This window comes from Engystomops pustulosus, chromosome 2, assembly GCF_040894005.1.
Source record: "Engystomops pustulosus chromosome 2, aEngPut4.maternal, whole genome shotgun sequence".
Lineage (NCBI taxonomy): Eukaryota > Metazoa > Chordata > Amphibia > Anura > Leptodactylidae > Engystomops > Engystomops pustulosus.
Genome location: NC_092412.1, coordinates 258,260,774 through 258,404,952, shown reverse-complemented (window position 1 = coordinate 258,404,952; position 144,179 = coordinate 258,260,774). Strand labels below are relative to the sequence as shown.

The following is a 144,179-nucleotide window of genomic DNA, read 5'->3' as shown; positions in this document are numbered from 1 at the left end:
CACACCTCCCTACCACCAGGGAACACAACATAGACACCAGGACACCAGGGAATACACCTACCTAGACACCAGGACAACAGGGAATACACCTACATAGACACCAGGACACCAGGGAATACACCTACATAGACACCAGGACAACAGGGAATATACCTACGTAGATACCGGGTCATCCATTCTCTTTCCTCCCTTCCACCACAGGGACTATAAACTACTACCACACCTACCTATCACCAGGAAACACAACATAGACACTAGGACACCAGGGAATATACCTACATAGACACCAGGTTATCCATTCCCTTTCCTCTCTGCCCCACAGGGACTATAAACTACTACCACACCACTCTACCACCAGGGAACACAACATAGACACCAGGGAATACACCTACATAGACACTAGGACACCAGGGAATACACCTACATAGACACCAGGACACCAGGGAATACACCTACATAGACACCAGGACACCAGGGAATACACCTACATAGACACCAGGACACCAGGGAATACACCTACATAGACACCAGGACAACAGGGAATATACCTACGTAGATACCGGGTCATCCATTCTCTTTCCTCCCTTCCACCACAGGGACTATAAACTACTACCACACCTACCTATCACCAGGAAACACAACATAGACACTAGGACACCAGGGAATATACCTACATAGACACCAGGTTATCCATTCCCTTTCCTCTCTGCCCCACAGGGACTATAAACTACTACCACACCACTCTACCACCAGGGAACACAACATAGACACCAGGGAATACACCTACATAGACACCAGGACACCAGGGAATACACCTACATAGACACCAGGACACCAGGGAATACACCTACATAGACACCAGGACAACAGGGAATATACCTACGTAGATACCGGGTCATCCATTCTCTTTCCTTCCTTCCACCACAGGGACTATAAACTACTACCACACCTACCTATCACCAGGAAACACAACATAGACACTAGGACACCAGGGAATATACCTACATAGACACCAGGTTATCCATTCCCTTTCCTCTCTGCCCCACAGGGACTATAAACTACTACCACACCACTCTACCACCAGGGAACACAACATAGACACCAGGGAATACACCTACATAGACACCAGGACAACAGGGAATACACCTACATAGACACCAGGACACCAGGGAATACACCTACATAGACACTAGGACACCAGGGAATACACCTACATAGACACCAGGACACCAGGGAATACACCTACATAGACACTAGGACACCAGGGAATACACCTACATAGACACCAGGACACCAGGGAATACACCTACATAGACACTAGGACACCAGGGAATACACCTACATAGACACTAGGACACCAGGGAATATACCTACATAGACACCAGGAGACCAGGGAATACACCTACATAGACACCAGGACTGCAGTATATCCCGTTATCTCCCACAGACTAGGGACTAATGAGCGGGACTGAAGAGGCTGCAGATCATCGCAGCTTCCTCAGTATGTGTTTTCGATAGGTGTAGGGTCCCATCCATCACACTTTGTCTTCCCCCATATGTTTTCTGGAAATCCATCAGCAGGTGTGACCATGTGCACTGAGCAGCTTCACTGTCCCAGTTTTCTTCTCTGAGTTACTGCTTTAAAACTTCACCAGGAGCCAACTAGAGCTTTTACTCAGATCAGAGGGGAAGACCTAACAGCAGTGTGAGGTTATGCACCCAGTGCAAATAGAGAAGCAGCAATCCTGGAAAATAAATCCATTTTTCATAGCCCTGCTGCTACTAACAACAAACACAAAGGTCTGATTACACATGTCTCCGGGGACAATACCTGATACTGTCTACTGAGAGCACAGAGCACAGTAGAGTGCTTTTGAAGAAGATACAATCCTAGAGTATAAAACCATATTTCACAGTTCTGCTGCTACTAACAACAAACACAAAGATATGATTACATCTTTCTCCAAGGGAAAATATCTAGTGCTGTCTGCAGAGAGTACAGAGCACAGCAGTGTCCTATTGGAGAAGCTGCAATACTGGAATATAAATCCATATTTCACAGTCCTGCTGCAACTAATAACATAAACAATGATATGACTACATATTTCTCCAGGGGGCAATACCACTCTCTGCAGAGAGCACAGATCACAGCAGTGTCGGGACACTTGTATATTCTACAATCCTGGAATATAAACCCATGTATCACAGTCCTGCTGCTACTACAACATACATAAATATCTGAGTACACATCTCTCCAGGGACAATACATAACACTGTCTACCCCATAACCCTTAGTAATGCTCACCAACAGCTCACATGTGACAACCAATCAACACTTACAATACAGAGTGACTTGTGGATGAGCAGTAATAAGCAGTGATATGTAATAACTTCCTATTATAATCCACTCTGTCCCATCTTCTCAATCCGCTTGTACATCCGATTTACATGAACTGTCCCTTTAAGGCGGCTCCTGCCCTACAGTAAATGATCCGGCATCGGTGAATAAGGCAGAAGAGAGATGAAGCCCAGACCTTATTATTAGCTCTCAGACTCCACTTCTCACATCCCCGGTGACTTCCCGCTGCTCCGTGTGAAAAGCTGGAAGACGACTTTGCACTTTCTTGAGCTTTACCAGGAAATCTCTTACACAGGATTATCAGGGAAAAGGCCGAGCGATTAACCCGAATATCACACTCCTTATAGCGGGTCTGTAACCAGGACTCACCCGGGACACTGCACATATCCATCATCTATACTTCCACTACAATAACAAAAAGATATTATTATTAATGGAACAATAATAGTATAATACTCACCACTGTACTACATACACCACTATAATACTGCCCCCTATGTACAGGAATATAACTACTATAATACTGCCCCCTATGTACAGGAATATAACTACTATAATACTGCCCCCTATGTACAAGAATATAACTACTATAATACTGCCCCCTATGTACAGGAATATAACTACTATAATACTGCCCCCTATGTACAGGAATATAACTACTATAATACTGCCCCCTATGTACAGGAATATAACTACTATAATACTGCCCCCTATGTACAGGAATATAACTACTATAATACTGCCTCCTATGTACAAGAATATAACTACTATAATACTGCCCCTATGTACAGGAATATAACTACTATAATACTGCCCCTATGTACAGGAATATAACTACTATAATACTGCCCCCTATGTACAGGAATATAACTACTATAATACTGCCCCTATGTACAAGAATATAACTACTATAATACTGCCCCCTATGTACAAGAATATAACTACTATAATACTGCCCCCTATGTACAAGAATATAACTACTATAATACTGCCCCCTATGTACAAGAATATAACTACTATAATACTGCCCCCTATGTACAAGAATATAACTACTATAATACTGCCTCCTATGTACAAGAATATAACTACTATAATACTGCCCCCTATGTACAAGAATATAACTACTATAATACTGCTCCCTATGTACAAGAATATAACTACTATAATACTGCCCCCTATGTACAAGAATATAACTACTATAATACTGCCCCTATGTACAAGAATATAACTACTATAATACTGCCCCTATGTACAAGAATATAACTACTATAATACTGCCCCCTATGTACAAGAATATAACTACTATAATACTGCCCCCTATGTACAGGAATATAACTACTATAATACTGCCCCCTATGTACTGGAATATAACTACTATAATACTGCCCCTATGTACAGGAATATAACTACTATAATACTGCCCCCTATGTACAGGAATATAACTGCTATAATACTGCCCCCTATGTACAAGAATATAACTACTATAATACTGCCCCCTATGTACAGGAATATAACTGCTATAATACTGCCCCCTATGTACAAGTATATAACTACTATAATACTGTCCCTATGTACAGGAATATAACTACTATAATACTGCCCCCTATGTACAAGAATATAACTACTATAATACTGCCCCCTATGTACAAGAAAATAACTACTATAATACTGCCCCTATGTACAGGAATATAACTACTATAATACTGCCCCCTATGTACAGGAATATTACTACTATAATACTGCCCCCTATGTACAAGAATATAACTACTATAATACTGCCCCCTATGTACAAGAATATAACTACTATAATACTGTCCCCTATGTACAGGAATATAACTACTATGATACTGCCCCCTATGTACAAGAATATAACTACTATAATACTGCCCCCTATGTACAAGAATATAACTACTATAATACTGCCCCCTATGTACAGGAATATAACTACTATAATAATGCCCCCTATGTACAAGAATATAACTACTATAATACTGCCCCCTATGTACAAGAATATAACTACTATAATACAGCCCCCTATGTACAGGAATATAACTACTATAATACTGCCTCCTACGTACAGGAATATAACTACTATAATACTGCCCCCTATGTACAGGAATATAACTGCTATAATACTGCCCCCTATGTACAAGAATATAACTACTATAATACTGCCCCCTATGTACAGGAATATAACTGCTATAATACTGCCCCCTATGTACAAGTATATAACTACTATAATACTGTCTCTATGTACAGGAATATAACTACTATAATACTGCCCCCTATGTACAAGAATATAACTACTATAATACTGCCCCTATGTACAGGAATATAACTACTATAATACTGCCCCCTATGTACAGGAATATTACTACTATAATACTGCCCCCTATGTACAAGAATATAACTACTATAATACTGCCCCTATGTACAGGAATATAACTACTATAATACTGCCCCCTATGTACAGGAATATTACTACTATAATACTGCCCCCTATGTACAAGAATATAACTACTATAATACTGCCCCCTATGTACAGGGATATAACTACTATAATACTGCCCCTATGTACAAGAATATAACTACTATAATACTGCCCCCTATGTACAGGGATATAACTACTATAATACTGCCCCTATGTACAGGAATATTACTACTATAATACTGCCCCCTATGTACAAGAATATAACTACTATAATACTGCCCCCTATGTACAGGGATATAACTACTATAATATTGCCCCCTATGTACAAGAATATAACTACTATAATACTGCCCCCTATGTACAAGAATATAACTACTATAATACTGTCCCCTATGTACAGGAATATAACTACTATGATACTGCCCCCTATGTACAAGAATATAACTACTATAATACTGCCCCCTATGTACAAGAATATAACTACTATAATACTGCCCCCTATGTACAAGAATATAACTACTATAATACTGCACCCTATGTATAGGAATATAACTGCTACAATACAGCCCCCTATGTACAAGAATATAACTACTATAATACTGCCCCCTATGTACAGGAATATAACTACTATAATACTGCCCCCTATGTACAAGAATATAACTACTATAATACTGCCCTATATGTACAAGAATATAACTACTATAATACTGCACCCTATGTATAGGAATATAACTGCTACAATACAGCCCCCTATGTACAAGAATATAACTACTATAATACTGCCCCCTATGTACAGGAATATAACTACTATAATACTGCCCCCTATGTACAAGAATATAACTACTATAATACTGCCCCCTATGTACAAGAATATAACGACTATATTACTGCCCCCTATGTACAGGAATATAACTACTATAATACTGCCCCCTATGTACAAGAATATAACTACTATAATACTGCCCCCTATGTACAAGAATATAACTACTATAATACTGCCCCCTATGTACAGGAATATAACTACTATAATACTGTCCCCTATGTACAAGAATATAACTACTATAATACTGCCCCCTATGTACAAGAATATAACTACTATAATACTGCCCCCTATGTACAGGAATATAACTACTATAATACTGCCCCCTATGTACAAGAATATAACTACTATAATACTGCCCCCTATGTACAGGAATATAACTACTATAATACTGCCCCCTATGTACAAGAATATAACTACTATAATACTGCCCCCTATGTACAGGAATATAACTACTATAATACTGCCCCCTATGTACAAGAATATAACTACTATAATACTGCCCCCTATGTACAGGAATATAACTACTATAATACTGCCCCCTATGTCCAGGAATATAAATACTATAATACTGCCCCCTATGTACAAGAATATAACTTCTATAATACTGCCCCCTATGTACAGGAATATAACTACTATAATACTGCCCACTATGTACAAGGATATAACTACTATAATACTGCCCCCTATGTACAAGAATATAACTACTATAATACTGTCTCCTATGTACAGGAATATAACTACTATAATACTGCCCCCTATGTACAAGAATATAACTACTATAATACTGCCCCCTATGTACAAGAATATAACTACTATAATACTGCCCCCTATGTACAGGAATATAACTACTATAATACTGCCCACTATGTACAAGGATATAACTACTATAATACTGCCCCCTATGTACAAGAATATAACTACTATAATACTGTCTCCTATGTACAGGAATATAACTACTATAATACTGCTCCCTATGTACAAGAATATAACTACTATAATACTGCCCCCTATGTACAAGAATATAACTACTATAATACTGCCCCCTATGTACAGGAATATAACTACTTTAATACTGCCTCCTATGTACAAGAATATAACTACTATAATACTGCCCTCTATGTACAGGAATATAACTACTATAATACTGCCCCCTATGTACAGGAATATAAATACTATAATCCTGCCCCCTATGTACAAGAATATAACTACTATAATACTGCCCCTATGTACAGGAATATAACTACTATAATACTGCCCCCTATGTACAGGAATATAACTACTATAATACTGCACCTATGTACAAGAATATAACTACTATAATACTGCCCCCTATGTACAGGAATATAACTACTATAATACTGCCCCCTATGTACAAGAATATAACTACTATAATACTGCCCCCTATGTACAAGAATATAACTACTATAATACTGTCCCTATGTACAAGAATATAACTACTATAATACTGCCCCCTATGTACAGGAATATAACTACTATAATACTGCCCCCTATGTACAAGAATATAACTACTATAATACTCCGCTATGTACACGAATATAACTACTATAATACAGCCCCCTATGTACAGGAATATAACTACTATAATACTGCCCCCTATGTACAGGAATATAACTACAATAATACTGCCTCCTATGTACAAGAATATAACTACTATAATACTGCCCCCTATGTACAAGAATATAACTACTATAATACTGCCCCCTATGTACAAGAATATAACTACTATAATACTGCCCCTATGTACAAGAATATAACTACTACAATACTGTCCCCTATGTAGTTATTGGGTTCGGTTCCGCTTCAGATACAAAATAGAGTAACCACAGGAGTAACTTGTCTGAATAGATCTACACTAGAGATGAGCGAACATGCTCGTCCGAGCTTGATGCTCGGTCGAGCATTAGGGTACTCGAAACTGCACGTTACTCGGACGAATACTTCGCCCGCTCGAGAAAATGGCAGCTCCCGCCGTTTTGCTTTTTGGCGGCCAGAAACAGAGCCAATCACAAGCCAGGAGACTCTGCACTCCACCCAGCATGACGTGGTACCCTTACACGTCGATAGCAGTGGTTGGCTGGCCAGATCAGGTGACCCTGGGATAGACTAGCCGCTGGCCGCGCTGCTCGGATCATTCTGTCTCTGGATGCCGCTAGGGAGAGAGCTGCTGCTGCTCAGGGAAAGCGTTAGGGTGTTCTATTAGCTTACTGTTAGGCAGGAGTGATTCTCAAAGAACCCAACAGCCCTTCTTAGGGCTACAATAACGTTCTACTTTTTTTATTTTAATTTGCATCTTTTACCATTTTGTGAGGAATTAGCAGGGGGACTTGCTACCGTTGTGTTTAGCTCTTAGTGGCACACATATCCATAGCAAAGACCGAAGTGGGAAAATTCAGTAGGGGTTGGATTTCTATTAGGCAATAACTCAGTGTCATCTCATCTGGCATAGTAGTGTGCTTCCTTTGATACTTGGCTAGAAAATAGCCATAGGAGAATACAAACAGCTTCTTGAAGCCTACAGTAGCGTTCTATATATTTGATTTCTGGTTGATCTGCTGGTGACTGTAGTTTCTGCAGTGCATGTACTTGCCAATTCTGAGCAATTTGTAGTGGGACTTGCGACCGCTGTGTTCTGCGCTTAGTGGCGCACATATCCATAGCAAAGGCTGAAGTGGGAAAATTCAGTAGGGGTTGGATTTCTATTAGGCAATAACTCAGTGTCATCTCATCTGGCATAGTACTGTGCTTCCTTTGATACTTGGCTAGAAAATAGCCATAGGAGAATACAAACAGCTTCTTGAAGCCTACAGTAGCGTTCTATATATTTGATTTCTGGTTGATCTGCTGGTGACTGTAGTTTCTGCAGTGCATGTACTTGCCAATTCTGAGCAATTTGTAGTGAGACTTGCGACCGCTGTGTTCTGCGCTTAGTGGCGCACATATCCATAGCAAAGGCTGAAGTGGCAAAATTCAGAAGGGGTTGGATTTCTATTAGGCAATAACTCAGTGTCATCTCATCTGGCATAGTACTGTGCTTCCTTTGATACTTGGCTAGAAAATAGCCATAGGAGAATACAAACAGCTTCTTGAAGCCTACAGTAGCGTTCTATATATTTGATTTCTGGTTGATCTGCTGGTGACTGTAGTTTCTGCAGTGCATGTACTTGCCAATTCTGAGCAATTTGTAGTGGGACTTGCGACCGCTGTGTTCTGCGCTTAGTGGCGCACATATCCATAGCAAAGGCTGAAGTGGCAAAATTCAGTAGGGGTTGGATTTCTATTAGGCAATAACTCAGTGTCATCTCATCTGGCATAGTACTGTGCTTCCTTTGATACTTGGCTAGAAAATAGCCATAGGAGAATACAAACAGCTTCTTGAAGCCTACAGTAGCGTTCTATATATTTGATTTCTGGTTGATCTGCTGGTGACTGTAGTTTCTGCAGTGCATGTACTTGCCAATTCTGAGCAATTTGTAGTGAGACTTGCGACCGCTGTGTTCTGCGCTTAGTGGCGCACATATCCATAGCAAAGGCTGAAGTGGCAAAATTCAGTAGGGGTTGGATTTCTATTAGGCAATAACTCAGTGTCATCTCATCTGGCATAGTACTGTGCTTCCTTTGATACTTGGCTAGAAAATAGCCATAGGAGAATACAAACAGCTTCTTGAAGCCTACAGTAGCGTTCTATATATTTGATTTCTGGTTGATCTGCTGGTGACTGTAGTTTCTGCAGTGCATGTACTTGCCAATTCTGAGCAATTTGTAGTGGGACTTGCGACCGCTGTGTTCTGCGCTTAGTGGCGCACATATCCATAGCAAAGGCTGAAGTGGCAAAATTCAGTAGGGGTTGGATTTCTATTAGGCAATAACTCAGTGTCATCTCATCTGGCATAGTACTGTGCTTCCTTTGATACTTGGCTAGAAAATAGCCATAGGAGAATACAAACAGCTTCTTGAAGCCTACAGTAGCGTTCTATATATTTGATTTCTGGTTGATCTGCTGGTGACTGTAGTTTCTGCAGTGCATGTACTTGCCAATTCTGAGCAATTTGTAGTGAGACTTGCGACCGCTGTGTTCTGCGCTTAGTGGCGCACATATCCATAGCAAAGGCTGAAGTGGCAAAATTCAGTAGGGGTTGGATTTCTATTAGGCAATAACTCAGTGTCATCTCATCTGGCATAGTACTGTGCTTCCTTTGATACTTGGCTAGAAAATAGCCATAGGAGAATACAAACAGCTTCTTGAAGCCTACAGTAGCGTTCTATATATTTGATTTCTGGTTGATCTGCTGGTGGCTTTAGTTTCTGCAGTGCATGTACTTGCCAATTCTGAGCAATTTGTAGTGGGACTTGCGACCGCTGTGTTCTGCGCTTAGTGGCGCACATATCCATAGCAAAGGCTGAAGTGGCAAAATTCAGTAGGGGTTGGATTTCTATTAGGCAATAACTCAGTGTCATCTCATCTGGCATAGTACTGTGCTTCCTTTGATACTTGGCTAGAAAATAGCCATAGGAGAATACAAACAGCTTCTTGAAGCCTACAGTAGCGTTCTATATATTTGATTTCTGGTTGATCTGCTGGTGACTGTAGTTTCTGCAGTGCATGTACTTGCCAATTCTGAGCAATTTGTAGTGGGACTTGCGACCGCTGTGTTCTGCGCTTAGTGGCGCACATATCCATAGCAAAGGCTGAAGTGGCAAAATTCAGTAGGGGTTGGATTTCTATTAGGCAAGAACTCAGTGTCATCTCATCTGGCATAGTACTGTGCTTCCTTTGATACTTGGCTAGAAAATAGCCATAGCAATAGGATAGCATTGTTTGGTTTTAAAAACTCAAAAAAAAACAAAAAACACAAAAAAAAAAAAAAAAACACAAAAAAAAACAAAAAAAAGTAAAAAAAAAAATAAAGTTATAACTCTCATTTTAAAAATGTTTAACCCGAGGGCTAGGGGTAGAGGACGAGGGCGGGGACGTGGGCGTCCAACTACTGCAGGGGTCAGAGGCCGTGGTCCTGGGCGGGGTGAGACACCACCTGCTGATGAGGGAGCAGGGGAACGCCGCAGAGCTACACTCCCTAGGTTCATGTCTGAAGTTACTGGGACTCGTGGTAGAGCACTGTTGAGGCCAGAACAGTGCGAACAGGTGATGTCGTGGATTGCTGACAATGCTTCGAGCAATTTGTCCACCACCAGTCAGTCTTCCACGCAGTCCACCCATGTCACCGAAATCGGCACTCCTCCAGCTCCTGCACCTCAGCCTCCTCCCCCCCAGTCTGCCCCCTCCCAGGAAAATTTGGCATTTGAACCGGCATACTCTGAGGAACTGTTTTCTGGACCCTTCCCACAGTCACAAACCACTTGTCCGGTTGCTGCTGAGCAATTTTCCGATGCCCAGGTTTTCCACCAGTCACATTCTGTGGGTGATGATGACCTTCTTGACGTAGTGGAAGTGTGTAAAGAGGTGTCCGACGATGAGGAGACACGGTTGTCAGACAGTGGGGAAGTTGTTGTCAGGGCAGGAAGTCCGAGGGGGGAGCAGACTGAGGGATCGGAGGATGATGAGGTGACAGACCCAAGCTGGGTTGAGAGGCCGGGTGAACACAGTGCTTCTGAGACGGAGGAGAGTCCTCGACCTGAACAGGTTGGAAGAGGCAGTGGTGGGGCCAGACGGAGAGGCAGGGCCAGAGCTGGTGCATCAGCGCCACTGTCAACTAGTGAAGCTCCCGTGGTGAGGGCTCTTGCGGCGAGGGCTAGATCTTCAGAAGTGTGGAGGTTCTTTAAGGAAACACCGGATGACCGACGGACTGTGGTGTGCAACATTTGCCAAACCAGGCTCAGCAGGGGTTCCACCACTACTAGCTTAACTACCACCAGTATGCGCAGGCATATGAATGCTAAGCACCCCACTCAGTGGCAACAAGCCCGTTCACCTCCGGCCGTGCACACCACTGCTCCTTCCCCTGTGTCAGCTGCTAGTCAGCCCCCTGCCCAGGACCCTGCCACAAAAACCCCATCGTCGCCTCCACGATCCTCCACAGCATCCACCAGCGTTCAGCTCTCCATACCCCAGACGCTGGAGCGGAAACGCAAATATAGTGCAACCCACCCGCACGCCCAAGCCCTTAATGTGCACATCTCCAGATTGCTTAGCCTGGAGATGCTGCCCTATAGGCTAGTAGAGACCGAGGCCTTTCGCAACCTCATGGCGGCGGCCGCCCCTCGGTATTCGGTCCCCAGCCGCCACTACTTTTCCCGATGTGCCGTCCCAGCCCTGCACCAGCACGTGTCAGACAACATCATCCGTGCCCTGACCAACGCCGTTTCTGACAAGGTCCACCTGACCACGGACACGTGGACGAGTGCTGCCGGGCAGGGCCACTATATATCGCTGACGGCACATTGGGTTAACTTGGTGGAGGCTGGGACCGAGTCTGACCCTGGGGCTGCTCATATACTGCCGACGCCGAGGATTGCGGGGCCTACCTCGGTCCAGGTGTTTCAGGCCTACTATGCCTCCTCCTCCTCCCACCCCTCCTCCACCTCCTCCTCCGAACTACCATCCGTGGGCACGGCGCCATCAGTCGGTAGCTCTAGGCACAGCAGCAGTGCCGTCGCTAAGCGACAGCAGGCGGTGCTCAAACTGCTGAGCCTAGGCGACAAAAGGCACACCGCCCAAGAGCTATTACAGGGCATCACGGCGCAGACTGATCTGTGGCTGGCACCGCTGAACCTCAAGCCGGGAATGGTTGTGTGTGACAACGGCCGTAACCTGGTGGCGGCTCTGCAACTCGGCAGACTGACACATGTGCCATGCCTGGCCCATGTGTTAAATCTGATAGTGCAGCGTTTCCTCAAGACATACCCCAATCTGTCTGATTTGCTCACGAAGGTGCGCCGCATCTGTGCGCATTTCAGGAAGTCCAGCCCAGATGCTGCCACTCTCAGGGCAGCGCAGCGCCGCCTCCAACTGCCCGCTCACCGACTGTTGTGCGACGTGCCCACGAGGTGGAATTCAACACTGACCATGTTATCCAGAGTTTACCAGCAGCGCAGAGCGATTGTAGACTGCCAGATGTCAACTTCCACCAGAACTGGTAGTCAGGTCAGTCAGCTTCCTCAAGTCTACAATGAGGAGTGGACGTGGATGTCTGATATCTGTCAGGTGCTGAGTAACTTTGAGGAGTCAACACAGATGGTCAGTGGCGATGCCGCCATCATCAGCCTCACCATCCCGCTGCTTGGCCTGTTGAAAAACTCTCTGGTCAGCATGAAGTCGGAAGCTTTGCGCTCGTCACAAGAGACGGGGGAAGAATATTCCCTTGTTGATAGCCAAAGCACCCTGAGGTCTGTTTCTCAGCGCATATCGGAGGAGGTGGAGGTGGAGGAGGATGAGGAGGAAGAGGAGGAGAATGTTGGAGAGACACAAGAGGGGACCATTGTTGAGTCCTTCACTGTTCAGCGTGTATGGGCAGAAGAAGAGGAGTTGGAGGAGTTGGAGGAGGAGGAAATGGACAGTCAGGCCAGTGAGGGGAGTGAATTCTTACGCGTTGGTACTCTGGCGCATATGGCAGATTTCATGCTAGGCTGCCTATCCCGTGACCCTCGCGTTCAAAGAATTTATTCCAGCACCGATTACTGGGTGTTCACTCTCCTGGACCCACGGTACAAGCAAAATCTTCCCACTCTCATCCCTGGAGAGGAAAGGAGTGTGAGAATGCATGAATACCAGCAGGCCCTGGTTCACAAGCTGAAACAGTATTTCCCTTCTGACAGCGCTAGCGGCAGAGTGCGTAGTTCTGCGGGACAAGTAGCGAGGGAGAGTAGGCGAGCAGGCAGCTTGTCCAGCACTGGCAAGGGTACGCTTTACAAGGCTTTTGCCAGCTTTATGTCACCCCAGCAAGACACTGTCACCTGTCCCCAGTCTCGGCAGAGTAGGGCTGATCTTTACAGAAAGATGGTGAGGGAGTACGTAGCTGACCATACCATCGTCCTAAATGATCACACAGCTCCCTACAACTACTGGGTTTCAAAGCTGGACATGTGGCACGAACTGGCGCTGTACGCCTTGGAGGTTCTTGCCTGCCCTGCCGCTAGCGTCTTGTCCGAGCGGGTTTTCAGTGCAGCTGGTGGCATCATCACCGATAAGCGTACACGCCTGTCGACTGACAGCGCTGACAGGCTGACGCTTATTAAAATGAATAAAGGCTGGATTTCTCAGAATTTCCAATCTCCACCAGGTGAAGGAAGCTCAACCTGAATAATTGATCCACTCCTCCTCCTCCTCCTCATTTTCCTCCTTCTCCTCCTCTTTGTACAGTAAAGCAGAGGAAACTGGCTATTTTTTGACAGGGCCCACTGGCTCTTGCTATAGTACTTCATGCATTTAATTTTTCTGGAGGGCCACCTACCCGGTCCTCTGTTTGAAACAATTTTTGTGAGTGCCACATACAGGCACTCAATCTATTCCATTTTACTGCAGGGCCACCTACCTGCTCCTCTGGTTTGAACAATTTTTGGGACTGCCACATACAGGCACTCAATCTATTCCATTTTACTGCAGGGCCACCTACCTGCTCCTCTGGTTTGAAACATTTTTGGGACTGCCACATACAGGCACTCAATCTATTCCATTTTACTGCAGGGCCACCTACCTGCTCCTCTGGTTTGAACAATTTTTGGGACTGCCACATACAGGCACTCAATCTATTCCATTTTACTGGAGGGCCACCTACCTGCTCCTCTGGTTTGAACAATTTTTGGGACTGCCACATACAGGCACTCAATCTATTCCATTTTACTGGAGGGCCACCTACCTGCTCCTCTGGTTTGAAACATTTTTGGGACTGCCACATACAGGCACTCAATCTATTCCATTTTACTGCAGGGCCACCTACCTGCTCCTCTGGTTTGAACAATTTTTGGGACTGCCACATACAGGCACTCAATCTATTCCATTTTACTGCAGGGCCACCTACCTGCTCCTCTGGTTTGAACAATTTTTGGGACTGCCACATACAGGCACTCAATCTATTCCATTTTACTGCAGGGCCACCTACCTGCTCCTCTGGTTTGAAACATTTTTGGGACTGCCACATACAGGCACTCAATCTATTCCATTTTACTGCAGGGCCACCTACCTGCTCCTCTGGTTTGAAACATTTTTGGGACTGCCACATACAGGCACTCAATCTATCCCATTTTACTGGAGGGCCACCTACCTGCTCCTCTGGTTTGAAAAATGTTTGGGACTGCCACATACAGGCACTATCCAAATTAAATTGTCTCCATAGCAGCCTCCACACGTTGTCTCCATTGCTACCTCCAAAAGTCGTCCATATAGCTGCCTCCATACATCGTCCCTTTATCAAACGAGGTGTGTCAGGCAGAAATTTGGGTTGTTTTCATGGATTCCACATCAAAGTTGTTAACTTTGTCGCCACCCTGCTGTGTTATCCACAAAATATACTGGCAAACTTTTACCATTTACGGATATTATTTCAGCGCTTCTTGCGCAGATGTTTACATTCCCCTCACCCGGCATATCCTAAACTTATAAGAACGCTACTACACTTGATCTTATACAAAAGGTTCTTAGAAGTGCTGTTTGGGGAGTAGCCTAGAGACAGGGGCTTGGATTGGCGAAAGCTCGCCTGGCAGCGGAACGCCAGCTCCATGCGCATCATGCGCTTCTTGCGCATCTGTTTACATTCCCCTCACCCGCCATATCCCAAACTTATGAGAACGCTACTACACTTAACTTGGTGCAGGCTGGGACCGAGTCTGACCCTGGGGCTGCTCATATACTGCCGACGCAGAGAATTGCGGGGCCTACCTCGGTCCAGGTCTCAAAGGCCTACTATACCTCCTCCCACCCCTCCTCCACCTCCTCCTCCTCCGAATTACCATCCGTGGGCATGGCGCCATCAGTCGGTAGCTCTAGGCACAGCAGCAGTGCCGTCGCTAAGCGACAGCAGGCGGTGCTGAAACTGCTGAGCCTAGGCGATAAAAGGCACACCGCCCAAGAGCTATTACAGGGCATTCCACATCAAAGTTGTTAACTTTGTCGCCACCCTGCTGTGTAATCCCCAAAATATACTTGCAAACTTTTACCATTTAGGGATATTATTTCAGCGCTTCTTGCGCATCTGTTTACATTCCCCTCACCCGGCATATCCTAAACTTATAAGAACGCTACTACACTTGATCTTATACAAAAGTGCTGTTTGGGGAGTAGCCTAGAGACAGGGGCTTGGATTGGCGAAAGCTCGCCTGGCAGCGGAGCGCCAGCTCCATGCCAAGATCCAACTAACATAGTTTTAACTGCAGCACCTTTAATCTACTACTAGTTCACTGCCTCCATACATGGTCCCCTTATCAAACGAGCTGTGTCAGGCAGAATTTTGGGTTGTTTTCATGGCTTCCATGTTAACTTTGTCGCCACCCTGCTGTGTAATCCACAAAATATACTGGCAAACTTTTATCATGTACCGATATTATTTGAGCGCTTCTTGCTCACCTCCTTTGGTTCCTCTCTGCTACCCATTGGTTTGAAGCCTGAGTCCATTTAGGGTATGTCGCCATGCCACTCTCTAGCCTGCTGCCGCTGCCTCTGCATGCCGTCCCCTATAGTGTCAGGGTCAATTATTGGATGTTTTAGATGCTATCTAGCTTCATTCTGTCACTCTGTCACGGCCATGCTGTTGCCCATAATTTTGGCATAATGGTGCGAGTAAGCAGCCTCAGAGGCATCCATGCATGCTGCCCCTGCTGTTTCCTGTCCATTTCCGTGGTGTTTCCATCCTTTTCTGAGGTTCCCAGGTGTTTGGCCAAGCTTCCCTGTGCAGAGCCTTGGTCCCCTTGAAAAATGCTCGAGTCTCCCATTGACTTCAATGGGGTTCGTTATTCGAGACGAGCACTCGAGCATCGGGAAAAGTTCGTCTCGAATAACGAGTACCCGAGCATTTTAGTGTTCGCTCATCTCTAATCTACACCCCTCAGGATAGAATATAGGGAGGACCAGGGGGGCTTCTCTGGGAGACTGTATAATTGTGTTGGATATTTAGGGAAGCAGTTACGATATAAATGAGGGTCTCGGTGCCGGGAATCCGGGTCATTATTCTGCAGAGTCATTGGGAGAATGTGACATCACAAGAAATCCAGAAATCTATCATTTCCTTTCTCTCTATTGATTTTCCACTGATAAATCACCAATTCCATAGGGAACACCGGGGGAGGAGCCTCCCACATTAACCCTGCAAATCCCAACTGGGTGGAAAACCGAGAGGTGGAGGAGATAAATATGAGATGGATATGAGATGTTCCCCTGGTCCTCCCCATATTCTATCCTCTTACTCCTGACATCCTGCGTGATGATGGGTGGAGTAGTTCATGACTCTATTCTCAGGAATATTGTTTCCATCCCTCTCTAATATAAAATCACGACCCCCCCCCCTGAACGTGACCCGCAGCACAACATCCCTGCACGTCCGGCCCGGAACATTTATCTCCTGCTCTGCCACATTGTAACCAAGGATGATACAATTAAAGGGCCAGCAGCCTGCACCCGCCTGACCTTTACCCTCCATTATGTGCCACCTAATCCGATTCCAGCGCTGTCCCTCCCCGCGTATCTGTGCGCACATCATGGTGGGAGACCAACCTCAGGGCGGATAATTGGAGGAATTCATTTTATTAAACATCCGCACAATGTTGTCTCATTAGCGCTGATCCCAGATATTTCACAATCATTCCATCACCATGTGGGGCCCCTCTGACCCCTGACGCCCATTATAAATCTGATTGTGGGGAGGATGGGAGTTCTCCTCCTAAGGCGCCTACATAGAAAGTTCTAGATAATCCTGAGGGCGTGTTCACGCGTTGCGCTGCAGTCACTGTCGACATGTGATCCCAGGGGAAGCCATTGGATTGCGTCTCAAAACGCAACGTGTGAACCTGGTCTAAATCCTGTGCGATTGGTTGTGTCGATGTCCTCGTGTGAAGGGTGGACGCGTCTGTAGGTCCTTCCATCAGTGGCGTAACTTGGAGAAACAGGGCCCCATAGCAGGCTTCTGCATGGGGCCCCCCTTCTCACTAAAGAAATGTACATATTTGTATACTCACACATGCAAGTTACAATCACACATTTATACACACATATAGAGCATATATACATCACATATATGTTATATACATGTTATGCTGTACAATGTGCAGCATAATATGTATATAATGGTGCACATCCTCCACTCTTTAGTATGTCAGGTAGGATGACGGGACCCCCTGACACTGTGGGCCCCATAGCGGGTGCTATGGCTGCTACCACTGTTGTTACGCCCCTGACTTCCATGGTGGCAGATTCTGTGATATCAGAGGGGACACACATGTAGCAGGATTGTTACCAATCACAAATGTTTCGAATTAGAGGAAATCTCCTGCAGCCCGAGCCCCAGAGCTTTGCTTCTGCTACTTTGTATCCATTAGTATTAGGAAGCAACTGCAAACGTGTGGAAGTTCCTTACAATGTAATTGTCTCCATCTCCACCGCCTGAAACCCAAGCTATACATTAAGTTCTCCCCCGATCCATTAGGTTCTCCGGTGGCTTTTAGCTTTCATTATACAAATGTAAATGGACTAAAAGCCGCAGAATGTAAAGAACCAGCATTATATCCTTCATTTCTTGTGTTTCCGGAAGCTGTGCCAGTAGAGATTCTGGAGATGATGTCCAAGATCAGAGGTTCTGGAGATGATGTCCAAGATCAGAGGCTCTGGAGATGATGTCCAAGATCAGAGGCTCTGGAGATGATGTCCAAGATCAGAGATTCTGGAGATGATGTCCAAGATCAGATATTCTGGAAATGATGTCCAAGATCAGAGGTTCCGGAGATGATGTCCAAGATCAGAGGCTCTGGAGATGATTTCCAAGATCAGAGGTTCTGGAGATGATGTCCAAGTCCAGAGATTCTGGAGATGATGTCCAAGATCGGAGGTTCTGGAGATGATGTCCAAGATCAGAGGTTCTGGAGATGATGTCCAAGTCTAGAGATTCTGGAGATGATGTCCAAGATCAGAGGTTCTGGAGATGATGTCCAAGATCAGAGGTTCTGGAGATGATGTCCAAGTCCAGAGATTCTGGAGCTGATGTCCAAGATCAGAGGTTCTGGAGATGATGTCCAAGATCAGAGGTTCTGGAGATGATGTCCAAGATCAGAGGTTCTGGAGATGATGTCCAAGATCAGAGGTTCTGGAGATGATGTCCAAGTCCAGAGATTCTGGAGCTGATGTCCAAGTCCAGAGATTCTGGAGCTGATGTCCAAGTCCAGAGGTTCTGGAGATGATGTCCAAGATCAGAGATTCTGGAGATGATGTCCAAGATCAGAGGTTCTGGAGATGATGTCCAAGTCCAGAGATTCTGGAGATGATGTCCAAGTCCAGAGGTTCTGGAGATGATGTCCAAGATCAGAAGTTCTGGAGATGATGTCCAAGATCAGAGGTTCTGGAGATGATGTCCAAGATCAGAGATTCTGGAGATGATGTCCAAGTCCAGAGATTCTGGAGCTGATGTCCAAGATCAGAGGTTCTGGAGATGATGTCCAAGATCAGAGGTTCTGGAGATGATGTCCAAGATCAGAGGTTCTGGAGATGATGTCCAAGATCAGAGATTCTGGAGCTGATGTCCAAGATCAGAGGTTCTGGAGATGATGTCCAAGATCAGAGGTTCTGGAGATGATGTCCAAGATCAGAGGTTCTGGAGATGATGTCCAAGATCAGAGATTCTGGAGATGATGTCCAAGATCAGAGGTTCTGGAGATGATGTCCAAGATCAGAGGTTCTGGAGATGATGTCCAAGATCAGAGGTTCTGGAGATGATGTCCAAGATCAGAGGTTCTGGAGATGATGTCCAAGATCAGAGGTTCTGGAGATGATGTCCAAGATCAGAGGTTCTGGAGCTGATGTCCAAGATCAGAGGTTCTGGAGCTGATGTCCAAGTCCAGAGATTCTGGAGCTGATGTCCAAGTCCAGAGGTTCTGGAGATGATGTCCAAGATCAGAAGTTCTGGAGATGATGTTCATCCTCAGGCTGCGTTCACACATGGTTTTTACATTGCATTGCAATTGCATTCCAACAGAGGATAGGAGATATTTTTTTATTACATTGCCGTTAACTTGTGTGTTTAAAAAACTGTGTTAACACAATGTTGACACACACACAAACAAATATATATATTCTTATCTTTAAAAGATTTGCCCATGAGAGACAATTCTCAAATCTCAACCCCCCAGTGATGTTTACACAATAAAGATCATTTTTAACCCTTAACTTCACAACGTTACTCAGTGTTATTACTGTTTTAGCTCCTATCACTCAGTGATGGTCGGTGTAAGATCTCAGAGTGTGAGTGGGGACTCTCTGAGCAGACACTTCATGATCCCTCTGTGCTGTCAGATGATGTGTGCTGACAATGTGCTTAGATTATCAGGGTACAGGTTTATATACACTTTCATTGACCTTCTGAACATCATACTAGTATCTGACACATGAAAGATGAGACAGATCAGAGATGATGAGATCCATGAGATGCATATAACACACAATGACAGAATCAGCCCTGCTACATATCTGCTATTCCACAACACACTAGATCTGCTGTGCCTTCCTGCTGTGCCTCTCCAGATAAAGAACTTATTTGCCTGTAGCTTGCAGCTCTCCTTACACCGCTGCCTCTTCATTAAGGAGTTAACATTGCGTTTTGTAAATGTAAGTGTTAACACAATGTAGTTAGGTAAATTACTTGCCTTCAGCTGTTGTATTGCATTTAACGCATGTTTAACGTTTAAAGCTTGATTCCTTTATTCACATATTTCCAGTGTTAGACGCATGTTCCTTCATTCATGGTCCCTTTGGCATACGCCTGTCAGGCATCCATCAGCGCTCTTAGGCTGCGTTCACACTACAATACAGCAGCTGTGGAGGAGAGTCGCCTAATTACATTGCTCAATACATTTGTGTTTACAAAACTAATGTTCACAACATCTTAACATAATGGTAAAATGTTAACACTATTTAACTAGGCAAAATTCCTCCTGAGCTGTTGTATTGTGTTTCAGAAAGCAGTGTAAATGTCAGGTGTGAACGCAGCCTAAGTCCATGGTCACACTGACAGTAATGGGAGACACAATCCGCACCTCCTCACCGATGACGCAGATGTTACAATGTATCTAACACCTATCTCCTGTATTTCCATCTATCCCATGCCTATATTTCTATAGGTGTCTCTATGAAGCCTCGGCAGATGATGACATTGAGGTTTTCACTTTGCATTAGCGGGGACAGGACTGTGTGACTGCGGGAGATTATCACTAGAACGAGGCGCCAGATTTCTCATCATTTACCTTCTATCAAGTATCAATTTGTCCCAATGTAAATATCTGTTCCTTTATTCCCTGTAAATGAAGACGACGCTGTCAGGCAGTGCGAGGGTGCATGAGATTTCCATATATTAGCGGCTGCATAGTGGCCTCCGCTCTTCTATATCACATGTAAATCGGGGGCCACTTCCCATCTGCAGACAACATTTTTGTCGGGTTTCCTGACGATTTCCGGGTTTTGGCGCACGCGATCGGATTTTTTGCGCATCGGCGGCGGCAGCTTTCATGCGACAAAAAACAGGGGACGGGCCATCGGATGATCCGATGGATTCCGACAACGTGCAGGATTTAACATTGCAAATTGTGGCGCAAGACAGTCCGGATTGGGGATCGCGACAGGACCGGGTAACTAAATGTGCCCCAATGCACTCTCTATAGCGAGCATGTCTAAGGGGGCATCTCAGCTGTACAGGGGGCACGGAGATGCTCAAGACGCCATATCACTGGCACCAAGGGAGCATTTGTATATTAGGCAGTGTGTGGGGGCATCACTGGCTGTCACTTTGAGGGGCGTCTATAGGGTAAACCTCCCAGTCATGTGTTGGGGCATATTTGGTGGCACTGGGCATGCTAAGCTTCCCTGAGGCCCTGTATGGTTGGCATCTGAGGGGTATGAAGTACTGTTGGGGTCTTCTGTGGCTGCCATTCTATGGGTATCGCTGTGGCAAGCTGTGGTGCACCTCCGGTTGGCACTCTGGGGTTATTGCTGTGGCAACTGTGGTGCACCTCCGGTTGGCACTCTGGGGGTATCGCTGTGGCAGGCTGTGGTGCACCTCCGGTTGGCACTCTGGGGGTATCTCTGTGGCAGGCTGTGGTGCACCTCCGGTTGGCACTCTGGGTTTATTGCTGTGGCAGGCTGTGGTACACCTCCGGTTGGCACTCTGGGGGTATTGCTGTGGCAGGCTGTGGTGCACCTCCGGTTGGCACTCTGGGGGTATCGCTGTGGCAAGCTCTGGTGCACCTCCGTTTGGCACTCTGGGGGTATCGTTGTGGTAGACTGTGGTACACCTCCGGTTGGCACTCTGGGGGTATTGCTGTGGCAGGCTGTGATGCACCTCCGGTTTGCACTCTGGGGGTATCGCTGTGGCAGGCTGTGGTGCACCTCCATTTGGCACTCTGGGGGTATCGCTGTGGCAGGCTGTGGCACACCTCCAGTTTGCACTCTGGGGGTATCGCTGTGGCAGGCTGTGATACACCTCCGGTTGGCACTCTGGGGGTATCGCTGTGGCAGGCTGTGGTGCACCTCCGGTTGGCACTCTGGGGGTATCGCTGTGGCAGGCTGTGGTACACCTCTGGTTGGCACTCTGGGGGTATCGCTTTGGCAGGCTGTGGTGCACCTCCGTTTGGCACTCTGGGGGTATCACTGTGGCAGGCTGTGGTGCACCTCCGGTTGGCACTCTGGGGGTATTGCTGTGGCAGGCTGTGATACACCTCCGGTTTGCACTCTGGGGGTATCGCTGTGGCAGGCTGTGGTGCACCTCCGGTTGGCACTCTGGGGGTATTGCTGTGGCAGGCTGTGGTACAACTCCGGTTTGCACTCTGGGGGTATCGCTGTGGCAGGCTGTGATACACCTCCGGTTTGCACTCTGGGGGTATCGCTGTGGCAGGCTGTGATACACCTCCGGTTGGCACTCTGGGGGTATCGCTGTGGCAGGCTGTGGTGCACCTCCGGTTGGCACTCTGGGGGTATTGCTGTGGCAGGCGGCGGTACTCCTCCGGTTTGCACTCTGGGGGTATCGCTGTGGCAGGCTGTGGTACACCTCCGGTTGGCACTTTGGGGGTATCGCTTTGGCAGGCTGTGGTGCACCTCCGTTTGGCACTCTGGGGGTATCACTGTGGCAGGCTGCGGTGCACCTCTGGTTGGCACTCTGGGGGTATCGCTGTGGCAGGCTGTGGTGCACCTCCGGTTGGCACTCTGGGGGTATCGCTGTGGCAGGCTGTGGTACACCTCCGGTTGGCACTCTGGGGGTATCGCTGTGGCAGGCTGTGGTGCACCTCCGGTTGGCACTCTGGGGGTATCACTGTGGCAGGCTGTGGTGCACCTCCGGTTGGCACTCTGGGGGCATCGCTAGGATGGAGGTGATGTAGTGAACCCTGTAGTGTCACGTTGGTAGCCCCCCTCATCCCACAGATCCGCACAGCCAGCGCTGTACACATGAATATGAATGAGGCTTAATCCTCTTCTGCTCCTCGGCGTCTTACGTGGTGCTCGCTGCGACTGATTTATCTCCATCCATTAGGAAAAATGTCAAATCCCTTTTTAAAATATGTCCGGCTGTAGTCAGACTGCGAGGAGTGATGGCCGCTCCCTCCACTCACCTTCACACTCACCTTCTGCTATCCGCAACCACCTTGTCTGTGGTGCTGAGCCCCCGGAGATTAAAGACATGATGTCAGCCCCCGAGACCAGACATCACAGAGGCGGCAGGTCCTGTACTGGGGGCTGTGATCCTATAGACTAATGAGACCCCAATACACAAAACATCACCATGACTTTTCCCACCTGGTGATGAGTACAGTCATGGCCTAAAGTCTTGAGAATGACACAAATCTTCTCTTGTCACATGATGTGTCCCTCTGGTTTGTCAGATGTTTATCACATACAGAGATACAAGTGCAATCATATTATGGGGAGCAGAAGCTTTTATTGTCAGGTAGGAGGAGTTACTGCAGCCAGTAAGTATCTGCAGGACCTCTCCTTCTTCAGGACCTCTGCAATTCTCCCTGGCAGCTCTCACTCACCTCCTGCACCAGATCCTGACTGATCGCCGTCCATTCCTGCACAATCACTGCTGCATTCTGTCACAATGTGTTGGGTTTTGTTTGTCTCTCGTCTCTTGATGATTGACCACAAGTTCTCAATGGGATAAGATCTGGGGAGTCTCCGGGCCATGGACCCAGAATCTCTGTGTTCTGTTCCCGGGCCATGGACCCAGAATCTCTGTGTTCTGTTCCCGGGCCATGGACCCAGAATCTCTGTGTTCTGTTCCCGGGCCATGGACCCAGAATCTCTGTGTTCTGTTTCCGGGCCCTGGACCCAGAATCTCTGTGTTCTGTTCCCGGGCCATGGACCCAGAATCTCTGTGTTCTGTTCCCGGGCCATGGACCCAGAATCTCTGTGTTCTGTTCCCTGCACCATTTAGTTCTCCCCTTTATGGCCGGTGCTCCATCATGCTGGAGGAGGCTCTGCTCATCACCATCTGCTCCTGGAGGGTTGGGAGAAGCGGCTCCTGGAGGACATTCTGCTCCCATTCTTTATTCATGGAGGTGTTTTTAGGCGATTCCCTTGGCTGAGAAGCCGCCCCCCCCCCCCACATGAATGGCTGCAGGAGGCTTTACAGGTGCAGGAGACAGGACTGGGGGCATCGCTCACCTTGTCTTCTCCCAACAATCGGAAAGGGGATTCATCAGAGACAATGACTTTCCCCCAGTCCTCAGCGTCCACTCCCTGCACCTCCTGCAGAATATCCGTCTGTCCCCCAGTCCTCAGCGTCCCCTCCCTGCACCTCCTGCAGAATATCCGTCTGTCCCCCAGTCCTCAGCGTCCACTCCCTGCACCTCCTGCAGAATATCCGTCTGTCCCTGATGGTTCCTGGAGAGAAGCGGCTTCTGTGCTGCCCTCCTGGACACCAGGCCTTGCTCCAGGAGTCTCCGCAGTGTCACAGTGCGTGCAGATGCCTCACACCTGCCGCTGCCATTCCTGAGCTCTGCGATGCTGGGAGCCCCATCCCCAAGCTGAGACACTTGTAAGAGACGCTCCTGGCACTTGCTGCTCCTTCTTTGGCCCCTGGAGCCTTTTTGGTAACAATGGAGCCTCTCTCCTTGGATTCCTTGATGATGCGATAGATTGGTGACTGAGGTGACATCTTTCTCGCTGCGATACTCTTCCCTGTTCGGCCAGTTTTGTGCAGAGCAATGATGACTGCACGTGTTTCTTTAGAGATAACCATGGGTAACAGAAGAGAAACAATGATGCCAAGCACCAGCCTCCTTGTAAAGTGTCCAGGGGTGTGATTGTTACTTAATCCTGACAGATTGTCCCCAGCCCTGTCCCCATCAGCCCCCGCACCTGTGTTACTGGAGACATCACTGACACCATGGCCGCTGCTCCGCCTAAGGCAGCGGCAATGAAGGGGAAATGTGTTTTGGGGGAAAAACTTCATTTTCTAGGCAAATATTGACTTTGCAATTAATTGCTGATAAGCTGATCCCTCTTTATAACATTCTGGAGTTTATGCAAATTGCCATTATACCACCTGATACAGTAGACATTAACATTTGTATCATTCTCAAACCTTTTGGCCATGACTGTATTCAGCCCCTGGTGAGTGCCCATTACTGGGGGGGGCAGAGTGCCCATTACTCGGGGGGGGGGGGGGGGGCAGAGTGCCCATTACTCGGGGGGGGGGGGGGGGGGCAGAGTGCCCATTACTCGGGGGGGGGGGGCAGAGTGCCCATTACTCGGGGGGGGGGGGGGGGGGCAGAGTGCCCATTACTGGGGGGGGGCACATTAATGAGCAAAAAGAGTTTTTTGACCTTAAAAATTGAATGAAACAGAGAGTGAAAATTGGAGAGGGGTTGAATACTTTCCGTACCCGCTGTTCACTATAGCAAACTATCAGGAAAGATTTTTTGCTACAGGAGATGCAGTTGTGATAAACTCTCAGTGTGTAGAAGAAAGTTACTCTTTAGGAATCGGCACATTTTATGTGTTATGTAACTTATTTATGATGTTTCCCGCCATCTCGCTGCTGCGATCAGAGCGGCACATATGGCGCCTCGCGCCTCCACTGAGGTGTCCTGCTTACCGTCTCCTGCCAGGAAGATTTCAGCAGGTGACAAGTTCTGTAAATCTTCAGGAAGCAACGACGGTCTAACTTCATCAGCATCAAGGACTGAGCGAGGAGAACAGATTGTGTATACACAGAGGTTAGATACACCCCCAGACGTATCTAAGTCACAGATGAGGAACTCAGAGATAAGAAATCATGTAATATATCCTGATCTAACTCCTATCTATCTATCTATCTATCTCATATCTATCTATCTATCTATCTCATATCTATCTATCTATCTATCTATCTCCTATCTATCTATCTATCTATCTATCTATCTATCTCCTATCTATCTATCTATCTATCTCCTATCTATCTATCTATCTATCTATCTATCTATCTATCTATCTCCCATCTATCTCCTATCTATCTATCTATCTATCTATCTCCTATCTATCTATCTATCTATCTATCTATCTATCTATCTATCTACCTCCTATCTATCTCCTATCTATCTATCTATCTATCTATCTCCTATCTATCTATCTATCTATCTATCTATCTATCTATCTATCTCCTATCTATCTATCTATCTATCTATCTATCTATCTCCTATCTATCTATCTATCTATCTCCTATCTATCTATCTATCTATCTATCTATCTATCTCCTATCTCCTATCTATCTATCTATCTATCTCCTATCTATCTATCTATCTATCTATCTATCTCCTATCTATCTATCTATCTATCTATCTATCTATCTATCTCCTATCTATCTATCTATCTATCTCCTATCTATCTATCTATCTATCTATCTCCTATCTATCTATCTATCTATCTATCTATCTATCTATCTATCTATCTATCTATCTCCTATCTATCTATCTATCTATCTCCTATCTATCTATCTCCTATCTATCTATCTATCTCCTATCTATCTATCTATCTATCTCCTATCTATCTATCTATCTCCTATCTATCTATCTATCTATCTCCTATCTATCTATCTATCTATCTATCTATCTATCTATCTATCTCCTATCTATCTATCTATCTATCTATCTCCTATCTATCTATCTATCTATCTATCTATCTATCTATCTATCTCCCATCTATCTATCTATCTATCTATCTATCTATCTATCTATCTACCTCCTATCTATCTCCTATCTATCTATCTATCTATCTATCTATCTATCTATCTATCTATCTATCTATCTATCTATCTCCTATCTATCTATCTATCTATCTCCTATCTATCTATCTATCTATCTATCTCCTATCTATCTATCTATCTATCTATCTATCTATCTCCTATCTATCTATCTATCTATCTATCTATCTATCTATCTATCTCCTATCTATCTATCTATCTATCTCCTATCTATCTATCTATCTATCTATCTATCTATCTATCTATCTATCTCCTATCTATCTCCTATCTATCTATCTATCTATCTATCTATCTATCTATCTATCTCCTATCTCCTATCTATCTATCTATCTCCTATCTATCTATCTATCTATCTATCTATCTATCTATCTATCTATCTATCTATCTATCTATCTCCTATCTATCTATCTATCTATCTATCTCCTATCTATCTATCTATCTATCTATCTCCTATCTATCTATCTATCTATCTATCTATCTATCTATCTATCTCCTATCTATCTATCTATCTATCTATCTATCTATCTATCTATCTATCTCCTATCTATCTCCTATCTATCTATCTATCTATCTATCTCCTATCTATCTATCTCCTATCTATCTATCTATCTCCTATCTATCTATCTATCTATCTATCTATCTATCTCCTATCTATCTCCTATCTATCTATCTATCTATCTATCTATCTCTCTCCTATCTATCTCCTATCTATCTATCTATCTCCTATCTATCTATCTATCTATCTATCTATCTATCTATCTATCTATCTATCTATCCCCTATCTATCTCTCTCCTATCTATCTCCTATCTATCTATCTATCTATCTATCTATCTATCTATCTATCTATCTATCTATCTATCTATCTATCTAGTTCCACAGATAGGCAGCACTCCTGTTTAGTGTTCAAAAGCGGTGGGGTATCTTTATTCCATGTGCAACGTTTCAGCTCACACAGAGCCTTTATCAAGCATAGTGTGTATGGCCAGTGGACAAACATATAAGGGCCAACATTACATTTCATTGGTCCACAACCGGACCGTGCCAATTACATTCAATAGGTTACAAAACATGTTAAAGTGCTTAGTACAAGTGCAAGGACAATACATCATAACCAATTAATAGTTGATACTGTGAAAAATATAGCATTAAATCAGTGAACAATGCAAGAGTATGTGCAGTTAAGTAAATAAATACCCTCCCATCTGGGATCGGACCGCCCACAGTCTCGGCTTTCCATTGATAAAATGTGATTTGCAGCTGGATCTGGGCGTCCAAAGTGTCAGCATCCAATGGTGTAAGAGCCGCGTCACCGGAAGTCAATGGGGTCACGTGAGCGGGCGCCCTCAGTATGTTCTTGGCGCATGCGCACTCGCTTTCTGTGTAGCGGTCGCCATATTGTTTAAGGGAAAAGAACCACACAGTCACAGTCAGATCCCGTGTAAGGGTACGAACGATGTTGTGACACTCCAAAACCAGGTGCATGTAAGTGACAACAGGTAGTGGTAACACCACCGTTGTCCTCCTGCTCGGATTATCGGGATTTCATACGGTATCCTATACAAGGACCTCCGTTATTCCATCCCTTTATCCTGCCTGGTATTGCTGGAGTAAAAGTCACGGGCTGAGGTAAAAACCCCTAACGTTCTCCTTTAGGGTCACGACTGGAATTTTTTGTGTGTACAAATAAAATATACATAAACTTTTTTGTGACCAGAGACAACAATCTACTAGTTGTAGTGATGCAGCTTTCAACTGTGTGAGTGGGAGGCACGAGACATTGCGGGGGTTAACGATCCGTCCGATGAGGGTCAAAAATTCCAAATACGTCTGGAAAAAAAACAAATGAATAAATGAAAAAGGTAATAATGTTACATTTGTATGTATATACATAGACCAAGATGACTTGGGACATGAAATTGTTCTGGCAGAGAAATTCTCTCAACACTATACCTAACCCATACAAGAAAAGCCAGAGGGCTATGTCATGAGCTGTTGAGCGGTCACTTCCCCAAATAAACACATTAGCACAGTCAAACTTTACTGAGCATATTGTGGTAATCAAATGAGTCCACTTAAATTGTATTCAACATTTAAACCGTGGGGTTGTAAGGTCCCCAGTCTGTGTATCCACCTTAGTTCACATCTCCTAAGTATGGCTTCCCTGTTACCCCCTCTTCTAAGTATGGGGATGTGGTCTATAATCATGAATTTGAGATCACTCTCTTTGTGTCCTGTCTCGGCAAAATGTCTACTAACAGGTAAGTCTTTTTTCTTCTTGCGGATGGTGTACCTGTGTTGCGTGAATCGCGTCTTGAAATCTAGTGTTGTCTCGCCTACGTACTTTAAGTCGCATGGGCAACTAAGCAGATATATAACGTGATCGCTATTGCAATTCAAATGATGTTGTATTTTGTATTGTGTTCCTTTGTGAGTAAATGTATCACCTTTGATGGCATAGGAACAGTTGATGCAGGACCGGCATGGATAGCATCCCTTGCGAATGGGGCCTGAAATACCCCTTTGTACCAGTGTTTTGGTTGGACCTGTATCAGTTTTTACTACGCGGTCCCTAATGTTCCGAGCTCTTCTGTATGAGAGTATCGGGGGGTTATGTAGTGCTGGTACCCCTGTGGGGTCACTCTGCAAAATTTTCCAATGTTTTTTCACTATGGATGCTATCTTGGTGCTTGTATCACAATAGGTGGAGATAAAGGGGATCCTGTCTTCTTTGTTTTTTGGTTGTGTAGGAGATAATAATTCGTCCCTACACATTCGTCCCGGTCCTGCTATCCATTATTATCTCCTACACAACCAAAAAACAACACTGGCCCAAATTAACGGGTACCAAAGTAGAGGTCCCAGAATTTAAGAATCCACCCCTAATGTCTTATAGGAATGCTCAAAATATCAGAAATCGACTAGTAAGAGCTGACGTTGGACCATTTAGGGTCACTAGACAGACAGGAATCTTGGGGCAATTAAGGAAGGGCTGCTTTCCATGCTGTAAATGCATAAACTGTAAATATATGATCAAATGTTCCAACTTTGTGCACAATGGGAATGAATATAAAATTACGCATTACCTGACGTGTGACAGCTCATTTGTCATCTATGTTTTGAATTGCCCATGTGGTCTATTATATGTTGGTGAGACTACATTGGAGTTTAAGACTCGCTTCAACCAACATAGATACACCATACGGAGTAATCGAAAAGACCTACCGGTTTCTAAACATTTTACAGAAGCCGGACACTTAGAAAAAGATCTCAAATTCCGGATTATAGACCATATACCTCCTTTACGCCGAGGGGGCGACAGAGAAAAAATTCTTAAAAAACGGGAACTCCAATGGATTTATACTTTGAATACCTTGAGACCGAACGGTCTAAATGTAGATTTTAAACTATGGACTTTGTAATTACATGCAGTATATCCATATAGATATTGTCTTTCTTCATACCCTTACTGGTTAAGCTATGAGTAACTTGTTGTGATAATATACAAAAAAGAAACATATCTGATTTCTTTATTATTATTTTACAGAAAGTACAAGCTTACCTCAGATGTCTCCCCGATGAAGCTCCCGATCCTTTTACGCATACATCTAATCACTTCATGGCTTTGGTCGCAGTTTACTTCCTTCAAGTATACAACTATATGTGGCAATTTACATTAGGTGGGTGTTATGTTGGGCACTCTAGCCTGAGGTTTTTACATTTTCATTTTTATGATTATATGGGGCCATCTAGGGTGGACTCCATTGGAAAGGGTTTCCCCGTTTATTCTTAGGGGTATATCCCTCACTGATGCTGTCCTTGAGAAATGGTTTCCCTGGTAGGGGTTAACCACTCCTCATCTATCCCTGGCCACTTTACGCTGTTATCACAGCTATTTATACCTCAATTCTGGCTGAGTACCCGTGGATCCATCACATCCATCTCCCACCCTGCCGGGTGGTATATTCTGCTAAGCGTCCATGAGTGATGCGTCCTGAGAACGAGACCTGTATACAGGTTTCTATGGTTACGAAACCCCGAAGCCACAGCGCATGCGCACGAATCCGGAAGGAGCGTGCGTTCCATCTATGCGGTCCACTGAGACCGCGGCACATATGTTTATGGTGCATGATCCTGCGATTTTACACCGATCGGAAACCATGGCGGAGACGGAGAGGCATCTGAGGATCCCACATAGAGGTTGGGTTTCTGCACAAAAGCACAACAGCACTTTTTACACTGTTTATGTCCCGGAACGGAAGTGTTCCTCTATAAATACGACACTAAATGCACAAAATATTGTTTTTATGTTTATATATTAATATTGAATATTGCTACACATTGTATATATTATGAAATTGTAATTTATATGTATTTTTATACAATTGTTATCACAAGTATGCTAATATGGTGGGCGGTTCACTATGGGTCATGTGACCGGATTTTTGTGTATATATATCCACCATTTGCACTGTTTAGGCAGCTTGAGGAAGGCTCATTTGGGCCGAAACGTCGCTGTATGTTACTCACTATGGAATAAAAGTTTTTTCTACGTTTCACGAAATTGGAGTGCTGCACCTTTTCTTCGAAGTATCTATCTATCTATCTATCTCCTATCTATCTATCTATCTATCTATCTATCTCCTATCTATCTATCTATCTATCTATCTATCTATCTAAGTAAACAAAAAACGGCAGCACTCCCAAGGGATGAAGAAAAAAAGGTGAGGTTTTATTCCATCTCTAGCAACGTTTCAGCTGTAGATCAGCCTTTGTCAAGCAATACAACAAGTGTTCAGTCAGTGTTTAAATAGTGGTTACTCAGTGACGTTTCACATCCATCAATTAAGTGAAAATACAATTTTACAAGTCATCAACTTATCTATATCAGACAGTAATATATGTGTTATCAATATCAGAGTGTTATCAACGTATACATAGTGACATATTACATAAATATAAAACGAGGATATATAAAAAGAGTAATACAGTGTAAATTGATGCCAAAAATCACCTGTGTGATCCTGTGCCCGCGTTGCGCAGGACGCATTCAGCGTCTCCTACCAGCTACTGCGCATAGCCGGAAGGAGGAGAGGAGACAATGCACTGCTACTGCGCATGTCTGCCAAGCGCATAATGATATTACTAATTCTCTGTATCGTGGGGAGTAAGAACGGTGTAATGTGGCGCGTATGCGCCTAGCACCCTATTCTGGCGCACGCTAACACATTAGGACGTTGCTGCGCCCAATATATTGTGTAGCTCAATATCAACATCTGAGGTTTTTTTTTGTTTTTTTGTTTACTTATATTCACACTCTTTGGGTAAGAGTATCTGGATAGCACCCGCATTTCTTTTTCTTTAAGGCTGTGCTGCTCTACTATTTTTTATCTATCTATCTATCTGTCTGTCTATCTATTTATCTATCTCTCTATACTCTATCCATTGATCCATTTGTTCTTTTACGCATCATGTAAAGCCTCTTTTCCCCTTTATGCCGGGTGTGACTTGTGACACATATTTCCAAGGAAATACAGAACACTGCAGAGAGTACAGAGCACAGAGCACAGCAGTGTGAGGAAACATCCCCAGTGCACTTGGAGAAGCTACAATCCTGGAATATAATTTCATGTATCACAGTCCTGCTGCTACTAACATAGGTCTGATTACACATCTCTCCAGGGACATAACACTGGCTGCAGTTTACAGGGTCACTCCTGCTGCTAGGTTTCTTTTAAAGTCCCCACATCCCTTTAAATAGACATAACAGGGCCCCCTACTCTCATGTGCAGCAGTCTGTATATAGTATAAGGCTAGTGTAAAGCTATGCCCCGGGGGTCTCACATGACCATCTCATGGACAGCCCCTTTAAGAGGACTCAGTATCCTGGTAGTTACAATGTATCGCAGGGATTTCCTCTATGATATTTCACTTATTTCTCTTTTCTTTTTACTAATTCTGCATTTTTCTCCCCGATATTTGGCGGCTCTCATCCCGCGCTCTCTATAATGTGTCCGCGCGCTATCGATTGGTCAGATTTACATCCCTTTAATGGTCAGATAAGTCAGGCCGCTCACATCTGATTTATGGATGGAACCAATTACAATAGTCAGCAGCAGAGATCTGCGGAGTCACAGCTGGGGCGGCCATGGTGGTCCCTATGGAGCCCCTCATGTAGCCCCCACCCCAACTATACACCTGTTACCCATAGGATAGTGTAGAGCACTATAGAGAGCCCTCCTCTCCTGAAATACTCTGCGCTGCTGGAGGGACAATGCTCCTTCCCCCATGTAATTCTCTATGTAAGACCCTTCATAAGATCAGCACATTCCACCCCTGAAATCCTCTGTGCTGCTGAAGACGCTGTATATCTCTGAATGTAACTTCCCATCACCTGAAATCATGTGTGCTGCTGGAGGGACAATGTTCCTTCTCCTGTATAGCTTCTTTCTAAACATCAGCACATTCCGATACTGAAATCCTCTGTGCTGCTGTGAGTGCCCTGCCCCCCTCTACACTCACCGGCCACTTTATTAGGTACACCTGTCCAACTGCTCGTTAACACTTAATTTCTAATCAGCCAATCACATGGCGGCAGTGCATTTAGGCATGTAGACATGGTCAAGACAATCTCCTGCAGTTCTCCCGAGCATCAGTATGGGGAAGAAAGGTGATTTGTGGCCTGTGAACGTGGCATGGTTGTTGGTGCCAGAAGGGCTGGTCTGAGTATTTCAGAAACTGCTGATCTACTGGGATTTTCACGCACAACCATCTCTAGGGTTTACAGAGAATGGTCCGAAAAAGAAAAAACATCCAGTGAGCGGCAGTTCTGTGGGCGGAAATGCCTTGTTGATGCCAGAGGTCAGAGGAGAATGGGCAGACTGGTTCCAGCTGATAGAAAGGCAACAGTGACTCAAATCGCCACCCGTTACAACCAAGGTAGGCAGAAGAGCATCTCTGAACGCACAGTACGTCCAACTTTGAGGCAGATGGGCTACAGCAGCAGAAGACCAAACCGGGTGCCACTCCTTTCAGCTAAGAACAGGAAACTGAGGCTACAATTTGCACAAGCTCATCGAAATTGGACAGTAGAAGATTGGAAAAACGTTGCCTGGTCTGATGAGTCTCGATTTCTGCTGCGACATTCGGATGGTAGGGTCAGAATTTGGCGTCAACAACATGAAAGCATGGATCCATCCTGCCTTGTATCAGCGGGTCAGGCTGGTGGTGGTGGTGTCATGGATCCATCCTGCCTTGTATCAGCGGGTCAGGCTGGTGCTGGTGGTGTCATGGATCCATCCTGCCTTGTATCAGCGGGTCAGGCTGGTGGTGGTGGTGTCATGGATCCATCCTGCCTTGTATCAGCGGGTCAGGCTGGTGGTGGTGGTGTCATGGATCCATCCTGCCTTGTATCAGCGGCTCAGGCTGGTGGTGGTGGTGTCATGGATCCATCCTGCCTTGTATCAGCGGGTCAGGCTGGTGGTGCTGGTGTCATGGATCCATCCTGCCTTGTATCAGCGGCTCAGGCTGGTGGTGGTGGTGTCATGGATCCATCCTGCCTTGTATCAGCGGGTCAGGCTGGTGGTGGTGGTGTCATGGATCCATCCTGCCTTGTATCAGCGGCTCAGGCTGGTGGTGGTGGTGTCATGGATCCATCCTGCCTTGTATCAGCGGCTCAGGCTGGTGGTGGTGGTGTCATGGATCCATCCTGCCTTGTATCAGCGGGTCAGGCTGGTGGTGCTGGTGTCATGGATCCATCCTGCCTTGTATCAGCGGCTCAGGCTGGTGGTGGTGGTGTCATGGATCCATCCTGCCTTGTATCAGCGGGTCAGGCTGGTGGTGGTGGTGTCATGGATCCATCCTGCCTTGTATCAGCGGCTCAGGCTGGTGGTGGTGGTGTCATGGATCCATCCTGCCTTGTATCAGCGGGTCAGGCTGGTGGTGGTGGTGTCATGGATCCATCCTGCCTTGTATCAGCGGGTCAGGCTGGTGGTGGTGGTGTCATGGATCCATCCTGCCTTGTATCAGCGGCTCAGGCTGGTGGTGGTGGTGTCATGGATCCATCCTGCCTTGTATCAGCGGGTCAGGCTGGTGGTGGTGGTGTCATGGATCCATCCTGCCTTGTATCAGCGGCTCAGGCTGGTGGTGGTGGCGTCATGGATCCATCCTGCCTTGTATCAGCGGCTCAGGCTGGTGGTGCTAGTGTCATGGATCCATCCTGCCTTGTATCAGCGGCTCAGGCTGGTGGTGCTGGTGTCATGGATCCATCCTGCCTTGTATCACCGGGTCAGGCTGGTGGTGCTGGTGTCATGGATCCATCCTGCCTTGTATCAGCGGGTCAGGCTGGTGGTGGTGGTGTCATGGATCCATCCTGCCTTGTATCAGCGGCTCAGGCTGGTGGTGCTAGTGTCATGGATCCATCCTGCCTTGTATCAGCGGCTCAGGCTGGTGGTGCTAGTGTCATGGATCCATCCTGCCTTGTATCAGCGGCTCAGGCTGGTGGTGCTGGTGTCATGGATCCATCCTGCCTTGTATCACCGGGTCAGGCTGGTGGTGCTGGTGTCATGGATCCATCCTGCCTTGTATCAGCGGGTCAGGCTGGTGGTGGTGGTGTCATGGATCCATCCTGCCTTGTATCAGCGGGTCAGGCTGGTGGTGGTGGTGTCATGGATCCATCCTGCCTTGTATCAGCGGCTCAGGCTGGTGGTGGTGGTGTCATGGATCCATCCTGCCTTGTATCAGCGGCTCAGGCTGGTGGTGCTGGTGTCATGGATCCCTCCTGCCTTGTATCAGCGGCTCAGGCTGGTGGTGGTGGTGTCATGGTGTCTTTGGGCCCCTTGGTACAACGCCACAGCCTACCTGAGTATTGTTGCTGAGCATGTCCATCCCTTTATGAGCACAATGTACCCTGTAACATCTGATGACTACTTTCAGCAGGATAATGCGCCATGTCATAAAGCTGGAATCATCTCAGACTGGTTTCTTGAACATGACAATGAGGTCACTGGACACAAATGGCCTCCACAGTCACCAGATCTCAATCCAATAGAGCATCTTTGGGATGTGGTGGAACGGGAGATTCGCATCATGGATGTGCAGCCGACAAATCTGCGGCAACTGTGTGATGCCATCATGTCAATATGGACCAGAATCTCTGAGGAGCTTCCAGCACCTTGTTGTATCTATGCCACGAAGAATTGAGGCAGTTCTGAAGGCAAAAGGGGGTCCAACCCGTTACTAGCATGGTGCACCTAATAAAGTGGCCGGTGAGTGTATATATCTCTTATGTTGTGATCTCCCATGAGATCCGTACACCATGACCTGAAATCCTCTGTGCTGCTGTGAGGGCCAGGCTTCTTTCACTATATGTATACACATTGTGCTGCTGGAATCCTCTGTGCTGCTGTGAGGGCCCGGCTTCTTTCACTATATGTATACACCTTGTGCTGCTGGAATCCTCTGTGCTGCTGTGGTGCAGGGTGTATAATGCGGGGCTCTCATTAGTACAGGGAGCCATTAATATGATTTATGGGACAGTTTCTGCATAACAAGTGTATATATATATACCATAGTCCTGGCCTGGATACCCCCCCCCCCTCTTTATCTCCCCCTTTAATTACCGCGGTGACGCCCAGGACACAATATACAATATGGAGCGAGGGCCCTGCGGTCGTTAACTATTTCATGTAAAATCCCGTAGCCCGTTACTGCTATCTGGTGGCAACCATTTGTTTCCATGGCAACAGTTCAGCCAAGAGAGCGTCACCGAGGTACCATGCGGGCTGTCTCCGTGGCAACGCTATCGCTGGGGCCTGCTGATATTTCGGATGGAGGGACGCGGCGGCGGCGGCCACATCGCGATGTATATCACATCAGACGCGAGCTGTAGTAATAAAGAGAGGCCTATAGATGGGGGATTAAAGGGATATAAAAGACAAAAGGGGACGATACATGGAATTAAAGGGATGTTACATCTAAGATATTTTAGTTTTGGTCTCATCTGTCATTTCCTTATACTTAAAGGAAAAATCTCCCATCAGAATCCATCCTGATAACCAGGGACATTACTCATAGATCCAGGACCGGGACTGTGGGATCTTCTTATATTTCTTATCCATGGACTCCTTCCTTCTAACATCAACTTTTATAATTATGCTAATGAGCCAGAAGGGCTCTGTGAGGCGCTACTGGAGCCCCTTGATGCTGTAGCTTCACAGGCTGTTACACTGTGCATTAATACTTCCTCCTCCCACTGTGTGAGATTTTTATCAGGCAGAGAGAGCGGGTGAAGTGCTGAGGAAGCAGAGGTGGCAGTGTAACAGGCAGTGAAGACTGAGCACTTATGTATAGGCTTTGATAAATCCCTCTCCTTGTCTGGACCTTTGAGGAACTTGGCTGAATCTTTATAGACTTTTAAGGGACCTTGGATGGACATTTGAATAGACTACGGCTGGACCTTTCAGGGTCTTTGCTAAACCTTTGAGGACCTTAGCTGAGCCTTTACAAACCTTGGCTGAACCTATGAAGAATATGACTGGACCTTTAAAAACTTTGACTTAACCTTTGAGGACGTTGACTGTACCTTCAAGGATTTTTGCTGGACCTTTGATGATGTTGACTGTACCTTCAAGGATTTTTGCTGGACCTTTGATGATGTTGACTGGACCTTCAAGGATTTTTGCTGGACCTTTGAGGATGTTGACTGGACCTTCAAAGTTCTCTTTTGGATCTTTGAGGACCTTGGTTGACCCTTTAAGTACCATGAACCCTTGCAGATGCTTATTGGACCTTCAAGGATCTTGGCTGGACCTTTGGATACTTGGGTTTAAACTTTGAGCATCTTTGCTGGACCTTTGAGAACTTTGTGGGAAGTCATGTAGTTCCATCTTGGATCATGTCTCCAGCAGCTGACGTTCCCGCTAATTGTGATGTGGAAGAGGTTAATTATCTTTCCTGCAGAGTTCTGGCATCTTACCCGCAGCTTCTCCCCTCCTACACCCTGCGTTCTCCCAGATGGTCCAGCACCAGCACCAGCACCTAACATATGTCCCCAGGATCACCCACTGATTACATTTCAGGGAATTATTGGCACTTGGATCAACCAGGAATAAGAGAAGGAGAACTTTTATCTTTGTAACTTCTTTCATAAGTAGAAACAAGTAAATCGGGCAATCACCTTCTGGAGCCCCAATGACCAGACTTGGCCTCCTGAGACTCCAGTGGACAGTAAAGAGGAGACGCTGGTGGTATCAATAGCGTTCAAGTCATATCGCCACAGGGAGCTCAAATAGCGTCATGTAGTACTCTAATGATACCCCCATACAGTGTATGAATAATATAACCATATTGTACTCATCACTATTAAATAATAGCACCACGCAGTGCACAACTAATATCAGCACAGTGCTAAAATAATACCACCATCCAGTACTCATATAATACCACCATACAGTACTCAGATAATACCACCATACAGAGCTCAGATAATACCACCATACAGCGCCCAGATACTACCACCATACAGTGCTCAGATAATACCACCATACAGCGCTCAGATAATACCACCATACAGAGCTCAGATAATACCACCATACAGCGCCCAGATACTACCACCATACAGTGCTCAGATAATACCACCATACAGCGCTCAGATAATACCACCACACAGAGCTCAGATAACACCACCATACAGTGCTCAGATAATACCACCACACAGAGCTCAGATAATACCACCATACAGCGCTCAGATAATACCACCATACAGCGCTCAGATAATACCACCATACAGCGCTCAGATAATACCACCATACAGAGCTCATATAATACCACCATACAGAGCTCAGATAATACCACCATACAGAGCTCAGATAATACCACCATACAGAGCTCAGATAATACCACCATACAGCGCTCAGATAATATCACCATACAGCGCTCAGATAATACCACCATACAGCGTTCAGATAATACCACCATACAGGGCTCAGATAATACCACCATACAGCGCTCAGATAATACCACCATACAGCGCTCAGATAATACCACCATACAGTGCTCAGATAATACCACCATACAGCGCTCAGATAATACCACCGTACAGTGCACAGATAATACCACCATACAGAGCTCAGATAATACCACCATACAGCGCAGATAATACCACCATACAGAGCTCAGATAATACCACCATACAGCGCTCAGATAATACCACCATACAGCGCTCAGATAATGCCACCATACAGAGCTCAGATAATACCACCATACAGGGCTCAGATAATACCACCATACAGCGCTCAGATAATACCACCATACAGCGCTCAGATAATACCACCATACAGCGCTCAGATAATACCACCATACAGCGCTCAGATAATACCACCGTACAGCGCAGATAATACCACCATACAGAGCTCAGATAATACCACCATACAGCGCTCAGATAATACCACCATACAGCGCTCAGATAATGCCACCATACAGAGCTCAGATAATACCACCATACAGGGCTCAGATAATACCACCATACAGAGCTCAGATAATACCACCATACAGCGCTCAGATAATACCACCATACAGCGCTCAGATAATACCACCATACAGCGCTCAGATAATACCACCGTACAGCACTCATATAATACCACCATACAGTGCTCAGATAATACCACTATACAGCGCTCAGATAATACCACCATACAGGGCTCAGATAATACTACTATACAGAGCTCAGATAATACCACCATACAGCGCTCAGATAATACCACCATACAGAGCTCAGATAATACCACCATACAGAGCTCAGATAATACCACCATACAGCGCTCAGATAATACCACCATACAGCGCTCAGATAATACCACCATATAGAGCTCAGATAATACCACCATACAGCACTCAGATAATACCACCATACAGAGCTCAGATAATATCACCATACAGCGCTCAGATAATACCACCATACAGGGCTCAGATAATACCACCATACAGAGCTCAGATAATACCACCATACAGAGCTCAGATAATACCACCATACAGAGCTCAGATAATACCACCATACAGAGCTCAGATAATACCACCATACAGCGCTCAGATAATACCACCATACAGCGCTCAGATAATACCACCATACAGAGCTCAGATAATACCACCATACAGCGCTCAGATAATACCACCATACAGCGCTCAGATAATACCACCATACAGAGCTCAGATAATACCACCATACAGCGCTCAGATAATACCACCATACAGTGCTCAGATAATACCACCATACAGAGCTCAGATAATACCACCATACAGAGCTCAGATATTACCACCATACAGAGCTCAGATAATACCACCATACAGAGCTCAGATACTACCACCATACAGTGCACCTTGGCAATCAGGAATATGCTGCACTCAGCTCAAAGTAAAGATCTTAGTGAATCGCGGCACAGTGCATTGTAGTCAGACAATGCACTTTCGGTGAACTCCTCCGGATGGTTAAGTGAATGTGCCCCAATGATTAGACTCAAATGGGGTCATTTGCATAGATGGTGAGTCAAGTTTACGAATGGGCTGTGGAACCTCACAGGCATGGAGAGGAACAATATAGGGATAGTTGTACTGCAGTAGAATAGAAGTTTTCAAAGATATGTTAAGACAATGTGGGGCAGTTTGACTGACAGGTTCCCTTTTAAGCAGGAGCTGATGGTGTGCCCTATTTACTGAGACACTTCAGCCTGAAGTAGCCTGAGCTCAGAGGTGAAGCTTAAAGGGGTTGTCCAGGAATGAGTTACTGTATAAAGGGACATTACTATGGGGCAGGAAACTTTTCCACGGCATGCTATGTACCCCACGTCTTATGGATGCCTTGGGGGCCCCTCAGTCTTCAGGGCTTGGGGGGCAGCTGCTACTTCTGCCGCTCGGGGGCCACGCTTGAGCCTGGCTGTGATATAACATGGAGATTATAAATGATATGTGGGCTCTGACAAATGAAGATGTGTTATCACTGTCCCCACGTCACATTGCTCCTCATCTCCTGCCGCTGATCTGGGTGGGTTCTCATTTCCAGGATAGCGGTTATCAGATGAGACAGAAGAGCTTACACTCCAGACTTCAGAGACGCGTGAGCCGCAGCTTAGCTGGAAGTTAATTTGATGTCTTTGTGGTGGGGACCTGCTCCATTCACTCCTCGAGACTTCCTGGGATTCCTTGATGCTGCAGATATCAGGGCAGCGATTACAGATGAGACCTCCGCTCTCTTATCACACGTTCCACCGCCTGCGACTAAGGAAGCAATTACAGGATAGAAGAGTCTCCCAGAACTCTCCTCAGCATAGCCCTGACCCTACCCTCCACGCTCTACACAGTCTCATCTCTCCGGCTTCTGTATTACATCTTCTCTCTGCTCCTGACCTCAGACAATGAGATGGAAGGACAACCAGGCCAAAAACATACAAAAATATACAAAAATCTAGAAAGTCACCGCTTCATTGGCTCGAAAACCGCAGTGGAGCCAAGACAAAATGCATTACCCTAGAGGAGACCAGAGGAATTGCAACGTAAGATAAGCTGAGGGGCTCGGGGTACAGAGGGGTCTGGCAATGGTCAATATTTTTGAATTTGGTAAATAATGGCCAATATCTGTGACTTTTCCCAGTCTGTGGGTTCACGCAGGATGAATCATTTTTGGATTCCTTAAAATCTCAAATATTTGGGAAATTTCCCTGGGATTTGCAACAATGTAATCATCTCTTCTTTCTACCTACAAACATATTGGTGCACATTTACTAAGGGTCCGAATCTCACATTTTCGTTGTGTTTCCTGAATTTTTCCGATCTACGCCGAATTGCCCCGGGATTTTGGAGCATGGATTGTGGCGCATCGGCGCCGGCTTTCATGCAACAGAAATGTGGGGGGCGTGGCCGTAGGAAAACCTGACGTACAGAAAAACAGCGGAATTTAAAAAAGAATTTGTGTCGCAAGAATAGCACTCACATACACCGAGACGGAGGAGGTGAACTCCGGCGGACTTCAGCGCAGCAGCGACACCTAGTGGACATCGGGCGCACGACCATAGTGAATCCTGGCAGAACCCAAATCAGCGTCTGAGATTGGGGTGTCAGTAGTTGGATATGGAGATAACGAGGGGTTAGTGACCAGCGCCAATGGGATTGGTAAATTGCTACATTTTATCAGATGTGTCCCCATTCATGGAGCCCCCCCCCCCCTCCCCTCCTATAGCATTGTAGTAGCAGCGGCTTCCCCCCAGATGCCTCCTATGCCCCTTCTATCTGCCCCATGCCCTGTGCTGTACACTTCCTGACGGTTTTGCATTAGTTTTCACGCCCCTTGTCGCTTCCTTCCGCCATTAGTACGGCTTTCCGATGTAGCAGCGCCACATCAGCGTCACACGTGGAGGAGCAGTAATTAACAATTGTTCCAGTAACGCGGCACATGGGTCTGCACAGAACAATCATTATTACCAGACAATAGCTGTACGGCAGCGCAGAGCTGTCACCATGGCAGCGCATTGTGTCTGCGCTCCGTCATCTCATTCATGGGATTGCATTGTACACTGCACATCTATGGATTCATGCAGCCATGGCTGAGCGGACTGGAGACACTTGTACCAGCTTCTCCAAGTGCACTGGGAGGTGTCCTCACACTGCTGTGCTCTGTGCTGTCTATAGCCAATGTTATGCATTGTCCCTGGAGAGATGTGTAATTATAGGATTCTGTATGTTAGTAGCTGCAAGACCATGACATATGGATTTATATTTCAGGATTGTAACTTCTCCATGTGCATTAGGTGTGTGTCCTTACACTGCTGTGCTCTGTGCTCTTAGCAGCCACTGTTAGGTACTTGCAGATGTAAGGGCATTTACATGTAGTACATGCAGGCAGTGTTATGTATTGTCCCTGAAGAGACGTGTAATTATACCTCTGCATCCTCACACTGCTGTGCTCTGTGCTCTCTGCAGCCAGTGTTATGTATTGTCCCTGGAGAGATGTGTAACCAGACCTCACACTGCTGTGCTCTGTGCTCTCTGCAGCCAGTGTTATGTATTGTCCCTGGAGAGATGTGTAATCAGACCTCACACTGCTGTGCTCTGTGCTCTCTGCAGCCAGTGTTATGTATTGTCCCTGGAGAGATGTGTAATCAGACCTCACACTGCTGTGCTCTGTGCTCTCTGCAGCCAGTGTTATGTATTGTCCCTGGAGAGATGTGTAATCAGACCTCACACTGCTGTGCTCTGTTCTCTCTGTAGGCAGTGTTATAAATTGTTCCTGGACAGATGTGCAATCAGACCTTAAACTGCTGTGCTCTGTGCTCTCTGGAGCCAGTGCATTGTCCCTGGAGAGATGTCTAATCATAGCTTTCTGGTTGTTAGCAGAAGCAGGACTGTGATAAATGGATTTGTATTCCAAGATTGTAACTTCTCAAAGTGCACTAGGGGAGAGTCCTCACACTGCTGTGATCTCTCTGTAGCCAGTGCTAGGTATTATCCCTGGAGATCTGTGTAATCAGACCTTTGTCTATGTTATTAGTAGCAGCAGGACTGTGATATATATGGATTTATATTCCAGGATTGTAGCTTTATGCTATTATTCTTACTGAGCTTTGTGCTCTCCACATTGAGCTGCTCCACAGTCCTGTGTACTATAGTATTCAACCTTAGAGGTCCTGCCCTCATATTTGTACTTACTTAAAGGGGATTCTCAGGCGTCTGGTCGCAGCCTCGTGAAATATTCCTGGTGGTGGTTATTACTAAAATAGATGGGTCCAGAAGACAAAAAGAAGAGTAGTCTAGGTACAAGCCGAGGTCAGGGAGATCTTACATCATCATCAGAGATTCAGGCAAAAGGTCAGGACAGGTGTCACAGGGTCAAAGTCAGGAAGTGGCTTAAAGGTCAAACACAGTTGGGGGAATGTAACAATGTGTCTCAGGTTCCGCCAGTCTCTGGCTAGAAAACACTGGTCCATTGCTGCGCCAGATTTATCACTGTGATCATTTCTGATGCAGCGCTAAGACTGTCGGTTCCTACTATAGACATAGTTTTAGTTGGTCTAAACTGCGCGGCAGAATTTTTGGCGCATGGACGATATTCCATTCACCACGCCCTTTCCCCACGAGACCACACCCATTTCCCAGAATGCCACACCTACAAGTCAAGACAAGACAAGTCGGAAAAGTGCCAAAAAGTCTTGATCTAAAAGCCTTGGTAAATGTGGCACAAATTTGGCAGAATTCTAGTGCAACTGCAGACACCTTCCTCTGGAGGCCACACGTCACCGTGAGGCACCAGGAGTTGAAGTATCCGGCAGGGATGAAGCCATCTACTAGTAATGACCTATTCTAAGGATAAATATTAAGGATATCCATTGCTTGGGCCTGAGTGGGTGGAGCTTAATTTAGGGAGGATCCTGTGCCATGCTCTGCCCATGCATTTCCCAGGGTGCTGGACCCTTACCGCACACATGGGTGATCACTGCACGAACAGGACGGTTCATCTCAATATTGTGCAGGATTTAGGATGAGTTCATGAAATCTGGAAGGTGCAGGATGATAAAAGGTTAAACTTCTCCGAGCTTCACTAACCATTAAAAACAGTTTTGCGTCTCTCTCCCCATTGGCAGATCTGTTACCAGCTCCACATTGCACTAAAAAAGCAGCGAAACTCTAATTAAAATCTCTAATTAGAGAAATATAGAGAGAGGGGGAGGGGGTGCAGAGAGTGGAGATATTTGTGTCTTCGGCAGATTGGTCGCCTGCCAGATACCAGGATGTTGGGCTCCGACTCCAGATCTCACATTGCTGGTTGTACAAAGCAGGCGGACGCCTTATTCCAGCACGATCCAGTCCCACGTCAGTGCCGCACTTATATAAAATGATATCTCCAGACATCGGACGGATAATAGAAAGCAGGGGGGTGGGGGGTGAGGGCATTTCTGGGGTTAAAAACCGACAAAATCGAGAAAGTGGAAATTATAAAAATTGTTGCAGATTTCAAAATTTGTCTATAAATGTAAATTCCCGTTGTTGCTGTTTAGGGCCGACACCTGCCCGGGGAGGTATTAGACAATGAAGCCTCCTCTGGTTGTGGTGGGTATATCTGATGCCCCCATCCTCTGGTTGTGGTGGGTATATCTGATGCCCCCATCCTCTGGTTGTGGTGGGTATATCTGATGCCCCCATCCTCTGGTTGTGGTGGGTATATCTGATGCCCCCATCCTCTGGTTGTGGTGGGTATATCTGATGCCCCCATCCTCTGGTTGTGGTGGGTATATCTGATGCCCCCATCCTCTGGTTGTGGTGGGTATATCTGATGCCCCCATCCTCTGGTTGTGGTGGGTATATCTGATGCCCCCATCCTCTGGTTGTGGTGGGTATATCTGATGCCCCCATCCTCTGGTTGTGGTGGGTATATCTGATGCCCCCCTCCTCTGGTTGTGGTGGGTATATCTGATGCCCCCATCCTCTGGTTGTGGTGGGTATATCTGATGCCCCCATCCTCTGGTTGTGGTGGGTATATCTGATGCCCCCATCCTCTGGTTGTGGTGGGTATATCTGATGCCCCCATCCTCTGGTTGTGGTGGGTATATCTGATGCCCCCATCCTCTGGTTGTGGTGGGTATATCTGATGCCCCCATCCTCTGGTTGTGGTGGGTATATCTGATGCCCCCATCCTCTGGTTGTGGTGGGTATATCTGATGCCCCCATCCTCTGGTTGTGGTGGGTATATCTGATGCCCCCATCCTCTGGTTGTGGTGGGTATATCTGATGCCCCCATCCTCTGGTTGTGGTGGGTATATCTGATGCCCCCATCCTCTGGTTGTGGTGGGTATATCTGATGCCCCCATCCTCCTGTGGCTGGTTTTAGTCCTGCTGCCAGTCTTTAGTTGCGGCCTCAATTTATGCCACAATTGATGTTTCCTGTGGATCTTGCCATTTTTGGAGAGCTTTCCAGTGTTACCCCTGATTTAGGCTGCATTCACACACATGTATGGGGGACGTATATACGGCTGATGTATATACGGCCGATATACGTCCCCCATACACTTCTATGGGCTCACAGCGCCCTATGGGAGCGGTACGGTGCAGCACACGTGCGGCACCGTACCGCTCCATACCCGGTAAAAAGATAGGACATGTCCTATCTTTTCCCGTAATACGGCGCCATACGCCATGTATCCCTGTGTAGAGAGGCGGGGGTGAGCAGCGCTCTCCCCCTCCTCCTCTCCCCGCGCTGCCGTGCGCCCGTCGTGCTACGGTGCGGTGGGCAACAGCGGTGTGCATGTAGCCTTAGAGTGTATTTTTGAGCCCCCTCTCCTGGCGTGCCTCGAATTTTTCAGTATTGCCCCCTGTTGTGGCTGATAATTTTTAGCCCTACCCTAGGTAGGAGGGGACTTTTTAATTCTGCGTCTTATCGTGACCAGTATTTTTGAGTCCTGCCCCCTGTTGTGACCAGTATTCTTGAGTTGAGACCCAATGTTTCCATTCAGGTTGGGCCCATGCGACCCGGACATATTGTCAGATTAGTGACCAAACAGACAATCCAACTATATGACATCACTAGCAATGATTGGCCATTGGCCGAAATCTGAACCCGGAATCCAAAAGGAAACATTGGGGCTCATTTACTAAGGGTCCGCGGTCCGGATTACCTGGCGATTTCCGTTGTGCGCCGCATTTAGAGATTTTTTTGGCGCACGCAATCGTTTTTTGGCGCATGGGCGCCGGCTTTCACGTGACACAAATCGGGGGGCGGGTCTTCGGACGATCCGACAGATTCGGACAACGCGCCGGACTTAACGAAGCAATTTGTGTCGCAAGACATGCACTTACAAGCACCGGGAAGAAGAAGGTGAACTCCAGCGGACCTCACCGGGGAAACGACACATGCAAGAAATCGGGCGCATGAGCTACTTGAATCGCGCCGGACTTCATCTTCGTCGGACCGTCGGATCGGGGATCGCGACAGGACCGAGTAAGTAAATGTTCCCCATTGGGTCATCTCCATTTTTGAGCCTGTCCCCTGTTGAGGCCATTATTTTTCAATTGGGCCCCTTGTGGCTTGGGGAAATTTTTGGTCTTGCCTTTATTGTTGAGTCTCACCCTTGATGTGACGGTATTCTTGAGTCCTGCCCCCTATTCAGGACACTATATTGGAACTGGGCTCCTTGTTGTGCCAGGCACAGTAATATTTAGTCCTACCCCTGTCATTACCAGTAGTTTTGAGTCCCTCTCCGTAGAACCTTGGTGTAGTAGAGGTTCCCTGGATTGGGCTGGGGTCCTCCACTGAATGCTTTGCCCTGGGGCTTCTATGTACATAGCACCCATAATAATAAATATTATATATATTTACTAGCTGTAGCTCCTGGCATTGCACCGGGTAGTAAATAACTGAACTGAGATATAACAAAATAGAATGAGTTAACAAAAAATATTTTACATGTATCTCTCTCTCTGATTGTCTCTGCAGATTTCAGCTCAAAACCGAATCTATGACATTCCCTGAGTCACAGAGAGCGGCTGTGCAAAATTTGATGAATGTAAACACGACGGTGCAGACATCAATACATACACACACATACATACTGTTAAGGAGGTCGCACTGGTTTCGGACGCCATCTTGACTACTGTCCGCCATCTTAGATACAGCAGCCACCTTGGGGGGGGGGGGGTATGCTTACCTTTTAGAACCTATAGAGTTAAATGTTTTAATTCAGCTATTTTTCTCATTTAAACTGTTGTTTGCCTTTTCACAATATCCTTGGCATTTCTTAGCGTCCTTCGGGCCTCTGTATTCTTGTTATTTATTTTGGTTATGAAGAAGCTTCTAGGAGCCATTGTGTAGATAAGCATGACTGTAAACAAGGCCTGGTCATTTTTCCCAGAATGTGCTGGTACAAAAACATAATGGCCAATAGAATCTAAGTCCTTATCTCCATTCATACAACACCCCTTTGATGACTCTTCTGTTTGTTATATATTATGCATTTTGATTATTAAAGAGGAGAAGATCTTGACTAAGAGATTGACATGTCTTGGTCTCTATGTTCAATCATGAAAGGGTTAATTAGGACTCACCTTACAAAAGTCAAGAGGGCTGTTGGGGCCCTGCATAAAAATCCCTAACAATATTTGGCGTCCATCTGGGTGGGTTTAGGAGTAAACAACAACAACACCGAGACAGCCTCCGTGAAGGGTCCCCGCCGGCTCGGTGAACAGAACTGACCAGAGCGCTCTCAGGGTAAGATATTAATTTTTCTTGTCTACCTTGATTTGTCACTTCTGGTTCACTGGTTGGACGGACCGGGTAAGACTGTCTCTGTGTTATGTATTTGCCACTGTTGTTCACTGTAACCTAAGCTCAGAGTTTTTGGCAAAGAACCACTTTGTAAGGTGATGGACAGAGACTGAACAGAGACTGGACAGTGACAGATGCTCAGACAGTCTGTGGTGTTAGCTGAAGCTGTGGGACGGGAGGGAGTAACCCTTAGATGTCTGCAATGCTAGAGTGGGAGAGTGGGAGATATTCTGTTGTGATTATCATAGTGTCTAGTACTGTTTGACTGGTGCCAATAGGGTTACCCATAGAGGTATAGAGCTCAATTTGTGCACGTGCAGCGGAGACCCGCTCTGATCAAGTGTGTGTTTAGCTTTCTTTTTTTTTGGGAGTCTGAACAGCCTCGTGGGACTGTAAGAACTAGTAGTGACTTAGTAAAGAGTCGGTAAGAGAGTGGACTTGGTGTAGTCGGTGAAAGAGTAGTGACAGGTCAGAGTTGACTTGGTGTAGAGTCCTCTGTGGATGTCTGGTATCTAGTTTCTTTGGGGTCAGTAAATCGAGGTGTTGGCATTCGCTGTGTCTGTGGGGACAAGTTTGGTTGTGTTGCAGTAGTAGGCATTTATGATGAGTTGTGAATTGGAATTGAGCCAAGTGCATTGCAGACAAAGAGATAGTAGGTAGACAGATGGTTGGCATGATGTAAGTAGACAGAAGGTTGTTGAGTTAAGTAGGACTGATGGAAAAGTGCAAGTTGACATGATCGGACATAAGGCTGGTAGTTTTGTGTTGAAATGAAAAGTAGTATTGAAGGTTTTGGGATGTATCAGATGATCTGATGATTGTACAAGTGAGAAAACTTGATTTGCAAACAGACACTTAGAGACTCTGACTGACGGACGGACCAGGACAGAGTGACTGGGATTCTTCTGCGTGCCCAATGAAGAAAGAGACAGGCGATAAGGGACATTTCAAAGTTTTTGATGTGGAAAGAATTTGAGAAAAAGAGATTTAATTATATTTTCCTTGGAGTGAAAAATGGCCCCTGTAACCCAGACTCCACCCCTGTAGCTGGTGGTTAGAGAAGATGACACGCCCTACCATTCTTCAGTGGCGGCCATCTTATGTCAGTTTATTTTTCAGTGGCGGCAGTTTTAAGTTATATTCCCTTCAAGTCGATGGAAGTTGATTGCTGTTGGCAGCCATAAAAGCTGTTGTGGGGCTTTGTAGGATAGCAGCTGACCATGCTTGGGGCATCTGCTAGGGGTCTTGGAGTGTGGGAGGTTGTTTGAGTATTATTAAAATTTATTGATCCCGACAATTAGAGAAAAATTACTATAAAAAGTGTTACAATGTCTCCGGTACCTGCTTTCTGGCATTTGAGGGGTTAACAAAAGGGTGGGGGCTGTTGGAGCTGCGTTTTGTTTTGTGAAGAACTGACATGTGCTGTGTCTGTCAGTGACCTTGATGCTCACGGAAAACTGAATCTCTCCATATTGAGTTGCTTGGATTCTGTGTTCTGTTATCTCGTGGTTTACAGGCTAGTGAGAACATTTACATTTGGGAGGGGTAGATCGCTGCGTTTAGACTTCTCCCTGACAATCTAAAAACACTTGAAGGAAGTTATTTGGTTGTGGAACAGGGATACAGTATGATGTGATGTCCTCCTGTGTACCCCATGAACAGACTAAGCAAGAATGAGCCCCCCAACTGTATTACAGAGCCTATGACTGACTTTTGTTCCTTTTTGATTAAAAACCATCTTAAGTGTACCTGGATTTTATTGAGACGTTGGAGTCTGGCCAGAACTTTATAGGTAGCACAGAACACTGGGCTGGAGATGTGGTGGAGGACTCTGACACATTGACGTACAGAGGGAATAGAGGATGTTTCACAGACCACGCCAAAGTGAGATTGACAACATCTCCGGAAGTCTCAACCGACCAACCCAAGTGGGCGTTGCGGGGAGGAGACATTACTGTAGTGAGTGGCGGAGACGGCCCCGACAGGGCAAGACAAGGGGGTGGTTACGGACAAGGATGTCAGCGAGAACAGCCCCCCCCAAACAGAGTTATCGCCTTTCATTGTAGAACTCTCCCCTGCTAGTCTGATGATGATTTTAGCCCATTCCCGGTCAAGAAAAGACTCAGAAAGAACAGCCGGATACATGTAGCATGGTCCATGATCTCTAAGCTGCCAATGAGTGTACTGAAGCCCAGTGGTCCCTAGCCCAAACTGGCAGCAGTCCCTGAGAGTGACATATTATTCACTGTTATTGATTTGGCAAATGTTTTCCTCTCTGTGCCCCTACATGAGGATTGCCAGGACCTATTTGCCTTTACCAGTCCAGTATTCCAGTACACCTGATGTAGATTCCCACAAGGGAGGTAAAACTCACCCAGCCAATACCCCACGGCCCTACAGGGAGTAGACTGGCAGACTGCCCCTTACTGGATGTTCTCCTTTTCAGTATGCGGAGGACCTACTGTTGTTTGCCAGGATGCATTTATTGACCTTATGTGTTTTCTGTTCCAGAAGGGTTGCAAAGTTTCCTGAGACAAACTCCGGTACTGCCAGGAGAAGGTGGTCTTCCTAGGCCACTGCTTCTCAGCCACAGGCAGATACCTGACAGAGGGAAGAAAGCTGGCAGTCCAGAATGTGCCCCTGTCCCGAGGCCCTAAGCCTCTTCACATGATTCTAGGACTGGCCAGCTCCTGCAGCCTGGGATAAGGTCTGCTGCCTCAAGCCCAATGCTGCCCCTTTCTGACTGAATTGCCTCTTCCCCATTTGCCCTTAGTCAGGAGGCAATTGATGATCTCCATAGCCTTAAGCTGGCAAATCCTGTCTGCCCCGGCCTTAGGCACATGCCACTGAACCAGACCTTTTATTTTATTTTGCACGGAGTATCTAGGAGACAGGTGTCCTAGCCCAGGAATGTGGTGGCCTCCCCAGTGGCCCACTATTAGGCCCGGTTAGACTCAGACGTGAGGGGAGCCCCGCATGTGTCAGTAGCTGCAGCCAGCAATCTGCTCACCAAGGCCAGTGAGTTGATCCTAGACCCTAGATCACTCAGTTACAGTGCAAACCCCACATACCTTGCACAGTGTCCTCACCCAAGTACAGCCCAAGCATGTGAGCCAAGGCCAGACAGCTCAGACTCCAGTGTGCACTCCTGATGCCCCAGGACACACTGATAAGGTGCACAGCTCTGAATCCTTCATTCTGTCACCAGTCTTCCTGGATTCAGAGAGGGGGGAGAGAAGGGTGAGTAACCCAGATGTTGAGTTTTTTCTCATAGATGGCTCCAGGTCTGCAGGAGAAGACAGATGGTTCTATGCTGGATATGCAGTGGTCAGTGGCGCACATGAGGTAGTACAAGCAGAACCACTCCCTCCACACAGGTCAGCACAGGAGGTGAAGTGATGGCACTCAGGGAAGCGCTACAGCTGGTGGAAGGTAAAAGGACAAACATCTATACTCAAGGTATAGTCCTGGGGTCTAAACACGACTATGAACCCTTATGGAAGGCTAGAGATTTCCTCACCTCTGCAGGGACCCCCTTTAAGCATGGCACGCTGGTTAAAGAGCAAATGGATGCTCTCTTACTTCCACAAGAGGTGAGGATAATAAAAGTTAAACCACACACAATTTGGTAACTCCACAAGCCAAGGGCAAGTATGTGGCTGACGGGATGACGAAGGCAGCTGCACAGATGGAGCCCAGAGACTGTCCTGAAGTCTCAGCGGTGAGTTCTGAGCTAAAAGTTTGATCCACAGGTGTTCCAGTCCCTGGTGGCCCGAGTGTCATCAGAAGTGAAGGAAGAGTGGAGGAAAGCTGGAGCCCAGATGCCGATGGGACCTGGATGCTGGGAGAGAGGGTGTGCCTGGCCGGAGCCCTGCACCCGACAGTAAGTCAAGTAGCCTACAGACACATACACATCCAAAATGGCCATGCTAGTGCTCATAAACCACCAGTGGTTTGCCCCGGCATTACTACCCCTGTCACTAGACTAGTGAAAGCCTGTATAGTCTGTGCCCGCCACAACCCGGGTAAGGTGGTAAAGACCCCACGGAAGGTGACACCTAAGCTGCTGTATCCCTTCCAGAGACTGCAGATGGATTTTATCCAGCTACCAAAAAGTGGTACGTAGGAGTACGTGCTTGTGTGCATTGATCTCTTTCCAGGGTGGCCAGAAGCTTCTCCCATGACCAAGGCTACTGCCAGAGCTGCAGCCAAGAAAGTGGTGAGTGAGATTTTTCTGCAGGTTTGGACTTCCGGAGACCATAGAGTCCGGTCGCAGAACCCACTTCACTGGACAGGTAAAGACCTGAAGCCTTGTCCCTCCTGGGTGTAGAACAGGCCCTAAACACCCCATACCCTTCCCAAGTTGGTGGTGCGTTTGAGATACTTTAAACGGCACTCTTAAGTTAAGAGATCCAGGAGGCCATGGAAGAAACAGGGAAACCATGGCGCGAGTGCTTTCCTGCTGACCATCATTCAGTTAGGACCACACCCCAACAGAAAGATGGGATTGTCCCCCTTTGAAGTACTTTTTGGCTGTGCACCCAGACTAGGCCTCTACTTTCCACAGATCCTATAGCTGACGGCAGGAAACCAAGTGGAATATGCCGCACAGTTGAGCCAGGCCTTGGAAAAGGTCAGCAAAAGTGTTTCTGATTCCTTTTTCAGATTCAGACAGAGACCTCAGGATGCATAACCTGAAGCCTGGAGACTACGTGGTGGTGAAGAGAGACACCAGAGAGAGAGAGAGAGAGTCTGGAGCCTTGCTACGATGGTCCTTTCCAAGTCCTGCTGACCAGTGCCACGTCTGTGAAGCTAGAGGGAAGTCAGCATGCTGCAACGCTTTCTATTGCAAACTTACTTATTCTTCTTGCTAGCTGGTCTCTTCTGACTGACTGTATGCTCAGGGACACCCCAACCATGACTATCACTGTATCTATAGGGGTGACCAGGATGCCCCCAGGGTAGGAGACTTTATCTACGGTTGGTGCAACAAGACAATGACCTTCTTTAACATTGACAGCACAGGTAACCCTGTATTAGCAGTGTCTGATGTGTACAGGATTTGTGGGGATAGGAGAGTCAGGTCAGGCCTAGAGGCTGGGAAGGTGAGTGTACTGTGATAACACTTGTGCATTCCTTCCTCGTGATCCCCAGGGATAAGGTTGATCAGACACATAAGAAAAGGTAGAGAATCCCAAAGGATTCTGGAGGTCTGAGAAAGAAGCACCTAGATGACAACGTTTATATAGATACAGTGGGAGCACCAAGGGGGGTCCCAGATGAGTACAAGGCCCACAATCAGATATGGGCAGGTCTAGAGTCCATTATTCACCAGAGAGCTATGAGCAAAGATGTTGGTTGGGTAACTGGTTTTTATTGTAATCAACAGAGATTTGTGAATTATATCGGAGATGCTTCCCAGAACCGCATGGCTTTGGACATGATCCTTGCTGAGAAGGGAGGAGTCTGTAAGATGGTGGGAGTGGCTTGTCGCATATACATCCCAGATGACATCACCCCCTATGGATCCATTACCCATGCTCGTGAAAAGATTGAAGGACTGCCCAGGGAACTCAAGAGAAACTCTGGGGTGGACACTTTGTCCTTCACTTTGTGGGTGGGGGATTGGAAGGGTTTCCTTTAAGCGGGGGTGATATTGGGGATTGTGATTTTGCTCTTGTCACTTACTGCGTGTTGTGTGGTCCCCCTCATCAAGTCCACCATGTCCCAGATGTCCGTCCAGGCGGTAAGAACCAGGACAGGAGAAGTGCCCGGAGCGGAGGATGATGCTGCCTGTTTACAAACCTGTGAACTATGGGATCTCAGTGATGTGATTTGAGTGTGCGGGCCTGTAACCCCTGAGTGACCAGCCTCCAGGGGATCTGGTGAAGAGGTAACAAGTCCAGCAGGTACGGGCTTAGCCTACCTGTGGGTACCTGGAGCTTGAGGAGGTCGCTCAGGATGGAGTTACAGGCCAGCAAAGCTCAAAAGGGGGGAATTGTTAAGGAGGTCGCACTGGTTTCGGACGCCATCTTGACTACTGTCCGCCATCTTAGATACAGCAGCCACCTTGGGGGGGGGGGGGGTATGCTTACCTTTTAGAACCTATAGAGTTAAATGTTTTAATTCAGCTATTTTTCTCATTTAAACTGTTGTTTGCCTTTTCACAATATCCTTGGCATTTCTTAGCGTCCTTCGGGCCTCTGTATTCTTGTTATTTATTTTGGTTATGAAGAAGCTTCTAGGAGCCATTGTGTAGATAAGCATGACTGTAAACAAGGCCTGGTCATTTTTCCCAGAATGTGCTGGTACAAAAACATAATGGCCAATAGAATCTAAGTCCTTATCTCCATTCATACAACACCCCTTTGATGACTCTTCTGTCTGATATATATTATGCATTTTGATTATTAAAGAGGAGAAGATCTTGACTAAGAGATTGACATGTCTTGGTCTCTATGTTCAATCATGAAAGGGTTAATTAGGACTCACCTTACAAAAGTCAAGAGGGCTGTTGGGGCCCTGCATAAAAATCCCTAACACATACACATACATACACGCACACATACATTCATACACACACATATACATACACACACACATACACACATACATATATGCACGCACACACATACATACACATATATACACAGGTACACACACACATATACATACACACATACATACATATTTGCACACACATACATACACACATATACATACACATACAAAAACGCACACATACATTCACACATACATACACACACACATACATTCACACATACACACACACACATATATACACACATATACATACACATGCAAAAACGCACACATACATTCACACACACATACATATATGCACGCACACACATACATACACATATATACACACAAATTCACACATACATATACATACACACACATACATATATACATACATACACATACATACATACATATACATACACATAGATACATACATACACACACATACATATATACACACACATACATATATACACACATACATACATACACATACATATATGCACACATACACACATATATACACATATGCACACATACATACATACATACACACATACGTACACACATATGTACACACATACATACACATACATACATATATACACATACACTCAACCTTATATATTCGTTATAGTCTTGCCTAGTGTGAAATACTAAATTCAGTGGCTGTACTCTGATATTATGGTAATAACAGACCCCCGTCTCTTATTATTTGGGGACATTTCTCTCTTGTAGTATTGATATATTTCCAGTCCTGGAGCGTCACAATGTCACATCCACATGTATGACATCACTTTCCTGCATGAGTCAGATGTCTCCATGCACATGACATCATCAGGTGGTTATAGATCTGAGCTCAGATCCCTACAACTACAAGGATGAGCGCACAGCGCTGACCCCCAGACATGTCCTGGAGGATAGACCCCTCCCCCGGCTGTCCTCCCGCCATCCTCAGTGCTGATGACATCATGCGCCTTTATATGAAGATCAATACATTTGCTTTCTAAGAAGCCTGGATGATGCACAGTATGGAGATGTGTCATATCCCTAGTGCCGGGATCAGATTATATCACACATACATTGTGCCAAAAATACAGTAAGGTATTAGCACTCCAGCTATTGCAGGACTACAACACCCAGCATAGCTGGACCGTTTAATACTGTTATATCCCAGTAATTGCAGAGTGCAATCTAATGGAGTAGATGGAGTAGATCCAGAGCGCACTCTAATGATCAGACTAAATGGGATATATCCAGTCCAAACTCTAATGATGAGAGTAGATGGGATAAATAATGAGCGCACTCTAATGATGAGAGTAGATGGAATATGTCCAGAGTTCACTCTAATGATGAGAGTAGATGGGATAGATCCAGTGCGCACTCTAATGATGAGAGTAGATGGAATTTTGTATATCCAGTGTGCACTTTAATGATGAGAGTAGATAGAATATATCCAGTGCACAGTCTAATGATGAGAATAGATGGAGTCGATCCGGAGCGCACTCTAATGATCAGACTAAATGGGATATATCCAGTCCAAACTCTAATGATGAGAGTAGATGGGATAAATCCAGAGCGCACTCTAATGATGAGAGTAGATGGAGTAGATCCAGAGCGCACTCTAATGATGAGAGTAGATGAAGTAGATCCAGAGCGCACTCTAATGATGAGAGTAGATGTAGTCGATTCGGAGCGCACTCTAATGATGAGAGTAGATGGAGTAGATCCAGAGTTCACTCTAATGATGAGAGTAGATGGAGTAGATCCAGAGCGCACTCTAATGATGAGCGTAGATGGAGTAGATCCAGAGCGCACTCTAATGATGAGAGTAGATGGAGTAGATCCAGAGTTCACTCTAATGATGAGAGTAGATGGAGTAGATCCAGAGTTCACTCTAATGATGAGAGTAGATGGAGTAGATCCAGAGTGCACTCTAATGATGAGAGTAGATGGAGTAGATCCAGAGTTCACTCTAATGATGAGAGTAGATGGAGTAGATCCAGAGCGCACTCTAATGATGAGAGTAGATGGAGTAGATCCAGAGCGCACTCGAATGATGAGAGTAGATGGAGTAGATCCAGAGCGCACTCTAATGATGAGAGTAGAAGGAGTAGATCCAGAGCGCACTCGAATGATGAGAGTAGATGGAGTAGATCCAGAGCGCACTCTAATGATGAGAGTCGAAGGGATAGATCCAGAGTGCACCTTAATGAGGAAAGTAGACAGAATGGGCACATTTACTTACCCGGTCCAGTCTCAATCCAGCGGCGCGTTCTCTGACAAGGATTCGAGTCTGCTGGGATTCACTAAAGTCCGATATCCACCAGGTGTCGCTGCTGCGCCGAGGTCCGCCGGAGTTCACCTGCTTCTTCCCGGTGCATGTAAGTTGTGGATCTTGCGACACAAATTCTTTTTGTGCGTTTTTCTGAATCCGTCGGGTTGTCCGACGACCACGCCCCCTGATTTCTGTCGCGTGAAAGCCGGCGCCGATGCGGCAAAATCCGATCGCGTGCTCCAAAATCCCGGGGCAATTCGGCGTAAAAACTGACGAAAGTGCGCAATTCGGACCCTTAGTAAATGAGCCCCAATATATCTAGAGTGCTCTCTAATGATGAGAGTAGATGGAGTAGATCCAGAGCGCACTCTAATGATCAGAATACCCCAAGTCTTCTTAGTGATGCGCTTCCTGGAATGCGGATAGCTGATGGGTCCACGTGCATCTTTCTGTCCACTCATAGAGGCCACTGCAGGGGGTGCAATCAGAGAATCCTCATTCTGGAGATACAGGTCCAAGAGGCGAGACCCTCCCAGGAGAAGCCATTATTGTCTGAGATGTCTGCCAGAGATAAAATGATCCGTGTGAGGTGTGACATTGGGTCCGTGGTCCCAGTCTGGGCGGTTACTTAATCCTGACCACCTCCGGATCCCTGAAGACAAATAACCCACCACAATCCGGAGGCGCGGCCATAATCCTGTTACCGTTCACTACATCGGGTTTTTCTGAAAGCAGAAGTCGCCTTACAGATCAGAAATCTGCTTCCATGTAAAGATGAAGAGACAAATCCTTCATCCAGAAGAGAATCTGTTCCTGTGCCACAGAGCGGAACATTATACAACAGCCGAGCGGCTTCAGGCATTGGCCACATTTCTAAAGTGTCTGCGCCAATTTTCTGTCTGACTTTGCACTAGAAGGAACGTGGAAACTGCTTGTACATGTAGTTATAATGTGTTTGCGCCATTCTGTGTCCAACAAGACGGGAAACGTGCACATAAAGCGGCTGTTACTGCTGAGTCCGAGTTGACGCCACATTTATCACAGACATGCGCCACAATTCTGCAACAAGCGCAAAGTGCACCAAAAACTAATGGTGCCCACTCCCCTGGCTGCTAGTCACATGTCAGCCTCCTCCTGTTTGGTTTCCTGTTGCATGATGGGTTGTTACATTGTGTCTGCCGCTCCGCATCTTCCCCCTGTGGACACATTGATGTCTGCACAGCGAGAGGCGGCTCAATATTCAGGGATGTAACAAGCAGCTTCCTACACGAGGTGCCTGGTGTGTCCCGCTGTCTGGCAGGTGGCCAGGGGGGGGGGGGGGGGGCGCAGCTGCTCTCATGTAGGGTAAACCCCGGGAACACCTTCCTGCGGATTCACTTATCTCATGCGAGTTACTGGAGGCCACACAAGTAAAAATCCTGAAATCTTCCACTTTTCACCCTGGTCAGCACAGACTTATATAGCCTTACGTTGCCTGCCCCTCTCTTGTCAGCTTTGCTGTATAGACTGGGACAGAAGAGCGGAGCCATCTCACCATCACTAGAGAGGGGGCAGGATACTTATGTGGTTACAAACCATTCGTTCTCCAACTATCATAGAGCCCAATACAAGAATCCGAGGGCCTCTCCAAAAATGCCACAGCCTTTTCAGCTATCATACAGCCCCCATCTTTAACCCTGTGAATTATAAAACAATTGTTGGCCCCCCTAAATATCTCCCCTTAAAACATTGCAGTTCCCTTCCAGCTATTATGCAGCCAATTTAAAAATCCTGCTATCACAGACCCCTGTAACCAGCATAGGACCACTCCGACTATCACAGGGTCACTATAACCAGCACAGGGCCCCTCCGGCTATCACAGACCCCTGTAACCAGCATAGGACCACTCCGACTATCACAGGGTCACTATAACCAGCACAGGGCCCCTCCGGCTATAACAGAACACCTGTAACCAGCATAGGACCACTCCGACTATCACAGGGTCACTATAACCAGCACAGGGCCCCTCCGGCTATAACAGAACACCTGTAACCAGCATAGGACCACTCCGACTATCACAGGGTCACTATAACCAGCACAGGGCCCCTCCGGCTATAACAGAACACCTGTAACCAGCATAGGACCACTCCGACTATCACAGGGTCACTATAACCAGCACAGGGCCCCTCCGGCTATAACAGAACACCTGTAACCAGCACAGGGCCCCTCCGGCTATAACAGAACACCTGTAACCAGAATAGGGCCCCTACGGCTATAACAGAACACCTGTAACCAGCACAGGGCCCCTCCGGCTATAACAGAACACCTGTAACCAGCATAGGACCACTCCGACTATCACAGGGTCACTATAACCAGCACAGGGCCCCTCCGGCTATAACAGAACACCTGTAACCAGCATAGGACCACTCCGACTATCACAGGGTCACTATAACCAGCACAGGGCCCCTCCGGCTATAACAGAACACCTGTAACCAGCATAGGACCACTCCGACTATCACAGGGTCACTATAACCAGCACAGGGCCCCTCCGGCTATAACAGAACACCTGTAACCAGCACAGGGCCCCTCCGGCTATAACAGAACACCTGTAACCAGAATAGGGCCCCTACGGCTATAACAGAACACCTGTAACCAGCATAGAGCCCCTTCGGCAATCATAGGGCCCCTGTATCCAGCATAGGGTCCCTCCGACTATCACAGGAGCCCTGTAACCAGCATAGGGCCCCCCTGCCTAACACAGGACCATTGTAACCAGAATAGGAACCCTCCGGCTATCACGGGACCTTTGTAACCAACAAAGGGCCTCTCCGGCTACCACAGGGCCCTTTTAAGCTGCATAGGGCCCCTACGGCTATCACAGGGCCCTTGTAAGCAGCAAATGGCCCCTTCAGCTATCACAGGACCCCTGTAACCAGCATAGGGCACCTCTCACTATCACAGGACCCCTGTAACCAGCGTAGGGCACCTTTCACTACCACAGGACCCCTGTAACCAGCATTGAGACCCTCCGACTATCACAAGGTCCCTGTAACCAGCAGAAGGGAACCTTCGGCTATCACAGGACCAATGTTACCAGCATAGGGCCCCTCCAGCTATCACCGGACCCCTGTAACCAGCACAGGGCCCCTCCGGCTATCACAGGACCCCTGTAACCAACATAGGGCCCCTCCAGCTATTACAGCACCCCCATGGTGCAGCCCCCTGCTCTGCACGCTGCTTTCCTCCGCCTGCTTCCCCCTTCTGTACATCAGTCTATGTTCCACTTGCAGGTATACATTGGGGAATTGCAGAGGATGCAGGTCCCTCGCAGCGGGGGAGGGGGTCTCTATAGTTTCGCCCACACGTTAACAAGCGGCGCAGTACCTGGAGTCATGGCGGATGCAGAGACGTGACCATCGTGTGAATAGATCTGTTTTACTTCTGTAATTGAAACAATTGACGGATCAATAAGATTGAACGTTCCGACCCCGGAGCTCCTCATATGTGCAACGTTCTCTCCTACTAACCGCACCGAGAAATTACTGAGAAATCCCGAAACTTTACTGCAGAAAAACAGGGCCGCTTCCTTCCAAAATCAGTGGGGCCCTTGTTCCTGCGCTGTAATATTGCAGCTCATTGAGAAAGAAAGGAATGATCACACATCTCTTCATGGACAATACACAAGAGAGAGCTACACAGAGCACAGCAGTGTGAGGACTTGTTATCCGTACACTTGCAAAAGCTAGAATCCTGGAATATAAATCCATATTTCACAGTCCTGCTGCTACTCACAACATACACAAAGGTCTGATGACACATCTCTCCAGGGACAATACATAACACTGGCTGCAGAGGGCACAGAGCACAGCAGTGTGAGGTCTGATTACACATCTCTCCAGGGACAATACATAACACTGGCTGCAGAGAGCACAGAGCACAGCAGTGTGAGGTCTGATGACACATCTCTCCAGGGACAATACATAACCTTGGCTGCAGAGAGCACAGAGCACAGCAGTGTGAGGTCTGATTACACATCTCTCCAGGGACAATACATAACACTGGCTGCAGAGAGCACAGAGCACAGCAGTGTGAGGTCTGATTACACATCTCTCCAGGGACAATACATAACACTGGCTGCAGAGAGCACAGAGCACAGCAGTGTGAGGTCTGATCACACATCTCTCCAGGGACAATACATAACACTGGCTGCAGAGAGCACAGAGCACAGCAGTGTGAGGTCTGATCACACATCTCTCCAGGGACAATACATAACACTGACTGCAGAGAGCACAGAGCACAGCAGTGTGAGGTCTGATTACACATCTCTCCAGGGACAATACATAACACTGGCTGCAGAGAGCACAGAGCACAGCAGTGTGAGGTCTGATTACACATCTCTCCAGGGACAGTACATAACACTGGCTGCAGAGAGCAGAGAGCACAGCAGTGTGAGGTATGATATCACATCTCTCCAGGGACAATACATAACACTGGCTGCAGAGAACACAGAGCACAGCAGTGTGAGGTCTGGTTACACATCTCTCCAGGGACAGTACATAACACTGGCTGCAGAGAGCACAGAGCACAGCAGTGTGAGGTCTGGTTACTCATCTCTCCAGGGACAGTACATAACACTGGCTGTAGTGAGCACAGAGCACAGCAGTGTGAGGTCTGATTACAAATCTCTCCAGGGACCATACATAACACTGGCTGCAGAGAGCAGAGAGCAGAGAGCACAGCAGTGTGAGGTCTGATTACACATCTCTCCAGGGACAATACATAACACTGGCTGCAGAGAGTACAGAGCACAGCAGTGTGAGGTCTGATTACACATCTCTCCAGGGACAATACATAACACTGGCTGCAGAGAGCAGAGAGCACAGCAGTGTGAGGTCTGATTACACATCTCTCCAGGGACAATACATAACACTGGCTGCAGAGAGCACAGAGCACAGCAGTGTGAGGTCTGATTACACATCTCTTCAGGGACAATACATAACACTGGCCGCAGAGAGCACAGAGCACAGCAGTGTGAGGTCTGATTACACATCTCTCCAGGGACAATACATAACACTGGCTGCAGAGAACACAGAGCACAGCAGTGTGAGGTCTGATTACACAACTCTCCAGGTACAATACATAACACTGACTGCAGAGAGCACAGAGTACAGCAGTGTGAGGTCTGATTACACAACTCTCCAGGTACAATACATAACACTGACTGCAGAGAGCACAGAGTACAGCAGTGTGAGGTCTGATTACACATCTCTCCAGGGACAATACATAACACTGGCTGCAGAGAGCACAGAGAACAGCAGTGTGAGGTCTGATTACACAGATCTCCAGGGACAATACATAACACTGGCTGCAGGGAGCACAGAGCACAGCAGTGTGAGGTCTGATTACACATCTCTCCAGGGACAATACATAACACTGGCTGCAGAGAGCACAGAGCACAGCAGTGTGAGGTCTGATTACACTTCTCTCCAGGGACAATACATAACACTGGCTGCAGAGAGCACAGAGCACAGCAGTGTGAGGTCTGATTACACATCTCTCCAGGGACAATACATAACACTGGCTGCAGAGAGCACAAAGCACAGCAGTGTGAGGTCTGATTACACATCTCTCCAGGGACAATACATAACACTGGCTGCAGAGAGCACAGATCACAGCAGTGTGAGGTCTGATTACACATCTCTCCAGGGACAATACATAACACTGGCTGCAGAGAGCACAGAGCACAGCAGTGTGAGGTCTGATTACACTTCTCTCCAGGGACAATACATAACACTGGCTGCAGTCTACATGATCACACCTGCTGACAGATTCTCTTTAAAAATGAATAATTGATCAACTAACTGACTGTTTCTTGGAAGCAGCTTTGAATATGGAGCCAACGTGACATTTACTTGATGGCATCTGATTAAGCAACAAGTTGTGGTCCGTTACATTGTAAGCTGAATTCTGGTTCATGTAAATTTTTTTTAGAATTATTTGTAGCCCAAAAGTACCTAAAAGGGGTTTCTCCATAAACAAAGTGTGTCACCTTTTCATGAGATTACTGCAGTACCCGACATGACCTGTACACAGAGGTGGCGCTGTTTTCGAGAAGGTTTTTTTAGCACTGCACAGTGTGCCATCCCCTTATAGTTAATTACAACGGATTTTTCTTTACTATTCCTTGTCATTTTCCGTTTTTTGCATTCAGCGGCCTCCTCTGATATCCTCTGGAAAATCCCGATATAACTCTCGTTCCATCACCATCTCTAATCCCGCGAAAAGGCCTGTGCCATAAGATAATTCAGAAATAATATTTATAAGGTGCGCTCCGTATGACGGGTCACGACCAATCAATTACCTTCTCATTAGGCCGAGTCTACAGAGGTTTGGCGCGGCGCTGCATGTGCCGGAACAGTCGCTCCGTCACTCCCAGCCGCAGCTGCTCGTCCCCTGCACAAAGCCCTCGCAGCGAACGGCCTGTAATTCCTCCCCTGATGCTTTATAAACTGATATAATGGCTACACGGGGACACAAGTTCCTCATCTGTACGATCGGCAGTTCAGGATTCCAAGACTTTAAGAGGGACGACCCCTTTAATTGTTTGTTCTTATATGGTTTGATAATAATAATAATAATTCTTTATTTATATAGCGCCTACAGATTACGCAGCGCTGCACAAAACATGGCAAATTGTCCAATGCGGCTCACAATCTAAACAACCTAACAAAATGTTTTGGAGTGTGGGAGGAAACCGGAGGACCCGGAGGAAACCCACGCAAACACAGAGAGAAAATACTAACTCTTTGCAGATGTTGACCTGGGTGGGATTACCACCCAGGACCCCATCGCTGCAAGGTAGAAGTGCTACTCACTCAGCCACCGTGCCGCCCTCAAAGACCCGCAGCAAAATAAAATCTAGTTAAAACAATAGAAAACAAAAATAAAATTTATGAGACCTCCACCCCCAATAACAAAACCCAAACCCCCACATGAGCTCCTTGTGATCCCCTATGCTGAGACCATAATGGGGCAGATTTATATATCCGGTCCATTCGCGATCCAGCGGCGCATTCTCTGCGGTGGATTCGGGTCCGGCCGGGATTCACTAAGGCAGTTCCTCCGACGTCCACCAGGTGGCGCTGCTGCGCTGAAGTTCCCCCCGAGGCCCGCCGGAATGCACTGAAGTTCACCGGCCTATACCTGGTGAAGGTAAGTGCAAGCTCCGCGACCCTTTTTTTTTTTTAAAATGTGGCGGTTTTTCCGAATCCGTTGGGTTTTCGTTCGGCCACGCCCCCGATTTCCGTCGCGTGCATGCCGGCGCCGATGCGCCACAATCCAATCGCGTGCGCCAAAATCCCGGGGCAATACAGGGGAAATCGGAGCAAAACAGAAAAATTCGGGTAACATGTCGGGAAAAACGCGAATCGGGCCCTTAGTAAATGACCCCCACTGTGTCCAAAATTGGGCGTTCCACTTGTTAGTGAGTTATTGTTATGATTATGTAATTAATTATGCAAAAAATGCAATGAATCTGTAATGTGCAGGGATCCCCATGGACCTGCAGGACCTGTAGATGTAGTAGGACCTGCACAATAGGTCACATGGCTGTGCAGGTCCTGAAGCTGGAGAGCTGAGGAGAACAATGTGAGCTGTGTTGTTAGTGTATAAGATTTCGATGTATAGAATAGTTATAGACCTGTAGCTGGAGAAGGACCTGCACAGTTCAGGTCACATGACTATGTCCATGCAGGTCCTGAAGAAGAGAGCAGAGGGGGAAAGTGTGAGCTCTTCTGGTTAGGATTATGATATGTTTGAGGGTTTGTACTTAATAGTCCAGATTTGTTCTGGGTATTTTTCTGGGTCTGGATCCTGTGGCTACAGGCAGTCCCCGGGTTACATACAAGATAGGTTCTGTAGGTTTGTTCTTAAGTTGAGTTTGTATGTAAGTCGGAACTGTATATTTTATCATTGTAATCCCAGCCATAACTTTTTTGGTCTCTGTGACAATTGGATTTTAAAAATGTTGGGTTGTCATAAGAACCAGGAGTAACACTAAAGCTTCATTACAGACGCCTGTGATAACTGTTACAGCTGATCATTGTAGCCTAGGACTAAAGTACAGTAATTACCAACATCCAGAGGTCCGTTTGTAACTATGGGTCGTATGTAAGTTGAGTGTTCTTAAGTAGGGGACCGCCTGTATATGTATGATCCTGTGTTGAGAGTATAAGGGTCCGCACTACTCACTGTCACCCCGTGGATGTTCTCTGCCGTCTCCCCTTTGTATTGCAGGGGCGCAAATCAGTTCTCAGTGTAAATGTCTCAATATGTCAATCAGGACTGACAACAGCGACAGCAGAATCGTGTTCTCCGGGTCCTGACTAATTCATGACATCCAGTAATGAGAGAAAGACTCAGGGACTAAGGGACCATTTCATTTAGGCGCAAAAACGGGCGCAAAAACAATCCAGCCCGAAGGTGGCGTAAACTGAGAAGAAAGCACTGAGCCCCTGTGCAGAAGAGCTCATTTCTAGCAGCAGAGCTCAGCCAGACACTGCAGACACTAGTACAGATAATACAGACATGAGATACTCTATCTATCTATCTATCTATCTATCTATCTATCTATCTATCTATCTATATATCTCCTATCTATCTATCTATCTATCTATCTCCTATCTATCTATCTATCTATCTATCTATCTATCTATCTATCTATCTATCTATCTCCTATCTATCTATCTATCTATCTATCTATCTATCTATCTCCTATCTATCTCCTATCTATCTATCTATCTAACTCCTATCTATCTATCTCCTATCTATCTATCTATCTCCTATCTATCTCCTATCTATCTATCTATCTATCTAACTCCTATCTATCTATCTATCTATCTATCTATCTCCTATCTATCTATCTATCTCCTATCTATCTATCTCCTATCTATCTCCTATCTATCTATCTATCTATCTATCTATCTATCTATCTATCTATCTATCTATATATCCCCTATCTATCTATCTATCTATCTATCTATCTATCTATCTCCTATCTATCTCCTATCTATCTATCTATCTATCTCCTATCTATCTCCTATCTATCTATCTATCTATCTATCTATCTATCTCATATCTATCTATCTATCTATCTATCTATCTATCTATCTATCTATCTATCTATCTCCTATCTATCTATCTATCTCCTATCTATCTGTCTATCTATCATCTATCTATCTATCTATCTATCTATCTCCTATCTATCTATCTATCTATCTATCTATCTATCTATCTATCGATCTATCTCCTATCTATCTATCCATCTATCTATCGATCTATCTCCTATCTATCTATCTATCTATCTCCTATCTATCTGTCTATCTATCTCCTATCCATCTATCTATCTATCTATCTATCTATCTATATATCTCCTATCTATCTATCTATCTATCTATCTCCTATCTATCTATCTATCTATCTATCTATCTATCTCCTATCTATCTATCTATCTATCTATCTATCTATCTATCTCCTATCTATCTCCTATCTATCTATCTATCTATCTATCTATCTATCTAACTCCTATCTATCTATCTCCTATCTATCTATCTATCTATCTATCTATCTATCTCCTATCTATCTCCTATCTATCTATCTATCTAACTCCTATCTATCTATCTATCTATCTATCTCCTATCTATCTATCTATCTATCTATCTATCTCCTATCTATCTATCTCCTATCTATCTCCCATCTATCTATCTATCTATCTATCTATCTATCTATCTATCTATCTATATATCCCCTATCTATCTATCTATCTATCTATCTATCTATCTCCTATCTATCTCCTATCTATCTATCTATCTATCTATCTATCTATCTATCTCCTATCTATCTCCTATCTATCTATCTATCTATCTATCTATCTATCTATCTATCTATCTATCTATCTATCTATCTCATATCTATCTATCTATCTATCTATCTCCTATCTATCTATCTATCTATCTCCTATCTATCTGTCTATCTATCTCCTATCTATCTATCTATCTATCTATCTATCTATCTATCTATCTCCTATCTATCTATCTATCTATCTATCTATCGATCTATCTCCTATCTATCTATCCATCTATCTATCGATCTATCTCCTATCTATCTATCTATCTATCTATCTATCTATCTATCTATCTATCTATCTCCTATCTATCTGTCTATCTATCTATCTATCTATCTCCTATCTATCTCCTATCTATCTATCTATCTATCTATCTATCTATCTATCTATCCCCTATCTATCTATCTATTTATCTATCTATCTCCTATCATCTATCTATCTATCTATCTATCTATCTCCTATCTATCTATCTATCTCCTATCTATCTATCTATCTATCTATCTATCTATCTATCTCCTATCTATCTATCTATCTATCTATCTATCTCCTATCTATCTATCTCCTATCTATCTATCTATCTATCTATCTATCTCCTATCTATCTATCTATCTATCTATCTATCTATCTATCTATCTATCTATCTATCTATCTATCTCCTATCTATCTTTCTTCTTTCTATCTACCTGTCTATCAGCAATCTATGACTCTTTCTATCCCTCTTCCTCCTAGTGATGGGGGTCCGTACATATGACATAGATCCTTTGGGGAGAGGTGCAGACATCTGTGATGTCATAGCAGATGATCTCACCGCTGGTCCTCATCACCTGAACAATGGAAGCGGTGGTCTGGGGTTTGAGAGCAGGACACACCCTGCGCTGCCCCCTCTGTCTGGAGATGGGGGAGTAGTAAATGACATAAGCAGATAAAGAGCTGGAGGCTGGAGGTAGAAGATGCCCCCTCTGCTCCTGTACAGGGAAAGTCGTGGGTAATTGGGTGCAGATTGTAGGTGTTTAAATATTCATGACGGGGATTGGGAGGAGGAGGAGGCTGAGAAGGATGAGGAGGGGTGGGAAAAGGAGAGACGGAGTAGGCGAGCCATCAGTGAGAGCTGAAGATCCAGGGAGCCAGAGAGACTGGGCGTGCATGTGATGAGAGCAAGGGAGCGGACCCTCCAGTCTCTGAGAACCCCCCTACTGCTGCATGTGTGAGAGTGCGTCTATGTGTGTGTGACCCAGGGGGAAGGAAAAGAGAAGACCCAGACCACCAGGAAAGACGAAAGTAGACCAACAAATTCAACCATGCTGTGCTGTATGAGAAGAACAAAACAGGTACATCCCCTCCATCCTCCATACCGGGGCGCGGGATAGTCATGGACCCCCATCTATCAGTATCTTACTGCCCCAGGTGTGGGCGACACCTTGCCGTATCCACACCTGGAATGAGGGGCGTCTTCTGTATTGTGTGATACATTGTAACATCTGTCTGATGGGGGGATCATTGTGTCGGGGGCATGTGCTGGGGGAATAAACCTGTTGTTTTATCACAGAGAACAATGAGGTTGATGCCAGAACAATTGATTTATTGGCAAAGCATCTAGAGGAAAGGGGAATTTAGAAGGTTTTACCCAAAAAATCCCCATCCTCGGCTCGGGAAGAGCTGGAAGATGTGGAGGACCCCGCCCCTGGCACATTCCGGGAGACCTGTTAGCAGTCAGGGTGGGGGACGTGTACAGGTGTCTCCGCATCATAAAACTGCAGAATTTGGCAGGTTACCTTTATTGAATACATGTGTAACAAGTGGGGAGATCTCTGTGAATTGGGCTACACCCGAAAATTGAAACCTTGATTCCAATGTGAGCTGATTTTTTTTATGGATTGAAGATCTTGTAGCCACCATGATGTGACTTTCGTACATAAGGGTCATCATTGCTTATACAATGTATCAATGTCAGATCTATTCTTCTCAATGCTGCTGCTATTGAATGGCAGCTCTGAAGCTCCAGCTACATCGGGCTATGCAATACCACCGGAGATTACATTGTCTCAGCTAATGACATAAGTGTGGGATTTAATTCCCTGATTGCTCCATATGGTTATTTTCATCATTTTCCATGGCTTTCACCCATCCCTGGTGGCTACAGTGGGGTTAAAGGTGTGGCTGACAACGTGTATCACTTGTAGAATAGGGAGTGAAGACCATGGTAGGGTGGGGTTAGAGCGACCAGAGGGGGGGGGGACAGATGGAGAGAATGAAAACCTAAGCCGGCTTTTATGGTGCATGGCATGCTGAGACGTTCCAGTCATGTAACGAGCACAAGACACATCAACGCTCAGGTCTATAATTACCGAGACGGTGGAGATGTGTCTCATTGTGTCTATGGCTTTGGTGATGGGTATCTGAGATAAGACAGACAGGTAAATTACCGGTTGGTGAGGAATAAACACTACGATATACTTCTTTGTGTGCTTATATATGGGACTAGAGGAGTCGTCATCCTGTGATATTCTAATTTTTGAATTAGCTGCTAGAATTGGGTGGCTCGTCATCATTGACAATGTTCAAGGCTCTGGTGATAATTGCTTCTTGTGATCTCTAAAATTAAAATTTCAGCTGCCTCAATATCCCACTGGGAAGGAAGACGGCAGCCACTCGCTCCCATATCTGTCCTATAATAAGCACCTGTAACTACGTCCACCCCTAGGAAGCCCTTATTGACCGTAAAAATTAATTGTCCATTTGTAACATTGTTCAGTATTGGAATGCGGCCAATATATTCTCCGCCCCTGATTGGCCGGTAGAGGGATTTGTGTAAGCGTAAGGTTCCTATAGGATAATGCCACACCTATTTCTGCAGCCACAATGGGGGTTCTCCGTCTTCTTAGCCATGCTGCACTAGGAGGTGCCGGCACGGTGACACATTGTTTCATTCGTGTCGTGTCAATCATCATGTTACAATGTAAAGCTTATTACACGGAGCATCATCCCTTATAAGCTGTAAGCCATTTATAAGTGCAAAGTATTACGGTGACCTGGGCGATTAAGAGAGATTTGCTTTGCAGATGGATGGAGACTGCCTAAGCTCACGTTATTTGGAGGAACCATTGACTGGGTCAAGTATTCAAAGGGTCAATTGGATGTTTTATGCTGGGATAGAGGGAATATCCTAAAATTAACATGGAAATGGATCTTTGAATCGACATAGAGTGTCTTTAAGGAATGACTCCGGGGATGTTTCTAAATCCTTGGGTTAGATGACGGAAGACAGAGCAAGGCAGGAAGGGAGATGATAGATGAACATCATAGAAAGAGCTATGGAAAATTCTTCCCACTCATCTGGGATTCTGGGAGAACTTCATTACTCTCTCCATGCTCAGGCTAAATTCTCCATTACTGGCAAAAGACATGGAGAAGAGATGGATTAAAGGCTTAAAGGGATGATGAGATGTGATGATGATGCTCTACACATTGCAATTTGGTGGTAGAGGTTCTTGGAGGAAGACGTTGATTTCTGTCTCACTCATAACCCCCTGAGGCAACATCAGATGAAATGGGTCACTGTCAACTGCTGGTGGCACGTGATGAACGAAGATGCCTTTTAGCTCTTAATATATTCCTACCTCATGTTCCTGTCTGGGTGAGCTGCCAGGAGACCAGAAGATGCAACGTGACTGGGGGGATTTCTGATTTCTTTCGGATCTCATAGATGTGAAGTCTGCAGTCAGTCATGAAATTCTGATGGAAAGGTCAACGATTAAGAAATCTTTGACAGAGATTCTACTTATCTTTCCAACCTTCCATGCACTTTAGATCATTGGTAGTTGCTGAGCTGCGGTGGCTTGGTACTTTGTATAGTTGCCGCTGCAGGAACCCCATTCCTTTTAAAGACACCAGGGCTGGTGTGATTGTATCTTTGGAGAGCTCTACAGGGTCCCACCACTTAGAGAAGCCTAAGACACAGGAGTAACACAATAAATAGTGAAGACTAAAGATTGATTGATGGACCCAAGCCATGGCTAATAAGATGGAAGATTCAATGGTGGCCAAGAAATCTCTTGGGTCATGTCTTCTCCAGCTTCTAAGTGTTGTCAGGAAACCTCCACCAAACATTGATTCTTTCTCATTAGATACAATCTAGTAAACTATGTGCCAAGAGTCATTAGCTGTTGTTTTTCAGATCTTGGTAGATCTATTGGTCACCAGTCTACTAACCCAACCATCTTTGTTTTCACTTTCTTCTATGGGCTAAGATCCTAGCACTAATATGAGGTTCCTAGGCGATTGCAGGACCTAAGCTGCCACCAGCTCTTCCATTACTATGTGATCAGAGGTACCTGAGAAGCCACCACCTCCTCTGTTCCTATGAAATCAGAGGTACCTGAGATGCCACCAGCAACTACGTTCCTATGTGTTTAGAGGTACCTAAGATGCCACTGGACACTCCATTCCTATGTCATCAGAGGAACCTGAGATGCCACCAGCTCCTCCATTACAATTTGATCAAAGGTACCAGTGGTGCCTACAGTTTCTCCATTACTATGTGATCAGAGGTACCAATGATGCCACCAGCTCCTCCATTAATATGTGATCAGAGGTACCCAAGATGCCAACAGCCCCTCCATTACTATGTGATCGGAGTTACCAGTGATGCCAACAGCTCCTCCATTACTATGTAATTGGAGGTACCAGTGATGCCAGCATATCCTCCATTGCTATGTGATCAAAGGTACCCGAGATGCCACAAGCTCCTCCATTAGTATGTGCTCAGAGGTACAAGTAATGCCACCAGCTACTCCATTACTATGTGATCAGTGGTACCCGAGATGCCACCAGCTCTTCCATTATTATGTGATCGGAGGTACCCGAGATGCCACCAGCTCCTCCATTACTATGTGCTCAGAGGTACCAGTGATGCCACCAGCTCCTCCATTACTATGTGATCAGAGGTACCCGAGATGCCACCAGCTCTTCCATTATTATGTGATCAGAGGTCCCCGAGATGCCACCAGCTCCTCCATTACTATGTGCTCAGAGGTACCAGTGATGCCACCAGCTCCTCCATCATTATGTGATCAGAGGTACCCGAGATGCCACCAGCTCCTCCACTACTTTGTGATCGGAGGTACCCGAGATGCCACCAGCTCCTCCACTACTATGTGATCGGAGGTACCAGTGATGCCTAAAGTTTCTCCATTACTATGTGATCAGAGGTACCCGAGATGCAACCAGCTCCTCCATTACTATGTGATCAGTGGTACCCGAGATGCCACCAGCTCTTCCATTATTATGTGATCTGATGTACCTGAGATGCCACCAGCTCCTCCATTCCTATGTGATTAGAGGTACCTGAGATGCCACCAGCTCTTCCACTACTATGTGATCAGAGGTACCCGAGATGCCACCAGCTTCTCCATTAATATGTGATCAGAGATACCCGAGATGCCACCAGATCCTCCATTACTAATGTGATCAGAGGTACCCGAGATGCCACAAGCTCCGCCATTACTATGTGATCAGAGGTACCAGTGATGCCACCAGATCCTCCATTACTATGTGATCAGATGTACCCGAGATGCCACCAGCTCTTCCATTACTATGCGATCAGAGGTACCAGTGATGCCACCAGCTCTTCCATTACTATGTGATCAGTGGTACCAGTGATGCCACCAGATCCTCCATTACTATGTGATCAGATGTACCCGAGGTGCCACCAGCTCTTCCATTAGTATGTGATCAGAGGTACCCGAGATGCCACCAGCTCTTCCATTACTATGTGATCAGAGGTACCCGAGATGCCACCAGCTCTTCCATTACTATGTGATCAGAGGTACCCGAGATGCCACCAGCTCCTCCATTACTATGTGATCTGATGTACCCGAGATGCCACCAGCTCCTCCATTACTATGTGATCAGAGGTACCTGAGATGCCACCAGCACCTCCATTACTATGTGATCAGAGGTACCCGAGATGCCACCAGCTCCTCCATTACTATGTGATCAGAGGTACCAGTGATGCCACCAGCTCCTCCATTATTATGTGATCAGAGGTACCCGAGATTCCACCAGCTCTTCTATTACTATGTGATCAGAGGTACCCAAGATGCCACCAGCTTCTTCGTTACTATGTAATCAGATGTACCCGAGATGCCACCAGCTCCTCCATTACTAATGTGATCAGATGTACCCGAGATGCCACCAGCTTCTCCATTAATATGTGATCAGAGATACCCGAGATGCCACCAGCTTCTTCGTTACTATGTGATAAGATGTACCCAAGATGCCACCAGCTCCTCCATTATTATGTGATCAGAGGAACCAGTGATGCCACCAGCTCCTCCATTACTATGTGATCATAGGTACCCGAGATGCCACAAGCTCCGCCATTATTATGTGATCGGAGGTACCCGAGATGCCACAAGCTCCGCCATTACTATGTGATCAGAGGTACCAGTGATGCCACCAGATCCTCCATTACTATGTGATCAGATGTACCCGAGATGCCACCAGCTCTTCCATTAGTATGTGATCAGAGGTACCCAAGATGCCACCAGCTCTTCCATTTCTATGCGATCAGAGGTACCAGTGATGCCACCAGATCGTCCATTACTATGTGATCAGATGTACCCAAGATGCCACCAGCTCTTCCATTAGTATGTGATCATAGGTACCCGAGATGCCACCAGCTCTTCCATTACTATGTTATCAGAGGTACCAGTGATGCCACCAGCTACTCCATTATTATGTGATCAGAGGTACCCGAGATGCCACCAGCTCCTCCATTACTATGCGATCAGAGGTACCAGTGATGCCACCAGATCCTCCATTACTATGTGATCAGATGTACCCAAGATGCCACCAGCTCTTCCATTAGTATGTGATCAGAGGTACCCGAGATGCCACCAGCTCTTCCATTACTATGTGATCAGAGGTACCAGTGATGCCACCAGCTACTCCATTATTATGTGATCAGAGGTACCCGAGATGCCACCAGCTCCTCCATTACTATGTGATTAGAGGTACCTGAGATGCCACCAGCTCTTCCATTAGTATGTGATCAGAGGTACCCGAGATGCCACCAGCTCTTCCATTAGTATGTGATCAGAGGTACCCGAGATGCCACCAGCTCTTCCATTAGTATGTGATCAGAGGTACCAGTGATGCCACCAGCTACTCCATTACTATGTGATCAGAGGTACCCGAGATGCCACCAGCTCTTCTATTACTATTTGATCAGAGGTACCTGTGATGCCACCAGCTCCTCCATTACTATGTGATCAGAGGTACCCGAGATGCCACCAGCTCCTCCATTCCTATGTGATCAGAGGTACCCAAGATGCCACCAGCTCCTCCACTACTATGTTATCAGAGGTACCAGTGATGCCACCAGCTCCTCCATTACTATGTTATCAGAGGTATCCGAGATGCCACCAGCTTCTCCATTACTATGTGATCAGAGGTACCTGAGTTGCCACCAGATCCTCCATTACGGTGATCAGAGGTACCCGAGATGCCACCAGATCCTCCATTACTATGTGATCAGAGGTACCCAAGATGCCACCAGCTTCTCCATTACTATGTGATCAGAGGTACCTGAGATGCCTCCAGATCCTCCATTACTATGTGATCAGAGGTACCCGAGATGCCACCAGATCCTCCATTATTATGTGATCAGAGGTACCCAAGATGCCACCAGCTCTTCCATTACTATGTGATCAGAGGTACCCAAGATGCCACCAGCTTCTCCGTTACTATGTAATCAGATGTACCCGAGATGCCACCAGCTCCTCCATTACTAATGTGATCAGATGTACCCAAGATGCCACCAGCTTCTCCATTAATATGTGATCAGAGATACCCGAGATGCAACCAGCTTCTTCGTTACTATGTGATCAGATGTACCCAAGATGCCACCAGCACCTCCATTACTATGTGATCAGAGGTACCTGAGATGCCACCAGATCCTCCATTATTATGTGATCAGAGGAACCAGTGATGCCACCAGCTCCTCCATTACTATGTGATCAGAGGTACCCGAGATGCCACAAGCTCCTCCATTACTATGTGATCAGAGGTACCCGAGATGCCACAAGCTCCGCCATTACTATGTGATCAGAGGTACCAGTGATGCCACCAGATCCTCCATTACTATGTGATCAGATGTACCCGAGATGCCACCAGCTCTTCCATTAGTATGTGATCAGAGGTACCCAAGATGCCACCAGCTCTTCCATTACTATGCGATCAGAGGTACCAGTGATGCCACCAGCTCGTCCATTACTATGTGATCAGATGTACCCAAGATGCCACCAGCTCTTCCATTAGTATGTGATCAGAGGTACCCGAGATGCCACCAGCTCTTCCATTACTATGTGATCAGAGGTACCAGTGATGCCACCAGCTACTCCATTATTATGTGATCAGAGGTACCCGAGATGCCACCATCTCCTCCATTACTATGTGATCAGAGGTACCCGAGATGCCACCAGCTCCTCCATTACTATGTGATCAGAGGTACCAGTGATGCCACCAGCTCTTCCATTACTATGTGATCAGAGGTACCAGTGATGCCACCAGCTTCTCCGTTACTATGTAATCAGATGTACCCAAGATGCCACCAGCTTCTCCGTTACTATGTGATCAGATGTACCCAAGATGCCATCAGCTCCTCCATTACTATGTGATCAGAGGTACCCGAGATGCCACCAGCTCCTCCATTATTATGTGATCAGAGGAACCAGTGATGCCACCAGCTCCTCCATTACTATCTGATTAGAGGTACCTGAGATTCCACCAGCTCCTCCATTACTATGTGTTCAGAGGTACCCGAGATGCCACCAGCTCCTCAACTACTATGGGATCAGAGGTACCCGAGATGCCACCAGCTTTTCCATTAAAATGTGATCAGAGATACCCGAGATGCCACCAGATCCTCCATTACAAATGTGATCAGAGGTACCAGAGATGCCACAAGCTGTTCCATTAGTATGTGATCAGAGGTACCCGAGATGCCACCAGCTCTTCCATTACTATGTGATCAGAGGTACCCCAGATGCCACCAGCTTCTCCATTACTATGTGATCAGAGGTACCTGAGATGCCACCAGATCCTCCATTACGGTGATCAGAGGTACCCGAGATGCCACCAGATCCTCCATTACTATGTGATCAGAGGTACCCAAGATGCCACCAGCTGCTCCATTACTAAGTGATCAGAGGTACCCGAGATGCTACCAGCTCCTCCATTCCTATGTGATCAGAGGTACCCAAAATGCCACCAGCTGCTCCATTACTATGTGATCAGAGGTTCCCAAGATGCCAACAGCTCCTCCATTACTATGTGATCAGAGGTACCAGTGATGCCACCAGATCCTCCATTACTATGTGATCAGATGTACCTGAGATGCCACCAGCTCTTCCATTAGTATGTGATCAGAGGTACCCGAGATGCCACCAGCTCTTCCATTAGTATGTGATCAGAGGTACCCGAGATGCCACCAGCTCTTCTATTACTATGTGATCAGAGGTACCAGTGATGCCACCAGCTACTCCATTACTATGTGATCAGAGGTACCCGAGATGCCACCAGCTCTTCTATTACTATGTGATCAGAGGTACCAGTGATGCCAACAGCTCCTCCATTAATATGTGATCAGAGGTACCCAAGATGCCACCAGCTCCTCCATTCCTATGTGATCAGAGGTACCCAAGATGCCAACAGCCCCTCCATTACTATGTGATCAGAGATACCAGTGATGCCACCAGATCCTCCATTACTATGTGATCAGATGTACCTGAGATGCCACCAGCTCTTCCATTAGTATGTGATCAGAGGTACCCGAGATGCCACCAGCTCTTCCATTAGTATGTGATCAGAGGTACCCGAGATGCCACCAGCTCTTCTATTACTATGTGATCAGAGGTACCAGTGATGCCACCAGCTACTCCATTACTATGTGATCAGAGGTACCCGAGATGCCACCAGCTCTTCTATTACTATGTGATCAGAGGTACCAGTGATGCCAACAGCTCCTCCATTAATATGTGATCAGAGGTACCCGAGATGCCACCAGCTCCTCCATTCCTATGTGATCAGAGGTACCCAAGATGCCACCAGCTCCTCCACTACTATGTTATCAGAGGTACCAGTGATGCCACCAGCTCCTCCATTACTATGTTATCAGAGGTATCCGAGATGCCACCAGCTTCTCCATTACTATGTGATCAGAGGTACCTGAGATGCCACCAGCTCCTCCATTACGGTGATCAGAGGTACCCGAGATGCCACCAGATCCTCCATTACTATGTGATCAGAGGTACCCAAGATGCCACCAGATCCTCCATTACTATGTGATCAGAGGTACCCGAGATGCCACCAGCTTCTCCATTACTATGTGATCAGAGGTACCTGAGATGCCACCAGCTCCTCCATTAGGGTGATCAGAGGTACCCGAGATGCCACCAGATCCTCCATTACTATGTGATCAGAGGTACCCGAGATGCCACCAGATCCTCCATTACTATGTGATCAGAGGTACCCGAGATGCCACCAGCTTCTCCATTACTATGCGATCAGAGGTACCTGAGATGCCACCAGCTCCTCCATTACGGTGATCAGAGGTACCCAAGATGCCACCAGATCCTCCATTACTATGTGATCAGAGGTACCCGAGATGCCACCAGCTTCTCCATTACTATGCGATCAGAGGTACCTGAGATGCCACCAGCTCCTCCATTACTATGTGATCAGAGGTACCCGAGATGCCACCAGATCCTACATTACTATGTGATCAGAGGTACCCAAGATGCCACCAGATCCTCTATTACTATGTGATCAGAGGTACCCGAGATGCCTCCAGATCCTCCATTCCTAGGTGCACTGTTCTCCAGAGAAGGAACATTGCAGCATATAGACGTAGCAGAACCATATGTAGTATCATACTACAGTAGATTATCAATGTTTAATTTACAGCAACTGCATAGACCATAGAAATATATATATATATATCCTATAGGAGAGTGCTGGGGGCATGCTCTATGACCTGTAGTGACGTCATGGTGCCAGGAGGGAAAGATGGGAGCCGTGACACAACCAATTGTGAATGGCAGATCCTGTGTGCATACACATATGATGGATGTCAATGTAATCTCTTCATTAATGATAATGAGATACTACTGATCTCTACAGAACAGGATGCGTTTGCCCATTGTTCGAGGGAAGGGAGGGGGTTCTAACATGTAATGTGCTAGGATCAGACTTATCTAGATCTATCTGTCATTGTGATCCTACTGTAATGATAATGAGCAGACTGCGCAGTGATCTCTAAAGAACAAGGAATATCTGATTATGGTCCTGCATATTGGTCACTGTGCAGAAAATGGAGGAGAAGTCATCACCAAGCTATATCTATTTCCTATTTTATTGCTATCTTACCTGTCATTATAACTGGATGATTGTTGAAGAGGGGATCTCTACAGAACAGGAAGTGTTCAATTTATTATGATGCTCAATGGTCTTCGTGAATGGAGGAGCAGAAGATGACATTATCTATTATAACTGGTTAACTGGTGTTACTTACATGTAGTTGTTACCTGTCATTTTAAATTTACTTGTAATTATAATGTATTGGCTGCTAAGATGTGATCTCTACAGAACAGGAATTGTCACCCTGTCCAGAGAAATGAGAAGCTCGCATCACCTTTTGTAAATGGTGGATCCTGTGTTATCTGCCTATGTAAAGACATTGCATGTCATTGTAAACTTACCTATGCGGATAGCAAGAAGGTGGATGAGACATGATCTCTACAGATCAGGAAGTGTCTGATTATTGTCTGATCCTGTGGGTAACATAACCTTATGATAAAGGTGGATCCTGTGTTATCTGCCTATGTAAAGAGATTGCATGTCATTGTAAACTTACCTATGCGGATAGCAAGAAGGTGGATGAGACATGATCTCTACAGATCAGGAAGTGTCTGATTATTGTCTGATCCTGTGGGTAACATAACCTTATATGATAAAGGGGGGGCCCTTGTGTTATCTATCCATAGGTTCAACCTGTCACTGTAATCATGAATGTGATGAAAATTAGATTACTGATGAGAAGTGATTTCTACAGAGGAGGAAGCATTGACAGATATATTAGTAGTTTAGGTTTTATTAAGTATTTTTGGTGTTGTTGGTTTTCAGCTGAAACATCCTTTCTGCCTCCATGATACAGATGCAGATTTGTTGGTGTGGCTTTCTCATAGACAAGAGTTGATCCCATGAATTGTCTTTACCCCTATGAGATGGTAATGGGTGGGTCAGACTCGTGTGAAGGTGTTCATCAGAGATAAGTCTGTGGAGCAAAATTTAATTTTCTCTGTTCATGCAAAACCTCAAAATCTGAGTAGAAGCTCCAGGATTAGAAAAAAACATGGATGCATTCTTCCACAAACAGCGCCACCTCTGTCCACAGGTAGTCGCTGATACTGCATCTCAATGCAATGCAGACCTCAAAGATTTATTTAGCAAAAGATTTTTTTGCAAAATAATTTTTATTTTTAAACTTTCATGTCACAGATCTGTAATTGAGGCTTCAGTTTATACAACTTTACACCCTCCATACCTGCCGTCTACATGATCAAACCTGCTGACAAGTTCCCTTTAAGAATTTTTGAAGACATTTTTACATATTTAATTTCTTGGAAAGGTCCAGACAGGAGAAGCTGATCACAGGGGCAGCTGCCACCTCTTCTGTCCCCCCTAGCAAGGATCAATTTCCTGCAGTGCCCCCACAGGATAAAAGGAGTATTGCACAGAGTCCATTGAAATGAATGAGCTGCCCACGTGATGTATGGATGTGACAGGTCCTCCAGGGAGACTTCTTTATAGCTGCTCTATAATTTGGCTAATGGATGAGGGTCCTAAATGGAGGAAGCCCCTTCCCCCTCTACAGAACCACAGACCCTTTATGGTTACTGGGGCTGTACTGGGGGGCACTGGGTTAACCCTCGCTGGACACGACTGGTGCCCTACAAATGGACCTGTTACAAGTTCCCCCTTGGGTGTTTCTGTGACATGGACTTGATCTGACACTTGTTCTGTCGATGAAATTTGCTGCCTCCGGGGGTCGGGGGTCATTCATAGAGCCGCTGCTTGAGTAGAGAGGCTTTTAACTCTCCTGCCTTCTAATGACACGGGAGATAATTGCAGTTGTTAATTGCCAGGGTTTGCAGAATATCAATAACCCACAACACGTGCGTCCATCACCCACATCCTGGCGCAGCGGAGCGGACACGGTTATTTCATGTTGCCTTAGCTGTAAGTGGCTGATCCTATAGATACTGTACTGGGAATGTGGGGGTCACATGGGGAAGATACAGCACATGGACCCCAATGCATGATCCGTACCACGTCCACATCTGCCACATCTTATCTATGATACCGATTGCTTCGTGATCTCTCAACGACCCGAGATCTGGGGAGATTGCTAACCCTGCAGCCCCAAAATCTCAAAGGGATTGTCCCAAGTTTAATTGTTACAATCAGAATCTAATAACTGCTGGAAACCACTGGAGTCTAAAAGCAAGAATTGATTTAAGTCTAGGAGAGAGAACAGCCTGCTTATTGGAGGATGTCCAAAAAAATTAAGCAAAATGGTGGAAGTGCTCTCTATAATAGCACTTACACTGCAGTCACTCCCTTTAAGATGATAACGGGCGGCACGGTGGCTGAGTGAGTAGAACTTCTGCCTTGCAGCGCTGGGGTCCTGGGTTCAAATCCAACCCCAGTCAACATTTGCAAAGAGTTTGTATGTTCTCTCTGTGTTTGGGTGGGTTTCCTCTGGGTCCTCCAGTTTCCTCCCACACTCCAAAACATACTGTTAGGTTGTTTAGAAACAAGAATTCAGTGGAAAACCCAACCTGTTCAAGGAGTGATCTACTGTAGGCTTCGTTGTTTATCAGGGACAATCAACATCTGGCCAGTAGGGTTGTGCACCCAATTTTGTAAAATTGACCCCTTATCTCATCTGATTTGATCAAGTTCACAATGGCGGGTATCTTTTACCCAGAATTCCCACAACTTGAGATTGCAATATATGTTCAAGTGCTGTAGCTCGAATGTATGGTGCCATACATTGCATTGTGGCTGTCCGTGGTACTGCAGCCAAGCTCCGATCATTTGAGTGAGATTAAACCACAAGCAGACCATGTGACCGATGGATGTGACATCCCTGCTCTGGGAAGAGGAACCACCACTCGGTGCTGTGACTGTTTCTAACTTCTGATAAGTAGGGGGTCCGGATGTCAGCACCCAACCATTTCAATATTACTTATCCTAACGAAGCCAAACATTGTCATATCTCTTATGTTTATGTGGCTCAGATGCAATACCAAACACAACCTACAGGAAAGAGTGGCGCTATTCTTCCCGATCCCCTCCTCTGCAGCGTTCATCTGGCCGGACCCTTCTCTGTTACTTCATATTTAGGATTCTGGTGCGCCAGGGGACAGTCAGTGACAGCTGGGTTTTTTTGGAAGTATCACCTCTTCTCCGTGGAGGCTTTCAGAACGTTCCTCTAGAGGCTTCTAGTGCTGGAGATTAAAGAACATTAGAAGGGAGGACGAGAGGCTCCTCTTTTTGCGTACGATGAATAAATATGAGCGGGGGACAGCGGCGTTTGATGCTTTTCTTCCGCTCCTGGCATTAACATTTCAGTAGAAGTCAGCAGAAAATCTGGAACAAGTTTGCATATAACACATGATAATTCCCCCAACAGCTGACGTGGGCTGCACGATCCGCGGAGTTCCTGTGAAGAGTCCAGGATGAGATCTGGGTCACTCTACACAACGTATCTTGTATGCTCCAAATAAGATCAAAATATAGAACCATATCAGCAGTCTAAATGTTCAGTCATGAATGTTCCCTATATGTGTAGTCGGTTTATGTTGTCTGGACCGCCCCTTTAACCATAGTCTGGCAGTGTAGTCTGGCCCTCCCCTCATAACTGAAGTCTGTCTGTGTAGTCTGGACCGCCCCTATAATCTCAGTCTGGCAGTGTAGTCTGGACCTCCCCTTATAACTGAAGTCTGTCTGTGTAGTCTGGACCTCCCCTTATAACTGAAGTCTGTCTGTGTAGTCTGGACCTCCTTTTATAACTGAAGTCTGTCTGTGTAGTCTGGACCGCCCCCTATAACTGAAGTCTGTCTGTGTAGTCTGGACCTCCCCCTATAACTGAAGTCTGTCTGTGTAGTCTGGCCCTCCCCTTATAACTGAAGTCTGTCTGTGTAGTCTGGACCTCCCCTTATAACTGAAGTCTGACTGCGTAGTCTGGACCTCCCCTTATAACTGAAGTCTGTCTGTTTAGTCTGGTCCTCCCCTTATAACTGAAGTCTGTCTGTGTAGTCTGGACTTCCCCTTATAACTGAAGTCTGTCTGTTTAGTCTGGTCCTCCCCTTATAACTGAAGTCTGTCTGTGTAGTCTGGCCCTCCCCTTATAACTGAAGTCTGTCTGTGTAGTCTGGACCTCCCCTTATAACTGAAGTCTGTCTGTGTAGTCTGGCCCTCCCCTTATAACTGAAGTCTGTCTGTGTAGTCTGGACTTCCCCTTATAACTGAAGTCTGTCTGTGTAGTCTGGACCTCCTCTTATAACTGAAGTATGTCTGTGTAGTCTGGACCTCCCCCTATAACTGAAGTCTGTCTGTGTAGTCTGGACCTCCCCTTATAACTGAAGTCTGTCTGTGTAGTCTGGACCTCCCCCTATAACTGAAGTCTGTCTATGTAGTCTGGACCGCCCCTATAATCACAGTCTGGCAGTGTAGTCTGGCCCGCCCCTTATAACTGAAGTCTGTCTGTGTAGTCTGGACCTCCCCCTATAACTGAAGTCTGTCTATGTAGTCTGGACCGCCCCTATAATCACAGTCTGGCAGTGTAGTCTGGACCTCCCCCTATAACTGAAGTCTGTCTGTGTAGTCTGGACCTCCCCTTATAACTGAAGTCTGTCTGTGCAGTCTGGACCTCCCCTTGTAATTGAAGTCTGTCTGTGTAGTGTGGACCTCCCCTTATAACTGAAGTCTGTCTCTGCAATCTGGACCTCCCCCTATAACTGAAGTCTGTCTGTGTAGTCTGGACCTCCCCCTATAACTGAAGTCTGTCTGTGTAGTCTGGACCTCCCCTTATAACTGAAGTCTGCCTGTGTAGTCTGGACCTCCCCTTGTAATTGAAGTCTGTCTGTGTAGTCTGGACCGCCCCTATAACCACAGTCTGGCAGTGTAGTCTGGACCTCGCCTTATAACTGAAGTCTGTCTGTGTAGTCTGGAACTCCCCTTATAACTGAAGTCTGTCTGTGTAGTCTGGACCTCCTTTTATAACTGAAGTCTGTCTGTGTAGTCTGGACCGCCCCTATAACCACAGTCTGGCAGTGTAGTCTGGACCTCCCCTTATAACTGAAGTCTGTCTGTGTAGTCTGGACCGCCCCTATAACCACAGTCTGGCAGTGTAGTCTGGACCTCCCCTTATAACTGAAGTCTGTCTGTGTAGTCTGGACCTCCCCTTATAACTGAAGTCTGTCTGTGTAGTCTGGACCTCCCCTTGTAATTGAAGTCTGTCTGTGTAGTCTGGACCGCCCCTATAACCACAGTCTGGCAGTGTAGTCTGGACCTCCCCTTATAACTGAAGTCTGTCTGTGTAGTCTGGACCTCCCCTTATAACTGAAGTCTGTCTGTGTAGTCTGGACCTCCCCTTGTAATTGAAGTCTGTCTGTGTAGTCTGGACCGCCCCTATAACCACAGTCTGGCAGTGTAGTCTGGACCTCCCCTTATAACTGAAGTCTGTCTGTGTAGTCTGGACCTCCCCTTATAACTGAAGTCTGTCTGTGTAGTCTGGACCTCCCCTTATAACTGAAGTCTGTCTGTGTAGTCTGGACCTCCCCTTATAACTGAAGTCTGACGGTGTAGTCTGGACCTCCCTCTATTATAGTTTGACTGTGTAATCTGGAGCTACCACTATTAAAGTTATATAATAAAATAATTAATGTTATTAATCAAATAGACTTCAAAACTAGGTCAATGAATGCAATAGAAGCAGCAGTGGTAAAGTATACACCCCTCTTAAAGGCAATGATCTCCTGCAATCTCCAGTGATCCAGCTCTCAGATTTACTGTCCTCTTGTCTTATTTAGTAGAAATTTACTGTATTTAAACAAGTCGCCACCTGCTGCCGCCATTGTCCAGACGCTGAATCCAAGCCCAGGAGAGCGTCCAGCAAATGACCTCCTGCGGTAATAGTGGCCCCGCCCCCAGCGCTCCCAGGTGACCGTCGACAATGGAGCCATTGATTTCTCCGCTTTATCTGCTGATGGCAGCTGCTGAAGACGTGGAGCTGGATGTATATAATGCGGTCCAGGGCTACAGAATCCTTAAAAGTAACGCACAGAATCCTGAGAATAAAGAAGCTTCCAGTAGGAAAACAGGAAACAAAGGAGAGGAAAAGATAAAACAAAAATAAACGGGATAAATGTCGACTTTGTGCAGAGTCTCTCTGTGGTGACAAAGAGGTTTTACGAATATAGAACAAATCTTCCAGGTTCATGAATTCCCCAATGATCTATGAGCTAAATAGTTTGTCACAATGGGGGTCATCTACTAAGGGCTTGAATCGCTTTTTTTCGTCGGGTTTCCCGAATTTTTCCGATTTGCGCCGAATTGCCCCGGGTTTTTGGCGCACGCGATCGGATTGTGGCGCTTCGGCGCCGACATGCATGCGACGGAAATCGTGGGGCGTGGCTGTCGGAAAACCAGACGGATTCATAAAAATTGCAGTATTTAAAAAAAGAAAAAAGTCGCTTGACATGCGCTTACCTGCACCAAGAAATAGAAGGTGAACTCCGACGGACCTCGGCGCACGGACCTTAGTGAATCCCGGCAGAACCCGAATCGGCGTCGGAGAACCCACCGCTGGATCGCGACAGGACCGGGTAAGTAAATGAGCCCCAATGTATCAGTCTAGAGTCCAGGCTGTTTAGCACACAGAGCATTGTCTACATAGAGAGGATATTGGGGATCATTTACTAAGGGCCGAATTGCCCCGGGTTTTTGGCGCACGCGATCGGATTGTGGCGCATCAGCGCCGGCATACACGCGACGGAAATCGGGGGGTGTGGCCGTCGGAATACCCGATGGATTCGGAAAACCGACGTATTTTTTAAACAAAAATGTGTCGCTCGACACGCGCATACTTTCACCCAGCAACGGATGGTGAACTCCAGCGAACTCTGTCGGACTTCAGTGCAGCAGCGACACCTGGCGGACATCAGGCGCACTACCAATCGCCGGAAGACCCGAATCCTCGACGGAGAACGCGCCGCTGGATCGCGACAGAACCGGGTAAGTAAATCTGCCCCATTGTGTCCACTACTTATCAGAATAGACTAAGGGAAGCTCTATGCATACACTTCAATGTTGTATGCAGTAAGCTCAAGAGCTCCCCCTAGTGGTGTTTTATGTATGTTTCTACAAATATTAGGATTCTATCACTGACAATGCTCTGTGAGCTATACAGCATAGGCTCCAGACTGTAACATTGTAAAAAACCTAGACGACAGGTGTGCAGCTGCTGCTCATATGTTTAGCTCTTAGAGCATTGTCTAGACTGTATACAACTGTTTCCAGAAAATGTTATAGAAAATATTCACCCCAGTCCCCAAAAGCCACTGCTTCAGCAATTCCCCTTCCAATAAAGTTAAAAATTTCACCATTAAAGGGGTTGTTCAAAATGAAAAATTAAGTGTCAGAATCTTCAAAACTCTGCGCCACCCCTGTCCTCAGGTGATGTATGGTATTGCAGCTTACTTCCATATAGCTTTGTTGCACTTCCACACACATGACATGGCCAGAGGTGGCGCTGTTTCCGCAGCCATGTCTTTCCTCCTCCTTCCTGGCTGCTCATCTGATCTGGAAGCGCTCATCCACCTACAGATTTTTGTGCTGCCAAATTCTCTCACTGGTTGCTGTTAGAAGGCAACAGATGTGAGGAGCAGACAGGGGGAAGGTGATTTATGGCCCGGACCCCGGTGGGACAACCGCTAATTCATCCCACAATGAGCACAAACAGAGGAACATCTCTCACCACGAGCGGAAACTTGTGTTTAATATCCTACGTAAAATATCACATAAAGATTCCCGGGCAACGGCGTCCCGGATCGAATCCAGCGCGGATATATCCGGAACCAGAAGGAGATGGCGTCTCCAGACGTCTCTGTGATACATGAAACCTACAAAAAGTGCAAAACAAAATCGGTGGTTAAAGGGGCGGTTTAGATTTATGGCTTCCTTATATACATTATTTACTATTATCCGGATTCCTGCTTGCTGTCAGTGAATATTTACCCAGCTGCCTGGTTTGTTACACTGTATCACTGTGCTTAGATTGCAGAGGAGTGTCAGTGATCTACAACTTAAGGTGGTTAGAGTTTACTGGGACTTGTAGTTTTCCGACTCCTAGAAAGTCGTAGATTGATGATACTGGGATTCCTGGGATAATGGGGGTCCAGGAAACCATCAGCAAGGAAACAGGCAGAGAATGTAAGATTGGAAATAAGTTATCCACTTCTACACCGATGGAATCAGGAGGACATTCTACAGCTCCACACCTGCCCTCTTAAAGGCGGTTTCTACTTTTATACTAGATTGCCAGTATAAGGTCATCAGTGTGTGGTCAGTGGGGGGTGAACCTACCTACACAACCTACCTACACAGCAGATGGAAATGGAGTCTGTTACCTCCACTGTAGGGGGCACTCCGGCTCTGATTTTTCAGAATTTGTGCCGAGCTGTAGTTCCCCAACATGGCCACTATACAGCGGAGGGAGTCTTCTGCTTCTAGATTTTTCCACTGTGTAGTGCACGGTTGAACCCCCAATGATCACATATAAATGACTTATTTCTAAGAACAGGTCAGTAGAAAAATTTAGTGTTGGGGCAGAAATCCCCTTTAATTACACAGAAGTGAGCGGCTGCCATGTTTTTCTCATTCTGTATTTGTTTTGGGGGCTTCTATTGTCCTAAACTTGTTCTGCGTGTGTTTTAGTGGGTGTGATCTGGGGTCTGTAATAATGTAGAGGGTCTGTAATGATGTAGAGGGTCTGGAGTCTGTAATAATGTAGGGGGTCTGGGGTCTGTAATGGTGTAGAGGATCTGGGGTCTGTATTATTGTAAAAGGTCTGGGGTCTGTAATAATGAAGAGGGTCTGTAATGATGTAGAGGGTCTGGGGTCTGTATTAATGTAAAGGGTCTGGGGTCTTTTTTTCTGGTTTGTAATACTACAATATTTATTTAGACATTGTGGTCTGGGGTCTTTATAGGGTCTGTATGTGTTAAGGGGTCTGTTTAGGGGCTTTGGTTTAATATCTGCAGTCTACAGGGCTGGGGTCTAAAACCATATATAGACAGTGACGCCTGAGGTTTGTAATATAATGTGTGGTCTGGGGTCTGTAGTATAATGTGTGGTCTGGGGTCTGTAGTATAATGTGTGGTCTGGGGTCTGTAGTATAATGTGTGGTCTGGGGTCTGTAGTATAATGTGTGGTCTGGGGTCTGTAGTATAATCTGGGGTCTGTAATATAATGTGTGGTCTGGGGTCTGTAGTATAATGTGTAGTATGGGGTCTCTGGTATAATGTGTAGTATGGGGTCTGTAATATAATGTGTGGTCTGGGGTCTGTAGTATAATCTGGGGTCTGTAGTATAATGTGTGGTCTGGGGTCTGTAGTATAATCTGGGGTCTGTAGTATAATGTGTGGTCTGGGGTCTGTAGTATAATGTGTGGTCTGGGGTCTGTAATATAATGTGTGGTCTTGGGTCTGTAGTATAATGTGTGGTCTGGTTTCCGTAGTATAATCTGGGGTCTGTAATATAATGTGTGGTCTGGGGTCTGTAGTATAATCTGGGGTCTGTAGTATAATGTGTGGTCTGGGGTCTGTAGTATAATCTGGGGTCTGTAATATAATGTGTGGTCTGGGGTCTGTAGTATAATCTGGGGTCTGTAGTATAAAGTGTGGTCTGGGGTCTGTAGTATAATCTGGGGTCTGTAATATAATGTGTGGTCTGGGGTCTGTAGTATAATCTGGGGTCTGTAGTATAAAGTGTGGTCTGGGGTCTGGTGTTAGAGATGTATGTGTATTTGTCTAGGGGGTCAGGTCTGGGGTCTGTAGTATAATGTGTGGTCTGGGGTCTGGTGTTAGAGATGTATGTGTATTTGTCTAGGGGGTCAGGTCTGGGGTCTGTAGTATAATGTGTGGTCTGGGGTCCGTAGTATAATGTGTGGTCTGGGGTCTGTAGTATAATCTGGGGTCTGTAGTATAATGTGTGGTCTGGGGTCTGTAGTATAATCTGGGGTCTGTAGTATAATGTGTGGTCTGGGGTCTGTAGTATAATGTGTGGTCTGGGGTCTGTAGTATAACGTGTGTCTGGGGTCTGGTGTTAGAGATGTACATGTCAGGTCTGGGGTCTGTATTTCTCAGGAAGCCTGGCGTGTGTCTGATAAGGGTCATGAAGTTATCATAGGCTCGGGCTGCATCAAATAGCGATTTTTCTCCTTGATCCTGGTTGTGAGTCCACAATCCTCCGTGTAGTTTATTATCCACTTCTTGCCTATTATTAGCCGCCGGCACTTACTGCTCTTGATTGCAATTAACACAATTTTCTCGTCACTGTGAATCACCGGCCGCGGTCTGGATTATTATTCGCCTTCATCCTGACTCATTTCCACAATGATGTGAGTAGTAGTACTGACTATACATTATATCGAAATTACAGTTTTCTCCCGTTGCACTGGACCAGTTGCAACTCCTCTGCAGCTCACATTGTCAGCTTTACTGTATAGACACCAACGCTATGAGCAGAGTCGTCTCCAATCAGACACAACAGGAGAAATATAGACCATACACACTCATGGAGCCCTGTATATAGTGTGTATCTATGTCACACCCTCTAATCTGCAGCTCACATTGTCAGCTTTACTGTATAGACACCAACACTATGAGCAGAGTCGTCTCCAATCAGACACAACAGGAGAAATATAGACCACACACACTTATAGAGCCCTGTATATATTGTGTATATATGTCACACCCTCTAATCTGCAGCTCACATTGTCAGCTTTACTGTATAGACACCAACACTATGAGCAGAGTCATCTCCAATCAGACACAACAGGAGAAATATAGACCACACACACTTATAGAGCCCTGTATATATTGTGTATATATGTCACACCCTCTAATCTGCAGCTCACATTGTCAGCTTTACTGTATAGACACCAACACTATGAGCAGAGTCATCTCCAATCAGACACAACAGGAGAAATATAGACCATACACACTCATGGAGCCCTGTATATAGTGTGTATATATGTCACACGCTCTAATCTGCAGCTCACATTGTCAGCTTTACTGTATAGACACCAACACTATGAGCAGAGTCATCTCCAATCCGACACAACAGGAGAAATATAGACCATACACACTCATGGAGCCCTGTATATAGTGTGTATATATGTCACACCCTCTAATCTGAAGCTCACATTGTCAGCTTTACTGTATGGACACCAACACTTTGAGCAGAGTTGTCTCCTTATAAGATGGATGTTAATAACAGCTCTGTTATTCCGCGGGTGATCTAAATCAGACACAACAGGAGAAATATAGACCATACACACTTATAGAGCCCTGTATATAGTGTGTATATATGTCACATGCTCTAATCTGCAGCTCACATTGTCAGCTTTACTGTAAAGACTGCAACACTGTCAGCAGAGTCATCTCCTTATCATTAGAGGATAGATATAAATAACTCTGTTGTGTCACTGGAGACTTAATTCAGACACAACAGTAGCAATGTACACTATACACACATATAGAGCCCTGTATATCGCTACTATGTCACACTGTGGCATTTACAGATCACTTATTCAGCCTTGCTGTAGAGACTTGGGCAATATGAGCAGAGTCATCTCCATTTAATTAGAGGATGGATGTTAATAACTCTGTTGTATCCCTGGAGACTTAATTCAGACACAACAGTAGCAATATACACATATACACACATATAGAGCCCTGTATATAGCTATAGGGAAGCTTGGGGGCTCAGTGGCTAGCATTAAAGCCTTTCAGTGCTGAGGACCTGGGTTCAAGTCCCAGGGTCAACATCTGCAAGGAGTTTGTAGGTTATCCCCGTGTTTGCGTGGGTTTCCTCCAGGTCCTCCAGTTTCCTCCCACATTCCAGAACATACTGGTAGGTTGATTAGATTGTGAGCCCCATGGGGACAGGGACTGATCTGACAAGCTCTGTGCAGCGCTGTGGTATCTGTGTGAGCTATATACATAAAGAAATTCTTATTATTAATTATTACTACTATGTCACACTGTGGCATTTACAGATCACTTATTCAACTTTGCTGTATAGAATGGGACAACAGGAGCAGAGTCATCTCCATTTAATTAGGGGATTAATGTTAATAACTGTGTTTCATTACTGGAGACCTAATTCAGACACAAATGTAGCAGTATACACTATACACACATATAGAGTCCTGTATATAGCTACTCTCTATTTGCAGCTCACATTGTCAGCTTTGCCATATAGACTGGGATAATATCAGCAGAGTCATCTCCTTATCATTAGAGGATGGATGTTAATATTAGCTCTGTTACACCACAGGTGATCTAAATCCGACACAACAGGAGAAATATACACCATACACACATATAGAGCCCTGTATATTGTTTTACAGATCACTTATTCAGCCTTGCTGTACAGACTGGGACAGTGTGAGCAGGGTCATCTCTATTTAATGTAAAGAATTAAATAAATAAAACTCTGTGATTACACGCTGATTTAGTCTCTCATTAGATGGAGCTGTAGTAAGAACATCTTACTGATGGGAGATTCTATAAGAAAGTTGCTGAACTTTTGATGAGAAGACATAAGTGAACATCACCTTAAATTGCATAAAACAGGCGACGTTATAACCAAATGCATCACAATCCTCCATAAAACTGTCTTAACCAGCGCGGCGTCACCATGACAGCGGGTAGAAGCTGTGGAAGCGGCGATGCAGGGTAGTCAGGCCCCTGCGGGGGGCTTTGTGTCGCACTGTGGGGGGGGGCATTGATTATATTGAGCCGTGCTGGTTGCGTTACAATTGCATCAGGAGCCGCTTTTGTTGGGTTTCTCAGCTCCGGCCCAGCAGGTACAATACAATTTCTTCTGTGTCGTTGTTGTGCGGAGACTTAATATTTACCTCGTGAACAGATGCTTTTTGTGTTAAGTCTCTGACACTTTTTTCATTAATTTGCTTTTTATTAGTGGTGAAGTATTTCAGGCGGCACAATGGGGCACATTTACTAAGAACAGTACAATGTGTACTATGTGCAGTGTGTACTATGTGCAGTGTGTACTATGTACAGTGTGTACTATTTGTAGTGTATACTATGTGCAGGGTGTGTACTATGTGCAGTGTGTACTATGTTCAGTATGTATTATGTGCAGGGTGTGTACTATGTGCAGTGTATACTATGTGCAGTGTATACCATGTGCAGTGTGTACTATGTGCAGTGTGTACTATGTACAGTGTGTACTATGTGCAGGGTGTACTATGTGCAGGGTGTGTACTATGTGCAGTGTGTACTATGTTCAGTATGTATTATGTGCAGGGTGTGTACTATGTGCAGTGTATACTATGTGCAGTGTATACCATGTGCAGTGTGTACTATGTGCTGTGTGTACTATGTGCAGTGTGTACTATGTGCAGTGTGTACTATGTGCAGGGTGTGTACTATGTGCAGGGTGTACTATGTGCTGTGTGTACTATGTGCTGTGTGTACTATGTGCAGGGGGTGTGTACTATGTGCAGTGTGTACTATGTGTAATGTGTACTATGTGCTGTGTGTACTATGTGTCGTGTGTACTATATGCAGGGTGTGTACTATGTGCAGGGGGTGTACTATGTGCAGGGGGTGTACTATGTGCAGTGTGTACTATGTGCAGGGTGTGTACTATGTGCAGTGTGTACTATGTGCAGTGTGTACTATGTGCAGGGTGTGTACTATGTGCAGGGTGTGTACTATGTGCAGTGTGTACTATGTGCAGTGTGTACTATGTACAGGGTGTGTACTATGTGCAGGGTGTACTATGTGCAGGGTGTACTATGTACAGTATTTACTATGTTCAGTATGTACTATGTGCAGGGTGTGTACTATGTGCGGTGTCCTGTGTACTATGTGCAGTGTGTACTATGTGCAGGGTGTGTACTATGTGCAGGGTGTGTACTATGTGCAGTGTGTGTACTATGTGCAGTGTGTACTATGTGCAGGGTGTGTACTATGTGCAGGGGGTGTACTATGTGCAGGGGGTGTACTATGTGCAGGGGGTGTGTACTATGTGCAGGGTGTGTACTATGTGCAGGGTGTACTATGTGCTGTGTGTACTATGTGCTGTGTGTACTATGTGCAGGGGGTGTGTACTATGTGCAGTGTGTACTATGTGTAATGTGTACTATGTGCTGTGTGTACTATGTGTCGTGTGTACTATATGCAGGGTGTGTACTATGTGCAGGGGGTGTACTATGTGCAGGGGGTGTACTATGTGCAGTGTGTACTATGTGCAGGGTGTGTACTATGTGCAGTGTGTACTATGTGCAGTGTGTACTATGTGCAGGGTGTGTACTATGTGCAGTGTGTACTATGTGCAGTGTGTACTATGTACAGGGTGTGTACTATGTGCAGGGTGTACTATGTGCAGGGTGTACTATGTACAGTATTTACTATGTTCAGTATGTACTATGTGCAGGGTGTGTACTATGTGCGGTGTCCTGTGTACTATGTGCAGTGTGTACTATGTGCAGGGTGTGTACTATGTGCAGGGTGTGTACTATGTGCAGTGTGTGTACTATGTGCAGTGTGTACTATGTGCAGGGTGTGTACTATGTGCAGGGGGTGTACTATGTGCAGGGGGTGTACTATGTGCAGGGGGTGTACTATGTGCAGTGTGTGCATACCTCCCAACATTTGTGGAAAGGAAAGAGGGACAAAATGGCGGCACGCGGCGATCCCCCTAAGCCACACCCCCAATCACTCCCTGGCCACGCCCCAAATTTTAGCCATATTAAAATAATAAAAATCATCTCAATGAAAAAAAAAAAATTATCCTCATTGGGACTTGAACCCAGAACCTGTAGTGTCCATGTACAATAACAACACAGCACCTCAACCCACTGAGCTATAATCTCAGTGATTAACAAGGTGGAGAATTTTGGTAACTAAGAACTATGACTACTGTTACACTGTGACACAGATTTAATGCCTTGGTATATAGAGAGGGATCCTCTCAGAGATTATTGTAATTATTGAGACAATTATTATTATTATTATTATTATTATTGAGATGATTATTATTATTTTTACCATTATTAATAATCATCTCCATATTAATAAAAATAATAAAATTTATAATAATAATAATAGTCTCAATAATGACAATAATAATCTCTGAGAAGATCCCTCTCTATATATCAGTGCATTAGTCTGTATCACAGTGTAACACTGGCTGATAACATGTCTTAGTTACCAGAAATCCTCAGCTCTGTATCCTTGGGCTTATAGCTCAGTTAGTTAAGCTCCTGTCTATGGTGCAGAGGGTCCCAGGTTTGAATCTCAGCCTGGCCAAAACTTTATGTAATTTAATTAAATAAAGAGCTTGTGTCTGGGGAAGCCCTGGAGACCATATATGGACAGATGCTGATCTGACCTGATGACATGGTCCCTGCTCTCTCCGCTAAGCCGACACTTCTCTGAAAAGGATTCCCTGCCCGATGTCTGCTCTGGGGAACCCTAGGAGATGCAGCGACCATATATGGACAGATCTGAAGCTGATGACGTGGTCCCTGCTCTCCGCTAAGCCCGACACTTCTCTGAAAAGGATTCCCTCCCGATGTCTGTAGAAGCCATTCTGTACTGTGAGTTCAGACTTTCAAAGTATTTACTATGCGGACACAGCTCCGGGACACAGCGGGACCTGGGGGGAGAATCCGTGACAATATCATAGCTGCCCGTGACGCGGGGCAGAGGTACGAAAAACGGGAAAGTCCCGTCAAAATCAGGACGGTTGGGAGCTATGGTGTGTGTACTATATGCAGGGTGTACTATGTGCAGTGTGTACTATGTGCAGGGTGTGTACTGTGTGCAGGATGTGTACTATGTGCAGTGTGTACTATGTGCAGGGGGTGTATACTATGTGCATGGTGTGTACTATGTGCAGGGTGTGTACTATGTGCAGTGTGTACTATGTGCAGGGTGTGTACTATGTGCAGGGTGTGTACTATGTGCAGTGTGTACTATGTGCAGGGTGTGTACTATGTGCAGGGTGTGTACTGTGTGCAGTGTGTGTACTGTGTGCAGTGTGTGTACTGTGTGCAGGGTGTGTACTATGTGCAGGGTGTGTACTATGTGCAGTGTGTGTACTATGTGCAGGGTGTGTACTATGTGCAGGGGTAATTCTATATTTTCTATAGGCAGAGGATGATTTGCCCAAAATGCAACCCATGCCATTGCTTGGTGTCCCAGAAGATTGAGGAGGCCTGGGATGCAGCCATTTCTCCTTGTTAACCACATGTTTTAAATTGTATCAGTTTCTACAGGTTTGCAGCTATAGAAGGACATGAGGCAATAGTCCCTAAATAGAAACTCTTCTCTGTGTATTAGGAGGACCCTTAGACATAACTTTGCATGGGTCCCCCAGATCTTGGGTGTAGTCGCTGCCACCTCCCTTCCAGTGTCTCCTCTCCTGGTGTATATATTCGGCTCTTGTCACCTCCTGAGCTGGCGGGATCCCCTGAGTGCACTTTTTGATATATTTCCGCCTCCTTCCGCCGGCACACGACATGTATACGAATGGTTTGTAATCACTACATTGAAACATCATTACTCTTGTGGCGTTTAGTAAAGCGCTGGAGAGCGCGAGGAAGGGAAGCTCCGGGAGATCATGAATGATTCATCTCACTCAGCACCAAAATGTCATTTATTTTCATTTAATAGCCAAAAACATCCCCCGGGGCTCAAAAATCATCAACTTTTCAATGTTTTTTTTAGGGAAAAAACATTATGACTGTAGCCGGATGTTTTTGTTGTGAGGCGGACCGATGTAACCTTCTTCTGTCTTCTCCCCAAAGGTGGAAAAAACCGAGGAGGGCGACCAAAAAATCGAACAAGATGCAAACAAGCCAGAGGACAAAGCTCATAAAGCAGCCACCAAAATCCAGGCCAGCTTCCGCGGACATATAATCCGGAAAAAACTGAAGGGCGACAAGAAGGATGAGAACAGCGGAGAACCCGTGGAGAACCACAAAGAAGATGCTAAGGAGGACCCTGAAAAGACTGAAAATGAGGCCCCCAAAAAAGAGGAACCCACCAGCGATGGACCTTTGTCTGAAGATGATAAGAAGAAGGTAGAAAGTTCTTCAGTAGATAACAATAAGGAAGCGGGATCAGAGGAAGAGGCCAAAAATACGGGAAAAAATCCATCGGAGGAGAAGCAGACGGAGTCAGAGGCAAAGGGCACAAGCGAAAACTCCTCGGCTCAAGACGCCAACCCAGCGAAGGAAGAGTCCAAACAAGCCGATGTGCCTGCCGCTAGTCCAGAAGCTGCAAAAGAGCCAGAGACGGCGGACAGCGGCCACGATGACGACAAGAAAGGAGGTGAGGTCTGGGGGGAAGGCGTGGCATTGATAGGATATTGGGGGCCTATAGTTTTTTGGTATTGTAACAATTGGGTGAAGGGTGCCCTTTATATAAAGTAAAATGTAAAGTTATGATGCAGCAGAGCCCACTGTGCGTCTCCCCCCCCCCCCCCCCCTGCACATGACATCGGCTCAGCAGGACCGGCGCGGTCCAGACGCTCTCACCTTCTAATTAATAGAGTTTTGGCTCCTCCATCGCTCCTGCCAAATCATAAGGTTTATTGGCCGTGCCCCAGTGTCCTCATTTTTGGCTCTGATGAAGTGAACCGGAACCTGCAGACATTGTACATTATCAGGACATTATTACACATTACTGAGGATTATGGGGATGAGATGGAAGAGAAGTAAAAAAAGATGGTGAAATAAACAACTAATCACCTTCTTATATGGAGGAAAGATCCTGCGCTGTCGATAGATTTGTTGTCTTGTGTTTGTTGTTTTTTGTGACTTTTTTGTCTCTAATTTGTATTTGCACCATATTTACGTCTTGTTTTGAGACTTTCCAAAAGTTAGCAGCGCATTGGATTTTAGCCACTTATTTAACTTAGTAATCCAGATGTTTTTCCCTAATTTATGACATGCAACTTTTTTTAAAATGTTGCAAAAAAGTCGCAAGAAAGCTCCTCACCCGAGCAGACGCAGATGAGCCAAAAAAAACAATCAGACAACATTTGATAAATCAACTTTCTTCTTCTTTTTGGTTTATAGGTATAAAAAAAACTGCCTGTGTGTTTGGCTCTGCACATGTTGTGGATTGTCATGCGCAAAATCTTCATGCAATATGTGCATTTTTTATATGCGATTTTAATGCAGATTTTCCGCATCCGTTTTGACTGAGAATTCTGCATGGAAACTGCACCTGGATGCAGATTTTCACTCTCCCGTAGACTTCAATGGGGAAATTCTTTTGTTTGTAATTTTGTAACTTTAATATATGTTTTTTTCAATTGATTCTTTTAAACAGAAAACAACAATGATGCTTAACAATATAAATCATCATAATACGGGACTGTTCACATTAACCCCTCCCCTGCCTGAACACATCCCGCAGGAGGGAGGTCCCCAGTGACTTCAGTCTCCATATAAGGGCACTAACCTCATTGGGAAATAGCCTAGTACAATGGCAACAGCCAATCACCATCTTCTGCTAAGGTTGACTCCTCCCACTGTATTCAGGGGGAGGTTCAGGTAGCGTATCGCCCTCTATGCTGCTGAGCCCCACAAGTTCTCCTTATAATGTATGTGATAAAGGAGCGGTGACTGCGGCCGCACCAGGTACAGGACACACAGGGACAGGACGCACAGGGACAGGACGCACAGGGACAGGACGTCTCTAGATACAAAGCTGTAACATTATTATTATCATATAAACATAAAATGATATCCATTTTTAGATTTTTACATAAAATCCTCCCAAAAAAGAACTATTAGTCTGAAGAATGTTCCTAAATGGTAAATGATTGTAGGTTTCCAGCAGAATGTCGTCCGCTGGAGCTGATTTATAGAACTTTTTCTCCTTGAGACTTTTTCCAAAAAGTAGCAAACATAAAAAAAACGCAGAGAAGGATCACATCTATCTAAGCAAATTTTGACATTATAAATATGGCGCAAAATAGAAACATTTTAGGCACAAAAAAATGTGCAAAATAGAACAACTTAAGATAAATGTGTCCCTATCTCTCCATGTATCTGTTTGTTGTGCTGCTGCCGGGTTCCTTTGCAGACATTTCTCACGTCTGGTGTAGATGAGACATTTCGCTCTCGCTGATCACATCTGAGTTTGTGGCTGGAGGATTGCTGTGACCTGATTCTCTTAGCACCAGACGAGACGCCAGCGCAACTTACTGTACGTCAGCTCCATTCAGCAGATAAATAGATCATCGCAATATGTGGGGAGGGGGGAAGATCTCCGCGGGAGAAGCATCTGTAGGCGCTCTGAGGGGATGATTATCTCTCCATTATATACACGGCGATATTGACATGCTGGGACATGTAGTGCTACACAAGTATAGGGAGTGTCAGGCGGCCTCTGTATGTAGGGAATGGAGGAAGACAAGACTGCAATGTAAGGCTGGAAAGCGCAGAGAACAGCAGTGTGAGGACACCCCAGGACCACCACTCCCAGTACACTTGGAAAAGACTTCACTGTCCACAGGATTCTACTAACAACTACACAAAGGTCTGATTACACATCTCTCCAGGGACAATACATAGCACTGGCTGCAGAGAGCACAGAGCACAGCAGTGTGAGGTCTGATTACACATCTCTCCAGGGGCAATAGTTAACACTGGCTGCAGAGAGCACAGAGCAAAGCAGTGTGAGGTCTGATTACACATCTCTCCAGGGACAGTATATAACACTGGCTGCAGGGAGCACAGAGCACAGCAGTGTGAGGTCTGATTACACATCTCTCCAGGGACAATACATAACACTGACTTCAGAGAGCACAGAGCACAGCAGTGTGAGGTCTGATTACACATCTCTCCAGGGACAGTATATAACACTGGCTGCAGAGAGCACAGAGCACAGCAGTGTGAGGTCTGATTACACATCTCTCCAGGGACAATACATAACACTGGCTGCAGAGAGCACAGAGCACAGCAGTGTGAGGACTGATTACACATCTCTCCAGGGACAATACATAACACTGGCTGCAGAGAGCACAGAGCAAAGCAGTGTGAGGTCTGATTACACATCTCTCCAGGGACAGTATATAACACTGGCTGCAGGGAGCACAGAGCACAGCAGTGTGAGGTCTGATTACACATCTCTCCAGGGACAATACATAACACTGGCTGCAGAGAGCACAGAGCACAGCAGTGTGAGGTCTGATTACACATCTCTCCAGGGACAATACATAACACTGGCTGCAGAGAGCACAGAGCACAGCAGTGTGAGGTCTGATTAAACATCTCTCCAGGGACAATAGTTAACACTGGCTGCAGAGAGCACAGAGCAAAGCAGTGTGAGGTCTGATTACACATCTCTCCAGGGACAGTATATAACACTGGCTGCAGGGAGCACAGAGCACAGCAGTGTGAGGTCTGATTACACATCTCTCCAGGGACAATACATAACACTGGCTGCAGAGAGCACAGAGCACAGCAGTGTGAGGTCTGATTACACATCTCTCCAGGGACAATAGTTAACACTGGCTGCAGAGAGCACAGAGCTAAACAGTGTGAGGTCTGATTACACATCTCTCCAGGGACAATACATAACACTGGGTGCAGAGAGCACAGAGCACAGCAGTGTGCGGTCTGATTACACATCTCTCCAGGGACAGTATATAACACTGGCTGCAGGGAGCACAGAGCACAGCAGTGTGAGGTCTGATTACACATCTCTCCAGGGACAATACATAACACTGGCTGCAGAGAGCACAGAGCACAGCAGTGTGAGGTCTGATTACACATCTCTCCAGGGACAATACATAACACTGGCAGCAGAGAGCACAGAGCACAGCAGTGTGAGGTCTGATTACACATCTCTCCAGGGACAATACATAGCACTGGCTGCAGAGAGCACAGAGCACAGCAGTGTGAGGTCTGATTACACATCACTCCAGGGACAATACATAACACTGGCAGCAGAGAGCACAGAAGTGTGAGGTCTGATTACACATCTCTCCAGGGACAATACATAACACTGGCTGCAGAGAGCTCAGAGCACAGCAGTGTGAGGATACACCACCAGTGCACTTGAAAACACAACAATCATGGAATATAAATCCATATATCACAGTCCTGCTGCTACAAACAACATACACAAAGGTCTGATTACACATCTCACCAGGGACAATACCTAATACTGACTGCAGAGAGCACAGAGCACAGCAGTGGAGAGATTTTTTTAACACCATAAATATGACATATTATGAGATAACTTTGTTCTGATTCCCTGTATACATTACAGACACAGTCATCAGGTGGAGAGGTACTTAAAGGGGATCTCTTAAGTTATTATGGTTATCCCCTATCCAGAGTAGCTGGACCCCCATAGCGTCGCTTTCCTATTTATGGAGCGTCGGGCGAACCTGTTTAATACATTCAGTTTAATCACAATGTATTGTTCTAGGGGAGGGGGAGGGAGCAGGATTGGGGCTTCTCTTCACGTTTCCTGCTTTATTTAATTATAATCGAGACAAAATTTAGGTCTTAATATTGAAAGAAACTGGAGAATATAAATTATTCTATAGGAGGAGTTCGCTACATTGCATCAGTTTCCCGAACCCCGCTGTTCTGGCGCACACGAGTCTTATGTCATCCGCCAGTGACTGATCCTTCCCCGAAATTTCTTCTCTGGCCTGTATTTATATGGAGGTGTCACAAATCCCCCCCGCCCCCGATATACCCCATGGGGGGCTTTAAATGGAAGTCATTACTCAAGGGAACATGGCGCCGGCGTAGCGGGAAGAGGCGACCCCCGCAGACAATATTGTTTATGATTTCCCGGTTAAACTTAATGAGCAGAAACTGGATTAAAAATTGCACCCTGATAGACGGGATCCGAGAGCCGTGTAGGGATGTTACATTGTATCCGAGAGCCGTGTAGGGATGTTACATTGTATCCGGCAGCCGTGTAGGGATGTTACATTGTATCCGGCAGCCGTGTAGGGATGTTACATTGTATCCGGCAGCCGTGTAGGGATGTTACATTGTATCCGACAGCCGTGTAGGGATGTTACATTGTATCCGGCAGCCGTGTAGGGATGTTACATTGTATCCGGCAGCCGTGTAGGGATGTTACATTGTATCCGGCAGCCGTGTAGGGATGTTACTTTGTAACCGGCAGCCGTGTAGAGATGTTACATTGTATCCGGCAGCCGTGTAGGGATGTTACATTGTATCCGGCAGCCGTGTAGGGATGTTACATTGTATCCGGCAGCCGTGTAGGGATGTTACATTGTATCCGGCAGCCGTGTAGGGATGTTACACTGTATCCGGCAGCCGTGTAGGGATGTAACATTGTATCCGGCAGCAGTGTAGGGATGTTACATTGTATCCGGCAGCCGTGTAGAGATGTTACATTGTATCCGGCAGCCGTGTAGAGATGTTACATTGTATCCGGCAGCCGTGTAGAGATGTTACATTGTATCCGGCAGCAGTGTAGAGACGTTACATTGTATCCGGCAGCCGTGTAGGGATGTTACATTGTATCCGGCAGCCGTGGAGAGATGTTACATTGTATCCGGCAGCCGTGGAGAGATGTTACATTGTATCCGGCAGCCATGTAGGGATGTTACATTGTATCCGGCAGCCGTGTAGGGATGTTACATTGTATCCGGCAGCCGTGTAGTGATGTTACATTGTATCCGGCAGCCGTGTAGGGATGTTACATTGTATCCGGCAGCCGTGTAGGGATGTTACATTGTATCCGGCCGCCGTGTAGGGATGTTACATTGTATCCGACAGCCGTGTAGGGATGTTACATTGTATCCGGCAGCCGTGTAGGGATGTTACATTGTATCCGGCAGCCGTGTAGGGATGTTACATTGTATCCGGCAGCCATGTAGGGATGTTACATTGTATCCGGCAGCCATGTAGGGATGTTACATTGTATCCGGCAGCCGTGTAGGGATGTTACATTGTATCCCCCAGCCGTGTAGGGATGTTACATTGTATCCGGCAGCCGTGTAGGGATGTTACATTGTATCCGGCAGCCGTGTAGGGATGTTACATTGTATCCGAGAGCCGTGTAGGGATGTTACACTGTATCCGGCAGCCGTGTAGGGATGTTACATTGTATCCGGCAGCCGTGTAGGGATGTTACATTGTATCCGGCAGCCGTGTAGTGATGCTACATTGTATCCGGCAGCCGTGTAGGGATGTTACATTGTATCCGGCAGCCGTGTAGGGATGTTACATTGTATCCGGCAGCCGTGTAGGGATGTTACATTGTATCCGGCAGCCGTGTAGGGATGTTACATTGTATCCGGCAGCCGTGTAGGGATGTTACATTGTATCCGGCAGCCGTGTAGGGATGTTACATTGTATCCGGCAGCCGTGTAGGGATGTTACATTGTATCTGGCAGCCTGGTAGGGATGTTACATTGTATCCGGCAGCCGTGTAGGGATGTTACATTGTATCCGGCAGCCGTGTAGTGATGTTACATTGTATCCCCCAGCCGTGTAGAGATGTTACATTGTATCCGGCAGCCGTGTAGGGATGTTACATTGTATCCGGCAGCCGTGTAGAGATGTTACATTGTATCCGGCAGCCGTGTAGGGAAGTTACATTGTATCCGGCAGCCGTGTAGTGATGTTACATTGTATCCGGCAGCCGTGTAGAAATGTTACATTGTATCCGGCAGCCGTGTAGAGATGTTACATTGTATCCGGCAGCCGTGTAGGGATGTTACATTGTATCCCCCAGCCGTGTAGAGATGTTACATTGTATCCGGCAGCCGTGTAGGGATGTTACATTGTATCCCCCAGCCGTGTAGAGATGTTACATTGTATCCGGCAGCCGTGTAGGGATGTTACATTGTATCCGGCAGTCGTGTAGGGATGTTACATTGTATCCGGCAGCCGTGTAGAGATGTTACATTGTATCCGGCAGCCGTGTAGGGATGTTACATTGTATCCGGCAGCAGTGTAGGGATGTTACATTGTATCCGGCAGCCGTGTAGGGATGTTACATTGTATCCGGCAGCCGTGTAGGGATGTTACATTGTATCTGGCAGCCGTGTAGGGATGTTACATTGTATCCGGCAGCCGTGTAGGGATGTTACATTGTATCCGGCAGCCGTGTAGGGATGTTACATTGTATCCGGCAGCCGTGTAGGGATGTTACATTGTATCCGGCAGCCGTGTAGGGATGTTACATTGTATCCGGCAGCCGTGTAGGGATGTTACATTGTATCCGGCAGCCGTGTAGGGATGTTACATTGTATCTGGCAGCCTGGTAGGGATGTTACATTGTATCCGGCAGCCGTGTAGGGATGTTACATTGTATCCGGCAGCCGTGTAGGGATGTTACATTGTATCCGGCAGCCGTGTAGGGATGTTACATTGTATCCGGCAGCCGTGTAGGGATGTTACATTGTATCTGGCAGCCGTGTAGGGATGTTACATTGTATCCGGCAGCCGTGTAGTGATGTTACATTGTATCCGTTAGCCGTGTAGGGATGTTACATTGTATCTGGCAGCCGTGTAGGGATGTTACATTGTATCCGGCAGCCGTGTAGGGATGTTACATTGTATCCGGCAGCCGTGTAGGGATGTTACATTGTATCCGGCAGCCGTGTAGGGATGTTACATTGTATCCGGCAGCCGTGTAGGGATGTTACATTGTATCCGGCAGCCGTGTAGGGATGTTACATTGTATCTGGCAGCCGTGTAGGGATGTTACATTGTATCCGGCAGCCGTGTAGGGATGTTACATTGTATCCGGCAGCCGTGTAGGGATGTTACATTGTATCCGGCAGCCGTGTAGGGATGTTACATTGTATCCGGCAGCCGTGTAGTGATGTTACATTGTATCCGGCAGCCGTGTAGGGATGTCACATTGTATCCGGCAGCCGTGTAGGGATGTTACATTGTATCTGGCAGCCGTGTAGGGATGTTACATTGTATCCGGCAGCCGTGTAGGGATGTTACATTGTATCCGGCAGCCGTGTAGGGATGTTACATTGTATCCGGCAGCCGTGTAGGGATGTTACATTGTATCCGGCAGCCGTGTAGGGATGTTACATTGTATCCGGCAGCCGTGTAGGGATGTTACATTGTATCCGGCAGCCGTGTAGGGATGTTACATTGTATCCGGCAGCCGTGTAGGGATGTTACATTGTATCCGGCAGCAGTGTAGTGATGTTACATTGTATCTGGCAGCCGTGTAGGGATGTTACATTGTATCCGGCAGCCGTGTAGGGATGTTACATTGTATCCGGCAGCCGTGTAGGGATGTTACATTGTATCCGGCAGCCGTGTAGGGATGTTACATTGTATCCGGCAGCCGTGTAGGGATGTTACATTGTATCCGGCAGCCGTGTAGGGATGTTACATTGTATCCGGCAGCCGTGTAGGGATGTTACATTGTATCCGGCAGCCGTGTAGGGATGTTACATTGTATCCGGCAGCCGTGTAGAGATGTTACATTGTATCCGGCAGCCGTGTAGGGATGTTACATTGTATCCGGCAGCCGTGTAGGGATGTTACATTGTATCCGGCAGCCGTGTAGAGATGTTACATTGTATCCGGCACCCGTGTAGGGATGTTACATTGTATCTGGCACCCGTGTAGGGATGTTACATTGTATCTGGCACCCGTGTAGGGATGTTACATTGTATCCGGCAGCAGTGTAGGGATGTTACATTGTATCCGGCAGCCGTGTAGGGATGTTACATTGTATCCGGCAGCCGTGTAGTGATGTTACATTGTATCCGGCAGCCGTGTAGGGATGTTACATTGTATCCGGCAGCCGTGTAGGGATGTTACATTGTATCCGGCAGCCGTGTAGGGATGTTACATTGTATCCGGCAGCAGTGTAGGGATGTTACATTGTATCCGGCAGCCATGTAGGGATGTTACATTGTATCCGGCAGCCGTGTAGGGATGTTACATTGTATCCGGCAGCCGTGTAGGGATGTTACATTGTATCCGGCAGCCGTGTAGTGATGTTACATTGTATCCGGCAGCCGTGTAGGGATGTTACATTGTATCCCCCAGCCGTGTAGGGATGTTACATTGTATCCGGCAGCCGTGTAGTGATGTTACATTGTATCCGGCAGCCGTGTAGGGATGTTACATTGTATCCCCCAGCCGTGTAGGGATGTTACATTGTATCCGGCAGCCGTGTAGTGATGTTACATTGTATCCGGCGGCCGTGTAGGGATGTTACATTGTATCCCCCAGCCGTGTAGTGATGTTACATTGTATCCGGCAGCCGTGTAGGGATGTTACATTGTATCCGGCAGCCGTGTAGTGATGTTACATTGTATCCGGCAGCCGTGTAGGGATGTCACATTGTATCCGGCAGCCGTGTAGGGATGTTACATTGTATCCGGCAGCCGTGTAGAGATGTTACATTGTATCCGGCAGCCGTGTAGAGATGTTACATTGTATCCGGCAGCCGTGTAGGGATGTTACATTGTATCCGGCAGCCGTGTAGGGATGTTACATTGTATCCGGCAGCCGTGTATGGATGTTACATTGTATCCGGCAGCCGTGTAGAGATGTTACATTGTATTCGGCAGCCGTGTAGGGATGTTACATTGTATCCGGCAGCCGTGTAGGGATGTTACATTGTATCCGTTAGCCGTGTAGGGATGTTACATTGTATCTGGCAGCCGTGTAGGGATGTTACATTGTATCCGGCAGCCGTGTAGGGATGTTACATTGTATCCGGCAGCCGTGTAGGGATGTTACATTGTATCCGGCAGCCGTGTAGGGACGTTACATTGTATCCGTTAGCCGTGTAGGGATGTTACATTGTATCCGGCAGCCGTGTAGGGATGTTACATTGTATCCGGCAGTCGTGTGGGGATGTTACATTGTATCCGGCAGCCGTGTAGAGATGTTACATTGTATCCGGCAGCCGTGTAGGGATGTTACATTGTATCCGGCAGCCGTGAAGGGATGTTACATTGTATCCGGCAGCCGTGTAGAGATGTTACATTGTATCCGGCAGCCGTGTAGAGATGTTACATTGTATCCGGCAGCCGTGTAGGGATGTTACATTGTATCCGGCAGCCGTGTAGGGATGTTACATTGTATCCGGCAGCCGTGTAGGGATGTTACATTGTATCCGGCAGCCGTGTAGAGATGTTACATTGTATCCGGCAGCCGTGTAGGGATGTTACATTGTATCCGGCAGCCGTGTAGGGATGTTACATTGTATCCGGCAGCAGTGTAGGGATGTTACATTGTATCCGGCAGCCGTGTATGGATGTTACATTGTATCCGGCAGCCGTGTAGAGATGTTACATTGCATCCGGCAGCCGTGTAGGGATGTTACATTGTATCCGGCAGCCGTGTAGGGATGTTACATTGTATCCGGCAGCCGTGTAGGGATGTTACATTGTATCCGGCAGCCGTGTAGAGATGTTACATTGTATCCGGCAGCCGTGTAGGGATGTTACATTGTATCCGAGAGCCGTGTAGAGATGTTACATTGTATCCAGCAGCCGTGTAGAGATGTTACATTGTATCCGGCAGCCGTGTAGAGATGTTACATTGTATCCGGCAGCCTGGTAGGGATGTTACATTGTATCCGGCAGCCTGGTAGGGATGTTACATTGTATCCGGCAGCCGTGTAGGGATGTTACATTGTATCCGGCAGCCGTGTAGGGATGTTACATTGTATCCGGCAGCCGTGTAGGGATGTTACATTGTATCCGGCAGCCGTGTAGGGATGTTACATTGTATCCGGCAGCCTGGTAGGGATGTTACACTGTATCATTCTGTTACACTCCTTTCTCTCGCTAAGCTCAGATTAATTTTACTATAATTAATAAATATGAATATATTACAGCAGTGCATGGAGGGTAATTTTTACTTAATTAAAAACAGTTAATGAAATCGCCTTATAAATGAATATCCATTACGGTGGATACTATAAAGGGCATGTGCAGCGCTAGGCTCGGCCTTCTGTTTTGCAATGGATGTTACCTCTGGATTTGCACAGTAGATGTAAGTGTAAGTTTTTAAAAGTGAAATTCTAGATATTTAAAATTAAAGTTTCTGTTAAAATTGCCATTTATTGGGTGAAACTGCATGAAATCTGAGAGTCTCTAGTGCACCATCCCCCACCGGAGTCCGGCCTTTTCTTTGGGGCCTGGAGACAGCCGGGGCCTAGAATACCGGAGTGGCTGGCGGTTGCGGCCTAGGGCACGCTGAGGTCACGGTGCTTGGTATGGGGAGCAGAGGGCTGTCCTACAGCCTGGCAGGTCTCCAGCAGGTGGTGTGTGCAAGAAAATGTAGAGGGAGAGACTGATGTACTTGGTCTCCCTGGGGCAACCCCTGAGTATCCGTAGTATATGTCCCTGGGTAGTGGATGGGGAGCCCGTGGTGGTAACAGCCATATCCAGGGACCAGACGGAGGCAACGTTCCAAACGATTTCAGAACAGATGCCGGATTACTGGAGTGGTCATGGAGAGTGATCCTCAGGAGTAGGTGCAGGCTGGGAGGTAGCTGTGCTAGAGGTGTACTGACACTCTGTCTCTGGTCACTCAGTGTGTGTTCTGGAAGATGAGCAGAGGCCTAGGAGTCCTGTGGTCAGAGCATGTGCTCTAAGGTGATGCTCCTCAGTCAGGAGCTGAGCCTAAAGAGACCCTGTCACTTCCTGTCCAGGTGTTTTGTTCCTCCCCGGTCAGGTGGTGCTCACCATCCAATCACACTCCAGCTTACAGGTTGGAACTTCATTGGATAACAAGAATTACATACAGATTTAACCCTTGGCTGTTCAGGCAGAATCTACCGCCGCTGAGTGCCTAAGACCTATGGCATTCTCTTTATGAGCTGACCAGACTCACTTAGAGGGGTTCTATAGGTAGAGGGCCTCATTTGCAAGCACTCCCTTGCCTATGCATCGGCAGGGGTGTTGCACCAGCACAATCCAATTGTAAGACAAGCAGATGCATACCTCCCAACATCTGTGAAAGGGAAAGAGGGACAAAATGGCGGCACGCGTAGCCACACCCTCATTCACTCCCTGGCCATGCCCCAAATTTTAGCCATATTATAATAATAAAAATCATCTCAATTAAAAAAAATTTCCTCATTGGGATTTGAACCTAGAACCTGCAGTATCCATGAACAATAATAACACAGCGTCCCAACCCACTGAGCTATTAGCTCTGTGATTTTCAAGGATTAAAATTTTGGTAACTAACTTCCGGGCTGAGTCCTCTTCATACAAGGGTGGGGGTTGTTGCATATTGCAGCAAACCCCCACCGCTAATAACCGCGGTCGTTGCTTGCACCGATCGCGGCTATTAACCGGTCCGTTGCCGCCGCCATCTTTATTCTGATCGCCGCGCCCCCGAACGTCATCGGGGGCGGCGATCGGTTGCCATGGTAGCCTCGGGTCTTCGTTTGACCCGAAGCTATCTGGCTTCTGCAGATTCGTTACAATGAGCCAGTGGCTCATTGTAATGAATAAGCTGCAAAAATGCCATATATTGCAATACAGAAATATTACACAGAAGTATTATACAGAAGTATTATACAGAAGTATTGCAGTATATAATAGGAACGATCTGACCATCTAGGGTTAATGTACCCTAGATGGTCTAAAAAAATAGTGAAAAAAAAAAGTTTAAAAAAGAAAAAAAATTAATAAAATATTAAAAATTCAAATCACCCCCCTTTCCCTAGAACTGATATAAAACATAATAAACAGTAAAAATCACAGACATATTAGGTATCAAAATATAAAAGCGGTTACGGCCTGCGGTGACCTCCAAGGCAGGAAATGGCGCCCAAATGTCCGAAATGCGACTTTTACACCTTTTTACATCACATAAAAAATGGAATAAAAATGATCAATATGTCGCACAGACCTCAAAATGGTAGCAATGAAAACGTCTCCTCATTTCGCCAAAAATGACACCACCCCCAGCACCGTGCGCTATAGTATGAAAAAGTTATTAGCGTCAGAGGATGGCAAATTTTTTTTTCTTTTTTGTACACATTTGTTAAATTTTTTAAAATGTATTAAAACACAATAAAACCTATAAATCCGGTATCACCGCGATCGCACCGAACCAAAGAATAAAGCTGAGGTGTTATTTTTTGTGCACCGTCAAAGTGGTAAAAACTGAGCCCACAAGAACGTGCACGTGCATTTTTTAAAAAAATTTTTTCTACATTTGGAATTTTTTTTCAGCTTCGCAGTACATGGCATGTTAAAATAAATAACATTACGGGAAAGTAAAATTTGTTACGCACAAAATAAGCCCTCACACAGGTCTGTACACGTAAAAATGAAAAAGTTATGGATTTTTGAAGGTGGAGAGCGAGAAATGAGCGAAAAAACCCTGCGTCCATAAGGGGTTAATGCCTTGGTATATAGGGAGGGATCTTCTCAGAGATTATTGTAATTATTGCGACTATTATTATTATTATGGAGATTATTATTATTATTGAGATGATTATTATTATTTTTTCTATTATTAATAATCATCTCCATAACAATATAAATAATAAAATTTATAATAATAATAATAATAATAATAGTCTGAATAATTACAATAATAATCTCTGAGAAGATCCCTCTCTATATATCAGTGCATTAGTCTGTATCACAGTGTAACAGTGGCAGATAACACTTCTTAGTTACCAGAAATCCCCAGCTCTGTATCACTGGGCTTATAGCTCAGTTAGTTAAGCTCCTGTCTATGGTGCACAGGGTCCCAGGTGCGAATCTCAGCCTGGCCAAAACTTTATGTAATTTAATTATATAAAGAGCTTGTGTCTGGGGAAGCCCTGGAGACCATATATGGACAGATACTGATCTGACCTGATGACGTGGTCCCTGCTCTCCGCTAAGCCCGACACTTCTCTGAAAAGGATTCCCTCCCGATGTCTGCTCTGGGGAAGCCTAGGAGATGCAGTGACCATATATGGACAGATGGTGATCTGACCTGATGACGTGGTCCCTGCTCTCTCTGCCAAACCGACACTTCTCTGAAAAGGATTCCCTCCCGATGTCTGCTCTGGGGAACCCTAGGAGATGCAGTGACCATATATGGACAGATGCTGATCTGACCTGATGACGTGGTCCCTGCTCTCTGCTAAGCCGACACTTCTCTGAAAAGGATTCCCTGCCCGATGTCTGCTCTGGGGAAGCCTAGGAGATGCAGTGACCATATATGGACAGATACTGATCTGACCTGATGACGTGGTCCCTGCTCTCCGCTAACCCGACACTTCTCTGAAAAGGATTCCCTGCCCGATGTCTGCTCTGGGGAACCCTAGGAGATGCAGTGACCATATATGGACAGATGCTGATCTGAAGCTGATGACGTGGTCCCTGCTCTCCGCTAAGCCGACACTTCTCTGAAAAGGATTCCCTCCCGATGTCTGCTCTGGGGAACCCTAGGAGATGCAGTGACCATATATGGACAGATGCTGATCTGACCTGATGACGTGGTCCCTGCTCTCAGCTAAGCCCGACACTTCTCTGAAAAGGATTCCCTCCCGATGTCTGCTCTGGGGAAGCCTAGGAGATGCAGTGACCATATATGGACAGATGCTGATCTGACCTGATGACGTGGTCCCTGCTCTCTGCTAAGCCGACACTTCTCTGAAAAGGATTCCCTGCCCGATGTCTGCTCTGGGGAAGCCTAGGAGATGCAGTGACCATATATGGACAGATACTGATCTGACCTGATGACGTGGTCCCTGCTCTCCGCTAACCCGACACTTCTCTGAAAAGGATTCCCTGCCCGATGTCTGCTCTGGGGAACCCTAGGAGATGCAGTGACCATATATGGACAGATGCTGATCTGAAGCTGATGACGTGGTCCCTGCTCTCCGCTAAGCCGACACTTCTCTGAAAAGGATTCCCTCCCGATGTCTGCTCTGGGGAACCCTAGGAGATGCAGTGACCATATATGGACAGATGCTGATCTGACCTGATGACGTGGTCCCTGCTCTCAGCTAAGCCCGACACTTCTCTGAAAAGGATTCCCTCCCGATGTCTGCTCTGGGGAAGCCTAGGAGATGCAGTGACCATATATGGACAGATACTGATCTGACCTGATGACGTGGTCCCTGCTCTCTGCTAAGCCGACACTTCTCTGAAAAGGATTCCCTCCCGATGTCTGCTCTGGGGAACCCTAGGAGATGCAGTGACCATATATGGACAGATGCTGATCTGACCTGATGACGTGGTCCCTGCTCTCAGCTAAGCCCGACACTTCTCTGAAAAGGATTCCCTCCCGATGTCTGCTCTGGGGAAGCCTAGGAGATGCAGTGACCATATATGGACAGATGCTGATCTGACCTGATGACGTGGTCCCTGCTCTCCGGCTGAGCCGACACTTCTCTGAAAAGGATTCCCTCCGATGTCTGTAGAAGCCATTCTGTACTGTGAGTTCAGACTTTCAAAGTATTTACTATGGGGACACAGCGCCGGGACACAGCGGGACCTGGGGGGAGAATCCGTGACAATCTCATAGCTGCCCGTGACGCGGGGCAGAGGTAAGAAAAACGGGAAAATCCCGTCAAAATCGGGACGGTTGGGAGCTATGGCAGATGTAATTGTGGTATTAGACGAGGACTGTGTTGGACTGGGGGTCCTAGGGCATTGAGTTTTGAAATGCACTGCAAGGGACGTCCTGATACACATCGATATCAATGACAGATGTGTTTGTGACTCCTCCCTGAACGCAGTATATTGTATTTCAAAGCCTCAAAGGCTGTAACAATGAGCAAAGCAGGTCTCTCCTTCCCCTGTACTTCCTGCTGCTGCTAGATTACACGGGCAGAGGGAGGAGGGAGAGAGCAGGGGGCGGGGAGACATGTCCTGCTCAGTGTAACAGCCTGTGAAGCTACAGCACTGAGGGGCTCTGGTAACACTCCCAGAGCCCTTCTGGCTCATTATCATAATTATAAAAGATAATATTAGAAGGAAGGAGGCCAATAATAACAAATATGGGAAGATCCCACAGTCCCGGTGCCTGGATCTATGAGTTATGTCCCCGGGTTATCCGGATGCATTGTAATTGGAGATTTCCTTTAACATATTGAGATGGAATGTTCTTAGCGGCAGAGATTAGACAGAAAGTTAGATCCTTGGGAGCCGTGATGTCCAAAATGTGGTCATTTAGAAGTAACAGGCTCTCCAGCAGCACAGAGTATTTCAGGAGATAAGTATACTGATATTATGGGAGGTGCTGCGACAGTAACAGGATCCACAGCAGCACAGAGTATTTCAGGAGATAAGTATACTGATATTATGGGAGGTGCTGCGGCGGTAACAGGAACCACAGCAGCACAGAGTATTTCAGGAGAATAGTGTGCTTATCTAGTGGTCATCAGCAGCACAGAGTATTTCTACCCCCTGATCCCTCTTGCCCCTATCTTCCTATGACTTCCCTCTTTATGTGGGGGCTCCGGTCACCGTGGACGTTGCGATGCAGACGTCACATGAGGAAGGCTCCGCTCACATCTCTCCTGATTTCCTCATGTAATGTTAATGTCATTTATATTTAATAACTGCGCATATTTTGGGTATTTCGCGGCATTTACAGCATGTCCCCGGCGTCGCTTTGCTATTCTCGTCAGCGGTAAAATATGGAAGCGAACGCCGTCAGGCTGGGCTGATAACAGCGAGGGGAGCCATTAATCAGTGACAGGATGAGTAATTAGAGTTATTTTTACGGGAGGGACGATTATGCGCTCGCGGTGGCGCAGTCAATGGTGACGGTCTATTGTTTCATTATAAAAGATAAGAGAAGAAGCAGAAATGAAATGAATGTAGCACAAAAAATGGGGTAAAAGGGAGAAATTTCACTTCTTCGATCCTGCAGGACACAGACCAGGCAGCAGGTGGCGCTCCAGAGGTAGATCGACCCACTGTTTGGCCTCTGAGCGCTCCTGATTGGATAAAAAGTACCTCGTGACCAGATCAGCCTCTCATCTTGACCAGTCATTATAATTTACATAGAGGGCATGGGTAAAGCAGGCGACCAATCAGTGCTGGGAATTGTAGCTTCCAGTTGCTCTATTATCCCACGATTATAGACCTGAAGTTTTACTATAGAAGTGTAATACAGAAGACTCATTGCTCTGGACTTAACCACAGGATCAGACTACATAGGGACTTTTTGTAGTCTGTTACCATGGAAACCTATTGGCCTGCAGAGGAACTGTTAGACTATTTGCACAATTGCTTAAGGGGGTGAGTTTGTCCAAGGGGTGAACCTAAACTTTTGGCTGTCTTAGGCGACCTATAAAATGGCGCCCCCCCTGTGCCCCATCCAGTAGTTATATATCAGGTAAGTGGGTGCACACCCGTGCTGACAGCAGGTGTGAAGAGACACTAAGCAGGTGGTGCTGCCTGAGGCAAGAGGCTCAACTTTCCTCATGGCTACTATTTATCCTCCATATGCAGTTATAGAGGATGATTGCTCCAAGCAATGGGCTAGAACATGCAGGATGATAGTGGACAGCGCCATAAATATTGGTTCTCCATCGTATTTACGGATTCTGGCACCTCCCTATAAGATCCACTTTTATTGGGGTTTGTCCAACTAAAGACACTTACGGAATAAGTGTCAGATAACTGGTGGTCTAACTTATAGAGGATTGGGAGGACTTGGGGTCCCCATAAAAGTGGTCATGCGTTTCCATTCCGGGGGTCCCTGGTTCTGTCAGTCGCTGGGGTCCACTTAGGGATAGGTGGTGTCACTTTGAGTTCTGCGCGCCTTCCGGTCCGGCACAAGGTGTGATACTCGGTAATAGATCTCCCCCGAGCACTTCTTTAAGAGCCGGTAATTTATTGACCAGCGCCCATTGATATGATGGCGGCGTCCAGTCCATTATCCGCTATCTGTGATTCCCACGTCGCGGCTATTGACAGAATTTCATCAATCCTCAGAAGTGCGCGGTGTCGCCTCGTCTCCCGCTATCTCATTATCTGCTTGTTAATTACCGGATACTGCAGTAAATCAACCCCCCGGTCTGGAGAATATGCGCTGTGTGAGCCGCCACCAAACACGTGGGGCACCCAGGAATGTTACATACGGAGGATACAGCAAGACCGCGCGAGGGATGCAAGGATTCTAGAGATTTATGTAAGAATGATCTCTGCTTGCTGTCAGTAGATGAATACTCTTGGTTACAGCAATAACCCTGTACAAAGCTAATCCCGCTCTCAGCTGAGTGGAGACAATTGTTTCCAGTCTAGACAATGCTCTGTGAGCTCCACAGCCTGGACTGCACACTGATACATACTGAAAACTATCAGAGAGATTGGTACTATAGCATTGCCTAATATGTAATAATCATATCCAGTGTAGACAATGCTCTGTGAGCTCCACAGCCTGGACTACACACTGATACATTGTAGCACAGAGATTAGTACTATAGCATTGCCTAGCATGTAACTATCATATCCAGTGTAGACAATGCTCTGTGACCTCCACAGCCTGGACTACACACTGATACATTGTAGCACAGAGATTAGTACTATAGCATTGCCTAGCATGTAACTATCATATCCAGTGTAGACAATGCTCTGTGACCTCCACAGCCTGGACTACACACTGATACATTGTAGCACAGAGATTAGTACTATAGCATTGCCTAATATGTAACAATCATACCCAGTGTAGACAATGCTCTGTGAGCTCCACAGCCTGGACTACACACTGATACATTGTAGCACAGAGATTAGTACTATAGCATTGCCTAATATGTAACAATCATACCCAGTGTAGACAATGCTCTGTGAGCTCCACAGCCTGGACTGCACACTGATACATTGTAGCACAGAGATTAGTACTATAGCATTGCCTAATATGTAATAATCATATCCAGTGTAGACAATGCTCTGTGAGTTCCACAGCCTGGACTGCACACTGATACATTGTAGCACAGAGATTAGTACTATAGCATTGCCTAATATGTAACAATCATACCCAGTGTAGACAATGCTCTGTGAGCTCCACAGCCTGGACTACACACTGATGATACATTGTAGCACAGAGATTAGTACTATAGCATTGCCTAATATGTAACAATCATATCCAGTGTAGCCAATGCTCTGTGAGCTCCACAGCCTGGACTACACACTGATGATACATTGTAGCACAGAGATTAGTACTATAGCATTGCCTAATATGTAATAATCATATCCAGTGTAGACAATGCTCTGTGAGCTCCACAGCCTGGACTACACACTGATGATACATTGTAGCACAGAGATTAGTACTATAGCATTGCCTAACATGTAACAATCATATCCAGTGTAGACAATGCTCTGTGAGCTCCACAGCCTGGACTACACACTGATACATTGTAGCACAGAGATTGGTACTATAGCATTGTCTAACATGTAACAATTATATCCAGTGTAGACAATGCTCTGTGAGCTCCACAGCCTGGACTACACACTGATACATTGTAGCACAGAGATTAGTACTATAGCATTGCCTAATATGTAACAATCATATCCAGTGTAGACAATGCTCTGTGAGCTCCACAGCCTGGACTACACACTGATACATTGTAGCACAGAGATTGGTACTATAGCATTGCCTAGCATGTAACTATCATATCCAGTGTGGCCAATGCTCTGTGAGATCCACAGCCTTGACTGCACACTGATACATTGTAGCACAGAGATTAGTACTATAGCATTGCCTAATATGTAACAATCATATCCAGTGTAGACAATGCTCTGTGAGCTCCACAGCCTGGACTACACACTGATACATTGTAGCACAGAGATTAGTACTATAGCATTGCCTAATATGTAACAATCATACCCAGTGTAGACAATGCTCTGAGTGAATGGGATGTTACTGTAGTCTGATACAGTGTAGCAAATTATCCAAAACATAGGTGGAACTGTTTTCCCTTAAATGTTACAATTGTATCCCTTCTAGACAATGCTCTGTGAGCTATAGGGCCTGGGCTCCAGACTGATTCATTGTAGTAAAATTGACAGATTTTTCCTCTGCGATTCCTGCAAATAACTTCATATTACTTATACATTTTACAGTATGGACAGAACATTGAGGCTCCCCCTAGTGGAGGCAGCAAGCAGTGACAGTTTTATTATTTAACTTTATGACTATGCAGGGTATTTGGCGCTATGGTGAGAGACTTATACAGGTATTTAAAAGACTTTAAAACCATCTGGTGTAAAATATGGAGATTTGATAAATGTTAATCTATCCATAGGTGACTCCACTGAGCTGAGATATGAGGTATATGTATACATAGTAATCTGACTGAGGTGCTACTAAGACTCTCCGGGGGTGTATCATTGATGTTATTGGCTTTACACCACCTCACAATTATTGTATCTCATGATTTGCTTCTTTACCTTCCCATAAGGCTACATTATGGAATACACCAGGGTATCATATGTGCACATACATGAGGAGTAACACTATATATGTACATGACTATACACTCACCGGCCACGTTATTAGGTCCACCATGCTAGTAACGGGTTGGACCCCCTTTTGCCTTCAGAACTGCCTCAATTCTTCGTGGCACAGATACAACAAGGTGCTGGAAGCTCCTCAGAGATTTTGGTCCATATTGACATGATGACATCACACAGTTGCCGCAGATTTGTCGGCTGCACATCCATGATGCGAATCTCCCGTTCCACCACATCCCAAAGATGCTCTATTGGATTGAGATCTGGTGACTGTGGAGGCCATTTGTGTCCAGTGACCTCATTGTCATGTTCAAGAAACCAGTCTGAGATGCTTCCAGCTTTATGACATGGCGCATTATCCTGCTGAAAGTAGCCATCAGATGTTACAGGGTACATTGTGCTCATAAAGGGATGGACATGGGCAGCAACAATACTCAGGTAGGCTGTGGCGTTGTACCAAGGGGCCCAAAGACACCATGACACCACCACCACCAGCCTGAGCCGCTGATACAAGGCAGGATGGATCCATGACACCACCACCACCAGCCTGACCCGCTGATACAAGGCAGGATGGATCCATGACACCACCACCACCAGCCTGAGCCGCTGATACAAGGCAGGATGGATCCATGACACCACCACCACCAGCCTGACCCGCTGATACAAGGCAGGATGGATCCATGACACCACCACCACCAGCCTGACCCGCTGATACAAGGCAGGATGGATCCATGACACCAGCACCAGCCTGACCCGCTGATACAAGGCAGGATGGATCCATGACACCACCACCACCAGCCTGACCCGCTGATACAAGGCAGGATGGATCCATGACACCACCAGCACCAGCCTGACCCGCTGATACAAGGCAGGATGGATCCATGACACCACCACCACCAGCCTGACCCGCTGATACAAGGCAGGATGGATCCATGACACCACCACCACCAGCCTGAGCCGCTGATACAAGGCAGGATGGATCCATGACACCACCACCACCAGCCTGAGCCGCTGATACAAGGCAGGATGGACCCATGACACCACCACCACCAGCCTGACCCGCTGATACAAGGCAGGATGGACCCATGACACCACCACCAGCCTGAGCCGCTGATACAAGGCAGGATGGATCCATGACACCACCACCACCAGCCTGAGCCGCTGATACAAGGCAGGATGGATCCATGACACCACCACCACCAGCCTGAGCCGCTGATACAAGGCAGGATGGATCCATGACACCACCACCACCAGCCTGAGCCGCTGATACAAGGCAGGATGGACCCATGACACCACCACCACCAGCCTGACCCGCTGATACAAGGCAGGATGGATCCATGACACCACCACCACCAGCCTGAACCGCTGATACAAGGCAGGATGGATCCATGACACCACCACCACCAGCACCAGCCTGACCCGCTGATACAAGGCAGGATGGATCCATGGCACCACCACCACCAGCCTGAGACGCTGATACAAGGCAGGATGGATCCATGACACCACCAGCACCAGCCTGACCCGCTGATACAAGGCAGGATGGATCCATGACACCAGCACCACCAGCCTGAGCCGCTGATACAAGGCAGGATGGATCCATGACACCACCACCACCAGCCTGACCCGCTGATACAAGGCAGGATGGATCCATGACACCACCACCACCAGCCTGACCCGCTGATACAAGGCAGGATGGATCCATGACACCACCACCACCAGCCTGACCCGCTGATACAAGGCAGGATGGATCCATGACACCACCACCACCAGCCTGACCCGCTGATACAAGGCAGGATGGATCCATGACACCACCAGCACCAGCCTGACCCACTGATACAAGGCAGGATGGATCCATGACACCACCACCACCAGCCTGACCCGCTGATACAAGGCAGGAGGGATCCATGACACCACCACCACCAGCCTGACCCGCTGATACAAGGCAGGATGGATCCATGACACCACCACCACCAGCCTGACCCGCTGATACAAGGCAGGATGGATCCATGACACCACCACCAGCCTGAGCCGCTGATACAAGGCAGGATGGATCCATGACACCACCAGCACCAGCCTGACCCGCTGATACAAGGCAGGATGGATCCATGACACCACCACCACCAGCCTGACCCGCTGATACAAGGCAGGATGGATCCATGACACCACCAGCCTGAGCCGCTGATACAAGGCAGGATGGATCCATGACACCACCACCACCAGCCTGAGCCGCTGATACAAGGCAGGATGGATCCATGACACCACCACCAGCAGCCTGACCCGCTGATACAAGGCAGGATGGATCCATGACACCAGCACCACCAGCCTGAGCCGCTGATACAAGGCAGGATGGATCCATGACACCACCAGCACCAGCCTGACCCGCTGATACAAGGCAGGATGGATCCATGACACCACCACCACCAGCCTGAGCCGCTGATACAAGGCAGGATGGATCCATGACACCACCACCACCAGCCTGAGCCGCTGATACAAGGCAGGATGGATCCATGACACCACCACCACCAGCCTGACCCGCTGATACAAGGCAGGATGGATCCATGACACCACCAGCACCAGCCTGAACCGGTGATACAAGGCAGGATGGATCCATGACACCACCACCACCAGCCTGAGCCGCTGATACAAGGCAGGATGGATCCATGACACCACCACCACCAGCCTGACCCGCTGATACAAGGCAGGATGGATCCATGACACCAGCACCACCAGCCTGAGCCGCTGATACAAGGCAGGATGGATCCATGACACCACCACCACCAGCCTGACCCGCTGATACAAGGCAGGATGGATCCATGACACCACCACCACCAGCCTGAGCCGCTGATACAAGGCAGGATGGATCCATGACACCAGCACCACCAGCCTGACCAGCTGATACAAGGCAGGATGGATCCATGACACCACCACCACCAGCCTGAGCCGCTGATACAAGGCAGGATGGATCCATGACACCAGCACCACCAGCCTGTGCCGCTGATACAAGGCAGGATGGATCCATGACACCACCACCACCAGCCTGAGCCGCTGATACAAGGCAGGATGGATCCATGACACCACCAGCACCACCAGCCTGACCCGCTGATACAAGGCAGGATGGATCCATGCTTTCATGTTGTTGTACCAAATTCTGACCCTACCATCCGAATGTCGCAGCAGAAATCGAGACTCCTCAGACCAGGCAACGTTTTTCCAATCTTCTACTGTCCAATTTCGATGAGCTTGTGCAAATTGTAGCCTCAGTTTCCTGTTCTTAGCTGAAAGGAGTGGCACCCGGTGTGGTCTTCTGCTGCTGTAGCCCATCTGCCTCAAAGTTGAACGTACTGTGCGTTCAGAGATGCTCTTCTGCCTACCTTGGTTGTAACGGGTGGCGATTTGAGTCACTGTTGCCTTTCTATCAGCTCAAACCAGTCTGCCCATTCTCCTCTGACCTCTGGCATCAACAAGGTATTTCCGCCCACAGAACTGCCGCTCACTGGATGTTTTTTCTTTTTCGGACCATTCTCTGTAAACCCTAGAGATGGTTGTGCGTGAAAATCCCAGTAGATCAGCAGTTTCTGAAATACTCAGACCAGCCCTTCTGGCACCAACAACCATGCCACGTTCAAAGGCCACAAATCACCTTTCTTCCCCATACTGATGCTCGGGAGAACTGCAGGAGATTGTCCTGACCATGTCTACATGCCTAAATGCACTGCCGCCATGTGATTGGCTGATTAGAAATTAAGTGTTAACGAGCAGTTGGACAGGTGTACCTAATCAAGTGGCCGGTGAGTGTACATCACTATATATGTACATGTCATGACTTGTATTCTGCAGTGTTACGCTCGAAATCTCCTTCTCTCCCAGACAGCAAATGGTGAAATCAGTGAAAAGCAATTTCACGTCCCTGTGTTTTATAGAGAAGCAGAGACCTGATGGGAATAGAGCGCTTGGGGTGAGATAGAAGACTTACCATTAGCTCCAGCAGCCTCTGGCTTTGTCTCATGTGTAACAGAGAAGTATCTGTAGGGTCATACTGGACATACAGGAGACTGTAGAGATTTACTGATGATATAGAAAACTTACTACTAGCTGAGGGCCACTCTTTCTGTGTGTTTTTCTAAACTTGACAGCTCCACCTCAATCACCCAAAATTTGACCCCACTCTTTATGCAAATTACATAAGGGGTTTTGCTTTCAATCAGCAAGCTAATGATAACTTATTGATGACATGTCACAGAATTAACAAATTTTTCGGTTTCATAGTCCTAGATACCAAGTCCAAAGCACCATGCTCCTCCCACTTGTCATATAAAGAACTTTCTCCTTCCACTATTGCCCCGCCCAGACCTTCTTTGTTTTACCTGTAAGATTAGTCTTATACATCTTGCCTGATGATTTGACTATTCTTCACTTGTCAGATCTGTTTCTTCTGTCTCGCTCTGTCGCGCCGTTGAAAAAAAATTGCTTTCATGGATGGGAAATATTTCTAGACAGATTCATCAACTCCTCAAACGCGACTGTCAGCAAAGAAAATACAGGAGGCTGCAACATAGTGTGATACAGACAACACGAAAACATGGGATAGGCTGCGCTTATCAGACCCTCCAAAATACAGGGGGAATGATAAGATTATAGCAGCCTGCAGCCGCCACTAGGGGGAGCTCTAACTAAGGGAGTTCAGATTTATGATTGTGCTAAACACAGGAACTTTCCCATAATGATGAATATAAAGAGAGCAGATAATGAGAGAGGAGAGGCACTTACAGAGGCTGCTGGAGATAATACTAAGTTTCCTATCTTGATCCAAGTGCTTTATTGCCATCAGTGCCGGTCAGTACTTCTCTTAAATGTCCTGTATGAGTGACAGAGGAGATATTAGGGACTTTCTATCACACCCCAAGTGCTGTATTCAGTCAGTGCTTCTCTATAATGTAACATCTGCTCCTGATGAGTGATAGAGGCGAGACACAGACTCAGACAGAGGCCGCTGGAGCTAACAGTAAGTTTTCTTCACACCAATGTAGCCAATGTTTTTTGCCTATTATGTATCTGCATTAGTGATGTATTTGCTTACAGATTCCAGGATGTCTTAGAATTATAACCAGAAGCTTTTTCTTGAAGGGGTCTTAGCAGCTGACCCCCACATGATCACTCTTGTATAAGGACATATACTATGTATACCAGAAAGTATCTCCAGAAACCTAATCAGGCGGAGATCCCCCAGAGAGACCCTGTCTGCAGGCGCATCCATAGGCAGTGACATGACATAACAGGACATGACATAGAGGCAGAAAACCCTCCGCTGACCTCTCTTACCTTTTCTCTTGGCTGCACAGATTGGGATGTGTGACATGAGATAAAAGGATATTTTTTTGGGTGGGTTCATGATTTTTCGGTGCTCTTCGCATGGTTTTTTATCTGGCCACCCAGTGGTTGTCATATGAATTACAGCCTTTGCTAAGTTATATTTAAATGTGTACTGAGGAAATCTATCACCAGGATGAAGGATTGTAAACCCAGCATGTAAGTGTGTGTCCCTTCTGGTAGGATCTGCACTGCTTTTAGCTGCTTTGCCCTTGTTTTTACAAAAAAAGAGATTTAAATTATTATTACACTTATGCAAATGAGCCTCGTGGAGTCTGGAGCCCCACAGGCTCATTTGCATAATTTTTAAAGACTTTTTTTGTAGATAGCAAGGGCATAACAAGCTAAAAGAAGAGTGGATCTGAACAGAGGGGCAACAGTCGCGCATGTAACTGTGCTTGGTTTACAATTCTTCATCCTGGTGGTAGATTGCTTTTAAATGAAAGCTCCCATCAGAATCCATCCTGATATTCCATGGAAATTACTCCTAGATCCGGGCACCGGGACTGTGGGATCTTCTTATATTTGTTATCCATGTCCTCCTTCCTTCTAAAATCAACTTTTATAATTATGCAAATGAGTCTTAGGGGCTACCCTAGCCCCTCTGTGCTTTGGCTGTTTAGACTGTCTCCCCCTCCTCCTGATGCCCAAGAAGTAGCAGATCTTGTCTCTTCCTCCTCCCTGATGCTTCATCGGGTCCACCCGCCATGTTTCCACAGTAACCATGCAGCTGTTGTCTAGACACGGAGCTTTGTGGGTCCCTGCTGGCGTCATGCCCTTTATATTGTCAGCCCTGGGTCCTGCTCACACTCCTCCGCCTTGTCCCAGGGTGATCACCTCTGACGACTGAGGATTTTTAACTCATCAACTGGAAAAACTGAGAACAATTAGATTATGCACCAATGTCCGTCTGATCACATGACTCTATCCTACAGAAGATCCCGCCACCTCGGCTCGCTGGAGGCCGCCTGGCGCTGAGCTGCAGGACACACAGGAAATGTCCCATTTATATCCCCCCACTGGCTGCAGCAGCAGCACCCAAATCAAGGAGGTATTTCCGAGGTTGTGCATGTCCTCTCCTCTTCTGGACATAGTGTGCACCCTTCATCAGCCCTTGTTATATAAGGAACTTACCTCCAGGGGAAGGTGCCTGAGCAATAAGGAACCTATTGTCCTGCAGAGCTGAATGCAATGATTTGATCTCTGTCTTTGTTACCCAACTCAGGACCTGTTCCACCTGCCTTGACCTTAGTCTGGGCCCAGTACTGCCTGCTTTGACCTCTGTCTTGACTCTGCTCTGCCTGCCCTGACTGCAGTCTTTAGTCTTAGCCTTGCTTTGACCTCGGTCTGGACCCTGTGTTACCTGTTTTGACTTTTTGCTGCCTACCTTGACTGCTGAACCTGTGGTCCCCCTCTTACCTCAGTCTTGACCCTGTGCTGTCGGCCATGACCTCGACCTAAGTCTTGACCCTGGGCTGCCTTCCTTGACCTCGGTCTTGACACTTGCTGCCTTCCTTGACTTCTGTCTTGACACTTGCTGCCTTCCTTGACCAATGTCTTGATACTTGCTGCCTTCCTTGACCTCTGTCTTGACACTTGCTGCCTGCCTTGACCTCTGTCTTGATACTTGCTGCCTTGCTTGACCTCTGTCTTGATACTTGCTGCCTTCCTTGACCTCTGTCTTGACACTTGCTGCCTGCCTTGACCTCTGTCTTGATACTTGCTGCCTTCCTTGACCTCTGTCTTGATACTTGCTGCCTTCCTTGACCTCTGTCTTGATACTTGCTGCCTGCTTTGACCTCTGTCTTGATACTTGCTGCCTTCCTTGACCTCTGTCTTGATACTTGCTGCCTTCCTTGACCTCTGTCTTGACACTTGCTGCCTTCCTTGACCTCTGTCTTGATACTTGCTGCCTTCCTTGACCTCTGTCTTGATACTTGCTGCCTTCCTTGACCTCTGTCTTGATACTTGCTGCCTGCTTTGACCTCTGTCTTGACACTTGCTGCCTGCTTTGACCTCTGTCTTGAACCTGTGCAATCTGCCTTGACCTCTGTCTTGATCTGTGCTGCCTTCACCTCAGTCTTGATCACCATTAATCAAGAACTCAGCCCCCACTGTCTGCATCCTGTCCCCGGGCCGCGTCTCATCCGGCTCCTCTAAAGCCGCACATTGGTGTCTCTTTAGCAGCCTGGATAAGCTACGACTCAACTGGGACTTATCCAGGAGGTAGCGACCTGGGGGTTACCAGCAGGGAAATGAAATTTCCTGTATTTGTGTTAAAGAGTGAATACCAGAGGACCATCAGCTGAGGAGCCACACATGCCGCGCTACCATCAGTTTGCTAAACAAAACTGTTTTAGTAGCAGCAGGACTGTGAAATATAGGGCCTGTATGTTCACTCCTGATGACAGTTTATAGATACAGACTTTAGATTTCTGAGTGTCTGTGGTTGTGTCTTAGGTAATTACAAAACTCATTGAGCTCCAGGAGCTCAGAGCAATGACTACGACTACAGTAACTCCTAGTCCTCTGCTGCTGGCGCCACCTGTCTGTCACACTGTGCACTGCGCTTGTCAGAACAGGAGTGTGATGGATGGATTATTGTTGGGAAGTAAATGTTAGTTTTCTCTGGTTGCACACACTGGAGAAGGTCCAGCGCTGAGGTTGTATATCAGGGCTTCGGGGTGACAGGTAGGTGCCTGGCGGATTGTCAGCTCACGTGCTGTGCTCTGTAGTCAGCTATTCTATGGCGGATATTTTTACCTCTAGGTTACAGTATGACATGAATAGCTTTGTCTCACCACTAATTACCCTCCCGGGGATGTAATTTTGCTTTCGAGCTACACATGATGGCGGTATAATAGCCCTGATATATATAATACCGTAATGTCAAGAAGTGCATCGCTCTCACCTACAAATTACAGGGAGAACTAAATACAGGCCAGGTACCGTACCATGGTATCTAAGCCTGTCATGTGTGATACTGTCTGCTGAGCTGTGTATCTAAGCCTGTCATGTGTGATACTGTCTGCTGAACTGTGTATCTAATCCTATCCTGTGTGATACTGTCTGCTGAGCTGTGTATCTAATCCTATCCTGTGTGATATAGTCTGCTGAGCTGTGTATCTAAGCTTGTCATGTGTGATACTGTCTGCTGAGCTGTGTATCTAATCCTCTCCTGCGTGATACTGTCTGCTGATCTGTGTATCTAATCCTATCCTGTGTGATACTGTCTGCTGATCTGTGTATCTAATCCTATCCTGCGTGATACTGTCTGCTGAGCTGTGTATCTAATCCTATCCTGTGTGATACTGTCTGCTGAGCGATGTATCTAATCCTATCCTGTGTGATACTGGTGAGCTGTGTATCTAATCCCATCCTGTGTGATACTGTCTGCTGAGCGATGTATCTAATCCTATCCTGTGTGATACTGACTGCTGAGCTGTGTATCTAAGCCTATCCTGTGTGATACTGTCTGCTGAGCTGTGTATCTAATCCTATCCTGTGTGATACTGCCTGCTGAGCTGTGTATCTAATCCAATGCAAACGCCACGTGTGAACTCGACCTTAATAATTCAGTGTCATTCTTAAGTAAATGCTCCAATCACTGGTGAATCAATATAAGGAACAACAGGACGATTGTACATCCCTCAGACACAATTCACACTCTCCGTTCACAACTTTAGGAACCTCCGGAAAAACAGCATTTCAATTCTATGTTCCTGAAGAAACTTCTATGCTTGTTCTTTGGCCCCATATTTCTTATGTAATAGAATGGCTGGATACTTCTAGAAACACAAAAATATGGAAATGACCCAGAGGGGCTGCAGATATGTAATCGGGGAACCTCTTGGCTCCGCCATATGATATATACACAACCCACAATCTTCGATTTAGCCTGGACCCACCTAATTAAAATAATTAGTATTTGATTGTTTAAGGTGATACTTACATAACATTATAATGCAATATCATATTTCTTATCTTACGATGACACCTATTCAGTTTAACCCTTTGGAAAGGTTTGGCTCATATATCACACGACCGTATACAAAGAATAAACAACATTCCATGCATTTAACCCTTTGATCCCTTGTAATTCTTTTCCTCTCAGTTACTTGTCTGTCTCCCTCCTTACACATGGATGGAACATGATCTATTAAGGCAAAATTCTTAAAGGGGTTGTCCGAGTTTTTGAAAAAAAGATAAAAGTGGCCGGGACAGGGCTGCTTAAAAAAAATAAAGATGTACTTACCTCCCGGTGCCCTCCCGTATCCAGCACTGCTGTCACTCCGGTCCGGGCGCCATGTAAACAAACATGGCCGCCGGAGCAGAGCTGGACTCAGTTCCGGCCGGACCCGACAACCTTCCGGCCCCCATACACAATGCTGTGTATAGGGACGGATAGGCGTACCCGGCCACGGCCGGCCGGAAGCTGAATCCAGCGCTGCTCCGGCGGCCATGTTTGTTTACATGGCGCCCGGACCTGAGTGACAGCAGCGCTGGATACGGGAGGGCCACTTTTATCTTTTTTTCAAAAACTCGGACAACCCCTTTAATGTTTTGTATCAAAGAAGTGTTTAGAAAGGGTAAATCATGTTCCTTCTTTCTGGTTGGTTGTAGTGATTAATTTTTATTTTATATTCACACAAGGACATTGTAATTACATAAGGGAGACATTTATCATACGCCGGCATAGCTAGGGCCATGATGGTGCCCCCGGCATGCGCCAGATGGGCTCTTCTAGAATTGCGCCCTTTGCGGGCACAGGTTATAGGCAGTGCCCAACTTGGGCAGGAACACCCATTGCCAGCCCACTGCACGGCTCGGTACCACCCCTGCCCAGCGGCATAGAGGGGGGAGAAGTCACAATTCCCATTTCTACGGCAGGAATTGCAACTAAATTGCGGCTTGAACAGGTGTTTTCAGGTGCACAATCCGTGATAACCCCACACACAGATTACATACTCTCAGTTACATGTTAATAAGAGACTGATTTCAAAAATGACACCTGTTTTAGGGTGTGTAAAATTGGTATCTTGGCACATGTATGTACAGTTAAAGGAAACCTACCACCACGGATCTACCTATTAAGTAATAATGTATGTAAGGGTAGCCCTCTTTAAGGCTAATCCTAACGTCCCCTGTATCTTTATTGATCTTTAATTGTATTAATATGCTAATTTACCAAAGAGGCTACTGGGGCGTGGCTACACGGCGCAGCTACTCCACGCCCCAGTAGCCTCCATGATCCTCCTACCCAGATATCTACAGCGTGCAGCTTCTCATCCGCGGAGCTCCTCATCCGGCTTCGGACCTGAGACCACGCAGCCAGCGGCCTGCCTTCTCCACATGCGCAGAACGCCGGCTTTGCGTACAAGGGCCTCCTCGTAGCTGCACGCTGAAGATATCTGGTTAGGAGGATCAAGGAGGCTACTGGGGCATGGAGTAGCTGCGCAGTGTAGCCTCAGCTCCGGCTACTCTACGCCCCAGTAGCCTCTTTGGTAAATTAGCATATTACCACAATTAAAGATTAAAAAAGAGATAAAGAAGACTAAAGGATTAGCCCTAAAAAGGGGCTATCCTTACATACATTAGAGGCACCTTCCACTGGACCTACCTTATTATGTAGATCCATGGTGGTAGGTTTCCTTAAATAAAGCCCAAGTGCAGGACACTCCTAAGCCTTACTTTTGGCAAATAGGTTTGTCTAAAAATCTGTCTTTGATGTCTCTGGATCTCTAATTTGAGAACATGGGGGGTTGTCTAAACTCCGGGGCGTCGCTATGATTGCTCCCTCACTATTTTAGCGATAGCCCCTCTAAGTACTAACCAGCGGGTTCTCACATCTGTTACCACTTCTTTCTTTTCTTCAGCAGTTCCGTTCTACAGATCTGTCCAGCCACATCCTATGCATTTCCAATAGTCCCTTCAGATAATTTCTGTCTTTCCATTGATTGCTTATATCCTGTAATGTCTCCTCTATCTTCATCTCACCATCTTTGTTACGTTTCACCAGTGTATCTAAGGATTGTAATTTACTCCTAGAGTGAACTTCACTGTACAGTCCATAGTATTTGACTCTCCAAAGAACTCATCATTTCCTCTCCAGATTACAAACACATCATCGATGTATCTCCACCACCCCAGACATGGATGTAGGGATGGGATATATGGATCCTGTGCTCCTCCGGGTATCTCATGTAAATATTTGCATACACTGGGGTCACATGAGACCCCATTGCGGTGCCTTGTGTTTGCAAAGAGAACTTGTCACAAAGGAGAAGATAAAAACATTCAAGAATTAGTTGCACAAAATTCATCACAAACTGGTTTATATGATCTGCATAAAGTAATCACTTTGTATTTGTAATTGGAGAGTTACATTACTTGAAGGAGCGAGCATCCCTAGCAACACATTTAGTATTCTAATGGTGCTGCCGGAAAATGTGTTATTTACAATGTATCTATTTATTATCTATCTATCTATCTATCTATCTATCTATCTATCTATCTATCTATCTATCTATCTCCTATCTATCTATCTCCTATCTATCTATCTATCTATCTATCTCCTATCTATCTATCTCCTATCTATCTATCTATCTCCTATCTATCTATCTATCTATCTATCTATCTATCTATCTCCTATCTATCTATCTATATCCTATCTATCTATCTATCTATCTATCTCCTATCTATCTATCTATCTATCTATCTATCTATCTATCTCCTATCTATCTATCTATCTATCTATCATCTATCTATCTATCTATCTATCTATCTATCTATCTATCTATCTATCTATCTATCTATCTCCTATCTATCCCCTATCTATCTATCTATCTATCTATCTATCTATCTATCTATCCCCTATCTATCTATCTATCTATCTCCTATCTATCTATTATCTATCATATATCCTCTTCCACCACTATTATGTACAATGTGTGTGATGGTTGGAGAGATGAGACCTAAGAAATAAGTGAGCCTCTGAGTGACGCGGTGACCACCTAGGGAGATCACATGACTAGCGATAGCAGAGGACACCGAACTGCAAAAGTGCAGACAAATCTGTAAACTTTCACCCAAATGTTCTTCAGTGCAGCAGCCGGCGGTGTCCATTTTACCACCAGCGAAATCCTAATCTGTTCTCCTTATTGTGTTCCTTTTCTTCCTGCGTAGTGTTGTTCCTATTAGGGCTGGATTATATGGGATTACTGTAATCCTTCCCTGGAGAAGCTGTAATCTTATTTTCTGGTGGGCAGGACGTTGTGAGTAAAGTGTCAATCATTCCCGACTTAAAAACCTGAAATCGGGTTTATGGCATTACCAGGGTTTATGGAGGTACATGTAATTGGCATTACTGGATATTGTTAGCTTTGGCAGCTTCTTCCCTGCGCTGACACATTGTCACAAATTTACATGTCCTCATTCTATTGGAGAAAGACTGTTTATGCAAATAAAAAGCAATTCACTTAAGTTTTATCCATAATAAGTTGCAATCTCATTGATGGCACCGCTGCTCTCTAGTGATGGATAGGCTGTATTCTCAGTGATGGCACCGCTGCTCTCTAGTGATGGATAGGCTGTATTCTCAGTGATGGCACCGCTGCTCTCTAGTGATGGATAGGCTGTATCCTCAGTGATGACACCGCTGCTCTCTAGTGATGGATAGGCTGTATTCTCAGTGATGGCACCGCTGCTCTCTAGTGATGGATAGGCTGTATTCTCAGTGATGGCACCGCTGCTCTCTAGTGATGGATAGGCTGTATTCTCAGTGATGGCACCGCTGCTCTCTAGTGATGGATAGGCTGTATTCTCAGTGATGGCACTGCTGCTCTCTAGTGATGGATAGGCTGTATTCTCAGTGATGGTATTGCTGCTCTCTAGTGATGGATAGGCTGTATTCTCAGTGATGTCACCCCTGCTCTCTAGTGATGGACAGGCTGTATTCTCAGTGATGGCTCCGCTGCTCTCTAGTGATGGATAGGCTGTATTCTCAGTGATGGCACCGCTGCTCTCTAGTGATGGATAGGCTGTATTCTCAGTGATGGCACCGCTGCTCTCTAGTGATGGATAGGCTGTATTCTCAGTGATGGTACCGCTGCTCTCTAGTGATGGATAGACTGTATTCTCAGTGATGGCACCGCTGCTCTCTAGTGATGGATAGGCTGTATTCTCAGTGATGGTACCGCTGCTCTCTAGTGATGGATAGGCTGTATTCTCAGTGATGGCACCGCTGCTCTCTAGTGATGGATAGGCTGTATTCTCAGTGATGGCACCGCTGCTCTCTACTGATGGATAGGCTGTATTCTCAGTGATGGCACCGCTGCTCTGTAGTGATGGATAGGCTGTATTCTCAGTGATGGATAGGCTGTATTCTCAGTGATGGCACCGCTGCTCTCTAGTGATGGATAGGCTGTATTCTCAGTGATGACACCGCTGCTCTCTAGTGATGGATAGGCTGTATTCTCAGTGATGGCACCGCTGCTCTCTGGTGATGGATAGGCTGTATTCTCAGTGATGGCACCGCTGCTCTCTAGTGATGGATAGGCTGTATTCTCAGTGATGGCACCGCTGCTCTCTAGTGATGGATAGGCTGTATTCTCAGTGATGGTACCGCTGCTCTCTAGTGATGGATAGGCAGTATTCTCAGTGATGGCACCGCTGCTCTCTAGTGAGGGATAGGCTGTATTCTCAGTGATGGCACCGCTGCTCTCTAGTGATGGATAGGCTGTATTCTCAGTGATGGTACCGCTGCTCTCTAGTGATGGATAGGCTGTATTCTCAGTGATGGCACCGCTGATCTCTAGTGATGGATAGGCTGTATTCTCAGTGATATCACTGCTGCTCTCTAGTGATGGATAGGCTGTATTCTCAGTGATGGCACCGCTGCTCTCTAGTGATGGATAGGCTGTATTCTCAGTGATGGCACCGCTGCTCTCTAGTGATGGATAGGCTGTATTCTCAGTGATGGCTTCGCAGCTCTCTAGTGATGGATAGGCTGTATTCTCAGTGATGGCACCACTGCTCTCTAGTGATGGATAGGCTGTATTCTCAGTGATGGCACCGCTGCTCTCTAGTGATGGATAGGCTGTATTCTCAGTGATGGCACCGCTGCTCTCTAGTGATGGATAGGCTGTATTCTCAGTGATGGCGCCGCTGCTCTCTGGTGATGGATAGGCTGTATTCTCAGTGATGGCACCGCTGCTCTCTGGTGATGGATAGGCTGTATTCTCAGTGATGGCACCGCTGCTCTCTAGTGATGGATAGGCTGTATTCTCAGTGATTGCACCGATGCTATCTACTGATGGATAGGCTGTATTCTCAGTGATGGCACCGATGCTATCTACTGATGGATAGGCTGTATTCTCAGTGATGACACCTCTGCTCTCTAGTGATGGATAGGCTGTATTCTCAGTGATGGTACCGCTGCTCTCTAGTGATGGATAGGCTGTATTCTCAGTGATGGCACCGCTGCTCTCTAGTGATGGATAGGCTGTATTCTCAGTGATGACACAGCTGCTCTCTAGTGATGGATAGGCTGTATTCTCAGTGATGACACAGCTGCTCTCTAGTGATGGATAGGCTGTATTCTCCGTGATGGATAGGCTGTATTCTCAGTGATGGCACCGCTACTCTCTAGTGATGGATAGGCTGTATTCTCAGTGATGGCACCGCTACTCTCTAGTGATGGATAGGCTGTATTCTCAGTGATGGTACCGCTGCTCTCTAGTGATGGATAGGCTGTATTCTCAGTGATGGCACCGCTGCTCTCTAGTGATGGATAGGCTGTATTCTCAGTGATGGCACCGCTGCTCTGTAGTGATGGATAGGCTGTATTCTCAGTGATTGTACCTCTGCTCTTTAGTGATGGATAGGCTGTATTCTCAGTGATGGTACCGCTGCTCTCTAGTGATGGATAGGCTGTATTCTCAGTGATGGTACCGCTGCTCTCTAGTGATGGATAGGCTGTATTCTCAGTGATGGCACCGCTGCGCTCTAGTGATGGATAGGCTGTATTCTCACTGATGGTACCGCTGCTCTCTAGTGATGGATAGGCTGTATTCTCAGTGATGGTACCGCTGCTCTCTAGTGATGGACAGGCTGTATTCTCAGTGATGGTACCGCTGCTCTCTAGTGATGGATAGGCTGTATTCTCATTGATGGCACCGCTGCTCTCTACTGATGGATAGGCTGTATTCTCATTGATGGCACCGCTGCTCTCTAGTGATGGATAGGCTGTATTCTCAGTGATGGCACCGCTGCTCTCTACTGATGGATAGGCTGTATTCTCAGTGATGGTACTGCTGCTCTCTAGTGATGGATAGGCTGTATTCTCAGTGATTGTACCTCTGCTCTTTAGTGATGGATAGGCTGTATTCTCAGTGATGGTACCGCTGCTCTCTAGTGATGGATAGGCTGTATTCTCAGTGATGGTACCGCTGCTCTCTAGTGATGGATAGGCTGTATTCTCAGTGATGGCACCGCTGCTCTCTAGTGATGGATAGGCTGTATTCTCAGTGATGGCACCGCTGCTCTCTAGTGATGGATAGGCTGTATTCTCAGTGATGGCACCGCTGCTCTCTACTGATGGATAGGCTGTATTCTCATTGATGGCACCGCTGCTCTCTAGTGATGGATAGGCTGTATTCTCAGTGATGGCACCACTGCTCTCTAGTGATGGATAGGCTGTATTCTCAGTGATTGCACCTCTGCTCTCTAGTGAATGATACGCTGTATTCTCAGTGATGGCACCGCTGCTCTCTAGTGATGGATAGGGTGTATTCTCAGTGATGGCACCGCTGCTCTCTAGTGATGGATAGGCTGTATTCTCAGTGATGGCACCGCTGATCTCTAGTGAGGGATAGGCTGTATTCTCAGTGATGGCACCGCTGATCTCTAGTGATGGATAGGCTGTATTCTCAGTGATGGTACTGCTGCTCTCTAGTGATGGATAGGCTGTATTCTCAGTGATGGCACCGCTGCTCTCTAGTGATGGATAGGCTGTATTCTCAGTGATGGCGCCGCTGCTCTCTAGTGATGGATAGGCTGTATTCTCAGTGATGGCACCGCTGCTCTCTAGTGATGGATAGGCTGTATTCTCAGTGATGGCGCCGCTGCTCTCTAGTGATGGATAGGCTGTATTCTCAGTGATGGCACCGCTGCTCTCTAGTGATGGATAGGCTGTATTCTCAGTGATGGCGCCGCTGCTCTCTAGTGATGGATAGGCTGTATTCTCAGTGATGGCACCGCTTCTCTCTAGTGCTGGATAGGCTGTATTCTCAGTGATGGCACCGCTGATCTCTAGTGATGGATAGGCTGTATTCTCAGTGATGACACCGCTGCACTCTAGTGATGGATAGGCTGTATTCTCAGTGATGGCAGCGCTGCTCTCTAGTGATGGATAGGCGGCATTCTCAGTAATGTCGGTGCTGATCTCTAGTGATGGATAGGCTGTATTCTCAGTGATGGCACCGCTGCTCTCTAGTGATGGATAGGCTGTATTCTCAGTGATGGCACCGCTGATCTCTAGTGAGGGATAGGCTGTATTCTCAGTGATGGCACCGCTGATCTCTAGTGATGGATAGGCTGTATTCTCAGTGATGGCACCGCTGATCTCTAGTGAGGGATAGGCTGTATTCTCAGTGATGGCACCGCTGATCTCTAGTGAGGGATAGGCTGTATTCTCAGTGATGGCACCGCTGATCTCTAGTGAGGGATAGGCTGTAGTCTCAGGGATGGCCCGCTGCTCTCTAGTGATGGATAGGCTGTATTCTCAGTGATGGCACCGCTGATCTCTAGTGAGGGATAGGCTGTATTCTCAGTAATGGCGCCGCTGATCTCTAGTGATGGCTCTCAACATGTAGGTAATCAACATTATATTGATACAACCATCATATACCCTGGGCCTGGACTGTTTTTCTGTTAGGTCATCGGTCTATCTTTTAGTGGTAAGAATCTAAGATATGACATCACTCTCTCGTCACTGGTTGGGAGATGAGGCAGCACTCCTGGAAAAGGCTGGGTGTTCATTCACCCAATGTGGAAGGTGCGACGTTTCAGCCCCTCAGTGGAGCTATGTCCCCTTCTTCACAGTGCTGCTCTACCTTCACAGTTGTATTTTTTACTTCGGATACGAATGAGAAAGAGGGAGCCTGGATACATCCGGCTGATGATCCTTCACCTTAGTGTTGAGGATACTTCTCTTCATACACCATGAGGCTTGTGCTTCATCTGGAGCTTAAAGGACACCTGTCCTCAGGTCTGTGTCACTTGTCCTGTCACCTCTACCTGTTGGAGCTCACAAGGATCCCATCCCAGCCTTTATCTAGTTATTTCATACATTAATCATTATAAAATCATCTATTCTTTATTATGTAAATGAGGCTGGTCACATGGTCAGAGGCAGTGATGTCACCCCTGTTACCCCTCCCCCTGCTCATGTCTGTGTGTAATGTATAGTAAAGCATTGCTAGTGTGTGTGCTGCATCTGCTGACATGCTGCATCCTCCTAATACACAGACATCAGCTACACATGAATCTGACATGTTCTGCTGTAACATGGCTGCCTGGAGCTGCTGTATCTCTCCTAAACACACACACACATGCACACACAGGCTGCAGGGGGCGCCAGCACCAGGAAGCACATCATTATACAGCCTCACATCATTATACAGCCTCACATCATTATACAGGCTGTCAGTCATGTGTATAGGAGTGTCTCATACACACACAGGCTGCAGGGGGCGTGGCCACCAGCACCAGGAGGCACATCATTATACAGCCTCACATCATTACACAGGCTGTCAGTCATGCACTGGGGGTGTGGCTGTGCCTCCCACTCATGAATAGAGTGGACAGCTTGAATATGCTAATGCTTCATTGGACATTTCACAGGTCATTTGCATACAGCTTTAGGACTTCATTGCTTAGGATTACAGGCATGTAGAGGGACAATGAAGGGATAGAGGCAATGCTCTCTAATGGCAGTTTATGAAAATATATTTAGTTTAGGGGGTTATTTTGCATGACGGGTTCTCTTTAAACCAGAACTTTGGTTACTCGATCATTGTTGTAGTTTTTTCATCTATTTGTAAAGAAGAAAGTTTTTGAATGAAAATGACAACTTTCTCTCCGTTCTCTCCGGCGTCGCTTCCATCGTGTCTTTCTCCGCTCTCCATTGACCAATCTCAACCGTTTTCCTTTCTTATCTTCCAGATGCCGTAGAAGCAACCAAACCTAGCGAAAGTGCCCAACAAGAAGAGGCGGCCAGCGAAGAGCCCAAGGCGGACCAAGAAAATGCCTGAACACATTGACCACCCCTTCCCTTCCTGTTGCTCTCCTCTTGGACTCCAACGTTCTTCCCTTCCGGCTCCTCCTTGACCTCTCGACCCTCTTCCTCACGTGGGCTCCTCCACCTCACTCCCCTCTTCTTTCTCTGTGTGGCAGAACATGTAAAGCAGGAAAGTTTCAGTCAAACAGTGTGGCTTAAACATTTACGTGTTTCTTGGTGTTGTTATGGCAAGTTTTCCAGTAAGGTCCAACCCGAAGCATTTTGGACGTTCCTTTCGCACTGTATCCGAGTTTGATTCCAGCTCCTTCGCTCTTCTCCCTCTATCCCTCTGTTACACTGTGTGCAATGTTCCGTTACTCTATGGGTTTACAAATCAATCCGCGGTGAAATTCTCAAACGCGTCTCCGAGTTTTTGTTTTGTTATTTTTAGTTTTTTTTTAATAAATTAATTACATTTTTTTTTTTTGTTCCTCTTCAATGTGATGGAATGAACTTCTCAAAAATAATTCGCCCTCCCGACCGGTTTGTTTTCCAAAAAAATAAAGCGATGTGCCAATTAGCGTATAAATATATATATCCGGGAGTGGGCCGTGTGTTTTTCTCGTCCAGCTCCACTGTCTTGACTTTGACTCTTCAGAAATCTTACAATGATATGTCTGCCTATGTTTTCTATCGTACTTCAGATGTTAGTCCTGTGTGTTGTGAATGAGGGACACCGTCACCCGCAAGGCATTGAGAATGTATGGTCTCATTTTGGCAAACACAGAGGAAATAAATAGTTTGATCTCCAGTTCTTGGCCGTGTCCTGTCCAATGTGTTCTGGTGGATTCCACGTCGAGCCGGTGCCAAGTTCTGATCCACATACAGTTCAGCTCACAAGGCCACCGCTTACAGAAGACCCCAAGCTTTTCAGTTCTAGCATGTATTGCATAGACAGGCCGTCTTTGAGGAGACCACCCACTTTCAGGGGAATATTAGGTGGTCATCTCAAAGAAGATCCATGTAGGATCCATTGTAGCTCACAGTCCAATTCCCCATGCAAACACCTTTAAGGTACGTTGGGAGCAAGGGGGCAGTATTATAGTAGTTATATTCCTGTACATAGGGGGCAGTATTATAGTAGTTATATTCTTGTACATAGGGGGCAGTATTATAGTAGTTATATTCTTGTACATAGGGGGGCAGTATTATATTAGTTATATTCCTGTACATAGGGGGCAGTATTATAGTAGTTATATTCTTGTACATAGGGGGCAGTATTATAGTAGTTATATTCTTGTACATAGGGGGCAGTATTATAGTAGTTATATTCCTGTACATAGGGTCAGTATTATAGTAGTTATATTCTTGTACATAGGGGGCAGTATTATAGTAGTTATATTCCTGTACATAGGAGGCAGTATTATAGTAGTTATATTCCTGTACATAGGGGGCAGTATTATAGTAGTTATATTCTTGTACATAGGGGGCAGTATTATAGTAGTTATATTCTTGTACATAGGGGGCAGTATTATAGTAGTTATATTCTTGTACATAGGGGGCAGTATTATAGTAGTTATATTCTTGTACATAGGGGGCAGTATTATAGTAGTTATATTCCTGTACATAGGGGGCAGTATTATAGTAGTTATATTACTGTACATAGGGGGCAGTATTATAGTAGTTATATTCTTGTACATAGGGGGCAGTATTATAGCAGTTATATTCCTGTACATAGGGGGCAGTATTATAGTAGTTATATTCCTGTACATAGGGGGCAGTATTATAGTAGTTATATTCCTGTACATAAGGGGCAGTATTATAGTAGTTATATTCCTGTACATAGGGGGCAGTATTATAGTAGTTATATTCCTGTACATAGCGGAGTATTATAGTAGTTATATTCCTGTACATAAGGGGCAGTATTATAGTAGTTATATTCTTGTACATAGAGGGCAGTATTATAGTAGTTATATTCTTGTACATAGGGGGCAGTATTATAGTAGTTATATTCTTGTACATAGAGGGCAGTATTATAGTAGTTATATTCTTGTACATAGGGGGCAGTATTATAGTAGTTATATTCTTGTACATAGGGGGAGTATTATAGTAGTTATATTCTTGTACATAGGGGGGGTATTATAGTAGTTATATTCTTGTACATAGGGGCAGTATTATAGTACTTATATTCTTGTACATAGGGGGCAGTATTATAGTAGTTATATTCCTGTACATAGGGGGCAGTATTATAGTAGTTATATTCCTGTACATAGGGGCAGTATTATAGTAGTTATATTCCTGTACATAGTGGGCAGTATTATAGTAGTTATATTCTTGTACATAGGGGGCAGTATTATAGTAGTTATATTCTTGTACATAGGGGGCAGTATTATAGTAGTTATATTCCTGTACATAGGGGGCAGTATTATAGTAGTTATATTCCTGTACATAGGGGCAGTATTATAGTAGTTATATTCCTGTACATAGTGGGCAGTATTATAGTATTTCTATTCCTGTACATAGGGGGCAGTATTATAGTAGTTATATTCTTGTACATAGGGGGCAGTATTATAGTAGTTATATTACTGTACATAGGGGGCAGTATTATAGTAGTTATATTCTTGTACATAGGGGGCAGTATTATAGCAGTTATATTCCTGTACATAGGGGGCAGTATTATAGTAGTTCTATTCCTGTACATAGGGGGCAGTATTATAGTAGTTATATTCCTGTACATAGGGGGCAGTATTATAGTAGTTATATTCCTGTACATAGGGGGCAGTATTATAGTAGTTATATTCCTGTACATAGCAGAGTATTATAGTAGTTATATTCCTGTACATAGCAGAGTATTATAGTAGTTATATTCTTTTACATAGCGGAGTATTATAGTAGTTATATTCTTGTACATAGGGGGCAGTATTATAGTAGTTATATTCCTGTACATAGTGGGCAGTATTATAGTAGTTATATTCCTGTACATAGGGGGCAGTATTATAGTAGTTATATTCTTGTACATAGGGGCAGTATTATAGTAGTTATATTCTTGTACATAGGGGGGGGTATTATAGTAGTTATATTCTTGTACATAGGGGCAGTATTATAGTAGTTATATTCTTGTACATAGGGGGCAGTATTATAGTAGTTATATTCCTGTACATAGGGGGCAGTATTATAGTAGTTATATTCTTGTACATAGGGGCAGTATTATAGTAGTTATATTCTTGTACATAGGGGGCAGTATTATAGTAGTTATATTCCTGTGAATAGGGGGCAGTATTATAGTACTTATATTCTTGTACATAGGGGGCAGTATTATAGTAGTTATATTCTTGTACATAGGGGGCAGTATTATAGTAGTTATATTCTTGTACATAGGGGCAGTATTATAGTAGTTATATTCTTGTACATAGGGGGGGTATTATAGTAGTTATATTCTTGTGCATAGGGGCAGTATTATAGTAGTTATATTCTTGTACATAGGGGGCAGTATTATAGTAGTTATATTCCTGTACATAGGGGGCAGTATTATAGTAGTTATATTCTTGTACATAGGGGCAGTATTATAGTAGTTATATTCTTGTACATAGGGGGCAGTATTATAGTAGTTATATTCCTGTGAATAGGGGGCAGTATTATAGTACTTATATTCTTGTACATAGGGGGCAGTATTATAGTAGTTATATTCTTGTACATAGGGGGCAGTATTATAGCAGTTATATTCCTGTACATAGGGGGCAGTATTATAGTAGTTATATTCCTGTACATAGGGGGCAGTATTATAGTAGTTATATTCCTGTACATAGGGGGCAGTATTATAGTAGTTATATTCCTGTACATAGGGGGCAGTATTATAGTAGTTATATTCCTGTACATAGCAGAGTATTATAGTAGTTATATTCTTTTACATAGCGGAGTATTATAGTAGTTATATTCTTGTACATAGGGGGCAGTATTATAGTAGTTATATTCCTGTACATAGTGGGCAGTATTATAGTAGTTATATTCTTGTACATAGGGGGCAGTATTATAGTAGTTATATTCTTGTACATAGGGGCAGTATTATAGTAGTTATGTTCTTGTACATAGGGGGGGTATTATAGTAGTTATATTCTTGTACATAGGGGCAGTATTATAGTAGTTATATTCTTGTACATAGGGGGCAGTATTATAGTAGTTATATTCCTGTACATAGGGGGCAGTATTATAGTAGTTATATTCTTGTACATAGGGGCAGTATTATAGTAGTTATATTCTTGTACATAGGGGGCAGTATTATAGTAGTTATATTCCTGTGAATAGGGGGCAGTATTATAGTACTTATATTCTTGTACATAGGGGGCAGTATTATAGTACTTATATTCCTGTACATAGGGGGCAGTATTATAGTAGTTATATTCCTGTACATAGTGGGCAGTATTATAGTAGTTATATTCTGGTACATAGAGGGCAGTATTATAGTAGTTATATTCTTGTACATAGGGGCAGTATTATAGTAGTTATATTCTTGTACATACGGGGGAGTATTATAGTAGTTATATTCTTGTACATAGGGGCAGTATTATAGTAGTTATATTCTTGTACATAGGGGGCAGTATTATAGTAGTTATATTCCTGTACATAGTGGGCAGTATTATAGTAGTTATATTCTTGTACATAGTGGGCAGTATTATAGTAGTTATATTCATGTACATAGGGGCAGTGTTATAGTAGTTATATTCTTGTACATAGGGGGCAGTATTATAGTAGTTATATTCTTGTACATAGGGGCAGTATTATAGTAGTTATATTCTTGTACATAGGGGGGGGGTATTATAGTAGTTATATTCTTGTACATAGGGGCAGTATTATAGTAGTTATATTCTTGTACATAGGGGGCAGTATTATAGTAGTTATATTCCTGTACATAGGGGGCAGTATTATAGTAGTTATATTCTTGTACATAGGGGCAGTATTATAGTAGTTATATTCTTGTACATAGGGGGCAGTATTATAGTAGTTATATTCCTGTGAATAGGGGGCAGTATTATAGTACTTATATTCTTGTACATAGGGGGCAGTATTATAGTAGTTATATTCTTGTACATAGGGGGCAGTATTATAATAGTTATATTCTTGTACATAGGGGCAGTATTATAGTAGTTATATTCTTGTACATAGGGGGGGTATTATAGTAGTTATATTCTTGTGCATAGGGGCAGTATTATAGTAGTTATATTCTTGTACATAGGGGGCAGTATTATAGTAGTTATATTCCTGTACATAGGGGGCAGTATTATAGTAGTTATATTCTTGTACATAGGGGCAGTATTATAGTAGTTATATTCTTGTACATAGGGGGCAGTATTATAGTAGTTATATTCCTGTGAATAGGGGGCAGTATTATAGTACTTATATTCTTGTACATAGGGGGCAGTATTATAGTAGTTATATTCTTGTACATAGGGGGCAGTATTATAGCAGTTATATTCCTGTACATAGGGGGCAGTATTATAGTAGTTATATTCCTGTACATAGGGGGCAGTATTATAGTAGTTATATTCCTGTACATAGGGGGCAGTATTATAGTAGTTATATTCCTGTACATAGCAGAGTATTATAGTAGTTATATTCTTTTACATAGCGGAGTATTATAGTAGTTATATTCTTGTACATAGGGGGCAGTATTATAGTAGTTATATTCCTGTACATAGTGGGCAGTATTATAGTAGTTATATTCTTGTACATAGGGGGCAGTATTATAGTAGTTATATTCTTGTACATAGGGGCAGTATTATAGTAGTTATGTTCTTGTACATAGGGGGGGTATTATAGTAGTTATATTCTTGTACATAGGGGCAGTATTATAGTAGTTATATTCTTGTACATAGGGGGCAGTATTATAGTAGTTATATTCCTGTACATAGGGGGCAGTATTATAGTAGTTATATTCTTGTACATAGGGGCAGTATTATAGTAGTTATATTCTTGTACATAGGGGGCAGTATTATAGTAGTTATATTCCTGTGAATAGGGGGCATTATTATAGTACTTATATTCTTGTACATAGGGGGCAGTATTATAGTACTTATATTCCTGTACATAGGGGGCAGTATTATAGTAGTTATATTCCTGTACATAGTGGGCAGTATTATAGTAGTTATATTCTGGTACATAGAGGGCAGTATTATAGTAGTTATATTCTTGTACATAGGGGCAGTATTATAGTAGTTATATTCTTGTACATACGGGGGAGTATTATAGTAGTTATATTCTTGTACATAGGGGCAGTATTATAGTAGTTATATTCTTGTACATAGGGGGCAGTATTATAGTAGTTATATTCCTGTACATAGTGGGCAGTATTATAGTAGTTATATTCTTGTACATAGTGGGCAGTATTATAGTAGTTATATTCATGTACATAGGGGCAGTGTTATAGTAGTTATATTCTTGTACATACGGGGGTAGTATTATAGTAGTTATATTCTTGTACATAGGGGGTAGTATTATAGTAGTTATATTCTTGTACATAGGGGCTGTATTATAGTAGTTATATTCTTGTACATAGGGAGCAGTATTATAGTAGTTATATTCTTGTGCATAGGGGCAGTATTATAGTAGTTATATTCTTGTACATAGGGGGCAGTATTATAGTAGTTATATTCTTGTACATAGGGGGCAGTATTATAGTAGTTATATTCCTGTACATAGTGGGCAGTATTATAGTAGTTATATTCTTGTACATAGGGGGCAGTATTATAGTAGTTATATTCTTGTACATAGGGGGCAGTATTATAGTAGTTATATTCCTGTACATATGGTGCAGTATTATAGTAGTTATATTCCTGTACATAGGGGGCAGTATTATAGTAGTTATATTCTTGTACATAGGGGGCAGTATTATAGTAGTTATATTCCTGTACATAGGGGGTAGTATTATAGTGGTTATATTCTTGTACATAGGGGGAAGTATTATAGTAGTTATATTCCTGTACATAGGGGGCAGTATTATAGTAGTTATATTCTTGTACATACGGGGGTAGTATTATAGTAGTTATATTCTTGTACATAGGGGGTAGTATTATAGTAGTTATATTCTTGTACATAGGGGGCAGTATTATAGTAGTCATATTCTTGTACATAGGGGGCAGTATTATAGTAGTTATATTCTTGTACATATGGGGCAGTATTATAGTAGTTATATTCTTGTACATAGGAGGCAGTATTATAGTAGTTATATTCCTGTACATAGGGGGCAGTATTATAGTAGTTATATTCCTGTACATAGGGGGCAGTATTATAGTAGTTATATTCTTGTACATAGGGGCAGTATTATAGTAGTTATATTCTTGTACATAAGGGGGCAGTATTATAGTAGTTATATTCCTGTACATAGGGGGCAGTATTATAGTAGTTATATTCCTGTACATAGGGGGCAGTATTATAGTAGTTGTATTCTTGTACATAGGGGCAGTATTATAGTAGTTATATTCCTGTACATAGGGGGCAGTATTATAGTAGTTATATTCCTGTACATAGGGGGCAGTATTATAGTAGTTATATTCCTGTACATAGGGGGCAGTATTATAGTTATATTGTTGATTCTAAATATGTTAACTTATGTAACAACTTGTAGCGCATATATTAGTGTTAGTGGAGGGCGGTGTTATATTACAGCACAGAACACTCTTGGAGAGTAATAACTTGCTAGAACCATATGCTGCGGCTGAATAGATTTTCCTCTTAATGGACCCCGGAGGATGGGGGTTATAATGCATTCATCCATGAGAACACCGGCTGCATGAAACATTTATTACTGACGTGGTCACATCGGGGAGGGGAGCGCAGAGATGTGTCGGGGTTTGGCCTGACAGACATTTCTGCCTCCTTGGGAGTAACAGGAGGACACAGGAGCACATGGGCCTCCTGCTGCCACAAGCTGCTGCGGGGTTTCGCCTTCGTCTTTCAGCTTCGCTGCAGCCTTTTTGTGCGGAGGGTTCTGCTTAAATGCAAAAATATGGCAGATCAGGTTTTTTTACATATCTGCCAGACCATATGACTGCCGTCTCCACAAATGGCCAAGAAAGCCATATGGAGTTTACACTGAACGTTACAGCACGGCGTGGGAAGGAGGGGGAGATACACTGCAGATGTACCAGAGCCGAGTGTGTCAGGCATAAGGGAATGTAATGCAGATGTAGCAGAGCCGAGTGGGACAGGCATAAGGAAATGTAATGCAGATGTAGCAGAGCCGAGTGTGTCAGGCATAAGGGAATGTAATGCAGATGTAGCAGGGCTGAGTGTGTCAGGCATAAGGGAATGCAATGTTGATGTAGCAGAGCCGAGTGTGACAGGCATAAGGGAATGCAATGCAGATGTAGCAGGGCCGAGTGTGTCAGGCATAAGGGAATGTAAAAAATATAGAGAATGCAATGGAGATGTAGCAGAGCCAAGTTTGTCAGACATAAGGGAACGCAATAGAGATGTAGCAGAGCCGAGTATGTCAGGCATAGCAGAATGTAGGGAGTAGACTGCTCATATATACATAGTAGGATATAGGGAATATAGTGCAGATTCACAGAGCCGAGTGTGTCAGGTATAGCAGAATGTAAAACTGCAGGGATCAGTAAGTTATCCTTAACCCCAAGGAATGGGGGCATCTTGATATAACCAGAAAACCCCTTTAATTCATCATTTCCCAAAGTGAGTTGTTGAGACTGTAAGGGTTTCAGGTTCTCCTGACTATTGGTGACTTCAGCCTCCTCTCGGTTTGGCAGGTAAGTGCTGCAGTTTGCTGAGGTCCTGGTTGTGCATTGGTTTAGGGACGGTGTCCGTCCTAGAGGTCCATGAAGTCGATGTTGTGGTTTGCAATGATGTGTTATCCCCATGAGCAGCTATGACCTCCCTGAACAGACCTAAACCTGCACCAATACTGCTGGTCACGGTTCTACCATCAAAATCAAGAATGGATAAACCAGGGACACTTGTTCATAGATCCAGGCACCGGGACTGTGGTATCTTCTTATATTTGATATCCGTGGCTTCCTTCCTTCTATAATCAACTTTTAAATTTATGCTGGGGTGATACCAGAGCTCCACTGTGTTGCAGCTTCACAAGCTGTTACACAGTGCAGAGCAGGTTCCCCCTCTCCCTAAACTTCCTGCTGTGGATAGATTACACAGGCAGAAGGGGAAAGGAGGAGCAGGTGGAGGGGGAGACATGTTCTGCACAGTGTAACAGCTTGTGAAGTCACAGCACTGAAGGGCTCTGCTAACACCACCAGAGCCCCTCAGGCTCATTAGTATAGTTGATGTTAGAAGAAAAGAGGCCATGGATAACACATATAAGGAGATATCACAGTCATGGTGCCTGGCACAAAATTAATTTAGCAATCACAGAATTCATACTATGGAAATAGAATTAAAAGTTGTCATCACAAAATCCATTATGTGTTCACAAAAGTAAAACTTGGCGACCCAAACTGCCTTTTGTCATTACAAAAAAAATACGATTTTGTGCCACACACAATTCAGTTTGTCTCACAAAATTGACTAAATTGACTAAATTAGTTAATTCTGTCACATAGACAAGAAAATTCCCAGAATGCATTGTGTCACGGAGAATTTGTTTTGTTGCATAAAAAAACTTTAACTACAAAATTACAAATCTTATTTACACAAAAACGACATTATCGAACAAAATGCAGTG

The 144,179-nt window shown here is 45.7% G+C and overlaps 1 protein-coding gene across 1 annotated transcript; it reads left to right on the top strand.

Moving 5' to 3' along the window:
- The first annotated feature begins 68,072 nt into the window (after positions 1-68,072).
- Positions 68,073-135,302, top strand: GAP43 (growth associated protein 43). Its single transcript, XM_072138920.1, has 3 exons — positions 68,073-68,339; positions 95,210-95,735; positions 134,434-135,302. Exons 1-3 carry the CDS (start codon positions 68,310-68,312, stop codon positions 134,520-134,522), a joined length of 645 nt encoding a protein of 214 aa, XP_071995021.1. The 5' UTR covers positions 68,073-68,309; the 3' UTR covers positions 134,523-135,302.
- Positions 135,303-144,179: the final 8,877 nt, after the last annotated feature.

Excerpts from the sequence above, each read along its gene's own strand:
- GAP43 (XM_072138920.1), top strand. The coding sequence starts at position 68,310 with ATGCTGTGCTGTATGAGAAGAACAAAACAG. Across the intron at positions 68,340-95,209 it reads GTATGAGAAGAACAAAACAG|GTGGAAAAAACCGAGGAGGG; the intron begins GTACATCCCCTC and ends TTCTCCCCAAAG. Across the intron at positions 95,736-134,433 it reads CGATGACGACAAGAAAGGAG|ATGCCGTAGAAGCAACCAAA; the intron begins GTGAGGTCTGGG and ends CTTATCTTCCAG.